We start from the raw sequence: 117,272 nt of genomic DNA, 5'->3' as shown, positions 1-117,272 counted from the left end.
CAAAGTTTATGCAGGGAAACCCCAGGCTCCCCTAAGAGCAAGGGGGCTCCACCCTAAATATCGTTAAGCCCCCCCCCCCCGCCCCCAAGAACAAGGCCCTCCAAAAAAGAAAAAAATACCCCTCAAAACTGCCCCCTAAACATTAACGGCGCAGTCTACGCCATGATCCCCTCTCCCTCCCCTAGATGTGGGGCATTCCTGGTTAATGAATAGTTATTATTTTTTTAATTTTAAGCTTTAGAATTTTTAATTCTCCCCGATTCCAAATCAAACGAGCTGATGTGTGCATCACGTGACTTCCTTTTACGCCAATTGAACGATAATTGCACCTGGGAGTAAGCAAGGAAGCACTAAATATTTTCACCCCTAGTTTCTTGCGAACCGAAGCAACAAGCGTTGTACAAGGATTTATTTCCCCATTATTGGCAATTTTAATGTGATTCAGTGGTTAACTCTTTAAATATCACAGACATTGGTCGAATCAAAATCAGATTTAAAAATTTAAAGAAAAAAAAATCGCCCAATTTATCGCCAAGTTGGTGACAAAACTTGGCGGCCAAAAGCTTGGCGATATATCGCCAAGTGTTTGACATTTTATAACACCACTTGAGTTAGAATTGAAATTAACAATGATTTTCCCCCCAAAAAGGTGCAAAAGACCCCCTTAAGAACATCCGAATGCAACCAAAAGGGAAGGTGCACAATTAGACCCCACTAGAAGTCTACGTACCAAATTTCAACTTTCTAGGACATGCCATTTTTGAGTTATGCGAGATACATACGCACATATGTACATACACACATACGCATATACATGCGTACATATGGACGTCACGAGAAAACTCGTTGTAAATAACTCGGGGATCGTCAAAATGGATACTTCGGGTGTCTATACGTTCTTAGGCATATATCCACGTGTGGACGGGTTGGGGAAAAAAACCCTCAATATTCATTCGGGGGCGAGCAAAATGGAAATTAAGGCCGATTTTGAGTGAAGCTTTTTTCGCGAATACAATACTTCCTTTTTAGCCTACTTTCCCAGTAAAAGTCAGAAAAAGAAGAAAAAAGCATGAAAGAAGGCTTAATGCATCTTAAAAATATCGTGAAAAACAAAAAAAAGTCAAAAATAAATTAAATAATTAAATAAATATTGAAAAATTAAAAACTGGAAAGTAGGGTATTGAGATGGTAAAAAATGTCTGTCGGTCTGTCTGTCTGTCGGTCTGTCTGTCTGTCCCCCCCCCTAATAACTTTTGAATGAATAGTCCGATTCGAACAAACTTTTTTTTTGTTCGAAAGATCTCGGCGAGGACACCTCATTCCCATATTTCACTTTTTGATTTGAACTATTTTTGTTCAATTTTGAACAGTTCAAAAAAACTTAACATTAGCGCCTACGGGGGAAATTCAAAGCAATTCCGAACTCTGAGGCGAATTTGCTTCAAACAAACTTTGTAGGAAAAAGCTTTTGATAAAAAACTTGTATATAAGATATCTTTTTGATTTGAACAATTTTTCCGTTCAATTTTGAACAGTTTCAAATCCCTTAACATTAGCGCCTACGGGGGAAACTGAAAGTCAATGTAGATTCCGTACTTGAAGGCGGATTTACTTCAAACAAACTTTGTTGGAAATAGCTCTTGACGACCTACTCCCGACTCCGACTCCGAGAATTTAGGGGGACCTGACACCGACTCTGACTCCTGTTCCCGACAATTAATCGGACTCCGACTCCCCGACTTCGACTCTGACTTCGTAGCTTTGGCAAACATTTATACACGGAGGACAAATCACTGACTCCGATTCTTGGATATTCGACTCCGACTCTTTTATCCCAAAATGAGATTGACTCCGACTCCGACTCCGCTGCTGTGGTTTTAACTGTGAAATAATTATTGCTGATATGATTTGTTTTTATTTTCACGCTAAAGTTTTAATTTAGGTATTTAGTTTTCGGTGAATAAACTCGAAAAATATGCGCAGACGATTTTTTTTTTTTTTTTGACAATGAAAATTATTTCTTTAAGTTGACGATTTTATTGTTTTTTTTTTTTTTATATTTTATTTTGGTAAGTGCATTAATTCGTTTAAAAAATTATTTTCGGCAACAGGGGAAAAAGAAACGATTTTTTTTATATGATGTATTTATTTTAATGAACTTATTATTATTTTTTCGTTTTGAAAGCTGTTTAAAAATTTTTTTTAATGGAAAGAAGTGTATTAGCTGCTTTGTTTTAAAAGGTGCTGCTATTTTATTTGTTCGTTTTTTTTTTGAAGAAAAGTAAGGAATATTTTATTCCTAGAAGTCAACTTAAAATATTAAAAAAAATATGTTTGAAAAAAATTGCGATTTTAACTATTTTTGAGAATATTGATCAGGTACTAGAAAGTAGTATGGGTATACGGGAAAGTAGGCTCGTCTAGTTCTAGACGGAACTTCTTGTTTGTAAAAGGAAATAAAAAAAAAATACTTTCATAAAAAAATGTGCTTCTGTTTTTGAAAAGAACGTCAATGATCTTAAATAAGTAGGTGTGTTTCCCTTCAAATACCTATGAGTTCGTTTTGTAGCAGAAAGAAGAGAACCTAAACCTCGAATAAAAGGTTCTTTCTTTATTTTATATATCTTTTAAGTTTAAGAGTGATTGGATGAAACTGCTTCATATACCATGTACATTTTACTTCAAATTAAAATTAGGCATTTATGTTTTCAATTAGGAGAAAGTGGGGTAAAACCGGGACCCTAAGGTTTGTAGGCTTCCAAAAATCGCAGTTTTTAGCATAAAGGAACTAAATTTTGCAAAAGTACGCACTACTTATCTATTAATGCAACCACAGTTTCAAAACCATAAGTATTTTTGTTTTTTAATTATTATTAATTTTTTGTAAAAAAAAAAGTCATTTTACCCGGTTTTGCCCCGCCAGTGGGATAAAACCGGGTAGACATGTTATTGCTATGGGAAAATAAAACATTTTAAAAGTTTCGACAAAATTCTAGTTTTAGTTAGTGACATATGTTAACTATTGTCATAATATACTAGAATAAGTATAAAAGGACGCATATTGATGAGTTGACAGTAAATTTAGTTGTCTTTACCTTTAATTTTTTTGCTGTAATATAAGGCCTATTGACACCAATCGCAAGTAAAAAAAGTTATCTTCCTCTTCGGCCCCAGAGCAGCTTTCATGCGCCCAACTACAATATTGGATGCATTGGATCCATCTCTCACCACCCTTGAAGTCCGAATAAAGCTCATTGTAGTAAATGTGGGCAGTATTGTCATCCTCTTCACTGGACTCATCCCTCACTTGCTACTTTGGCTTTTCTTTTCTTTTCTTTCTTTTCTTTTTCTTTCTTTTCTTTTTTTGGACGCTTATTTTTTGTCTGTTCCTTTTTGGAATCTTCATAATATTGCCTTTTCTTTCTTTGAGGTTTTTTTTCTTCCTTTCGTCCATCTTTGGTCTTCTTTCCATCATTTTTCTTTTTCTTTCCTAGAAGGAAAGAAAAAGAAAAATGGAATGCTGCCTGAAGATGAAGCTTGTATGGGGAGCCCGTCAAAATGACAATTTTTTCCTTTTCTCTTGTCCCCCTTTGGCTGCGTCTTTCTCTCAGTGTATGGGGGGTAGAACCCGATTTTGCCCCAACTATAGTACCCGGTTTTGCCCCGCACGTACAGCTTTCATAAAAAATGCCGGCATATGACTATACAGAACGCTACAGACTATTACCTAGAATGATAATGAAGGTAATTAAATGTTGTGCAAAGAGAGCTACATACTTTTTACTGTTGCAGAAACAGGAACGTAGTACAATCGGTCTAGTTTTGTTCAAACATTTTAAGCAAAAACCACTCAAACAGAATTTTCTTCATAGGAACGAAAGAAGCGAGTCTATTGCGTCCTAACTTAATGGCTGCTGGTTTTTCATCAAGTTGGAAGGTAATCCCTTTCTTGTCCACGCGATTACAGTGCTTAAAGCGGTTAGAAAGGGGTACCCGGTTTGCTCCCGACTTCCCAATTTTACCCCACTTTCCCCTATATCTAAAATATTTCGCGAGAAAGAGGCTCTCTCTCTCTCTTCCCCCAACGTTCCTAGCTTTCGATTTCTTCTTTCATCGCATCTATCAAATTTTCGTTTTTCAAGAGTAACCCAAATTGCGCCGCTGCTACGCGTATGAGTTAAAAAGTGAATAAATTGCTGATGCGGCGGCGTAAACACAAGGGATAAGTCCTTGAAGGCAGCTCTATTTTATTGATCCAGACCAGAAAAGCCGAGCAATCGGATCCAGCACCCTCAAAGGTATTGATTTGGAATGGGAACTTGGTGGACCACGATATATTTAATGTGCCCCAGTCCTTAATAACGAACACGGCGGGTATCGAACCCGGGATCGCATTCAATGGGTGCCAGTGCATATGATGTTTTCTTTTTTAATTTTAATAAACTATTTTTAAAAGAAGAAACAGAATATATAGGGAACAAGTTTCAAATACGATCTAAAATATGTTCAAATTTTTTCTCCTTTTTCTGAAAAGGGTTCATTTTTGCGAAAGAATGTTAGCTTTCAAGTGATGGGTCGAATTAAGGGGGGGGGGGGGGGAGGATCCTGTGTTTAATCTCAGAGTAAAAAAAATATATAAACGTAGACGAAACGACATTTTGAAGACTTCTATTTTAAGGAATTCCCGGGATAGGGTCCCCGAACTCCTATTTTTGACAGAATATTACACTTTTATGACTCCCTTTCTGACTCCACCTCTCCTTTGAAACCGGAAGCTGCATCAGCTCCTGCATCTTGTAAATATTTTACATTCTTTCTCAGTTTGCAATGTTAAAATATTTCCCTGAGTAAAGAGATACCATCAACGTCGAGAAAACACATTTTAATTGAAAAAAAAGTGGAAGCATTTCTTAATTAATTTTCTGATTTGTCTCTAAAAAAATTAACTGTTCTTCTGCAGTTTTTCATAACCGCGATGTTGCAAGCGTTTAGATAAGAGAGGCTTTGTTAGTGACCTGCGGAAAATTGTAGGCTTAAGTGAGCGTATGTGTGTGATTTCTGTTTCGTTTTAATTTATTATTTGTTATTTATATAGATGTCGTAAATATTTTCATATATGTTGCGCTATTATTTGATCTGTTGTGTGTAACGATGACATATTATGTTTGTATTCCACGGAAATTATTTTGCATGCGACGTTCCTCGAGCGTATTGGCGGCCAACATCTCGTCGATTAGTTTAGGAATAACATCTTACTCGTTCATATTACACTGAATTTTTCATGCTGTGTATATTAGTGATTCGTATGTGTAAAAATGGATTTCCATCCTTGCTTCTTTTTTTAGATTATTTGAAATTATGTGCGTGAAAGCTTGCGGGGAAAAAATGAAAACACACTTTATGAGTTCTGAAAAATCTTTAGGATAGCAAAATATGTTTGGTTTCCGTGCAATTTAAACATGCAGTTATACTAACTTGGTTTATATACACAATTTATTTTGCTTGCACCTTATTTTCCTTCAACCAAATGTTAGTTATAAGTATTGTTTTACTTCTACGTTTATATTAAAAAAAAAAAAAAAGCTGAGTTAGCATTTATGTTTTAAAAGTCTTATTTCTATTGTCTAAATAAATTAATGGAATTCATTGTGTAACCTGTGCATTGATTTCTTTCATATCGCGTATTCTATTGCTGCAATTTAAAGTTCAATCATGTGGTGTTTTTTTTTTTTTTTGTAAATTAATCTAAAACTTAAATAAATCTTTTGAAGGACAATAGCATTCTTATTTCTATCCAAATAATGGATTATACAATACTAGTTACCTGTTTTGAAAAGTATTTTATTTTTTTAATATTTTAATCATAAAAAATTAGATTAAAGTTATAGGAAAAACTTTAATGAATTATTACTATTTTAAACAAGCGGTTAAGAGTTAACAAATGACTTAGAATTGATTACAAATTATTTTGTCATGTCAAGTTGTTTTTATTGAAAACTTTTGTTAGTAAAAGCTTTGCTTAAATTCAGCTATCTAAATTTTTAATAACTTGCTGTACATTGTTAATTAACACTTAAAATCGCCTGAACTGTAAATATAGCTCAATAATTTTTAACAAGTATATGTATTAATCAGGATGCTTTTTTTTCATGAAAAGACAAAGCATTTTTTTCCTACTTTAAGCTGCAGAATATGGGTAATTAATAAAAGCTCTAAGCATTGGAGGAGCTGAGAATCATCAGTTTACCAAGATCCATGTACCTGTTATCTGTTGTGCTTCTTGCACTTTTCAAAGCTTTTGGGAATTTGAAATTGGGACAAAAATCTTTGAGCAAAGAAAACTGTTTTGATATTATTTTTAGTATGTTAAAAACAAAATTTAACAGATTTTTTTTCTTTTTTTTACAGTTATTTTGTAAATACCCTATTTTGTATATAGTACTGTACATGATGAGTTCCGCCACAACACAAAGAGCTGGAAGAGCACCGAAAGATAAAAATAAACCGCAGCCCTCACATTCTACTATGAAGCCTGCACCACCGGAAAATTTGAAAACATCAGATGGCGTTGTGTCAAAAATACAAGTAAGTAATATTTCGTACAGCAACAAATATTTTTCAGTGCCTTAGAAGTTTCTGCTGGCTATCAATTTTGCGATTACATAAAGATGAATATTTTTTGATGTTTCTTAAATTTATTTTTTCAATGCTGTTACATGCTACATGCTAGGAAATAAATTGGTAAACACATTGCCACAGCTAGATAATGTAGATGCACATGTTCATGCTGTGTAGACTGCAAATACGTACTGCGCTCAATATGCATATTAAACAATGATTATCTTGAAAATCTGTAGATAAATCAATGAAATTAATCTCTTGCTTTCATGGATACATGATCGAAAGCACAAAAAGCATTGCATTACTAAAAATTTTACCAACCTACTAGGGGAGACCGGGGCAAGATGACTATGCTAACAATTTTTTGTTGTTTATTAATTTATTTTTAAGCATAGTAAAAATTCTTTTACATAAGCTGTTAGAGTGGTCCTTTGTAGTATTCAATATAGTACCAATTATTTTTTCAAGTGAAATAAATGAAGGATATTTTTATTTTTTCATAACCTTAACAAATTGTCATCTTGCCCCAGTACTGGGGCAAGATGACTTTGGCCTCTGGGCAAGATGACAACACTGAAAAAGGTTATTTTTTGAATATATTACATATTTTAACAATTTTTTACTGTGTTTTTGCATCTCACAAAGCATTAAATTAAGCATAATGAATTGCAAAGTTATGTTGAAGTGCTTAATCGTGCAGCTAACAATAGTCACCAATAAAAAGGCCATTTTCATAATTGGAACATTCCTCACGCCACCAATTCTGGCATTGCAGCTCTAGAACCATTCTTCCGTTGTAGGGTCAAAATATTCCTCTTTATAAGCAGGACTTGTAAAGAAGAAATATTGTCATCTTGCCCCATGTTTCGGCCAGTCATCGTGCCCCAGACTGCCTGTTTGAAAAGATTCGTCTTCATTGCCATAAAGGAAGGTGATTAATTCACGTTTATTCATGGTAATAAGCAGTATATAACCTAAGTTACTTAATAATACTAAAGAGAAACAATCTATCATTCCTGTATCTTGAGCAGAGCTTATTTATACATGCATAAAAGTTATAACGTAGCAGCGGTAAACAATCAGAGCTCCAGAACTAACACAAATATGATAATTTCAGCGTCTTTATACTCTTGCTAAACGACCAGCCAGTAGAAGAGCCAGTAGTATCCAGTTGATGCTGTTTCCCAGAGGAAAACGTAAAAATTAAGACATTCGGCATCTTGCCCCGGTCTCCTCTATATATTTTTTAAAATACTTGCAGACAGTTTGAGTTGTGTGTGCTAATATTTTACATTTTTATCTTACTATGCACGTCGCAAATATTTCCTTTTTAATTAAGGACTAATTTATCAAAAGAGAATATATCCATTTCCCGAAAACATTCAGGTGGTGGGAAAAAAGAATTGGAGTAACAACAAAATAATTTTATCATTCTCTCTGGGTATATGGAATTCAGCACAAAAGCATATGTCCCAGTAATTTTGGTATAAAAAAACATGAAGCCTTTCTTAATTTTGATTATGTGTCCTTTTGAACAAAAACCTAAATGTTGACAGTTTTAATTTCACTAAACTCTGATATTTCGCCATCACATTTTCTCATATCGAAATATTTGAACTTAAAACTAAATTTTAGATGCATGTTCTTTTGAATCAAAAAGTTTTCGTACAACAGGTACATTCAGAATATGTCCCTCTTTGTTTGAAAAGAGTATTGTAGGAGACAGATGTTACCTTTTGATCAAAAAGTCGAACTTTACACCCTTAAAAAGAATAGATTTGCTCCATTTGGACTTCTTGACTGCAAGGGATTCGATGAAAGTCATCTGAGAGATATAGAAAATGTGATAAAATGATTTTATTCTATAAAGTGGATTTGTTCGCTTTTGGTAAATTACTTTTCAACTCTCCTTTTATTCCATTCTGCTAAAGATGAGTAGTAGAGCATATAACGTGTTTATTCTCAAATTCCAAGCATCACGAGTGATATAAAAGTTTGTTATTAAAAAATAAAAGCTGGATATCGGTTACAGTTTAGAAACTAGTATTGCATGTGAAACAAAGTGAACTCGGAAATTTTTCTCTTTTCGTCAACATTTAACGGTACATGTCCACGATTGAGGTTTCTAGTGTCCATTTAAACAAAAACGAGATGCCTTCTCTGCATGGAATTTTTCTTTTTTTATTATCCAAACATACATTTTTAAAGTACAGTGTAACGTGTGTAAGTTGCCCACTTGCAGTGCAGTTTTATACACAACTTAGGCAGGTGGTCAAATTTTAGAGGTTTTACTTTATAGTGGACTTTTTCTATCTGAATACTCCCTAGCGTGAACACCCTGATATTCGGAACACATTTTTATGGTCCTGGTGAAACTTCATAGACTCAAAACATAGGCTTACCTCTCTGTACTTAGAACACCCCAGTGTTACAAACACTATTTTTAACCCACCAATAATTACCTCTCAAAATGCTGAACAATGTTCACAATCAGTACTCTAGAAATCCTATGAAACAGGTTTGGAGTCGATTACGAGAAAATTTAATCAATTATGATTACGAGCTGAGTATTATGATTATAATACTCAGCCTTAATGTAGTTACGATTACAACAATGATTCGACTATGCAAAAAATGTAATCATTTACAATTATGATATGCCAGTTATGATTACAGACTTGTAGGGAAAAAATACACACTCCACACACACACAGATATATATATTATTATTACTGCATGTTTGTGGTAACTACGTGATAGTTGAGAAATTCTGATTTTTGATTTACTAATTTTATGGAAGTCATATTTAAATGCCTCACTTGCTAAATTGATTAATTCCATAAAACAAAAAGTCGAGAAAAGTTATGAAGAAGATATTTATCTCCATAGGAGTGAATAGGCCCTGGTGTTACATTTTTACCATCACATGGTCAGAAATGTACAGAACCAAAACTTTTATATAAATTTACATAGTAAGCATTATTAGAGCAGAAATGAGGATTTTTTTAAGTGAAGTTAATCGATTTGACAATTGAGGCATCCATTTATCACACGGGCACCCAGGGCTCTTGCCCTAGCCAGAAAAGGAAACTAAGGGGCAGAAAAGTTTTCCATAAAGTTGCCTTTCTTTTTTTAATAGTCCATGCCAAAATGCAAAAGCTTTTACCGGAAGATAAACTAAATTTTAATTCGTGATTTCATATGTCTAAAATTAAAAAAGTTCAAAAATTTCAAAAGAAAAAAAGGACAATCAAGTGCAAAAGAGCACTACTGTTGTGTTGGTTCTAATCAGTCGTGCTTTTAAAAATCTGAGTGCGAAAGGGCCCAAAAACATGTGTTTGTACTTTCGATAGTGTTATCTTTCTGAGGCGACAACTTCGCTTGTTTGCTTTTCATTTACAGATGAAAAGGGAAATTGGTGACCAAACCTAAAATCCGGACGTTCCTGTCAAACGCACCTACGGCACGGGGCAAGCTTAGACCCTACCTACGGGGTACTAACCAAATAAGCCTTGTTTATGAACCTCATTTACAATTGGTCTAGGGTCAATTGGGTTAGGGGTCATCGTTATTGACAGCAGGATCTTAGGTTCTGATCACATCTCTATTGAACTATTATCTTCTCCATACCATTGTAGAATCACAACTTAAAAGTATTCACTTTCAGGATTTCACAATTACAAGGCTAAATTACGATTATATAAATTTAAATTACAGTTTCGATTATACAAGGAACACTTGATTACAATTACGATAAGATTACGAGCATCTCAATCCCAGATTATGGTTATGATTACGATTACACTTATTACTATTACTCCAAGCCTGCTATGAACCAAATTGGAAAATCTGAAATACCTTCACAATTTTATCACAGTGATTGAAGAGTATTAAGAAGATGAAGAGAAGAAGAATAAAAATTATTTTTGCAGGTATTGCTGCATTTCATTAAATCATTGAGAAATATGAACCTGAAGTTTCTGCGTCTGAACTGCGTATTTATAGAATCCAACCATTGTATCAAGTAGTATTCAAGACCTTTAAAGTATAATTACTTACAAGCAACTTGCTGAAAACCTTTTCGCTTAAACAATTGAATGATAACACATATATTGAACAAGAATGCAAAAGCAAGTTAAAATTCCTTTTTTTACAAGTATTGTACCAATAACTGTTTTGTAATATTTTATAGCTGAACATTATGTTAAAACTTTTTAAATTAAGAAACAAAAGAAGAAATGCAAGAGTTTGTCCTACTGAGTTTACTTGGACAATACGCTTGCTGCTAATCCAAAATTCGGCACATCTATCTTAAAAACTGGTATAGCTTGCTTGGCAAAGTATTGAACATGGTCCATTAACACAATAGAATTCATTTGCATGCATTTCCAGTCTTTCTATATAATGAACACCCCCATGATCTGAACAGTTTTGTTCGGTCACATGAACGTTCAGAATAGAGAAAGTCCACTGTATCTTTCTTTTGTATATGTATTCTGCTCTTATTAAAAGCAAAAAAAAAAAAAATCGAAATATTACAGCCAGACTTAGATAAAATGAAGAGCTTTCTGCAAACACAAATTTTAACTGGAAAATTTGCTGCAAATAATTATTTTGCCTAACTCACCCTAAAATAAAGAATTAATGTTCAAATATGAAAAAGGTCAAAAAAAAAAAAAGTGCTAAAAACAATCATTTAATTTTTTTTACAATAATCACAGAGTAGGAAGAAGGAGAGAAATGTCCTACCGGTTTGCTAGTGTAAAAGTGGCAACGATTGTTCACTTTTTCCAGAGAGCGCTGTCGGCAAGCCGCTCCAACAATTGCAGCAGATCAATGTAAATGACGCTAATATTATGAAAGGATTCCGGGCTGTTGTGCCGTGGTCTGAGTGTATACACGGCACAACAGCCCGGAATCCTTTCATGATATTGACACCGGCCGTGAAAGCCTTCACTCTTACATTAAATGATGCTAAGTTTCTTATTTTTTTTTAGAGGCAGCTATTAAAGCAAAAAAAGAAAAAAAATCTGAAGATTAGTTGTAATAAGGGGCTAATATAGTGGACGATGTAGGGCTTTTGTCCACAGGAAATTAGCGTAGTATTTTGATGGAAAAATTAATTTCATTTTTCATCAGCAACTTGCCGAACTCGTCTGCTGTTAACATTGCGCTGTGCGATGATTTATTTATTACGAGTTGGAATTTTTCTATTCCTGTAAATAATTGACGAAATGAGAATGTAGTACAATTATTTATGTAAATACATTTTTAAAAAAATTATTTGTAAATTTCATGACATGTTTCGAGAACTAATTAAAGGAAAATATTTTTTTGCTTTCACGAACCTTGAACAGATAAAAATAAATGTTAATGTTCTATTTACTTAACTTCAAGCTGATATTGATTATAATAATTTTATTCATGTATTTACTCACTGCTTAGACATAATTGTTATCATTGTTTTTCATTATTATTGCATTTTTTTCTACAACCAAATCAAAAAAAAATCGGGAAACCTTTTTCATTGAAAAAATACATGTACAATAAGAGTAAATTGTAATTTTCGAAAACTCTATTATTTTCAACAGAAAACCCCACAACTATCTCAAAAAAGCGTTCCAAGGTATAATTTTTTGAATGAATAAGGTTTCTCGATTTTTCTTCCAATCGGTTGTGGAAAAAAATGCAATAATAAAAAAAATAATTATAACAATTCTGTTTAAGCAGTGCATAAAGACATGAATAAAATTATTGTAATCAATAAGTTGCAAGTTGAGTAAATAGAGCATTAAGATTTATTTTTATCTGTTAAAGGTCATGAAAGCAAAAATATTTCGCTTTAATTAGTTCTCGAAACATGTCACGAAATTTACAACTAATTAAAAAAAAAGATTTACGTAATTACTACTATATAGTACTGTATTCTCATTTCGTCAATTATGTACAGGAATAGAAACACCAACTCGTAAAAAATAAAACATCACACAGTGCAATAGTAATAGCAGAGGAATTCGGCAAGTTGCTGATGAAAAATAAAATTAATTTTTCCATCAAAATACTGTGCAAACTTCCTATGGACGAAAGCTGTACATCGTCCACTATATTAGCCCCTTATTACAACTAATCTCCAGTAATTTTTTTCTTTTTTTGCTTTAATAGCTTCCTCTAAAAAAAATGAGAAACTTAGCATCATTTACATTGATCTGCTGCGATTGTCGGGAGCGGCTCGCTGACAGCGCTCTCCGGAAAAAAAGAACAATCGTTGCCACTTTTACACTAGCAAACCGGTAGGACATTTCTCTCCTTCTTCCTACTCAGTGGTTATTGTAAAAAAAATTAAATGATTGTTTTTTGCACTTTTTTTGACCTTTTTCATATTTGAATATAAATTTAATTCTTTATTTTAGGGTGAGTTAGGCAAAATAATTATTTGCAGAAAATTTTCCATCTTAGCATCATTTACATTGATGTGTTGCAATTGTCGGGAGCGGCTCGCCGACAGCGCCCTCTTGAAAAGTGAACAATCGTTGCCACTTCTAAATAGGAAAGATTTATCTTCTCCCTTCTACCTCCCTGACAATAACATATAATTAGTGCTTAATTTTCACCAACTGAAGAAAACTGCCAAAACCATTATTTTTTCACACTTGTGCTTTAACACATTGACTGCTAGGGACGAGATTACTCGTCCTCCAGAATTATGCTGTATGCGCTAGGGGCGAGATAACTCGTCCTCCAGCCAACACGTTGCTATTATTTTTCAGTGGGTTAAATTGGCTTTCCTGGCTGTTCTGCCGTGCATAGACGACATTTAGACAAGGTTCAAAAAGAGAGCACAAGATGGTGCCACTACTGCATTTGGAGTGAAAACATTTTCTGATGCAAACAGAAATGCGAGAGATCAAACGAGATAGCGTGCAAGTTTTTTGTGCTGTAGTCTGTGAGTAAATAAAAACGTAAAATGAGCAAACGTAAGTATATGTCGTTCGAAGATGCAGTGAAATATATTACTTTATCGGATGATGAACTAGTTGACGATGATGACAGAGACAGTTGCAACTTGAGCGACAGGGAGATCGACAACGAAGAGACTAATTTCACCAACCCTGAGCCTGCTCTTGTAGACCTTCATTGTATACTGTATTATTCATGAAAAAGTCCAATAAAACTGTTTTCCTTCAAATCATTTCAAAGAATTAGCTTAGCGCAGGGAATCCATATATAGGCTGTCGATGACGCAGTCAATGTGTTAAAGGCTTTTGGGAAAAGGCTTCAACAGAAAAAAACTGGCTTTAAAAAAAAAAATTCCCTTTAAATTTTTTTTACTATTATTATTATTTTTTTTTAATTAACGTTGGCAGTTTGCCAAAAAATTTCTGCAGAGCCAAAAATTTTCTGCGAACTCTGTTCGCGTGTGATTACAGCGTAGTAACTTTATGTCAGTTTTATTTTGTTTATTGCATCGCATTTACATGAGAAATAAAGGTTAGTAAAACCATTAATTTAGTTCAATTCTTTACTTGAAGTGTTTGCTATACATTTAAAATCTTTTTTCTGTGATTATTTTTTTGTTTTGATTCCCCCCCCCCCAGTGAATTAACATTGGTCGAAATTTTAGAGTTCATGAATCACAGATTCCGATTTGAGCTCAGCCCAATGAGGGTGTTTTACTTAATATAATACATTGTACAGACTGCAAAATAACATTGTACGTGTGTTTTATGTTGTGACAAAAAAAAAAAAACTTTCAAGTCGTTTTGTAAAAATAAGAAACAAATGTACAGTGGACTTGCGTTACAATTTGATTTGACTTACAGGAAACAACTATAGTGTGAGACTTTCACGATTAATGAATTTTAGAGCGAAGGCTAACTCTTTGCCCACATTCAACCCCTCTGAGCACCCCTGTTAAAAGCATTAGGTAAATTTCCAAAAAATTGGATATGGTTTTAGTGCACAAAAGTGAGTCTTGAGCACAAATTTCAAAATTCTTTGGTGGGGGATTATTTTTAAATTTACTTTTGTGTAGTTTTATTTTGCATTTTGTTTTTGATGTGTGTTTCAAGTTTGCAAATGTATGAAATCTTTCTCACAGCCCACTGCTGAGCAACTGAGAATAGCTCAGATTGTGAATGATACAAAACATTCTGATTATCCTGATCTGAAAGACAAGGTTGAAAGAGTAAGTAAGATTTTGAAATATTTATCTTTTAATGGCAGATGTTCATCATATTATTCACATTAAATTTATTTGAAATGAATATATCATTCTTATCTTTGAAGGTATTTTTTTTTACATGGTAGTGATATTCCAGTTTTTAGTAATGTTATTTGAATGCTTTGACAATTTTTATAATATATTCTATGAGTGATGCCATAGTCTGCTTCCTTTTTATTTTAACTGAATATTTTGTCCATTTAATTTTTGTTAATGCAATTAGTATTCTTCCTTGTCTCAAAAGCTTGTCATTAATAAACACTGAAAACAAAAAGAAGCTATTCGGGTCAGCCACCAATTCTCCATATTCGTTTAGGCGACTCTTGGATTTTCATGCCCTTTCTTTCTTTTATCAGTTATAAATCTCTCAATTTTTAAACTCATATGCCAGAATATTCACCCCCTCCCTCCCAAATCTTTCATTACAGATTTTTGAAAAAATTCCCAATAAGCAATTCAACTTGAACTATTTTTATTAAAAATTAGTTCCATTTGGAATTTAAGTTTTTATGGGAAAAAGAAGGAAAAATTTTCATGTTTGTTTTAGACATAAAAACTTTTCATTTTGCTAATATTAATTAAATTGTGTAGCTACCCCCCCCCCTTCCCGATTCTTTAGAATCGTATTAGTTTATTTTTTGACCATACAAATGAGACCATACAAATATAAAAAAAAAACTTCATGATATATTTATGTATGACATTTTATCTAAAAAAAAATTGTAACTTTAAAAGGTCCCTATTTAACTTCAACTCCCTATGCCATCAAGTTTTTGTTGTGAAAGACATTTACACATAATTTTTCAATGGCAGTTTTGGTTTTCACCTTCCCTAGGCCAGTATTTGTCATCACAGTAAATAAACCATTAAAAAATAAAGCTTTTCTTGCATTCAGCTTATTTTTTTAATTTTTAGGAAGCTAATTTTTAAAGGTCTTAATTAGGTTTTCAGAGTTAAGGTAGTTTCTCATCTTCTTTGGATATATCAGCATTTCTCTGGTCATGCCAAAAAAAAAAAAAGTTTGTTAAAAGTAAGAGAAAAACCAAGCATTTTTTCCCCCTCAAATAAACACAAGAGCAAATGTTTTTTTAAATTTTTTTTTATCATAAATTATAATTTACTTGAAGGTTATATAATAATGTATGTGATAGAGTTTTTGATAATGTTTTAAAATGCAGTTCGCTCACAATTTATAGCATTAGTTACAGGGGTTATAAAATCAAACAGAAATCCAATCAGGTCTAGGTATTGAAAACATTTCAATTTTTATTGATCAGATTCTTACAGTTACTGTTACCAAAAGTTTTTGAAGTTTAAAAGGCTGATTGATTTATTCTTGCTATTTATGTCAGTAAGTAACCGTAAATTTTAAATTTTGTAAATGGTCCCTTTAGGATCATTAATTTTTTATTTCATAAATAAGACATACTAATAAATATTTTCTGCATTGAAAAAATCAATACTTTAATGCAGAAAATATAAATCATAAAAAGAATGGTTGATTCAGCATAAAATTTCTTAAATGGTTGCAGACATGTGTTCTAGGTTTACAAGGTGCACCTTCTTCCTTTTTCAGAGGAAAAGGTGAGCTCATAGATAAAAGAACTTTAGAGGCAAAAGCCTTAAGGCAAATAGAAAGGCAGATTGAATATTAAAAGCAGTGGATTAACTTTTATCAGAACCCTAAATTAAAAAAAAAAAGCTATAAGAAATGTGAAACAAGCCTAGGAAGTATTACCATTATTTTCTCATTTGAGTTGGATGTCTTTCCAAGACTTTGTACTCTGACCTACAGATTCTTTCCTTGTTTTCTGTTCAAAAGAATTTTAATTCTTAGGCTCAGTTTGTGTTTTCTATGTTTTTCGATTGGTCTGCTTGATTTTTTGGATGCTTTTTCATTTTTAAGTTTACATCTTTTGCATTGAAAGGGGTTCCTTCTGAAGAGAACACATGTTTGGCAGTTAACCCCTTCATACCTGGCGTCCGGTATAAAGGACATGAACATTAAACACCTGCTAATGATTTGATAATTGATTAAATTGCTTGATTTTTTTTTTTTTTTTTTTTTTTGTAATTTACTCTTTAAATTCTGCTTATTATTATCTGAAAGGATTTTTCGTTTTGGGACTGACATTACTTACGTCGCCTCAAAGCAACAGTGAGATATCTAATCTCAGGAATAACACTAAGATATCCTACTATTACTCTGTGGTGACAATATACGGATCGGGAAATATAGTTTCTCATTTTTCCAACCATGGATTCTCGTTGCGAAAGTGAGGTTTTCTTTCCGTCTTTTTAAACAATATATAATCTTTTATTAATAATTTCAAATGCTTTTGTTATATTTTATTGTTTGTAGAATATTTTACAATGAAGTTTGCTTTGTTATTTCATCTTTTTTTAACTGAAATATTAATTTCAAAAATATGTCCGGGTCTGGAATATTGAACATATCATAACTCTTTTAATATTTTGCCTATAAACTTGAAATTTTGTGTATAAGATACTTTTTACCATATTACACTGTGTACCCAATATAAACATTTTTGATTAAGTATTACATGATTCCGACTGAAAGGGTTAATTGCAATTTTTTGTGTTTTATCAACATTATGCATATTACATACCTGCCAAGCCTACCGAATTTCCCGGAAGTTTTACGGATTTTTATGTCCTTTTCCGTTTTTCCGGTTATGAGCAAAATCTTCCGGATTTTTCACGTTTTGTAGGAAAAAAATAGTATCTCGCCAATTTTGGCGCTAACGATTCTTTTGTGGAATGCGGCACCGCGTTTTAGGCCAAGTAGCCAAGGAAAGGTTGCTGTAGGAGAATGGCACGAGAAGAAGTGAGGCAAGATTATGACGTCACGGAGTGATACAGCGCATGACTTCATCGGGATCCAATCAAAGCAAGCGTCGCGCCTGGCAACTAGGGGCACAATTTCGGCGCCGGTTATCTTCTCGTTCTCTCAGTTCGAGCTGTTTGTGCTTTGTTCTGTTTTTAAAATGAGTACCAAATGTTATTTCCAAACTTTTAAAGAAAGCAATAAAAGTAATATTTACTAAACGAAAGTAAGTTCAATTAATATGAAATTCATAACTAATATATTGTTAAATGAAAAGAGGATAGGGGTTCTGTTTGATTTTATTTTGCGTTAAAATCTTGTGGATAAAAATAAAAAAATCTTCCGGATTTTTTTTCTCGGAGGTTGGCAGGTATGATATTATATATGTTTTCTGCTCTGCTGAATTTCAATATTTATTTTCCACTCATGTAGATTATTGAAATAACTGGACAAACCAGTGATGCCGCATTGGTAGCCTTACATGACTGCGATAATGATTCAAACAGAGCTACTATTATGTTGTTGGAAGGGAATCAGGATGAGGTATAAAAAGAGAAATTTTAATTGTTACTTATTTTATTCATAGTTTTTTTCATTTATAGTTGAACTATTATTTAGTTAAGTTATAAAATGCACCAGTTTTGTATTGTATGGTGCTTAGCGCTTACAGATTTGATGCTTCTAATTCTATCTATTCTTCTATCTTGCAATTTGTTCAAAATTTTCTTAAAAAATTGGTGTACTATTAAAAGTTTTTAGTTTTCTGGTGGATTTCAATTTTTTTTGAAAAATTTTAAGACCAAGTAAGATAATTAAAAAGTAATAAATAGTCAGTGAATGAGTTGAATCTGGGGAAAATTCTGACAGTTAGGACATATCTGATGACAGCAGTAAATCATGTTAAAAATGCACAAAATTTTGACCTATGATTAAACTGTTTCTTGTCAGGACTCATGTTTCTGAATCCAGAAGGTTAGGTGGTAGGGGTTAATTTACCAATGGATTTAGAATTTTCTACTTCTACTTATGTCTTTTATTTACATATGCTTCATTGGTTATTCTACCTTTGAGTTTAGTCTACTAAAAAGTTTGAGACAATTAAAAAATATTTCAATTGGCTTAATTTCTGCGTAATAAGGACAAAGTATTACCTAGTGACTTAGTTTCCTCTATCCTATAATGAATAGGAAGCAACACCTGCCCAGGGTTGTCCTATTTTGTCCACCTTGAAAAAAACCATTCCGGACAAAATGCCATTTTGTCCACTTCATCAGTAAACTGAAAGTTTTGATTTAAAATTTTGAAGTTTGAAAATAACAAATAATTATATAGATTTTTCCTATTCAAGTAATATTTTAATATAAAAATAGCATACATAAATATGTATATAAACAATTGATTGTAAGGTATTTTAAAGTGAAAAAAAAAAAAAAAAAATCAGTTGAAGGTTATGTAAGGGTGTTAATGTTGTTAATAAATCAAATGAGTTAAAATAAATTATAATGCGTGTAATAGCATTTATAAAACAAGCACATCAGCTGAAAATTTTAAGATGTTTATCTGTGATATGGAGGTTTATTGCCCATAAGTGCATTTATAAAATTAAAAAGTAAAAAAGTTTTTAAAGGTTGAAATTTCAAAACATTAAAAATCATATTAAAAAAAAGAAAGAAGCTACTTCATACTAATAAAAGAAATGTTGACATGAAGTGAAATCTATTCTTGTGATACAAATACAAATGTGATGATCAGCAACAGGCTCTGACTATGCTGTTCTCCCTAGTCAATTTATTAGTCCTCAGTGAAGATAAATGGTCCTTTTAAAGCTATCTACCCTCTTGTCTATTATAGCCTCTTCCGGTACACTGTTCTGTGTTACCTACAACACGACTAAAGTAGTAATTTTTCTTAATTTGTATGACATTAACATATCCATAAAATATGCTGAGTACATAAATATTTTACTATGGGGTGACATCAATAAAAACTCGAAAAATATAACAGTTATGAAATAGTTTTAGTCTATATATAAATCTTTGTTTTGTATGTATGTCTGCAATCATTTCATTTGACTTTTCTATTGAGTTTATTTTCTACTGTTGTATATAATAGTCTAATCATGCCCAATAGCTTATTCACATGTTAAAATTATTATTTTTAAGTAAATTATAAACTAAAATTAGCTGCACCAATGTAATTAATTTTTTTTTTAGATTTACGAAATTCTAAAGCTAATGATTCTATTTTAATTAAATGATTAATTCATAATAAAAAATGTATTAGATTAATATACTCATATTATTACACCATAACAAAAAATTTATGTATGTATAATCAGTTTATTTTTCATTTTGTCCAGTTTCTTCCGGCATCCCGAACTTTCTACAAAAAGTGGACAAAATAGCAGCCCTGCCTGCCACTCCTTTTAACTCTAGTAGAACAAATATTCTCTTACTTTTAGGAGATACTAAAAATGTGAGAAAGGAAAAGAGGAAAAAAAGTACCCTCGTAAATTGTTTAAGCCTGTTTTTGTTCTGAATTTTAAGGAACCTACTAGGAATAGTATTCTGATTCCCATGTAACAGGAATAATATTTTCTTGTCTATGAAATTATCAAGCCTTATATCAAAAATATATTGAATGAATAAAAATTATTCTGACTGACTTTATGTTATTTTTATCAATTTAATCCTTGTTAATCTTGTTATTTATTTTTTTGGAGTCGAGTTGCACTTTTATTGAAAGTGTTTTACTCTAACTTTTAAAAAAACATTTTACTTGAAGGGCAAGTGGGAAACCTCTGGTAAAAAGAAAAAGAATCGTCAGACACAGCAAAAAGCTCCAGAGGTCAATGGCCACGATCCGGTTCCTGTTGAGAAAGAGGAAAAAGAGCCTGTAGAAAGCACAAATAAACGAAGAGAACCTAAACAGAGAGATGGTGGCTATCGCTACAGAGGTCCGCCGAGGATGAATCGTGGAGGAAATAATAGGCGGAATTGTAAGTAAAATTGTAAAGAATATGTAACTATAAGTATTCTATAATTGATCAAAGAAAATTCATATACAATAAAACCTATCTATAATGATTTGGTAGTTTTAAATGTGCTGTATAAATTTCCATTGTTTGTTACATTAAATTTGTGTTGTATTATTTTTCTCATTTTTTCCTCTACTCGGTGTTTTATGATAATTTAAACTTTTTCAGGGCGAAACAAAGAAAATGAAAAAAATGAAAGGAATTTGCAAGAAGGTAGAAGAGAGAGAAATAGTGATGGAAGGTCTCGGGGTCCCCGTAAGCATTTTTCCTCTGGTAATTTCAACTTGTATGATGTTCAGATTCTTTAATTTTAAATATCATATTTCATGTTGAAATGTATTCTGCTGTGAACACTGGACAGGTAAAAGGCAGTAACTGCGAATTATTCATTTCTTTTGCATTTTTCTAATGTATTGCAGATTAGCTTTATTACACAACCCAAATTCAAAATAATAGAATATTTTTCACTTTTAGGATAAAGTTTATTCTAACCAAATATAAGTGCAAATTAGGCATTTAAATGAATGTGCCACCTTTTTTAGACCTTAAAGTGTACATTTTATTTTAAATATACTTAATTAAAAAATAATCTTAGACAGAATAATCCAAAAGTTTATAGTGATGTAGGTTGACATCGTGTCAAAAAAATAGAATATTTTCATCTGAAGGAGAAAAACATTTTCAAAAGAAACAATATCAATACTTGAATACGTCATTTTTGCTGGATTCAATGCTTTAATCCTTTCACACACGAAACAAAACAATATCAATACTTGAATACGTCATTTTTGCTGGATTCAATGCTTTAATCCTTTCACACACGGATTCAGCCACTTTTTTACATTCATCACTACTAACAACGTTTCCATACCCTCTTCAATGCCGCAACAAGTTCAATTTTGTTAGTGGGTACTCGGTCTTGAACCGCTTTAGATGTGACGGTATCGCAAATTCTTGATTGTATTGTGATCGGTAGAGTTGCTTAAGTTGGGTTAAATACTAAAATTCCTCTTTCTGGTTTAAAATTAACTAGTCAATTTAGAGATGTGACATGGAGTGGAATCTTGCCGAAAGATAACATGTGTCACTGCTGTGCCTCAGATGAAAAATCATGCAGTATTATTAATGAACAACGGAAGTCACTCATTGTTTTATAATAAGATACATACAATTGCCCAATTCCAGCAGCCCTTATGCACTCACACGTGATAAAGGATGTCTCAAATTTAAGAGAAAATCTTACACAAGATCTCTCATACACTTAACTTTTAAAAATGTCAAACCAGAACACTTTTTTGTTCACAGATATATCAAAAAAAGATTCATCGCTGAATATAATATTTTTTCAACCTTGTTGTTGCTTTATGAACTTCTCTTTGCTCCGGGAGAGTCATGCACGTTTCTGCTTCCTGTTTCTCTTTAGTTTCACTTCGTAGTTCCGTAATTAGAACTGCAATTTATGCAACCGTCCAAATGTATTTGGCGTGGGTACGATAAATATAGATTCTTTCCAAAACTTATGGACTTAAGAAGCATTTTCCAACGATTATTTTGGACAATTCGCTTTAACTTAGATTCATCTCTGCCAGTTGCCACAATTTTTTCATCTCATTTACTTTGGTTACTTTTTAGTTGGTTAGTCCATCTATATTCCTTTAAAATCTTACATATCATAGATAGTAAAATTTAATTTGGATTGAGTTTGATTTTTTTTTCTAACTTTAAGCAATGATACAATATGTAACTTCGTTTTTTCCTATTTATTACCTTGACGACTCATTTTGAGCAATAAAAGGCTTTTAACACAGCCTAAAATTATCTGGATACCTTACTTCATACTTGTGACAAGTATTTGTTAACAGGTGCGCAAATTTTTCACTACTTTTTAAAACTTTTTTAAAATTCACATTGAATGAATAAATTATTCCAATTTTTTGACTATATAAGAAATTAATATAATTTTCCAATGTGTTAATGATCCATAAGTTGTTTAAATAATGTTTGCAATGTTGTTTAAATTGATTTACCTACTCATGAATAACTTGTTTAACTCTTTAATTTGCATGCGTTCATTTTTGCTTGACTCAGGGACAAGTTTTGTTTAAACAGTTCCGATATTCTATTAGTTTGAATTAGGGTTGTACAAGCTTGCTTATTTGGTTTCCGCCAAAGAAAAGCTTGAAAAAAAGTGTTAATTCCAACATTTTCCTGCTGTTGGTATTAAATCCAAAATGCGTTCTTCAAATATCTTTAAAATTCATTTCTGCAGACGTTGCCGTTTACCTGCCCTTTACATTTCAAGCTCCCTTTATATTTTCTAAGAATTTATATGATGATGAAGTACTAAGTCAATATTCAGTAGGGATACACCGGATATCTGGTGATATCCGATTCGGCCGCTCCCTCCTTCGGACAGGATGTCTGGCAGATTTTTGCAGGATATCCGGCTGGTTATCCGGTGTATGTAAATGGGGTTTAGTTAGAAATTTTCAACATTTTTTAAACCCTTTGGATTATGTAATAACTTTTCATATTTCCTTCATTAATTTCTGCTTTTAAAGCAAAATTAGTGTATCCATCAATCCTGAGAATTCCAGCAAACTGATAGCTACGTTTTTTGGCACTCTCAAGATTCAATGAGATGATATAAGTCTCCAGCTTGGCTATTCACTATTCCAGACTGATGAGTTCATAACAAGGACAAAACTGCACTCGCTGTGCGTGATTGCGTGATAACTAATCTGTCAGTATATTGCATGTATTTCTGGCTTATATCTGACTTTGAGGTGATAACTTACTGTTTAACATTAGCAATGTTTGCTTTTCACAGAAAAACTCTTTGTTCCAAACAACATGTCTTTGAGGGTCATGGATCTGGACAAAATTCTGAATTTTACTGAATTCGCCTTAGTTATGGGCCCAGATAAAGTGATTTGTTTGCATTAACCTTAGTTCAGATGTAATGGGGGTCCAAAGTTGCTAGTTAGGTTCCAGAAACGTAATGGTATTTCCTACGGAATAAATTTTTTTAAAAACCACTAATAAACATTAATTTCAATACAACTCAAGCCTGTTTTTTGCAGTGAAAATTGATTGCATGAAAGAAATTCTAATAAAAAAATTGTTTGAAACTTCATGAGTAGCTGTAAAACGAAAATTACTGCTAAATCGCACAAAAAAGGAATCGCACAAAAACAGGTTAAAGTGTAAAGTTCTGTTTTGTTTTGTAATTTTTTGCTTCAAAATATTAAAAATGAATTTTTAAATTTCTGAATGTATTAAATGTTATTTTCATGAGCCCTTTTCAAGTTCACCTCTATTTGTTAGTCCATTACTTTATATTTGGAATACAATTTTTCAGTGCTGACTGTACTATGTATATTTTTAACCGCCATTTTTAATTGTATTTAGAGTAAGTGTTTTTACCAACAATTAATTTTGTACTGCATGTGTTTTTTTGTCCTGAAACTGATTCAAATATTTTGACTTCCAAATTAAAATCAGTATTCAGTTTAAATGCATGAACGAATTATTAACAAATAGCAAAAAAAAAAAAAAAAATCACAGGACTTCATTGCACTTCTAGAGTCAAACTGACAACTTTAGAGCCCCATTGCAGCCAAGGGGGTGGACAAAAATATCTGGAATTTTTTCCAGATCCGAGATTTTTTAAGGTTATGGCATGCAAGACTTACAACCAATTTCTAGCTTTAGGTTAAAATCGACAGTGAATAGAGCAGTTAGGAATAATAGCTTCAAAGTATTGCTTCATTTTCTTTTTTTCATTTTTATTTGTTTAGCATACAGATACCATTTTTCCGTAAATTTTGAGATGATGGAAAAATCTTTTTTTTCCCCCTGAAAAAATTGATTTTTTTACAAACAGAAAAAAAAAAAAAATTATTAATTTTTTTTTTGAAAGTGAATTGCTTAACATAAATCTCAATAATAAATTAGGTTAATTTGTACCTTTAAAGAATGAAAACTGAAGATGGCCTGTTTTCTTTTCTTTTTTTTTACTTGAACTAAAATTCTTTTACTTAAGAAATAAAAAGAATCTCAAAGCAAAATTTTGTTTATGTCATTACAAAACTGGAAACAAAGAAAATGTATTTCTTTATAACAAGGTTATTTCGTTTCTACTATTTCTTTTCTTAGTCATGCAAGTTTAATTACAATTATAACTTATCGTAAAAATATCAACTATAAAACTATTTAATAATAATACGTTTTTAAAGAAATGATGTGTGAAACAAGTTCAATTCATTATTTTGATGCAGCATTGCATAAAAGTATGTGAACAAGCAATGTAACTAAAAGCAACTATAAAGCCGAATATCCGAATCCAGCAAATGAAAGAAAGGCAGGATATGCGGTATTTGGCAAAATCACTATTCGGTGCATCCCTAATATTCAGTTAATATATCTTTTCCTTTCTTTAATGCCCTTTATTTGTATGTTTTATAATAATATGTACTCAGTACTTTCTGTACTGTGGTTGTAAATATGAATGCCACATTATAGTATTGAAGATGGAATTCCATCTTTATAAGAGTTTAGCAGACAGATTTCTGTCCTACAGTTAAAATGGACAAGTTTCAGATCACCAGTCGCTACTGAAAATTGGACAGACACTTTTTAAACAATTGCCGTAATGAGCATTTTAGGCACTTGTATGGAAGTTTTTTTGTGTAGATTCATGTATAAGTCGAGCAGTTTAGTAAAATCAAATTGCGAGGCAAACTTTCTAAAAACATTTCCTGAGCAAAAATTCATACAATTTTTCAACACTGGTATCTTAAAAAGAAAATTTAATGTTATCTTTGTTCTTTGATGTTTTTAGGGGAAGGGGTTTAGGTGTTCTCAATTAATTTTTTTTCCTGAGTTGAAGTATTATTAATGCTATTTTAAGGTTTCTTTAAAGTGACTTCTTGAAAAGTTCTCAATACTGAAATACTTGAAAATTCAATGTATTATTTTCTCATGTGGCCTGGTTTTGCAATGACATGGATCTTAAGTTTAAAATATGAGGTTAATTTGTTTATTTTTTACTTGTAGAAGAACCAAGAGCTCGATAAGTGAAAGAATCCAACTTGGAAATTACTCAAACTTGTTATTATCCAACTGCAAGTTGCCCAATCTGTAAATTTTTCCCACAAATCCATCATAGTTTTAAAACTTTCTAGTGTTATATATTCCGTCACCAATGTGTTATAAATCTTCCTTGATATTTTAAAAATAGATAATTCTTTCTATCATGTTAGTATCTTTTTAATAAAGCAACACAAGTTCTAAATTGTAAAGCTGAAATGAAAAATAAAAGAACTATTAAATTGTTTAGGTCGGGGCCGGGGGAGAGGAGGTCGGAGTAGAACGTTTCAGAATAGAGGTTTACAAAACAATGATGGTTTCCCAGAATCCATTGATACTTGGACTAATAGTACGGCAGAAAAAGTCAACATGTCCAACCCTGCTGATGCTACCATGACTGTTGGTAAGATTGTTTATCAGTTTTAGTAAGGGGCATACTATATATCATGGGAAACTTGAAGAGGAAATTGTGATACCAACTCAAATATATTCCTTATGGTGTGTAACTCGACCTCACCAGTGTTTTACTTGAATTTGTGTCAGACGGCCTGTGTGACGTTATCAATCCATTGTGGTGGCTTTGCACTTGGGCACTGATAAGTTTTTGGGATTATGACTCAATTTCAGGAGAATTTTGGCTGAAGTTACTTGATTAATTTCCTTTACCTACTAATATTGCAAGCTAGAATTTAAATATTTATCTTATTTGTTAACTTAATTTCTTTTAAAAAAAATTCTTTTTTTTTTTTTGTATAAGGAATTTTAAAAGTACTTACAGTTAATTTCTGCAGTTAAAAATACTGTTAAATTTCAGGCTGAAAACTAATAAACATTTATATGACTGTTTAACAAAATTTCTGATGACCTGTATAGTTTATAATTATGCCTTACTAAGAGTTTCTTTTGCATTTTTTATACTGCATGTTTAATTTTTTTAGTCTTAAGATATTGGTTACTGCTTCATAACTGATATTGTGTTTCCTCAGGGGTGCTCTTGAAGGAATTTATAGAGTGAGAAGAAGAGACAACTTCTCAGTAGACGTTTGCCGGTTCGTCGGTGAATCGTCCACAAATTGCCAGTTATTTTCCGTAATTTGTTCCTGCAACTACTTTTCATGATGTTTATTCAGTCTGAGTAATAAGTGCCCAATTGGTTATGATAAAGTCTTGGAACATATTAGGAATAGAGCCGAATGGAGTGGCAAAGATTACGTATTACTTAATGATCAATTAATAAATGACCGTTGAACTGAAAAATTATAGTGCTTAATGACCTGCAAAATGCTATAAAAAATACACTCATAGAGTTAGCATGGACAGGATTAAAAGTTTATATAAAATGGAAAAGAATAATTCAAGTTTTTCTCTTAGGAGGAGTTGCAAAATGAAAATTTGCCTCCAACTGAGTATCTTAGTCCCCTTATATTTTAAGAGCCCATTACCAGGCTTTGGCTGCCCAACAACATAAGTATTATACTTTGTTTGAGAATATGATAGAAAGGAAACTTTCTGTGTTCCAGTTGTGTATATACACTTCCTTGTGCACCCAAATAAATTTTAATACTAACTCAATGCAGCTGTATAAAGGGGGAAATGCATTGCTTCTTGTAAATGTAAATCCTAAAATATTTCATGCACTGAACTTGGTTAGTGGAGATGAGAACTTATACTAAAATTACAGAGAACTAGCAATATTGATGACACTTCAGATGAAGACAGGGGTGATTGTGTTCCGGTATTTTACCGAATTTCCGGTATTTTCGGACTTATTTCCGGTATTTTTATGTCCGAAAATACCGGAATTATGTTTTTTTTTTGTTATGCTTTTATCTCCCTATCTCCGCATTTTTTTATTTATGTAATACTCATCAAATATACCTACAAGAGCCTTAAGATGGACACCTATCCCTTAAGATGGACAAATGTTAAGATAATTTGTATAACACCAGCTCAAAAGTAACTTTGTAACCCATTAAAAATTTAATCAAATGTATGCACAATATTTTGACTCAGAACTACTTAATACTACCGCAAAGGTGCACTTAAGTAATAGGGGCCAAAGATTACCCCCCCCCCCCCCACCCCGTTCTCGCTTTGAAACTTTCAGGTATATTTTGATGAACTCACAATCACCCTTGGATGAAGAACATTAAGTAAGAATTGTTTGTTCACTTGTAAATACAGTTGGCTCTCTGTTTAACAACGCGCCTATTTAAGGACGATTTTTTGTGGTCTCTTGAATGTCGTTAAACAGAGTCAACTGTATGTATTTTTGAGTTAAAATTAGAGTTTAAATAAAAAAAAGTAAATTTTCTTTACTTTAAGTAGCGAACCGAAAATGTAAATTGTACAATAAATGTTGGCTCTAGTATTTAGTCACAAAAGTTGTCAACTTTTCTGCATTGAAAAAAAACTTATTACAATCCCAAAGCACTTGTATACAGATATTTTACAAGTTTTTATGAATAATAACCATGATTTTACTGTACAAGTGTGTACAAAACATATATACAGATATTTTACAAGTTTTTATGAATGAACCTTGATTTTACTGTACAAGTGTGTACAAAACAAGTACTATACAAAAAGTGTTATGGAAATAACACTTTTTAACTACTGTTGATTACTAAAACAGTTTTAAAATTGTAGGGAAACTCAAAAATAAATAAGTAAAAAAAATATTTTTAATTAATAATTAACATTTAAATCAAAATATAATGGTATAAAAATATTAAATATGAGTTAAGTTCCAAACATTTCATATTATGCATCAATTCTAAGTTATAACTGAAAATTTTCATCAGTGTCTACTGCAGCTGCCACCTTGACACAAATTCAAGCGAAACACCCGTTGAGGCATAGTTAACTAAACCATAAGGAATGCATTAGAATTGGTCCCACAATTTCCTCATCAAATTTCCTATAAAGTTTTTCCGTTAGTGTGCCTCTGGGCTATTTTTATTAATTGCGATTAAAAAAAATGTTAACTTTATTTAATAAAACTTGTTACAGGTAATTGGTCTGATGTTGCTGTTACGGAAGAATGGAGTGAAGAAGATTGGGCAGAAAATGTAATTCAAAAAAATTTCTTGTTTCTGATTTTCAGGCGTTACCTATTTTAATTTTGTTAATTAAAAAAAAAAGTATTGCTGAACTATTTTGTAAAGTCCCGTTAAGATACAGTATACTCTCAATATCATGAAGTCGAAGGGATTGTAAAAAAAATAGAGATCTCAAGTTTTCGAGATAACAAGATCATAATAAAATAATATTCTAAACAATAGTCACAATACTTAAACATGCAGTGTAGTTGTAAAAAGAGTCTTAATACAATAACAAAAATTTTAATTTTGAAAATGAGCCAAAAATAATCGAGAAAAAAAAAAAGAACGCTCTACTGAAGTAGCAGAATGAACTGATTTATCACGACTGAGCTTATCAAAGATTTGGATTACCAAGTTGCAGAACTGTTTCAAACGAGTTTCGAGCGACCCGGAGCAAAAGTAGTTAGACAAAGGATTTCACCACTCCCCGTGTCTGTAAAGGGTTTTCCAGTTTATATCCTCTTTTAACGGAAGTAGAAATACAGTGGCCCCCGCTTAAATGAATTTTGTTTGTACTAAATACTTTGGATTCCATAAAGCGGCAAATTCAATAAAGCTGGATTATATTCTGTTTCTGACAATTTGCTTCTCATCTTTTAACAAAGCTGGAAATACAGTGGCCACCGCTTGTATGAATCATGTTTGTACTAAATACGTTTGATTCAATAAAGCTGGATTGTATTCTGTTTTTGACAATTTGATTCATTGAAGCGGTTGATTCAATTAACCACTGATTTAATTAATCGGCGTCCACTGTAGAGGCAAGAGGTCCAACGAAATGGCATGAGAATGGTGCGATAATTTTTAGGTAGGTTTTTTGGCCTTCTCAAGACTTACATTTTCTGACCCCCCCCCCTGAGCTCTAAAAGATAAGCTTCTCAGAATCATTCCTAATCCCTGAGAGAAACTATGAAGGGTGTGAGAAGTATTAGTAAATATTCCTTGAGTTGCTTCGAGACCGGAAAAATTACATTTGACTTCGAAAAATATTTGACATAACAGGGATTTGATTAAAAACTCTTCGACGTAAGATTGAAAAATAACATTAGATAAATGCGCCAAATCAAGGGGAAAAATAATTTTTCGTCATATTAAGGTTTTCGAATTATCAAAGTTTGAGATATCGAGTATACTGTATTCAAAATTGCATAGTGCAGGAAGCGTCAATCTAGCAATTTTTATTTTTAAAGTGTTTGGAGGTGGCATCGTACCTTTTGATATGTTTAGCTAAAAAATTTGAAAAGAACAGTTGTATATTATAATTATTAGTCAACTTTTTAAAAATCATTTTCATGCTTAATTTATGCACTATTTTAAAATTTAATTGCAGACATTTTTCTGAAATTATTTTTTAACAGTAAGTTTTGCTGACGACTTTCATCTTCAAGCGTGTTAAAGTTTCCTTATTGTGTTCAAAGTATTGCCTCTGAGTTTTACAAAATAATTTCTTTTGGCAGATTTAATGCTTCTTTTCTGTTAAAGAAATACATTTTCTGTTAAGCTCTTCAACCTGGTGTGGTATATATTTGCTCCTGGGAAATGTGTTTTTAAAAATTGGGTGCAAAAGTTTTCAGAACCAGGATTAGAACTAGAAAAGAAAAAACAAGATAAATTGAGTAACTTGTGCAAAAATCAGGAAAATGGTTCTATTTCATTTGCAGCAATATAACTTTAATGGCTGTCAGTTAGCAATAAAACTTAGATCTGGATATGATTTAAAACTTATGTTTGCCAACCTGTGGTTGATTGCCACTCAGAAAGGCATTTCGGCTCCTCACGAAGGAGATAAATTTGAGAGGCCACAGGGTGGTGATGAGCATTTAAATGACAATAATAAGCCAGTGAATATCAACGCTGAAAACATAGACATGATCAATTGTTACAATTTCAGACAAAGAATACCAGGAGCTTCCTCTTAATGTGAATCTTTCATTATCCATTGCAAAGTTACTGAATTTTCAGAATTTTGCGAATTTTTACTTCCTTTTACAAAAAAGGAAGTATTGTATTCGCAAAAAAATTTTCACTCAAAAATTGGCATTAATTTCCATTTTTCTCACTCCCGAATGAATGTTGAGTATTTTTTTCGACCCGACCACACATGGATATATGCCTAGGAATGTACAGACACCAGAAATATCCATTTTGACGACGCCCGAGTTAATTACAACGAATTTTCTCTTGACGTCCGTATGTACGTATGTATGTATCTCGCATGACTCAAAAACGGGGTGTCCTAGAAAGTTGAAATTTGGTACGTTGACTCCTAGTGGGGTCTAGTTGTGCACCTTCAATTTTGGTTGTATTGTTTCCTAAGGGGGTCTTTTGCCCCTTTTTGGGGGAAAATCATTGTTAATTGCGATGTGAACTCAAGTTGTCTTAAAATTTGTCGGGCACTTGGTGATATACCACCAGTCTTTTGGTAGCCAAGTTTTGTTGCCAACTTGGCAACAAATTTAGAGATATTTTTAAATTTTTTTTTTCAAAATTTGGTTTCAGTTTGGCCGCTGTTGGTGATATTTAGAGAGTAAAAAATTGAATCACATTAAAATTGCCAACAATGGGGAAATGACATTAAATTGGAGTAAAAGGAAGTCATATGATGCACACATCAGCTCGTTTTTCCATGATGTCAGAGCTTTAAATTCCTTCAGATTCCAATTAAAAAAAAAAAATCATAAAAAAACATGCTTCTGCTTTTGAAAAATACATCAATGATCTTTGCTGGTATTTTCTTTCAAATACCCATCAGTTCTTTTTTTTTTTTTTGTCTTTAGTTTAAGAAGTTCGTTTTCTTCATAAAAAATAAATAAATTATATATATGTACCTTAGTTTATTTTAAATTATGTTTATCAATTTCGATCTTGTATAGCTAACAGAAACCAAAGTCTTTACACCCAGTGCTGGAACGCAGTCATCAGCAGTTGCATCAGCTCTAGACATTCCAACAGCTACTGCATTGGGTCAGAAGTAAGTGTCTTATGTTATTTTTTTCTTTTAACAGTAAAATAAAATAACTTATTTTAAAACCAATATAAATTTTGACTTTTCCTCATAGCATCGACTTGACTAGTTTCCTCCAAAAAGCATCCTCTGGTACAGATCAAGTATCGAATTCCATCGCTGGAGGCTCTGTAAACCAGCAGAATCAGTCCTCACTTATGTCTCAGCAGATAGTAACACAGATGCAAGCACCAAGTGTTGCGCCTCAATCTCAGTCACCTTTTGATTTCAGTCAGTTTGCTAAACAGGCAGCTGAAAGTATCAAAGCAGCAGTAGGGGTAAGAATAAATCTTTGAAATTTCTTTTGAATTTTTAATTCAATCAGTGAAGGGCTATCCCTTTCTACTAAAAAACGAATATTCTGAAGAGAAGGCTCCTTTTAGTCAAAATATAGACAAAAAAAAAAAAAAAACATATTGCAGGAAGTTGAAAAATGGTACTCCTCTTTTATCAAATTAGTGACTAACATGAAGAAAAGTTATATTTTCTTTTTTTCACATACTAACTCTCAGATACATTCATTACATTTCATCTTCATTGAAAAAAAAGAAAAGAAAAGAAAAAAAATTGCTTTCTAAAAGAAAAAAAAATAATTAAAAATAATAACCTCATTAAAAAAATTACAATATATCAAAAAAAAAAAAATTTTTTTTCTTCTGTTGGTAAAAAATAATAAAAAAAAATTAATATGCTTTCAAAAATTAAAAAAAAACAACAATAAAATGTCAACTTAAAGAAATGATTTTCATTATAAAAAAAAAAAAAAAAAATCATCTGTGCATATCTTTATGTAGAAATATAAAGGACTATGAATTTCTCTGTCAAAATCTGAATACATTAATTAGGAATTGAGAGTGAGAGAAAATAAAACCAAATTATATGAACAATATGTTGAAGGTTTTTAATTCAAAGACTGAGCCGGAATCTGTCATTTTCCCTCAAAGTCCGCAACTCTGCCAATGTTTGCGGAGTTGGACTTATTTTGGGACAAAGGAGTAAGGGTCAAAAAATTTAAAATTCCAAGAGTTAGACCAGTCATTCTTATCTTTATGTCTAAATTTTTGCCAAAGCTACGGAGTCTGAGTTGTTGGAGTCAGACTGATTTTCGATACAGGAGTTGGAGTCGACTCCCCTAAAACTCTCGGAGTTGGGGGGTGTCTGTAAGTTTGGTTATACTGGTTTATGATACATGCGATATTAAGCTTTTAAAAGTACAGTTAAACTCTCTTTGTACGGCCACAATGAATACAAAATAATGGCTGAAGTTTGGTTTGATAAATTTGATTAAATTAAAAACCAGACGCCTTAATACATGCATAAAAATGAAAGTTTCTGAAAAGTTGATTGCGTGAAAAAATTATGCACTCATCTTTTTTTAGTATGTTGTTCAGAATGTTTGAAAGAATTGATTTTTATTTTTGTTATGCTTTAAAAACGATAAATGGCTGTAATTTTAATATCATGAGCATTTTGTAGGTTGGCACTGTACAGAACACTCCATCAACACCATCCATAAATAACAGCTCCTTTCAGTCCAGTAGTGGATCCTATCAATCTAGTTTTAATGTGAATAACAGCAGCAATCAACATCATGTTCAGATTCCCCATGAACTGCAACAAGTGATAGTGTCTCAGTCTGGGTTTTCATCTAGTTCATCAATCTCTAGGGAATTGCATTCTCCTGTTGTATCACAGTCTGCTACTGTATCTTCTGCTAAAACAACTACTTCATCACAACACCAAGCTCCATTGCCACAAAGGGTGAAGCCTCCTAAAGCCCGGTTACCTCCACCTTCTAAGGTAAATAATTGATCTCATTAATATGTTTAAGAAGAAATTTTGAAACTTTTGTAACAAAACTTTTTAGTCTTATTGAAGTCAATAAAGGACAAAGCAGTTACATTTTTTGTATAATATTTTTAAAAAATCTATGCTACACTGAATTTGTTATTACCTATACCTATTGCATTTTGACTCCTTTGTAATTTTCAGGGTTCGTCCGGGAAAACCTGGAATTGTCAGAGAAAATGACATAGTTAAAAATGCCAGGGAAATTTCCAATTTTGCTCCCCAAAAATTTTTTTTCCAATTTTAATCCCAGGGAATTTCGTACTATGAGATCTAATCTTCGTTTTTGTCGATGTTTGCTGAAAAAAAAAATGTTCTGAGAGGCAAAATGACCTGGCAATAAAAAAAAAAGGCGACCCAAAATAAACTTTTGCGGAGGCCATTTTTGCCCCTCAGTAGTTCCCAAGAAATAAATTCCTAGGGTGAACAGGAATTATGCAAATCTCAGCAGGGGAGAAGACAGTCGAATAAATCGAAAAGTCATTTCAGCTACATGTTAAACACAGTTGCCATTTTTGGTCATTCATAAGATGGAAGTAGACACGATGCTTAAGTTTTCAAAAGCAAAGTAGAATTGGATGTTTTCTTTAACTGCTAACTACTGAAAATAATGCAAAATGTGTTGCAAATTGTTTTTTTTTTAAATATTAAATATGCAATTTTTTTAAGAAATGAAAACTTTTTTTAAAACTTCATCTTATCCTCATTGCCTTGAACGCAAATGTGCTGAAAACTTTTCAACTGAATTGTAATTTCACAAACATTTATTTTTTTTCAATTGTTTTCAAGCTACAAATTCAACAAATAGTTTTTTAATTTTTGTTGTAGCCGCCATATTTGGTCATTCCCAAGATGGCAGTGCACAAGACTTTTTAGACCTTAGTTTCCGAAAATGGCATTGGATGTTTATTTCAATGCAAACTATTGGTAACAACTCAAAATGTGCCCTTTTGTTTCTGAATAATTCGTAATTATTTTCTGGAAAAATGCAAAATTTTATCTCCAAATCATTTTTTTTCCTTCTAATTGATTTAGAAGCTTATGCGTTAAAAACTGACAATTTTGTCAAAGTTGTAGTTTTTTAAGGATTATTAATTATTTATCGCTACTTTTATGCTACAAATTCAAAAATCTACTTATTACCTTAAATTTTTTACTTAGTCGCCATATTTGGTCGTTTGCATAATGGAAGTAGACATAAATTTACAAAAATATAATAATTGGGTATTTATCTCAATGTAAACTATTGAAAGTAAATGTGCAATTATTTATGAATTTTTAAACATTAATTATTTTCTAGAAGAGAATTTTTTTTTATTTTAACGTAAGCATCCTTTATATGCAAATGAAAGAAAAAAATAACTGGTTATTGGCATTGGCCTATGATCGAAGGATGTTGATTTTTGTTATCATGCGTTGTATGGTATGCCCATCGATGCAACAAGTTTATCCTATTTATACTGAAAAAAAGGTTTGTACTCTACCCAGGGCCTCATTTCGATCGAACTTGGCTCCTTTTCACATTTATGTTTGTTGGGATTTTATTTTACAGAGATTTACAGTGTTTGGTAATGTCCACAGCCCTGCTATTTTAATTACAATAGAGAAAATAATGCGTTTTAGTTCAGAGCAATTCCATGTGTAACAGAGAGAGTTTTGTTTTTTAAAGGTTTAAGCGATTACAGTGAAATTATTTTCATTTCAGCTGACTTTTTTTTCCCTCTGCACTTCATTGTTAAAATATGAAAAACAAGACAGAAAAAAAAATGTTTTTCCTCAATGTTTGTGCTATTTTCTGCTCCGTGATGAAATGACACTTTTCTGAACCAAGTTTTGGGACTTCTTTGAACAAAGCGATATTTTTGTGATGTGTAACAATTCAATCTTTTAACTGACGAATAATTTCGTGATAGAGAAGTAAGAATTAAAAACTGTTAATTTAAATAATTTTTCAGCCACTAGGTTGACAAGTTCAAGTTTACGCGTTTTAACGAAATGATTGCGGTGGAGTGGCTTTTAGTCCATTCATTACTATAAAAATGACCATATTTTTAATTTAGTTGAAAATTGTTGCCTTTAACTTATATGACACTACTGTTGTTATTTACGTGTCCATAGTTAATAATCATGGAAGAATTGAGGGCCATTGCCTCGAGATTTTGGACTTTTTTTATTTATTCACACATACGACATTATGAGAAAGATTTTCAGCGTAAAGAAAGGAAATACACCACTCAGAGCATCCGAGGTTATCGAACCCACGTTTACTGGCATTTTAAGCGAAGTTTCTACCACAAAACCACGAAGATCCCCAGCGCATAATGAATGAGGCATAATGAGTGATATAGTTTACATTTTTCTTTGTCGAAGAAAAAACACCCACTTCACTTTTTTAAAGTGTTCCACTGGATTTTTTTTTGGGCTTTTTTTTTGTTTTTTGTTAGACGGATGGATTAGGAGAGTGTGGTTGCTGGGCGAGTTTGGCAATAAACAATAGAGTTGAGGAACTATTTTTACAATTGAAAGATATTATTTAATGTCTGTTTTTGTTTATTTGGCAAAATATTTTAAATTGCAGTAAAAGTCGCTTCACTCGCTAAATAAGAGTTTTAAAACAACTAAATCTAATTGAATGGATTGACGAAAAGTTTTAAATTCCAAAGAAACTTGATTTGTTTTTTTTTCTTTGAAAAGGTATGTTCGCATTTTATACAAAGGAAAATGATCATTTTACATCAGAGGGGGAGGGGTGTCAATTTTTTTAAACAACGGACTTCCATTAAATTTTTAGCATGGGCATCGCTGTGCAAGTTCTGCTAGTAAGAGAATAAAAAGTAGAATTGTAAACTAAAAGCAGAGAAAGATTGCTACATGGTTACAGCAAAATGCCAATATGCATGACATGTGGCATCAAAGAAACACTAAAATAAGTTGAAAGTACTTTGTTTCCAACAAGTAATAAACAAATGAATACAATTTTGAACAAAATGTTTGACAAAAAAAAATTGATGTGTAAATTAGTTTATGATCTTGTCTAGATTACAATTAGACAACTACCCCTTCCCCTTTTGCTTAATACATTTTATATTTAATATCTTAGATACCAGAATCTGCTGTTGTTATGCCAGATGATGCTGTAACTTCCTTAGATGTTCAGTTTGGTGCACTTCAGTTTGGTACAGATTCATCTCCTTTCGACTTCACAGCAAGTGATAACTCAAACAGTTACCAGGATCTTGGGCAAAGGTATTAATAACTATTATTACTATTATTGGAATAACTTTATGTACTGTAAAAAATCTTGCTCTTAATTCCAAGGTAACATTTTTTACTTAATTGTAATATTTTCTTATTCTGTAATTTGCTTGTTAATGCGTTATCAGAGGGAAAAATACGGTCTTCCATCCATATTATAACAGGATTGCCAACTGCTCCGCATTTTGCGGAGTTGCCCCACAAAAAAGACGAAACTAAATGGCTCCACAAAGAAGTTCTTTTGTCCCACATTTCGTGGCAGAAAGTTTTCAAGCTGAAACTTAGCTATTATATCATAATAAACATTAAAATACGGGAAATTAAAGATGCTTATACTCAAAGATTGAAAGTGTTTAAAGCTGTTTTATTAATTTAAAGAATATTTTTTATACTTGTTTTATAGCTTAGTAAATCATTTAAGTACAATTTTAGGTGAGTGGTTTTTGTTTTGGATTGGATTTTTATTGATTTTTATACAAAAATACCAAACTGCTCCGCAAAATTTTAAATTTCTCCTCAGAATCAACACTGATGCTCCTCAAATTCGTTCCCCAAGGTTGGCAACCTTGTTATTTGACCATGTTTTGTTTTATTATATTTATATCTCATTTGCAAGATACACCTTTTACACCTTGTGCACAATCAACCAAACCATGATTTCAAATTTATGTTATATTTTTTATTGTTTTGTTTAGTGAAGTTAGTTTTTCTCTATTTTCATAGTATAAAATTCCAATTTTTTCTTTGAGTGAAACAGCTTTTTGCTTCTTGGTTTGTCAGACATTATCTAAATAAGATATACGATAACTTACAACTTACTTCAAATTAAAATTATGCATTAATAAAGTTTCAAAAGAAGAGTATTACTCGCTATTTTTTTTTTTTTTTTGCTTTTTGTTTCCAAAAAAAGAAAAAAAAAACTTTTTTCAACATTGTTTTTAAAGAACGAAACTCATACTTTTTAAATGAAAATAAAATATTTTCTGTTGCCATAAAGTAGGTAGTTCTCTCACATTCACCGAAAATGAAATTTAATATTTTACAGTCGTGTTATATCTAAACCGTGTAATATTGAATTAAGTTTTGTATTGTGTAATATCAAATCCGTGTTATAATAAATCTCAGATTGTGTACTATGTCTTTTAAGTGCCGTCCTATACCCCTGTGTTTGATTTTAATTAGTTCTCATAAGTCAAAGGACTAGTCAATGTAATACTGACTTATGTATATTTTTCTAGTGCTGAATGCCTTAGGTATTTGATTCTTAATGCCTATATTTTTCTCTATTTTTCTCTTCATTGATTTTAATCACTTTTCTAAATGCCTTTGTGTTTATTTTCCTGTTGTGAAATATGTTTTTTACCATCACTGTACATTATATATTTTTTTCAGTTCCAACTCTCCAGTCATGTGAATAATCAAACTCTGTCGTCAGCATTACGTCACAGTCTTCTTACTCAAATGCTTTGCCATCTCCTGTGACTATAAGCAAAGATTCTACGTACAACCTTGGTTCTCATAATAGTCCTAATCAGAACTCTATTTCTAATGATCTTAGTCAGTCACAGAAGGTAAATAGTTTTTGAAAGATATCAAATTTCTTTTTGTTTAAATTATGATTATTAACATTTTAAATTCATAGTTGTTTTTACCACTCACTTTTGAAAATAATTTGTATCGTGTTTCACTTAATTGTTATTTTTGAATTCTTTAAATTGTTAATAATCTTTATAGATTTGGATCTGTTAAAATAAAGACACTTTATCTAGCAAAAAACATTTTTTTTCTAAAGTAAAAGGCACTTATAAGGTGAAGGGTACATTTGAGGCAGGGAGAAGCAAAGGGATGTAAGTGGCAAAACTAAAAATTTGGAGATAACCAGTAAAAATAGTACGTGAACCTTTCCTCTGTCTTGGGGAAAGAGATAGACTAGTAGCCCTGGTAGGTTCTGTTTTACAGCATGATTTAGAAAATCTTTTCAATGAAAGTCTACCTAAGAACTTATCTTTAAAACGCGTTTTACTCAAAACTCAAAAATGTCCACTTACATCCCTTTGCTTCTCACTGCCTCATTTGTCTTTGCTGATAGAACCCAGTAACAACTTATTTTCGCCATAATTTGGCATTTTAGTTAAACATAATCACAATTCTGAATAAAATGTTAAATATGCATGATTTACAATCTTAATTTTTAAGATGTTTTCAGTAGGTGAAAGTGAGGCATAAAATATTCTGTTTGTACATTTATGACTAACACAGGCCTTGGATATCTCTCCTATATTTTCTCTATAAGTCTAAAATCAATCCTATTTTCCTTATGTTTTCCTATTTTCTTTCTTCCTGGCTTCCTTGCTTCTCCTATTACGCATCTTTGATCTTCAGCTACTGTGATTTCTGTTGGAAAATGTATATTTAGAAAGATGCCAACACTGAACTGTATTTTTTTTGTGCATTTTTATTAATTGGCGAGTGAGTTTTTATTTGCAATGAAAACAAAATTGCTTCCTTTTGAAAAGCTGAAATAATTGCATGTAGTTATTAAAACATAAGTGCAATTCTACAACTAGGTGAGCAGTTTGAGAAAAGATGTTTCCTCTCCCTTCCAAAAGCATAAGCTCATGTAGAGGAGTTGAATCCAATCAAAAATTCTCTAATCAGTTCCATTAATGAAGTAGACCTGTGTCAATTTGGAATCCTTTTACATTACAAATGGAGTACACACAGAAAAGGGGGGCAGCTTGACTTGAATAAGTTGTAAACAAAGGTAAAACTGAAGTTAGGTATTTTATTTAATCGTCAGGTTATTTAATTTTCAGGAGTAGTTGGGTCCAAAAATTTTCTGAGCTGATTCTGTTACATTTATGTAGCAGTTACAGTACAACCTTGATATCTCTACTTTCTTGGACGATTAAAAAATTCAAGACATCAAGTTTTCATGTTATCGAGGTTTTGGAAAAATTGCACTGCTAAATCTCACAATTGAATAGATTATTTCAGAAAAGGGCATAAGTCACATTTTGTTCAAAATTGAGTTAGCTGTGATCTTCCTATATTTGTATGTAGAGACATCGACTAGTGTAGCAGGGAAGTCGATCCTTTTACAACAAAGCACTTTATTTAGGGGTCACATTTTTTCGTTTTGTGCAGAAAGAGCATAAGTCCCAGACATGCCCTTTCTGACCCAAAGGTGAAGGAAGAAATAGTAAAATGCAATGACAAGATCATAGAACTAGCATTTTTAGTGTGATGAATTAAAAACAATAACTCCTTTGATCTTGCATAATTTTGGTAATGGTAGGTTTGCTAGTTCGAAGAGCTAGAGGGGAGACTCAAAAGCACGCAATTTGAATGAAATTTGCTATTTTCTCACAGGTTTTATCAACATCACTCTATGAACTGCAAAAACATTTTATGCTTTCAGTAAGATGTATGCTGGTAAAAATAAGAACAACACTGCAGGAGATTTTTTCTGGAAATAACTCTGAAGAAATTTAATGAGATTGCTGATGACGTTCCTCCCAGAGGGACATTCGAATTTTGGACAGTAAAACAAACGTTAAACAAATGTCAGATTATTACCATGTGAATTCCAATCTCTTAAAAGAATCTCCTCTGAAATTGCATCAAGAGTCAGCGTCTGTTGAAAACAATGAAATCTGTAACTGCTAAAACAAGTGCCCTTCATTTTTTTAAGAGGACTTTTTTCTTCCAAATTGAGATTTTGGAAAAAGATACTACTGGGCGACAAATGTTTTCAATTATCAATGCTTAAATATTCAATAAAACATCAAAGTAATGGTTTCAGGATAGCCATTTTATAGACTGTTTTAAAAAGAATATTGCAAAGTAACGCTTATCAGCTGAACTACCTTTTTCAACATTGAGCATAAAGGGAAAATTTTCATATTGTTGGAAGAAATAACAAATATCAAGATGATTATTCAGTGCAATTTTGAACATTGTCATACTAATATGTACATCAAACTTAGTACACAAAACTAGACTAGAGAAGAATGCATGGAGGATGTATTTGATGAATATGAATATAGTTTTATACACATTTAAAACTTTTGATTATTTCACTAAAACAGACGAGAGAAAGAGGAAAATATGCTATGTATTTTCTTAAGATAATGAATTTATGAATGCCAATTTCACTAATTATTTTTGTCACTTTGTTATATTATTTTTTATTATCATAAATCAGTTTAAAACAACTGTGTTACTTGATTCACATTTTCATCACTTTAAACTAGTCTTTCAGGATATTTATTGCAGAAAGGGCATAAGTGCAATTTTTTTTAAAAATTAATTACAGTGACAAAATGAAACTTAATTTAAGGTGAGGTAATGATCCTACTTGAGGCTAGACTAGTCATGAAAATTTTCGTTGAATTTAGTTCATTTCTGGATGAAATAATCACTTTTTTTATTGATTCCTGAAAAGTTGCATTTGTTGGACTTATGCCTTTCTGAGATAATTGATTCAATCACACACACATATGCTTTATACATTTATATATATATATGTACTATGGAACAAATTTGAATTAAGATTAATAAGTTAGTCTTTGATAATGTACTAAATTTGAAATTTTATAATTGTCAAAAGTGTACATATTTAAAATTTTGAAATAAACAACAGTTTCAGCTTTGTTTCTTCGTCCAAAAATTGTAAAATTCTAAATTTTATCTTCAAACAGTAGTCCCCCATATTCAAAAATTTTTTAGCGGCTGTTTTGAATGAGTAAAAAAAGTAAAATGAGGAACGTATTTTTCGTTTTTGCTTGAAAACTGTCGAAAAATCACCCCCCTGTACCAAAAGTGGATAAAATGTTCGAAAGAAATACACAAAGATTCTAAACTCTGAAGAAAACACTGAAAAAAAAGAAAGCTTCATTGCCCCCATCTTACCCACCCTATTATATTGCCCTAATCCCCTATTCTCAAAATGTCCAAGAAAATAATGAAAAACTTAAAGCAATTGTCTGTGGAACTGATTTTACAATTTCCATAGAAAAACAATTGAAACTTGCTCCTCTGCAAAAATTTTGACGTATCAAGGGTTTCAAAAAATAAATTTCAATATAACAATAGAAAATACATAGGAGTTTTTTTTTATAGAAAATACATGGGAATTTTTTTTCTAGACATCAAGGATTTCAAGATATCAAGGTTTGACTGTATTTTTAATCTTTTATTCCTAGGTTGCAAATCAAGAGAGCATATTGCTGTCTCAAAATGAACACAAAACTGTGGAAAATGTTTCTTCTTATGTAAATCATCGAACGAATCAACCAGGTCCTCTTGAAAGTAAGTTATTTTCAGATAGCATACTTCATTCTACTGTTCATTTAGTATCTATATGAAAAAATGAATGTTTTTCATTTTTTTAGGTTCGATAATGAGTAACAAATCTGATCAGAATACAATGAGCTCATATAATAGTTCCTCTCATGATTCTGAGTCTGGATATTCAAACAACCCCTACTCAAGTCAGAAATCTGTTTTAAACTCGTCCAATCTTGTGCCATCATCAGTCAGCTATACCCATACGTCTTCTTCATTAAATAGTGGATCTAGTGACCTAAGCAATAGTCAGCCATCACAACCCAAGTATCAGAGTCAAGTTGTGACACAGGGTCAAAGCGCTTCTTCTTATGGCTCAGGATCGTCGTCTTATGGCTTACAACAATCTGCATATTCAGGGTCTGTAACAACTAGTGGGAGTGCATATCCTTCCCAGACTGGTATATCTTGTTATTTTCATTGCTTTGGTATTTATTAAAATAACATACTGTATGCTTGCATGTATGCCAACATTTTTACTTAATAATATATATTAAATGTTCAACATTTTGCAACTACCAATATCACTCATCTTTTCATTTGAAATTGCATTTTCTCTATCTATGGTTTTGTCCATATATACAAAGCTTTGAGCACTGTTCAACCTGAGCCATGGCTATTGTCAGGGGTGATTGTGTTCCGGTATTTTACTGAATTTCCGGTATTTTCGGACGTATTTCCGGTATTTGTATGTCCGAAAATACCGGAATTATGTTTTTTTTTGTTATGCTTTTATCTCCCTACCTCCACATTTTTTTTTTAAAATTATATAATACTCATCAAATATACCTGCAAGTGCCTTAAGATGGACACTTGTCCCTTAAGATGAACAAATGTCAAGATAATTTGTATAACACCAACTCGTAACTTTGTAATCCATTAAAAATTTAATCAAATGTACACATAATATTTTCACTCAGAACTATTTAATACTATAGCAAAGGTGCACTTAAGTAATAGGGACCAAAGATTCCCCCCCCCCCCCGTTCTTGCTTTTAAACTTTCAGGTATTTTTTGATGAACTCACAATCACCCCTGTATTGTTCCCTTCCTCAGGTCATCAGCAACTTGATGACGTACCGACCCTGAACTTGCTCTAGTCTGAATACTGCATATCTGCCAACCCTAGTGGATTTTCTGAGAGACTCCCGGATTTTTAACATTTCTCCCGGTCTCCTGATTTTTGTTCAAAATCTCCCGGTTTTTATTAATCTCTAAAAAAATCTCTCCATTTAGGGATTTTCTTAAAAATGAAAAAAATAAACCCCTTTTTAAAATAAAATTTTACTTTGTTTTAGCACTTTTACTCCATGGTTTGAAAGTTTCCTAGTTAATTTCAAACTTTAGCGCATTGGAATCTGGCAACATCAGCTCTTGTTTACGTTATCGCTAAGCCTAATATCGGGCTGATTATCGTAAGCAGGGAGAACTTGGGGGGGGGGGGGGGGATTTTAAGTTATGATGTCAGCCAGCAAAAAGCTTTAAAGCAACATACAATTGTGAATTTCTATTTTTGAATTAGTCTTACAAATGTAACCATCACATATTTTGCGTAATGTTTTGTGTTGATTTCAGCATTGCTCATGCTGGTAGAGGCGATATAGGGAATCACGTAAAAAGTAAGAAGCACCACGAAAAGTTCAAAAATGCATCTGAGCCTAATAAAAACGGAACACTTTTTGGAAAAAAATACTGAATTTAAAGTTATTTGTGCAGAATGCTTACAATTCTTGTTGTGCACAAAACGCCCGATCGGGCACTTTGCAGCCAAAAAATGTAGATTAAATCTTGTTGAAGACCTGAAAAACTTTCTATTGCATTTTTTACTGATAATTGAAATTCTTTTTTCCGTAAATAACTTTACATTGAAAAGGTATTACTTTAACCTTTATTCTTCCATTTAATATTTCCATTGATTATTCTCTGTGTGTGTATATGACTCAAGGAACTTGCATATGATTGAACTTTAAGGGATTATAAAAAATATCCCTATTTTCCCCTCAATAACATGGAAAAAATGATATTGCTCTACATTGAAAAAATCTACTGGATTTTTTTCTTTGAATGTTGGCAGGTATGATAACTGCTTAATTGAAATTTTTTTTTTTGTTAAACACTCAAATCGATGTGTTTGTAGTATTATAAGAGTCGCTGTGCTTTTTTTTTTCTCCAAATTTGTATGCCTCATGGCTTGATTTTGAATAAATCAGTTTGGAAAGTTATTCAACTTTTTTCATATTGTTATTTTCTGATTATTCCTGATGATATGACTAACATACTGGCTAACATAACGCCACTCTTCAAGAAAGGGTCGAAAGGTAATGCTGGGAATTATAGACCTGTAAGTCTGACTTCAGTGGTTTGTAAGATTTTTGAAACTTTGAACAAAGTTAAGATTGAATTTCTTAGAGACTAATAGTCTGTTGACTAGTTTGCAGTATGGGTTCTTGAAAGGTAAATCGTGTGCTACTAATTTATTGCAGAAAATTCTAATTCTTAAAAAAAGTGCCCCAAATCGGAAAAGTAAGAGAACCTCTGCCTTAGAGTTTATCACTCTCAGGCCATGTCATATTGGAATATTTTCCCTTTTACCCCTTTTACATGTTTAAATTTATTTTTATTTTTGCTATTTCAGACCTCAGCCCATAACAAAAACATCAGATTCCTTTAAAGTTCCTTAAGACCATCCTCTATATGTTACTGTACTTGAGGCGTAGGAAAATGTCTAAGAATTGATAAAATAAATTATGCATTTATGAAGAATTAGAATATCCGTACTTGTCTCGCAAATCTTCATTTTATCTCTCAGTAAAATATGCACATATAAGATGTATTTTTGTAGAAAGCTTTAACCAAGAAATAAATTATCACCTAACTTGAACCCCATTTCAAATTAGGGTATATATTTTTGAAGTTTGCCTAATGTAATTTTATTTCTTTTAATTTAGGTCACTAGTTGCATTCTTGTGTTTGGCATTGTAATTAAATTTGATGGTTTTAAGAAGCAGTTTTTTGCAGATTTGAAAAGTTTATTCAAAGTTTAAATAATCTTGTTATTATACTGCCTTTTTATGTTTCAAATATATTATATATACAAAATATTTTATCAAAAAAATATTCTTAATATAGTTTTATTTTATAAATTTTAAAGATGATTTACAGTAATTTGTTTAATTTTTAGGATATAGTTCTCACGCATCTGGTTCTTATGGCACAAACAACACTGGTTACAGTAGTCAACAAAATGTTTACAGTGCTGCTGTAGCAACAACTACTCAATCTGGAACTTTGTCTACATCCGTTTCTAGCTCAAAGTTGACCAATTCTCTAAGCCATGGTGTAAAAGATTCATCTTTGCTAGAATCACAACACAATTCATCACAGGTAATTTGGATTTGAAAATAATCAATCATCTAGTACAATTGGTTACTAATGTTTCTCTCAAACTGTAAGGAAAAAAAAAATTGTTCTGTTTTTAAGCATGACAGCAATTTTTCATGTGAATGGATTAAAAGCAAAAATATAATACTACACACGTTGTTTTAGTCTGAAAAATATTTGATTATTAGAGGTTTGGTAAGTTGATTACTATAATATGAAAGTAAAATTTAAGTACATGAAATACACCCCCAGCTCTGCTTTAGCCCTGGCTAATGGGCAATAATTTACTAAATATAAAATTTTAAGTGTTTATTTTTCTTGATGTGTAATCAAATTTATTTTGTTAAACATTAATTTTTCTGTTCTTCAAGACTGTTGTTTATTTCATGTAAAATTTTTGAGTTGTTTATGCTTGTTCCATAATTTTTTTGAATTTTCATAAAGTGCAATTGCTTTATGTTTTTTCTCAGCATACCTATGAAGTTACCAGTACAGCCAACAGTTCAAGTGTCTTAACTGCCAGTAGCTTGGCAACTGCGTCCTCGACGAACCACTCAGCCCAAAATTCATCAAATATGAGCTCAATGTTAGGTCTTGTTTCAACTTCCTCTTCAACGACTACGACGTCGGTGCTCAAAAATTCTCTCTCTGCAAGTGAGTGCTTTTGTTGCAGTTAATGGTATTTTTAGGCTATTTTATGTAAACCTATTTTACATTTACCTAGCAATAGCAAACCATCACTAAATCAGCAAATACTTATTACGTTGCAATGGTTGTTCAAGTGCCATGAACTGTAAAAGAAAGAATATAACCGGCTTTATTGATTGCAGAATTCAACCTGAACTAAGCACACAATTTAGTTTTCTTAGATTTCTTAAATATAATACCAGGTACAATGCAATTCTTTGTTTCTTTTTTTTGAAAATAGCTTAAGAGAGTGAGCAATATAACACATAGAAAATGTTGGTGACATAAATTTTTTTTAGGGATTTGATTATATGCAACTAAATGGGGAATAAATTGAAAAATCAATTAATGGGTAGTAGGTATGAAAATTGAAAAAAAAAAAAAAAAAACAGACATGGTTTGTACTACCTTATTACCCCGCATTATCCGGCACGCCGGAAAAAAGCAAGGTTGACCAGCATGACCTGAAATTCGAATTTTCGGGCATGTCAAATAATTCGAGGTTTATTTTGCAACAAACAAAAGTAAATTTCCCTATTCAATTCCGATCAGAAAACAAACCACTGTAAGGAAATAAATAAATTAATCCCGAAAGTAACCTTCTTTCAAAAAAAAAGTGTATTTCATATAACGTGCTTGTTACTTGTGGTAGGTCATTATTATAGATTTAATTGTATGCCAATAAAGTAATCAATTCAGAAGCAATCACCGTTACTGCAATTTGTTCATAATATTTTTATGAAAATTACTTTAGGTTCATTCTAGAGAGGTAAGTTCAATTTATTGAATAGCTGTGGTAAATTCTTTAGGACTGGTTAGGATGGGGGGGGGGGTAACTTACTGCTTAAATGTTTGGGTACCTAGTTTTGATTTAATTTTTATAAAATTATTCGTTATTCAACAAAATTTCCTTTAACTGAGCTGGTGGTGTATTTTAAATATTTCCCTTGTTAAAATAACAAATGACATTGTCAGTAAATATTTTTACAAAATTAAACTGTTTGTTAATACTACTAAGATATGTATTGAACTTATATTCAATTTTAAGCAAAACATGTATTTTTTATAGTATTTTTTTTTCGTAACCTCGATTTTCCCGGCATGCTGGAAAGGACTAGGCAAGTGTTAATAAAAATCTGGTGACCCCTGAATTTTGTGGCATGCCAGCTAATGCGGGTTAATACGGTACTTTTCAGGAGAATGATTCTCTAACAGCTTTTCAAGATACTCGGACAACGAGTGGGAAGTTTAAAGTGTGGGAGAGTTCTATTTTATTCTGATTATTCAACTGTTTTAGCTATTTGAGGTATGAAACATGACTGTTATGGGGAAACAGCTGATTTTGAGTATGGATCAGGGGGGCACAGCTGCAGACTGCAGCATTGATATTTTTAGGGGGGGGGGCAGGGTTGTTTTTTCCTTTAGTGGATGAGGATCTCTGTTTCTTTGGGGGGTCTTGGAGGTGTTTGGGGGAAAGGGTGCGCTATTGATCTGGTGGGTGGGGGCAGTAGCGTAACTAGGGGTTGGCAGGAATGGCTCTTGCCAGGCCGCAACAGCCAGGTGGGCGACATTTCAACTGAGGTTTTTTTTTTGATCATAGCTAGAGACACATACTTAACATCTACTGAGAAGGAACATTGGGCATCATTGAAAACAATTCTAAAAAAGAAAATAAGAAAAAATTACAATGCTGCCTCCTATTTGTTGAATCAACTAATCAAAATGTTCAAAAAAAAAAATTTTTTTTTTGGAGGTCACAATGACCTCCGGTGACTTCCCATATGGGCAACCCTGGGGGAGAGCACAATTTTTTCAGTTCACCAGGGGTGCTAAACCTCATAGTTACATGGGGGGGGGGGGGTTCACCCCTAATATTTATTTAGTGATTTGTGCAAAAGTAGTTCAAATTATTGCATTTCCGCGTTATTTAAAAAAAAAAAAAAAAAACTTTTGATCTGTGATCATTAGCTTGTAATGGAATTATTTGATGAAAACTTGAACTCTTTTGAAATTCTTTGCTTTTTGATCTTTTGTGGATTTTAACTTGTGTAATATTTACTTTTTGTACTTCCATTTCACCAAATACTGTTTACTAGCAGGTAAAGCAGTACCAAATATTCCTCAGAACATGCCTGCTATGCTAGGTCATCAGTATATCATGGGACAGGCAACTGGCTTGCCTTTTTATGTAAGTAATTGTTGATTTTTTTTTTTTTTTGTAACTGTAATAAACGTTAAATCAGTCTAAATACATAAAATTTTAAAATAATTTTAAGTTATTGCTTATGACTGTTTGTATCTCAGGCTTCCCATAGCGCTAAGAGTTTTATGTCAGTGGGCTGAAATATCTATTCGTGTGAAGATACCTTCAACTTCATCAATAAGGTGTTTGATATTATGGTCAAAATAATAACTTAGTAGAGAGTATACCGGACGTATCAACTAAGTGCGGAATGACTCTACCAACTAAAGGTGGTCTCGATCAACTAAAAGTGATTTTTTGGCCCTTTTAGATAGGTAAAAAAATTACTTTTTGATGCCATACAGGGACCGCATTAAGCATTTGCCAATGGACCAATTGTGATAAAATCGTAAATTTGTCGAAAAAAATTCTAATTTGGCAAGTTCATTGGCTAACAGAAATTTCTCCAAAATTTCTATAGAAAAAAGAATAAAGTTGTTTTATCCTCCAACCGTCTAGCCACTCCGAGCGGAATGAGGTGTGCGAACTCGAGTCAGCATGGGAGGAAGGATGACGTTTGCCACTCTCGCCTTGCTGCTTGTGCCTCTCGCTGATTGGAGAGATATCGAGTGCGCAGTGTGGATACAGAGTAGAAATTGTTGACGGATACCTTGTTACATGGCGTGTTTGTTTCATTGTGCTTGAAGTCTAAACCATCAGACAAAGATAGGAATGTAGTCTTGACTCTATCAAAAGCTTTTATTTTTACTCTCAAATTTAATAGAGAATGATAAATATCACTTTAAGTCGTTTTTAGCCATTTTTTTCCTTTTTACTGTTCTAGTCTGAATACTCGTTTCTTTTGAAAAATATTTTTGAAAGAATGAACACAAAATGTAATAAATTCAAAAACAAGTTTTTGTACTCCTGTATGATAATGGTTCATTTCTGCATTCTGGATTTTTGTTAAGTTGTTATATTCAAAATTAACTAAAGTTTTTAAGCGCTCAAATATTAAAAATTAGGCATTTCTGATATCTTTCAGATAATCTAATTTTTAATGTTCTAAGTAACCACTTAGGATGATTGTTGATAGATCGATGGGCATAACAGTAGGATAAATCTGAGTGTGGAAAAGAATCGGTGAGGAAAAATACAGTACAAAAGAAAAGATTTAATTTTGGCAAAATCAGGGTTTTGAAAATTGCAGTTCCATTTTTTCGCCGTTGTTATGGATGTTTCCCCCCCCCCCCTTTACTTGCTGCTAATGATTCAATTATCTTGTTAATGATTCTTGTTACATTTCAAGCATCTCACACTCGATTGGAGACCCTGAGCCTGCCTCATACGGCAAAAACAAACTTTTTTAGAAGATAATTTATTAAAAAGTTATAGTGACAATTAATTTATTTAAAAACATCTTGCTTGCTTTAAAAGCTTCAACTATTATTATTATTTTTACAAAACTTATAGAAATTGTTCACAATTACCCCTTTTCACCCAATTGGGAATACACAAGGTAATCATTTATTGGTACCATACATGCTAAAGGAGAAGTAGGAAACTTAATGATGTGTCATAATTTTTATTACATCCCTTTTTCTAGCTGTGTTTAAAATTTATATTGATAATTCTTTATATTTCCAATTAACAAATTGTAATAAAAAAATGTTTCAATCTAGGGTTTGCAACAACCAGTTTATAGTTATGAAGAAATGCAAATGCTGCAATCAAAACTCGGCACCTTGGTAAGTATTTTATTTGTTAATTAACACTTGTTAGAAATCAAAATGTTATTTTATTAGCTATATAAGCAGCATATAATGGGGTAACAAATTTCTACCTATAATATTGCAATAGCTAATATCTTACTGCACTGCATCTGACTTTCTGCTTTTAATTTGGTGTCTTTTATGTGTGGCTTAGCACTCAGCTGATTTATGACTTCCTGGTCTTTCCTCACAAATGCACTTGTTATAGCCAGAAAGCAGAGAGTGAATATCAGTTATTATTTTCCTTTTTACAGCTATGCTTTATGTTTTATTTCTTTTTGAAGGGATTACAGTCACCTGTATATAGTTATGAAGACATGCAGATGTTGCAGTCGAAGCTGTCTACTTTGGTATGTGAAAAAGTAGTCTTATGTTTGCTTCCAGATTTTTTTGGCTTCCCATCATCTGCTTTCACCAACATCTTTTTTTCGTCATTTTACTGACGGCCTACTCCCATTTTGTTCTGTCGCTTCCAACCTTGTCTAAGTAATGTAACATGGAATAATAAGACTCATGCCCTGCATTTTAATCATCTATGTTCTGTGGCATTATCACATTTTATTAATTAGATTATAACAACATCTGCACTTTCATCACATCTGTCTTTGGAATGATTGTTGTTTTGTGACTGTTGTTTTTTGAATATAAGGCTTTTGTTATTTTTTTTTTCTTTTAAGTTTATTTTACCTTATGTCCATACCAAGCACCTGTATTAGAGGTATTTTAGCCGTTGCCTCGTTGATTATAACCATCAAATAAAAATATATATATATGTGTTTATAAAAGTGAAATTTAGAATTAATATTTGACTGTTTAGTCTCTGAATTTAATGCTGCTCATTGATTTAATTATCACTACTTTTACATGGAAATGTGTGTTTTGAGCATTTTTTGAAAACTTAATTTCAATGTTTTGAGTGCTTTATTTGCTATTTCTGTTGGGTAAAGGGTTAAGCTTAAAAAAAATAAAAATGTTTGTGATTAAAACGCATATTAATGACTTAAACAATGAAGGTTTCTTTTCATTCATTTTTGCTGCAAACTCCTGAAATGTTCGGTATTTTTTTCTCTGGCGAATTTCAAAGGGTAAGCAGGCTTACCAATATTAAAAAATGGAAAAGAAAGTAAAATAAGTTTATCCACACGAAAATAAAACCAGACACTGTGAGGTAGGGACTCGATGAGTGTACATGTTTAGTACATTCTACTGGATGGAAGTCCATATGTTCTGAACTGTTCTCCCTAGTTCATTCTTTGACAGAGGCTAGGGCCTGACAGGCAAACATCAAATCACACCCCTTGATACACTATATCTGTGAGTGATCAGGAGACAATGTAGGCCAAGGATACAACAGAATAAATGCTGCAAGCTCTGTATGCAGATGAGTTGTCATGTGCAATGTAGCGTTATCCTGCTAGAAAATGCTATTTTATGTTGAAGGTAAGGAAGTGTTGCAACACCTCATCTAATTATCTCCGTGTTATTGTGCCTCTGATGCATACTATGAAGAATCTGCTATTGTAGTTGATAGTATTCTAAATCACGATGACAAGCGGAGTTGCCTCCAGACTCGCTCATTGAGTATCATTAGCAAACAAAAACAAGTTTCGTCATTGATCATCACACTGTGCCATTTGTTTGTTCAAGTCTCTCCTTGTGACACCATCACTTTCTTTCACGTCAATGATTTGCCATTAATGGCAGTCTTTGTAAAGTGCAGTATGTCTTCAAGCTACTCTCATTTAAACATTGTAAAACTGTTCTCTCAGATACTGGGCCATCCATTGCTTCCTGCAGATCAGGATTGGCAAATTGAGGTCAACTCGGAAAAATCCGGATGGGTTTTTCTGGGGAGTTCCACCTACGCTGGAGTTTGGCTCTAAGTTGGTTTTTTTTATTTATAGCATAATTCATATCTTTGCTTAAATATAATGAATATTCAGGTGTTTTATTTTCATTAATGTTTTAAAGTAGCAAATAATTAATTAGCATAAATTTATTTGCATAAATAATAGTACGCTGAATGATTTCATGTAAAATATCACCAGTATCAAACTCAAAAAAATTGGAGAATACTTTATTAATTGTTATTCTAGTCTTGTCTTGGGGGGAGGGAGACTTCTTTATGTTAAGAGTTATCAAAAATACTTTTAAATATCACTACTAATGAACATGTATCTACTTTAATGCACAATTACATGTTCGAGTATAACACTTATTCGCAGAAATCAAACATTTTTATTCTGAGAGCAAAGATTTAAACTTGTATGAAAAAAATTAAAACCAGTTTTACTTAAACAGTAAAAACCTAAGAATGCATTTAAGAATAGTGAATTCCAATAAGTTTGGATGAAAACAGTTGAGCTATGCAGCTTATAATGTAAGCTTTTTATTAATTATCTACATTCATATAATTTTGAACTCCAACTGAATTTTTGATTTTTATCCTTCAATTTGAGCGCAATTTTATTGTTAAAAGCAGTGAAAGAAGCTTGGTTGTTTGTGTGAAAGATGCATAAAATTCTCATTTTCACACAATCTTTTTATGTTTCAAATGACTAAACTGCTAATCAGACTAATTTAAAAAGTTAACACTTTTATTTTAATTTCACACTTGTTACATTTTATTTTTGCACTTATTACTACTAAAACATTATATATATATATATATATATATATATATATATATATATATATATATATATATATATATATATATATATATATATATATATATACGATTATCAGTTAAGTTTTATGATATGTAATTTTGATGTGAAGATTTTTTGTGAGTTTTGTCATGCTATATCTGTACCTTGTGTATAAATTATGAGGGATTTTTTTTTTTTTTTCGAATCCACAGCTAGAGCTGGAAATTTATTATTACTTATGTTTATTTGAAGCATTATAAACAATTCTTCATATTATTTCTCATATGTGCTTTTGTAGCTCTAGTTTTCTTTAGTGCAAATGTGGTAATCTGCCAATTATTAGCGTTTCACATTCAAAAAAGAAAAAAAAATCCTTCAACAATGGATAATTGACTCGTTTGAAAACATGTGGGAAATGTTTCTAAGAACAGGTGCAACTGTACTACAGACTTAAAAAAAGCTATTTTCTTCTAATGGCAAAAGAAAAAAAAATGTGCAAAATTTTTGATGTAAAAACTTGTGTAGAAACTATGCCAAAGAGGATTTATGAACTAATTCTAAAAAAAGAGGGGCACAATTTTCCATTAAATTGATTTTTCCCTCAAAGGACTAATCTTCCTGAAACAGCTACTTCTAAACTCTATGATTTTTTAAAAACTGCTGTGCTCTTTGTATTAGCTATAGTTTTTTCTTTATATAAACTAATCTTGTTCATAAAATACTTGATACCATTTAAAATAGTGTTTTTCGACAATTATGTTTTTATCACTGTATATCCATAAGAAACTAATAATTGCTTCTGAAACAGTTTTATTCTTATGTTGATAAAAATTTCCCCTACTTTTCCTTGATTTCCAAAGTTCCTGTATTTTCTAAGCTTTAATTATGTGCACCAAAATAAATGAATGCAAGTTGGGGAAAGATACAGGAAAAGAATTTGCCATGAGCTCTGTCTGGAAGTTCTAAGGCATGTTTCTCAAGTTGAAAAATTAGGAAAGTAAAATAAAATAACAATGAAAGTAAAAATAAACTAAATTTCACAGGTAGCAAGTGTATTAAAAAGTAACCTTAAACCCTTGCTGGTTGAGTTTTACCAAAACAGCCAAAAATACTGCATATATTATTTCTTCAGGATCCGCAGACCTCCTATTTTTTCCTGTTTTCCTACTTTTTTAAATTTTTTAAAAAAATTCCTGTTTTTTTCCTATTTATTCCTATTTTTTCAATGCATAATCTTGCTTCCACCTTTTTACCCATACTACTATATTTTTGTGCACCTTATCCACTGTCAGTGGTGGATCCAGATGATCTAGTTGGGAGGGGCGATTGAGTAATGCATCAAGGGGGAAAGGACTAATGAAAATAAAATTTAGAAAAAAGTTTAAGAACTGAAGCATGTGTTTTTATATATTTTGGAATAATGTGTATCCTGCAAAGAGTTTGAATGAAAGTGTTTCGAGTACCACACACACGCAAGAATAAAAAAGTGAAAAAAAAAAAAATTCTATACTAGTATTCTGGTTCTATTATCTAATCTAAACCTTTCAAATTTTAATTCGTTTGAGGACTCGTAAAGTTTTCCCTGTAGCTATACAGGTCCTCAATTGTATCTTTTTTTCCTTATTAAAGAAAAGTTGCAGTGTTAAAATGGCATCTCTTTTTGCCAACTTTTTTCCAGAAACTTTTCAATGTACGAGTTCCAAAAACGCTGTATTAGACGATCTTTGAATAATGTTGAAAGATGAGGAAAGAAGGACATAGGCTCTCCTCTCCGGCAATTTTTCAAAATTGAAGTCTCAAAAACACAGTTGTATGCCATCTTTTATGACGTAGGAGGAAGGAACGCGGTTTGGAACTCCCCATCAGAAATTGTTCAAATTGGAGCCTTAAAATGCGATGGTTAACCGTCATTGGTAGTGTTAGGGGAAAAATGCAGTCAGGAGTTATCATCCCTCAACTTTTCAATATTGAAACTTTAAAAACGTAATGTTAGTGGGTCTTCATTGACGTTTGGGGTAAGACTCGAGATCGAGGGCTCTCCCCCGGAATTTTTTCGGAATTAAAGTTCTAAAAACGTAATTAAAGGCCCTCATTAACGACATTTTCGAAAGAGTTTTTGATTCTGGCCATTTTTTCGAAATTGAAGCTCCAATAATTCAAAAGTTTTGACCATCTTCGATGACATTGGAGAGAGGGATTGAGGAACTCTCCTCTGGAAAATTTTCGTAATTAAAGTCGTAAAAATACTGTTGTAGACAATTTTAGTTATGTTTAAGGGGGAGGGGGAGTGTGGTGACCTTTTCCTGCAATTTCTTTGAATTTACAAACCTTTTTTTGGGGGGGGGGGGAGCGATCGCCCCCCCCCTTCCCTATTGGATCCGCCACTGCCCACAGACTATCTGCTATGAAAGTGCAAAATTAATGATGCACCGATTATCTGTGCTTTTTTCTCCTGAAAGTTAAAACTATTGAACCTCAATTTACAGTTAAAAAAAAGGACTGTTCCTGTAAGGTTTTTTTTTTACACAGAATTCCTTTTACTCTATTGATTGCAGCTATGTAAATTAAACAACCTTACAGACAAAGAAAAAGCTGTCTGTGTTTGCCCGGCCTCCCAATAGTACAGTAAAACTAAGCGAAAAAATGCAAAACACAAATATCCCCCCCCCCCCAAAAAAAAGTTAAATATGTTGCAAACAACTTCTTACCCTTCCAACAAGAAGGAGGTAAAACGTCCCACGAGTTTGTGCGTCGGGTTTGGGGGGAAGTGGGATGACAAAAAAATCCTCTTTTAAAAATTGTATTACTTAAAAAATTACTCAGAAACCACTCTATAATAGTAAAATAATAAACTCTAATAAACAAAAAGGCTAATTAACCGGAGAGTTCCATGGCACAGATTGCGCCATTGGAATTTTTAAGAAAGGTTTCTTGAGGGCTTTTATTGTGGAAGGATATTTTTGTTATGCTTGAGGGGTGCTCCATCGCTTGTTTTTTTTTTTTTTGGGGGGGGGGTGGGGTAATTTGCATTCCAAAATCAACATTTACAGTGAAGTTCATGGACAAACTTCAGGATTTTTAACTTTTCCGAAACATGTTAAAATGCCTCACAAAGCCCAATGATAGATAGTGGCGTAGCTACGGTTTCTGCCGACTGATTCCCCTATTTGCCACCCTTTCATTGAGATACATCTAATACAATAAAACGGCAAAAATTATTGAACTTGAAAACTTCATTTAAGGAAGTAAAGGGGAACTAATTTAATCCATATTCTTCCTACCAGAAAAAGGGGGGGGGGGGGGTAATTGTATTACTTACTCAAGATTGGTCAGGTGCCAATCTAGGAGAAATATTCTAAATTTGCTTTAAAAATTGCAGTTAAAAGTAACGTTTGGGGGGATGGGGTTCTCTCCTGAATCTTCATCAAAACTGAAGTCTTTGGTGACATTAGGAAGTCAGGGTCTTCTCTTAAATATTTTCCGAAATTTAAGTTTTAAAAATGAAATTTAAGTCTGTCTTAGAGGAACGAAAAGAGAATGAGAAAGGTTTCGAGGTTCACTATGAATTTAAATATGAACACTGAAAAGCGCAATTGTACAGTCTCTCCAAAACCTTACATTTCAAAGGGTTTTTTTTTCTTTGCTTCCAATAATAGATTTAAAGTATGATTCCCTTATTTAATTTTTTTCACATTAAAGGTGCTGATTTGCAAACCCCCAAAAGTATACCCCTTGGGGCGGACCGTCCCCTCTGCCCCACCCTAGCTACGCCACTAGATATAAAAATGTCAGAAGGCTCATCCTAAAATGATCTAAGTGAGCTCAGAAACCAATTTACTTGTGACTAGAGTTATTTAACTGTTAAAGAGCGTTGAAATGATATCAAAAACTAAATCCCTGTGAAGTCCCAAAAAAAGTTCAAATTGACTGAAATTTCCTTTGTCCTTCTTAATTAATTTAATTCAACTTTTGGATTGGACAAATTTGGATCTACTAGTTTTAACCCAGAATTCCCACATTACAATCTAAATCATAGTATCGTCTTATCAGTACCAGTATAGTAGAGTGATGGAAGAAAAAGTTACACTTATATGTACAAAAATAAAAGTTATTGTGGTTTATTAAAAGGGGAAAGGGCGAGCTTGGGTAAAACTTAAAAAGTAGGTAACCTAGTCCATCCTCGACGACACTACTATCTAAAACTAATTTAAATCAAAATTTATGGACTTTACTTGATTAAAATAGTAGCAATTGCAAGTAATTTCTTTAATTCCATATCATTGGTTTCAGAAAATAACGGTCACGGACGCAATGAAGGTCACTTCGCCCTCACCGTGCCCTAGTAAATCCCCTACTGAATCCTTTTGCTAATAGTTAGTTGAAATATATTACATACTTGCCAACTCTACTGTTTTTAACGGGAGACTCCTGTTTTTTTGCTTCCATCTCCCGATTTCCTGTTTTTTACAATTTTCTCCCGTTTTTGCAGTTTTTTCAATCAATCATTAAAAAGTATCACTTTCTTCTCAATAGATGGCGCCCTTTTCTAGTCTACCAATGTCAGGGAATAAGGATTTTTCCAATTAATAACTCATTTAGTAAAAATTAATTTTTCAGAAGCTTTCCACATTGCATGTTCAACAAAGCACGTGCTTTGACGAAAATTGCAGCAGACTTCAATCCTTTTGCATCTTGAAATTATTTCAATTATTTTGAATGTTTGAAGTTATTTTAATATGTGCTACCCTATACCTACTTATTTTATATTGTATTTTCATTATATATTGATTTCCCTTTTTTTTTTTCGGATTTCAGTAATTAAATTTTCGTAGCTACTTTTCTGTAGAGACTGAAGAATGTACGAAACTTTAAGCAAATTCACTCCTTATTATTTAGTTTTCCTTTGCAGTATATTTTTCTTGCTGCTACCAATTTGCTTACATCTGCAAAAAATCCCCATTTCACTTTAATTTTAGTTATTTAGAAGCATAAATTAATAATTCTGTATCGAGGATATGTCGATTGTGAATCACCTATATACCTCTATTAAAATCTCCTGTTTTTTTTCCTTCGAAGGTTGGCAAGTATGATATAAGTAAATCATTCTCTTAAGCAAAACAATTTCCTGGTATTTTTATCTTGAATAACATTTCTAATTGTTTTCATTAATTGTAATATGTTTAATAAACATGGAGTAGCTTTGTAGCTCTTTTTTCATAGTTAAATTTGTAATTATGATATTTTATATGTATATATAGTTGCAATTTTCTTCCTTTTTTAGAATATTTTCCCTTTTTTTTCCTATTTTTTAAAGCATAATTTTCCTATGTTTTCCTATTTATGAAATTTTTGCTTCTATTTTCCTACTATTTTTTTTTTCTAAAAACTGTCTGCAGAGCCTGTTTCTTTTTATTTTAAAGCATAAACTGATATTTTAACATGTAGCAAAAGAAAACTTCCCAGCCGTCTATTTGATCAGCTGAAAACTTCTTAAGAACTAATTCTTTTCCCCATGGACACAATTTTGTTATCCCTCTGAAGTTATTTATAAATTGTATCTGTAAAAAATCATCGACTGTAGGCAAGATAGAATTCAAGAGAGAGACAATTTTCTCTCTCTCTCCTTTAAAAAGTTGAAGAACTCTTTACAACTTTGCGTACTGCTAGATAGGCATAATTAACTTTTGCGTATGGAATACTCAATGTATTGCATTTATATATTGTATTGGGTATGAAATGTTTTAAAAAGTGTTCTGTCTTTTCCATAGCTCACTTCCTGTACCCATGAACCCCATCATCAGTCTCTTTGTTCTCTAAATTACTTCTTCTAGTGCTATTCAATACCTTACACATTGATCTTATGTCCTATTTTGTTCTTCTGAGTCAATATTTCCCTCCGTATTGATTTATTGTGTAATTTATCAATATCAGTTTGCAAAAAAGAAATTTGCAAAAATATTCCTATTTTGAAGGAGAAAAAAAACGCACTCACTAAAGTGTTCCTGGTTATAAAAAAATAAAGTATGAAAAAATCCCCACCACTGTTGCTTTATTTTTCATCTCCACCAGTTTCAGCTAAATAATTGTATTAACTAGACCGCAAAAATTCGTCCTTAAGTAGAAAGTGTCCTTAAATAGAATGCTTTTAGCACTATAGTGAACCATCTGGGGCCGTGAAAAGCAGTCTTTAAATAGAGAAAGTCGTTAAAGAGAGAGTCTGCTGTATTTATTAAAATGCTGAACATAGTTTTTTCAAAATTTCAACGTTATGCAATCTGATACAATTTTTTACTATTGAATTTTATTTACCTTTCTTCTCCATGAATGAAAATTCAAGATTCACTTATGTGAAGTTTGTTTTGTTGCTGGTACTTTTGAATTGTGTGTTACTAAATGGCAGCTAATATTTTTTTTCATGATAGTTGAAACAAGAACTTGAGATAGAGACGATAAATATGGCGGGGAGAGGGGGTGTGAGGTTCTTTTCTGTATAAAAATTTGCTGTCCATATTTTACATAAAATATTAAATTTACATCTATTTTGCGATGGTATTTATAAATGCACTTTTTAAGGGCTACTATGATATGCAGTTCCAAGCTCCTACAAGTATGACTGGTCGTGATCCTGGTATGGGCAGTGTGGCATATACGGGTAAGAGCAATGAAATTATCAAAAAGTCAAATCATGTAACAATTCTTCTGCAAATAATGTTTTTTGACTCTAGCTTTCAATTTGTGTTTTTATTGTACTTTTCTTTGATGTAGCTGATGGCAAATATAGTAGAGCGGAAACTGATGCATCAACAGTAGCTACCACACTGTCTCAAGGACAAGCTAGCACACAGGCACATGGTCAAGCTTTATTTAATCCAGCAGCTGCTCTTCCCCCTGGTTATGGTTATTATTTTGCTGGTGGTATGATGACTGGTGGAATTCATCACTATGCTGCTCCACCAATATTTCCGGTAAGTCATTGGATAATTTAAACTATAAACTAAATTTAACTATACAAATATCCAATTCAGGACTCCCAAAACATTTTGGCCATACAAAAGGGTAAAAGAGGACCACTTTCGATCAAAAAGGGAACTAAAGAGGACCAGTTAGGATTTAAAAGAGGACCTCGGGAGGACTATTCATAATTAAACCCAGGGAAGCACCAAAAGGCAAATTAGCTGCCTGCTGTTAAATCCGTGAAGATAATTCATTAATTAACCATAATAATTATTTTTAATAATACAATGATAAATTGGTGATTGTATATAATTACCAGTGATTGTATACAATCACCAATAAACTTGGTAAATGTGATCAATTATTCAATATTTATCACATTTACCGGCTTATTTATACAATCCCAGACTCGTGATGGGGAATGTAATAAATGTTATTAATTGTTATTGTGTAGGAGGTGAGAGGTTATTGTTCAACTTTTTCAAACTGCAGCCCGCCAGGAGATGAGTGACCGGAATTCTGACCCATGAGCTCTTTGCAGTTTTACAGCCCTGATTTAACATGTATCTTGAATTTCATGATAATTTCATTTAACGTGTATGAAATTAGTTGTCAATATTCATTGTTCTGCTTAACTTTTACACTTTTAGGTCCAAGTACTTAACGGTTAAAAGAAGGCTTTTTTTAAAACCTTGCATAAAAAGTTAAATATAGGGTCATTCCATACAGATTCAACGGATGAATGCGCTCGAACATTTTTAATTTTTTTGAAACTCATATCCCAAAAAGATGCATAGGAATGATGTTTAAAACCACTTTTATTTTTTCTCTAACCTTAACCCTTGATTTTTTAGAGGTCATCAAAAGTGATTTTCGCAGTCAAAAATGGGTCTTTTAGACCTTTGCATTTTGACCAAAATCTATTTGAATTACTTTTATGGCAGTTAATTTTACGCATTGATGTAAAGTGCATAAGATGATAGTCTTACATGCTGAGTTACGTGGCTGTAACTTAATAATTAAAATAATGGCAACAGGTTAAAGTTCAAGGTCAAATGTAAAATTTTGACTCATTTTAAAGGGGGATAACTTGCGTAGGGGACGGAAACACAAAATGAAATACGGCAAAAACTAATCACTGGAACTAATTAGTACTAGATAAACATCTTCCTCGGCTTATGCTCATGCAATTTTCTTTTAAAACTTAATATTTCTTGAAGAGAAAGTTTCATGTTTTTTCACTTTTCACCTAAAATTTCTTTTCAAACACTTTTCTTTGGGAAGAAAAAAATGCGCTTTTGAATTAACTCGAACACTTTTGAAAAAAATTTTGTTGAATGTTCACTTTAAGAATAAACTTATCTAAAGTTTATGTAGTTAAAAGTTGCCACAAAATCCAACAGATGTCGCTGGAGTCTGACCGGGGTTTTTGTTTGATTAATTGATTTCATACTACAACTTTTGTTGAAATGACTGAGCTTGATAAGACATATCAAGTGAAGCCTTGATTTTACCCAGCAAATTATCAGAACATGGACGAGTAAATTACTAAATTGTCATAACGTGGAACCGTAACATGGGGAAGCAAATGAACGTACCAAATTGATGAGAAATTCATCATCCATTATTTGTAAATATAGTCGATTCCCGCTGCAGCGCGACTTTTAAAACTAAGTTTTTAAGGAACAAGTTATAGCCTAAGTTGTTCCCCGATAATGTAGCTATCTATGGTGAAAAAATGGTTAAAATCCCTCCAGTAGTTTTGAAGTTTACCCCGGACATCCGGACAGAGCGTAGACCTTTATGTATAAAGATAAGGCTGCTACTCCTAAGAAAGCTATAAATGTCATGTTTGCTCCAGAGAGGCCTTGATTCAAGATTTACATTATGATTACTTTTAATATTGCTGTTTTTAGGCAACGAATTTTCCTAACAATGGATTTTATATTTAATCATTGAATGGGGATATTACATGAAATTTGCTGTTTTCCACCATAACTTTTTAAAACTAAATTTTTAAGGAACAAATTATAGCCTAAGTTGTTCCCCGATTATGTAGCTATCTATGGTGAAAAAATGGTTAAAATCCCTCCAGTAGTTTTGAAGTTTACCCCGGACATCCGGACAGAGCGTAGACCTTTATGTATAAAGATATACATTCGAATAACGGTTTGGGGTTACGCAGCGTAAATCATCACCATCTTCATTTTTTTAAAAAGTTATAAATATCATTGCTGGATCTACTACTGTACAGCATCATTTTATTGGTATACTGTACATGGCGTACTAGTTTATTTTGTGTCCCTATTGATCATTGATTTTGCATCGTAACAGTACTTTAAGTCAAATAAATCAGCTTTAAAAAAATACAATTAAAAATTCCGTTCTTGATGTAAGAAATGGTAATGTATAGTCAAGAAATGATTTAAAACAGTTTGAGGTGGTGTTTACAAGTGTGTTAAATAATTGGATATGTTTATAAAAGTTTTTTGCGCATACCTTTTTTCACAACGTGAAATTTCGACTTACGTGAGGAGTCTTGGAACGCATCCCTCACGTAAGTCGGGACTGGACTGTGTATACAGATGAACCAAATGACCTTTCAATTTTCTACTACGGGCAAAGCCGTGAGGGTACCACTTGTAAAAAATAAAACAATAAAATATTAATCTTACTAATATTATATATGCGAAAGATTGTCTGTATGGATGTATGGATGGATGTATGGATGTTTGTTACTCTTTCACGCAAAAACTACTGAACGGATTTTGATGAAACTTTACAATAATATAGCTTATGCATCAGAATAACACATAGGGTAGTTTTCGTCCCGTTATGGGGGGCAAAACCCCTTTATGGGGGCAATAAAACACAATTTTTGTATAAATTCTCTAATATTGGGATGAAAAAATACTTGCACATATTTACATTATATGTCCATCGAAAGCTCTGATTTTTCTGCTGAAGATGGCACCTGTTCGAAATTTCTAAGTAGAATAAAAAACGAGTTATGAGCTTTTTAGATCCATGTTCGAAGGCTTTCCTCAACTCAATACAGTATTTAGTGTATCATCTCAACTCCCTGTCGATAGCGACAATTGTTGTATTGTTGACTTTCTTTGCTTTTCGTGATTGTTCAAGGCTTTTCTCAAGTCAAATCTTGAAGTAAGATTTTTGCACAAGATTGGCAAATAATACATGATTTGGCTGATGATTTTCCATTTAAACGGAACTTTAATGTAATTAATGGTTTTTATTATTATTTATGCTGATTGAACTCTTACTCATTATCCAAACAACCAGCAGATCGCCAAAATTTTTGCAGAAAGATTTCCGTAGCTGATGCATTTGGCAGTTTTTTCAACGTTGCTGTTTTTGAAGCCGAAGACTGCGTCATAATGTTTTTCAGCTTTCACCATGTAAACAAAATATCGCCAATCAAAGAATTTTCAAAATACTTTTTTTACTGTGCTAAATAATCCAGCAACTAAATTAGGCAAATCCATAAACAGCACAAAAACTTCCATTAATTTTCCTTTTTGCACAATTTCAAACTATCACCAAATTTTATTACTTATTTTGGAAACATTTCGGATGAAACTGTTTAGCGCCATTTTATGGTGACCAAAAATATCTCAGCATCTGGCGACGATATCTCTGTAACGAAAATTAATATCATACCGTTTTACAAAGTAAGGAAAGAATGGGGGAGCATCATCGAAGGTACCCCGAAACGACTTTTGCAAATTCGGTAAAATCGCACCAAGAGCCACAATGATTGAAATTTCCCGAAATAACTAAAGCAAGTATAAGGGGATTACGAGCGCAGCTACTTTTTTTTAATCACTTCGTACTTCATTAGCCATACAGATAAGGTTTTTGACTCCATGTAAAAAAAAAGTATCAACAGATTAATCTTTTTAAACATGAGAAGATTAATTTCATGTTTTTTAAATTTGTATATGCTTAAATATAGCGCTTTCGATTCTAAATCAATACTACTTTGTTCTTTATACTTATTGCTATTTTAGTTTTATGGGTAAGGAAGAAACTCTATTTTTTATCACGTCAAAAAGATGTGTTTTAAATTCTTTCACTTAAAACAGAAAACAAAAGCAAGTAACGATTTTTTCTAATAATTATTACTGACCCAGGCAACGCCGGGTATTTTTGCTAGTATGAAAAATATTTTTTCTGATTACGGCCATTAAGCAGCGCATCTATAGTGCTTATTCATTAAAAATACCAGTTTATCAAATATATATTTGTTTCTATGATTTCAGGTTCCACCTGCTACTAACACTCATGGAGCAACAACTAATTCTCAGTTTCAGAAAGCAAATGCATATGGATCACACTCTTATAGTACAGGTAAGGGGATTGAATGTTTTTAAATATTGTTTCAAAGAGTAACTAATTACTCTAATGATGTGGGGGAAATGCAAGAGTTGCTTTATAAATGAATTGTTACAGGATATGAAAGCTTAACACAAGGACAAGATTATAAAAGTGCTTATGGTGCTGCTTCTCAGAGTCAAGTTAAAGGAGTTTCAGGTATTTTTTAAAATTAATATGCAGTTGAAACCATAAAATTAATATGCAGTTGAAACCATATAAGTGCACATTAACATGACAACACAATTTTGCTAAGTAATTGGGGTTTATGCTGTTGAATTTGGTCTTGTATATCGGTGCAATTTTAATTTTAAAACTGTATTTTTTTTCTTTTTATTTCAATGTAATTAAAAATTTTACTAGGTACAGTAGTAGTAATCCCAACCGTAGGCAAAAAACTAGTGTAGTTTGTAAAATTTTGAAGAAAATGACTGTCCGAATTCGTTTGCAGAAATGTTGTTTGTACAATGCACTCCTTGAATTAGCAATTATCATCCTAAATTTTAGAATTTTTTTAATGGAAAATGTAACAATGTCAATATTAAACTTTTTACTAAACATGGAATCTTAGGACATTAAAGATGTATGAGCATATATTCGACTCTGCCATTATGTGTTCCAGTAGAACCTCGATTAACCGAGGTTTCTGTTAACTGAACTAATAATGAAGTCTATTTTTCAAAAAATAATGTAAACTTAATAAAATGATGGATTTTTAATTTGAAAATAAAAATATTTTCCAAAAATTTGTGGGTTTTTTTAAATATATCTTTCAATGTTTAACTTGGTATTGCTAAAAAAAATTCAATTGACTTTTTTAACTTAATACAAAATCTGTCCATCTTTTAAAAATATTCTATCGTATTTCTAATTAATACAATTTGCGATCCTGACAGGTTTTTATGCTAAGTTTCTATCAACCGAGGTTTCTGACATCCGAGGCACTAGTGATTCCAATTAGCTCGGATAATCGATGTTCTACTGGAGTTAGTTTAACCTTTTTTTTTAGGAAAACAATTATCACAACATGAATTTTATACCTAAGTAGTTCAAGTAGGGGGATATTCCTTCAATTCACCAGTAATGCAATTAGTATAGCAGGAAAAGTAATTTTTCCTGACACTGCATGCCACACAAATACCACAACATTTAATCTTTTAAAGATTGAAAGATTTTTTTTTTTTTTTTTTGAATCAGTTTCTTTTCTAAAACAACAGTATTGTTTGATACAAAATGTAACAGATCTGATCTATTCAATCTTAATGCTTATTTTAATTAAGCTTTGATTTTACTTTTTCTAAGTGGGCTTGGTAAAATTCTGCAGGTTTTTGAAAGAAACAAGGTCAATTCTCTGCCTTATGCTAATGTGTTTCTCACTTAACAAATTGAAAAAATTTGTCTTTGCTTTGTCTTGTAATAAAAGCTTCCATATTATATCATATGTCTTTTTAATTGTGTAAATTAATGGGCTGTACAATTAAATAGTGTACAACTGAGCACATTCTTGTTATAATTTTGCAAATGGGGAACATTTTAAGGTTTATACGTTTTGGGTTCAGTTATGTTTTGTGCATTTATGTGGTTTCTATTTCAAAACTATACATTGTGCTGAAATGCATTTTGACCATTTGAAGCAATATGCCCATATTTTTCAAAGTGCATAATTATTATTTCATGGAAAGTTCCTTGAGTAATGGCTGCACTCTTCTGGGGCTATAATTTTCATTTCTAAACTTATTCTTGACTAGCAGTACCCGCACAGCGATGCCCGTGCTAAAAATGTTCGTTGAATAAAAAAAACTGACGCCCCCTCCCCCTCTGGTGTGAAATGATCATTTTTCTTTGTATAAAATGGGTACACACCTTTTCAAAAGAAAAAAAAACTATTTAAGTTTCTTTGGAATTAAAAACTTTTCGTCAAATCATTAAATTAGATTTACAGTTGCTTTAAAACTCTTATTTAGCGAGTGAAGCGGTTTTTACTGCAATTTAAAATATTTCGCCAAGTAAAAAAAGATATCAAATAACATCTTTCAAATGTAAAAATAATTCTGCAGCTCTATTGTTTATCGCCAAACTTGCCCAGCAACCAGGCTATCATATTCCATCCGTCTAAAAAAAAAAAAAAAAAAACCTGTGGAACATTCAAAAATCATCGTCAGAAAAAAAGAAGAAACTGTCGTACATTTCATTTGGATAAAAACAAATCAAAAGTTTCTTTTCTTTCAAAACAATGAATTACATTAACGGTTGACTTAAAACAATAATCCTAGACTGAACTGCTCAGCACCTAATGCGCCAAGCGAAAACGCTGCCGGAACCCAGCCCTTTTGCGAGTGAAGTGGATGTTTTTTCTTGGCCAATAATAAATGTTTCGCCAAACAAACGAAAAGGTAGAAAATCACATTAACAGTAGCTTTCAAATCTTTACATATTAAGAGCCGCTTTGCCCGGTCTACCTTGAGAACAAAAATTGTGTCAAGTGACATATATTCAACAATTAATTAAAAGAATAACTTAATAACTTAAAGAAAAACTTGAATAAAATTAAAAAAAAAACACCATGCAAAATTACCCTTCCAAACAATGACGACAGATATTAAAGTACTTTTAAGAAATGAAAATGCGAAAGATGGATTTTAAAAGCGTAACCATGAAAACAGGAAAATAAAATGGTTGAAAATCTGAATCAAAATGACGTATTTTGAAATTGATTTAAAAACGCTGGTAACTTTTTTCCTTTGAAGATAGAAGCTAATTTCTTCGACCAAAGGTCAAGAGAGATCTGGAGTAAAAAATCTCGCTTTTTCCAATGCTGTCAAAAAGAAAACTGTGGGACAGTTCCTTCACTTTTTATTGATAGATTTAATGAAGAAAGTAATGCCTAAATTTCAGCTAAGCCTAAAAAAGTTCGAGCTAAAAACGCAAATTACTCCCGCCATAATTAAGTTAGAGCATTGAAATAAATTATTTAGAACGCTGAAAATTCTACCCTTTTTAACGATATATAATATTAATATGTGCAAGTAATTTTTCACCCCTTTAATAGCCAATAATAGGCAATTTACGTGAAATTTAGGCCTAAATTTGAATAAAAAAGAACTATTTATAGGATTTTTTTTCGAATTATAGCCTATGTTACTCAGTAAGAAAGCACCTTTCATATAGTGAAAGAATTTTTCAAATAGGTGCAGTGGTTTCGGAGATTACCTTGAACATATAAACACACAAAAATCCGCCCTCTCTCTTTATAATATTAGTAAAGATTACAAAACTATGGTTTTTAAACTTTAGTTGAAGTAGCTTCTATTCTATTTCTTAGATTACCTTTTAACCTTGTTTAGCTCAAGTATGCTTTCCTTACTAAAATCCCTCCTCTATTGGGTCCCATTCATTCCTGTCAACATTTACTGGGAGAAAATCTAGTAGATCATTAAAAAATCCAGTAGATGTTTGTGGCGGATTTTTTATTTGTTAGTTAGGAAAGAAAGGAGTTTTTTACTATCCTTTTTAGTACAACCAAATGTTCCTTACATCTTATACACAATCAACAGAAATGATCAAAATCCAGGCATCTTCCCGAAAAACCAGTAGCGTTGGCAGGTATGCCCATTCCTTTATTTTCTGAATTTTGTACAAAAATAGCAATTTGAAGATTTTTGGAGTATATAAAAAAAGTAATAAATTTCTTGGTTGTTTTACAAAACGGTGTTCAAAAGTTTTTTTTTCTTGTTTCATGAAAATCATAAGTAATTAGTTGTCAATTTGCGGAGAATGTTGAATACTTGTAACTTTATAGATGATTTTCAATGTTCTGATATTTTTAATCTGGACACGAAAAGGAAAAGGGTTATACGTTTTGACATGTCTGTCACACCATAGCTCCTAAGTGGATGAACTGATTTTGATAATTTTTTTTTTTTTTTTTTTGTTTACAATAAAACTTGAGCAATAGTTCTTAGTGAGGTCTAGTCTTTGTATGGCTTTTAATTACTCATCAAATTAATAAAAAAACCTCAATTTTTTTTTTGCTATTTTGGTAGTGGAACACACTTGAAGCTTTAAAATATTAGCTCCGATTGAAAGTTCGAAATTTTATGTGTCTGATAGAATTTATGTTTGGAATTTCCAATTTGTATAGAACTGCAGTTATTCCTTTTTACTTGATTTTAAATAGAATCTAAACCTTTATATGGTAACGCAGTCATTGTTACCAGACAACAAAAGAAAGCACAATGATTTATAATTTTTTATGTTCTTCGTTTCAATTTGTTAACAAATAAAATACTTGTAATTTTTTTGAAATTGTATAAGGAAGGCTTTTAAAAGGATTTTCAATTTTCCCTCTGCTTTTGGAAATAGCAAATTTACTGATTATGTTTTCTTTTCCATGTTTTCCCTGTCGTCTAGAAAAAATATGAATGTAAATAAGTTAAACATGACCCGCAAAGCTCATATTAATATAAAGTTGACAATAAGGGTCGTTTTCTTTCTTTTTTTTTTTTTGAGCAATCACGATTGCTTATTGCTTTCATTTGACTGTTTTGATGTGCTATCATCTTATTTTCCAGACAGCACCCTCTGCAGCATCACCGTCGACTGGGTCCTCACGATGCTGCTCCTCTAGCAAAAACCCTCTCCAGGTTGCGTTCATATCCTACACACATGCACCTACACACACACACGCAAACATACACACATGCATACATACACACACAAACACTCATACACACAACTACCCACACACTCATGCCTGCACACAGACACAAACACACATGCCTACACACATACACATACCCGGTACACACATACCTCCCCCCCTCACACACATACACGCCTATATACACACACTCGTGATTGCAAAAAACATAATTTGAATTCAAGAGGTCAAAATTCAAATTAATTTTTTTAAAAAATTTTAAATGAATATTAGTTTTTGTTGGTATACTGCATGACCTAATTATATAATCTGTCTTTCACTTACAAAAGCAAACCTCAAATTTGAAAGGGGGGGGGGGAATCTATTTTTGCATTATAAAATGTTAAACCAAGTTAAAGTGGATTTTTTTTTTTCATTTCACAAAGAGTAGTTTGATTGAAATGCAAAAATTATAGAATCTTGTACTAACATACAAAGGTCAAAGCTTAAGAATGGATGCAAATGAATGATTTTTATTCATCAAATTTACAAACATCTTTATTTCAGGGTCTGGAGCAGTTCCTGATCTCTCTGGTTCAGTTTACAGCAAAGCCCATGCTGCACAACTTGCCAAAGTAAGTTTTAATATTTTGATAAGGAGATGATTGGGAATAAAGTAGTTTCAAAGATTTTTTGTCACTATCTAGTGAAATGAATGGATTTCAAGTGTTCAATAGGCTTTCTCAATTTTCATTGTAAAATACTGTTTGGCTACTCTTGTCATCTTGCTAGGTATTGGGTTCAATAATTCAACTGCTATGAGGTTATTGTATGAATGAATGAATAAATAAATAATAAAGTTGGCTTATATTATAAAAAGTAAAAAAGCAGCATTATGTTAAATTATTGAACAGTAAAAAATTAGGGGTCCCTGTCTTTCTATCTTCAACTATGAAAGTAAAGAAATGTTTTTGTAAGATTTGTTATGAAGCAAATATATTAAAAATTTTTTAAACAGGATGCAGATTTTTTTTTTGCTTTTATAATCTAAAATCTACTGAAATGTTACCCTATTACCCCACATTAGCAGACATGCAGGAAATAAGTGAGGCTCACCAGTATGCTGGATAATCCCAGGCTTACTTTGCAATTTAAGAAACATAAATTTCATAGCTTAGTTTCAATCATTAAGCAAACCATGATAGGAGAAATTATTAATTAGGGGCTGTCCATAAATGATGTCACATTATTTTTCAGCATTTTAACCTCCCTCCCCCTTTTGTCACACTATTTTTCTAAGCATATGCTTATAAACGAGCTGATGTGTGCATCACATGATTTTCTTTTACTTCAATTTAATGTCATTTTCTCATTGTTGGTACTTTTAATATAATTCAATAGTTTACTCTCTGAATATCACCAACAGTGGCCAAATTGAAACCAGATTAAAAAAAAAAAAAATCGCCAAATTTGTTGCCAAGTTGGCGACCAAAAGACTGGCGATATATCGCCAAGTGTCCGCCAAATTATAACACCACTTGAGTTAACATAGAAAATAACAATGATTTCCCCCAAAAAGGGGCAAAAGACCCCTTTTGGAGCATACGAATGCAACCAAAAAGAAAGGTGCACAACTAGACCCCATTAGGAGTCTATGTACCAAATTTCAACTTTCTAGGACATTCCATTCTTGAGTTATGCGATATACATACACACATACATACAGACGTCACAAGAAAACTCGTTGTAATTAACTCGGGGATTGTCAAAATGGATATTTCGGGTGTCTGTACGTTCCTAGGCACATATCCACGTGTGGTCGAGTTGAAAAAAAAAAAAAAAAACTCAACATTCATTTGGGGGTGAGCAAAATGGAAATTAAGGCCGATTTTTGGGTGAAAATTTTTTCGCGAATACAATACTTTTTTGTAAAAGGAAGTAAAAATGTGTGCAGCATGTCATACTTCTTGTTACCTCTTACCTTGCTGCAAATTCATAATTTCACGCCATCCCCCCTCGACGTGTGACATCATTTGCTGACAGTTCCTTCTAGTATCGAATAGTTGGTAAACAGAGAATGTGAGTTGCTAAATCCAGCATTCGTTGATCTGCATCATGTTCTGCACTGGTACAACACTGCCGTGGGCAGAAAACGGCTGTACCTCAGAAATGAGTTTTCGAGATGTTTAAAGAAACACATTTTGGATTCAATTCTAACAATAGGAAAATGTTGGAATTCAACGTTTTTTCACGCTCTTTTTTAGGGCAGAAACCAAATTAAGTGAGCTTGTACAATAAGCAATTCTGCGAGGTAATAGGGTAATTTGCTACAAATATACTATGTAGCAAAGTATATTTGTAGTGAATTAATAATTTGAGTATTTTCATTGCTGTTACTCTTGGGTTCATGTGACTAGTTTAGTTCAGTCTGTTCCCAAGAGATAATAGGAGATGCATGTAAAATTTCAATGCTCTAGCTCTATCTGAATCACAGCTTGAAATTCATCTGTTTCAGTCGGCAGAACAGTGATCATAGACTTGTGTCATCTGCTGTAGCAATTTGACAATAGCAAAAATGTTAATATTTATTTAATGCTGAAAAATTATTTTTCCTGTATAATTAATGTACGATTTTCCTTTCAGTCATATGATAAACCCGGTTTCCATACTGGAACTCCACCTCCTTTCAATTTAGCTGGTAATCAAGCTGCTGGTCCCTTGGGAGCTTCTTCTGCCCCCTATGCAACCCAATTCATACCAGTTCTGGCTCACGGGCAACATCATTCGACAGCCCTCCTGCACCACCACATGCAGCAGGATACGAGTCAAACGGGGGGCACGCCGGCCTCAGGCCAAAGGGGCCCCCAAGGTCTGGGACAACAGAAGAACAGCAGTAAACAAAATTACGCTGCCTACTGGACGAGCAACTGATCAGAAATAACTTCTGCACCTCGGAAAAGACCAGTCAAGGAATCTTCCCCTGACACAAGGTAGATGAAATGCGGTTTTATGATATAGGTGGCACTCCTTTCGAACGTTTGTGTATTTCATAAATTGAAACAAGATTTTAGATCCCATCTGACGGCGGAACTCGTCAAATGTTCTTTCTTTTTCATCAAACGCTTATTGTTTTTCCTTTGGCATACCTGTAAAGTAGCAGAAATATTTTGCCTTTGTATTTTCTCTTAACTTTGCTGTTACATTACAGTTCTATTGGTATCTTCTATCGGAAGAACATGTTTTTAGATTCTTGTATTATTAGGTTATAAAGAGTTTGCCTAATGGTATAAATATACGAAGGCATCAACTAAGAACTTTTAGCTTTTTCATACATTTGCCTTATTTATTGATAAAAAAAAGCAAAAATCTTCTGATAATGTATGTATCGTATCAACTTCAGAATTGTTCCAGGAGTATGATATAGATCTTGTGTGTGGCAGTTGCTTCACTGTTAGGTTTGGTGTGTTTTATGGTCACTGGTTATTGCTATGTATGTAATAAAGCACACTTTTGTCCTTTTGTAACCCTTATTCTTTTCATGAAATACCCAGTATATATAACGGAACTTAGATATTTTTGTGTGCTGATGTTTATAGATTGTAAATTGTGTTGTTTCAGGCATGAAATTTAAGTATGAAAAATAAATTTTACACTTCTTAAAGCAATTGAAGTTTTTACTATGGCAGTGTTTGTTAATAAATTATAGAATATTTGTTGCATTATCATATCTGTATAGTGCTTAGGTAATTTCTTCATGTTGTTTTCTCTTTTATGGAGTGCAAAGTGCACATTATCTCCTGCCAGACTTTTCTTTTGGATAAAAATTTAGGAAGGAAAAAAAGAACACTCGGATATATATCTTGTGTGAAGTGTTTGAGAAACACCGAATGGCTCTTTCAATTAATCTGGTGTCATTTTCGGAGTTAATCTGCCGTATTTAGATGTATAAGAACTGACTGCTGTTGTAAAGTCACACTAGTGTTTCATGAGCCATGTACAGAAAAGCCATTCTTCATACCCTAGCATCTTTTTCAAATTATTAAAGTATTGTAGGTATATATAAAATTAATAAAATTCTGATTTCTCCCACCACACAAGATTCTTCTTCCATTATTTTCGGAATCTTGTTTGGAAAAAAAAGCACTGGAGCCGATGTTTGAGTATCTTTCTACACGTTTATCTCTCATGTTGTTCTGTGATTTTCAGTGGTTGCTGTATATATATTCCAAAGATGGTATTTGCAAAAAAAAACCCAATTTGTATGTATGGGAGAAATGCCTTTGTATTAGAATTGATTGTAATTTAAGTACTATTTTGCCGATTTGTGATGGAATCAGCAAATAAGAAATTAAAACTTGATATCTTGAAAAACATTTGTCTTAGCTATTTTTGCTTATGTTACAAGAAATGAGTGCGGTTTAAGTATACTTACAAAATTGCATAATCCTGTTCTAAATATCCATTTCAGGTAGTAAAATCATAAAATATACATAGCTGTAATATTTCATACAATTTTAAAAATCAAGATGTGTTTAAATGCAATATATTTTTATTACCCAAAAAAATCCATATTTTGTTTATCGACATGAAGCAGTATGTTAGAATGCTTACGAACTTTAAGCTATTTTCAGAAAAATCAGTGTCAAGTTCGGCAAGTTTTGTAGAGGAATGTTGGCTCTCTCAAAAAAGAAAATACACACCTACAAGTATTGTACATTTTAGCCATTCAAACTTTCATTTGGCATTATATGTGTCCTTATCATTATGATTGTTTTTTGTTCAAAATATGAGGTGTTTGAAGGCATTTAAGAATTTCTGCAGGTTCAGAGAGAATCATAGCAATTTACTTATGGCTACTTGTCTTTGTGTGTAATTTGATGCATAGATCATTTTAATTTTTAACATTAAAATTTTTATTTGCGATCTCTATTGTTCAATGCATGTAATAAAAACTGCGATTTTGAGTTTGAGAATTTTGTTTGTTTTTAAAATACATTTGCATGAGTCTTCTTTATATCAGATATTTAAATTGCATTAAGTTGTGTAAATAAATTCTTACAATTTTGTTTTAGTACTTTTCTGCATTATATTAAAACTAGAGCATACCTTTAAATTCAACTTTATTTCAATTAACCATTATAAAGTGTACTGAGATTAAAAAATTTCATTCTGAGATTTTTATTAATATTAAATACCAATTTGTGCTATGGTTTTTAAAGAAATATTATCAACAATGAAATGATTTATTTATCAAGATCTATGAGAAGGGGAATTATTATTTTGCACTTCCAGCATTCTTTTTAATAGCTAGCGTAGAGCAATGGTAGACCATGTCCAATTTTTTTTGCTTTGGTCTTGTAGGTAAAATTTATGTTGAAAATGTTGGGTATAAAAAGGTTTGCTCCCAATTAAGGAATTGAAGCTGTTCGTCTTCAGTTGTCCTGGGTGGGGAGTAAGTAACCTTCTTTTACGTAATATTTTTACCAAATTTTTATTTATGAAAAAACGTTCAAAAGTGGATCTCTGTACCCTGCAGTAGCTTTTTATTCTTGCCAACTGGAATGATAGTTAGTTTTAGTTCACTTTGAAAATACTTTCCACACAGCTAGACACAGATAATTCAGAATTCACAGTATGCATAATGTGAATAAACAAAGTTGTTCATGAATCTGAGAAATAAGTCATGACAAGATGTACTTCAAAAAAAAACTTATCTATTTGCACATGTGATTATAGTGCGATAGATAACATACAAAAGAAAAACTTTTAACTTGCTACACAAAAAAGTCTGCAAGTACTGTCATCTAGTGTCATTTTGAAAAAACTGCCAAATTTTTAACTATTATGTCCAGTACTTTATGTTGCTATCTTAAGTTGGGCCATGATTAATATATGTTGAATAGAATCTTGTTATTTTTCACTTTGGTATGCTACTGATAGCATCTTTCCCTCAATATTTTCAGATTTTCGAAAATCAAGATATTTTAATTTATAGTTTTTTGATTTGCAACACATTTTCATTAACATTAAATATTTCTATATTCGTCAGCAGTTGTGGTGTTAAGACCTTCTACTGCACATTGTGCACAACTTCTCTCTGGTGATCAATTGAATCAATGAGTCCAAACCAGTCATGTCATCTCATGGGTTTTATAGTGAGGCTCTGATAAGTTGACCTCAGACTTAGACAATGTTTATTCCATTTTCGGGTAAAGGATAGTTTGCACCGAGTTGAGTTGGGTTATTTTCATAGTAGTTTTGCCAAAATATTTCAACTTGAATCCGTGCCAATAAGTTCCTCTTCCACTGAACTAACTCCTCAAAACCAGGTAAACATTGTCAAGGTCATAGCTCAGCTATCCAGAACTGCACCTAAAGAGATTCAGTCCCTTATTTAAGTAAAGAGTTAAATGATCTTTTATTTGATAGTCACTCTTCAGCACAGTGAGGAGATAACAGTTGTTTAAAAAATGAGAACCCTAGTAAGACATACTAAAATCGCAAGAACCCATTAGTTCTTCCGTTAGCGACAGCCATTCATGAAAAGACATTTTATTTATCAGTATAGTAACATTTTTTATATTTATGAATTCTGCTTTTCTTTTTTTCTCATCAATTCAAGTAACTATCAGTAACATATCCTTTGTTAATTAAAATTCAACCAGAAGAGAAATACACCAGCAAACTAGAAATTATCTTTTAATTAAAAAGTGAAATACAATTAGGCAATATTTTTACACAAGAATTATATGCTTTTTTACTTTATTCTACTATTATGTAAAATATTGTACTGGCAAAAATTTTTCCACTCATTTCAAACTTATATCGACGACTCCTGAATGAATTTTTACTAGTTTATGTCACTAACATATGATAAAATGAAATATCTACTTGACCACATGCGAGTTCATAATGCTGAGTTTTGTTGTGGTGTGTATATCCTATCTCACATAGTTAGAAAATGATTAGTTTAGAAAGTTGAAATATGCCTCTGTGGGACCTGTTTAGCATTAGTTGTCCCTTCTGTAACACATGATAATATCCCTCACCTAAAAATGGTTATAACACTTCAGTGCACGATTGACACTCATAGCCACTTCAAAACCGCCAAAATCTCCCTAAAAATTGTTGGGTGAACAATGGAAAAGTACCCAATATTTTTACTCATTACACAACACTTTCCATGTTAAGGTGACCACCTTGTTCATTTGGGTGGTTCAAAAATACATGTAAAAAAAAATTTCTCCTAGAGACCAGGACACCCCTCAATATTTTTAGACTTGTGGATAGCAATATACAGTAATCTCTCACTTATGCGCGACCTCTGTTATATGCGTTTTTCATTTATGCACAGTTTTCTCGCGGTCCCGGCCAGTGATACAGGAAAGTAATGCTAACTCTTATATGCGAAACCTAAAAAGCACATTTCACTTATACGCGATAATTAGTAAAATCGTCAATCTACACTTCGCTTATCGCAAGAATTCACCCTTCTTGTTTTGTATCTTGGTCTATTGTACCAATTCTTCCAAGAACGCGTTCTTTTTCGCACAAGTGTGCAATTGGGGGAGGGACAAGGGATTAATCTTGTGATTGACATCGAGAGGGGAGAACTGGTTACAACGAAATGGTTGACGTCACTAAAAGTCGCAGCCAATCGGTATGGATGACAAAAGCACACATCTCAGAAAATGCTTGATGTTTTTGGTCATTCGCTTTTGTACTGTACAGTGTAAAAATGGCGAAACGCACAAACTTGTCGATTTCTTTCAAAATGGATGTCATTAAAAAATTCGAAGAAAAATGCTTCAAATCAAAAACAGCGTTAACTGATCATTTCCATGTTCCAGAATCAACTTTAAGGGGGATTTTGAAAAACAAAGAATCTATAAAGGCAGCTTATCTAGAATGTGGAATAAAGGCCAAGAAAATGAGTCGAATTCAAAGCGGAAGGAACGAAGAATTTGAAAATGTTTTAGTTCTCTGGTTGAAAGAAACTCGTGCATCCAACCTTCCTGTAAACGTTGAACTTCTAAGGGAGAAAGCATTGGAATTGTCGAAAAATTATGACATGGAAAACTTTTCTGCATCTCATGGATGGGTTGAAAAATTCAAGATTAGACATGGATTGTCAACTCGTGTTCTTTCTGGTGAAAGTAAATGTGTCAGCATCGAATCTGTGGAACAATGGCTCAAGGACTTGCCTGATTTAATAAAAGAATACGAAGCAAAGGACATTTACTATTGCGACGAAACTGGACTTTTCTTTCGAGTAATGCCCGACCGAACTTTGGCGTTCAAAGGAGAACCCTGCCATAGTGGGAAAAAGAGTAAAGAAAGGTTGACTGCTTTGCTGTGCTGCAATGCCGACGGTTCAGATAAACTGCCTCCATAAGTCATTGGGAAGTCGAAAAATCCCCGATGCTTCAAAAATGTAAAACTTCCATGTGGTTATGCTAATAACAAGATGGCATGGATGACTTCGGGAATTTTTCTGGATTTCTTGCACAAATTTGACAGAAAAATGAAAAAAGAAACGAAAAATTATCCTATTTATGGATCAATGCCCAGCGCATCCAAAAGATCTTCCGTCTCTCAACAATATAAAGGTTACGTTTTTTCCTGCCAATTGCACAAGTAAACTTCAACCCATGGACCTGAGCATCATTCATTGCGTGAAAGTGCATTACAAGAAAAATTTAGTCCGGCGTCTTCTTGCTGCAGTAGAAATGAAACGTTCAGTAAAAGAACATCTGAGGACGATCACTGTACTGGATGCTATTCACATTGTATGCTTGTCATGGGCAAGCATTAATGAAACTTGTATCAAAAACTGTTTTAAGAAAGCAGGATTTTTGTTCCCAGAAGGAAGGGAATGCGAAGACGATAAAGAAGCTCAAAGCAAGGCAGAGGTAAGCAAAGACGATTGGAATGCAGTATCTGGCGGGCAGGCTTTGTGCACTTTCTCCGAGTTCGTGGATGTCGACGAAACTTTGATTACTACTGAGATGCGGGATATCCGTGATATTTCAGCGGAAATTGCCGACAACCAAGACAAAGATGTGGTAGACAATGAAGAAGAAGATGCAGCAAAAGTACCCCCCCCCCCCCCCCACCCACACGCAGCATTTGAAGCATTGGAAACTCTGCGGGATTATTTTCAATTTAATTCCGGAAGCGAAAGAACTTTTGCGCACCTTGTTGAACTTGAAAAGACTCTTATCGACAGTTCCCGAAAACAAAAACAAACCCATATTCAGGGCGATCATTCCAAGCTCGTCAGCTTGCGAGATCGAGATTCTCGCTTACGTGATCGGTTGTGACGTAGAAATGTCGCAAAGTAGCATTCTAATCTATTCGAACTTATCTTGCGGCTAGGTTTGAGTAGATTAGAATGCTACTTTGTGACATTTCTACGTCACAACCGATTACGTGAGCGAGAATCTCGATCTCGCAAGCTGACGAGCTTGGAATGACCGCCCTGGATTTTTTTGTAAAGAAAATGTAATTTAACAACAAGAGTTTGGTATGTAGGTAACAGCTTTGAATTTACATTATTAAATTACGATACTACCTAAGCAGAAATTTAATGCAAATTTATTATTAATATTAGTAGTGTTCTATTGGGATTAGTATAACTAATGTTAACTTTTCGCGTTTAAGCTTATTTTTGTGTTTTTCACTTATGCGCAAAAATTTCGTCTGAAAGAGTGCTCAATCCCCTCCCCCAAACTTCATCAGTATGGGGAGGGGGGTTAAAAAATACATAGAAATGAAAATATTATAGTATACACGAGTTATATGCATATACATTGCAATAAAATAATTATTTACAAAAAAAAAAAAAAAAAAAAAAACAGCTGGGAAAATTAAATGTTTCTAAATTTGTGACATTTTCTATGCTACGACTAATGTTAATTGTCGGAGACACCGACTTAAAATTTGAGTAAGCTAAAACTTTTACAGCATAATACTATTAGTAAGTCTAAAAAAATTAGGGGATGTCCTGTACTCTAGCTGAAAAAAAGTTTTTTGAATCACCCTATTGCTTATGTTCATCCATTTCTTCGGGTGGCCCTGACCAGTTGTTCCATAAAGACTCTACTTAATCTATTTTGGTGAATAAATGTTAAATTTTCGCATTTAGATAATTTCTCCCAAGACATGTTATAAATTTTGGGCCATCCTGAAACAAAATATGTAGAGTCCTTCCCTAGAGCCCAACAGTGTATATTTGCAACGTTAATAAGTCTCAGTGCTAGTTTTTTTCAATTTCTTGGACCGTTGGCCTCCCCGCACTGCGGGGTCTGCGGGTACGCAGATCGGGTGCTGGATACAATCCCAAAATTTTACTCTCAACCTATATCTATATGTCATTTAATAGCTGTTGGGAGACGCATGACATGCGTACTTTTATAAGTTTTCATTTTACACAGTTAAAAGAAAGTTCATTATCGTGAGAGAGTTTTTCAAATTTCAAAGGCAACAATTTTTGAAGGTACACATTTGACCTGTAGAAGGTAAAATATCTACTTAAAACAAAAAATGAATGAAAACGGTAAAGTAATGAAATGGAGTGGAATTTGATTTATAATATTTCATAATTTGGCATCAAAAATTAGATGCCATAACTACTGTCAGCATTTCGATGTTTGGCAAGATTCTCATTGAATCAATGCTAAACATTGTCGATTTTTCCACCACGAATGTGTAAAAATCTCTCCTGCATGGTTTCGCAACAAACTGGGAACTGTGAGTAAACAGGAGTACCTGTATGAGGGAAGAAACACCGCTCAATTAAAACTTAAAAAAGGTTTCATGCTCAATTAGCAGAAAGAAAATGGAATGTGGTAGGTCCGCTCTATAGACACAGCACAAGGCTCTTAAGATTTCTTTTGGGTATGCAATCATAGTGTTGCTCTAAATGTATGAGCGTGATTCTTTAGTCTTTTCTGACCTGATGATTTAGTGCGATCAGAAATAGTCCTAATTTATTAGGCATTCTAATTAACTTGCAATTTATTAGGTACACCTAACTAAGGTTAGTAAAAAGAGCCAGTTCTCTATTTAAGTCAAAATCGAATAAAGTCAACAACTTGCTGATTAAGCCTCGCTTAAATAACACATTCCTTTTCAATTGTAACTAGCTTTTATATAGGAATTCCAAAACTTCAATAGCGCAATTACAATTTAAATATTCCATTTAGTGTATTTAAAAACAAAAACTCACAGTTCATGAATCAAGCAAAGTACCTACTAGGAGATCGTACATAATATGATGACTATGTTTGAGGAAAAGAAATAATATTTCACAGAGCTAACAATGTTCTTTGAATCTTAATTTTCACAATATTAAAATGTGCTTTAGTTCTTGTCTAACTGGAGAACTAGAGGCCCCTTAAAACAATAATCTTTGAATTGATATATTGGAACTCTAATAATTTTCATACCAGTGATTATTAGTCGATTATTAAAGAAAAATTAGTATTAGAAACTTAATGTGACAGATTGTCAAGTTCATAAGCTAAATTTAAAAAAATCAGTAGAGTCAAACCAGCCAAGCAACAGTGGAGGAGAAAAAGGTGTGTACTGGATTTCGCCTAAACTTTGTTGTCAGTAACAAGTTTGATGGGTGGGTTACACCCTATGGAAGGGATCAATCAAAAGGAGGGGACATTTTACTGATAAGAGAAGGATTTCACAGGGATATTTTTCCCCTACGAACTCCCCTTCCACACACAACTTGTTAGTGGGTACGTCAGCCATTTTTTTTTTTAAATTCTTTCTCTAGCTATATTCGACTTTGATATTAAGTTCTCCTCAAAATAAGCATTAGTTACATGAAATCAAACCGGGGAGAGAAACTCTTAATTTATGAAGATTACATGTTCTGAATAAATCAGAAACCTTTCCGAAATGATGCTGTTCTTTTTAATAAATTAAATATAATTAAAATGACAAAGAGGTTGTCACAGGTTTGAGGGTGCAAAAAAAAAAGGCAACCACGTTTGATGGAACATTAAAAAAAAAGGCGTGCATGTTCAAGGATGCTAATCAAGTAAAATGAAATAGAATTTTATAAAAGGCAGACCAGTCCGCCCCTGTAAACACCTCAAATGGATATAAAGCTACAAATTAGCCGGAGCTTAATGTATAAACACTACACCCCAACTATTGCTACAAAGCATGTTGCAAAAAGAAGAGGTTGCGATTTTGATGAGAAATAAATACCTTTGTTACTTATATATTTGAACAAATTATATTTTTTGAAGGAAATAATTGCCAAAGGCCATTATTTCCTAAAAATAAAATTATTCACAAGCATTAAAAGTCAGAAACTTCTTAAATCAAGAAAAATTGCATATATGTATGCTCTGGAAGTTTTATAAAAACAGCATATAAAAAAGAAAGGATTTACAAAAAACATCAAGTCAGAAACAAACACAAAATCATTCATTACTTTTCAGGTTAAGAATTACAGAGCAATTTTTTTTAACATTTAAAAGCTCAAAATTGAGAACAAAAATGTCTAGTAGAAGAACAACAATAATTAATAACACAATCCCCCCCCCCCCCAAAAAAAAAAAAAAACATGATAGATTTAACAGAATATTCAATGTAGTTGTAACTAGACATCTTGTTATTCTGCTATAACTAAATTATGTTTTAACTTGAATAATTGGGATAAATTTTGCAAAAATTCACAGCACTTCACATGTAACACAATTTTTACAAAACATAACTGGCCTACTTTATATTAGAGTTCAAAAACTATTCAAATGAAAACATGATCATGATTAAGTAGAATCAGTTATTCTTGTGGGCAGCTAATCCAAAGAAACGGTACCCTACTTCTTTTTTGGCTTTCCATATGTACAAGATTGAATTTTTTTTTAAAGATGAATCTGTAGTAAGTAAAAAATATTTCAACATCAGAATAAATTATTAACAAAATATAAAATTCTACAAAACGTACCTTCTTATGCTACCATAGGTATGGTATTAATATGGAAGTATCTTTAACATAGCTGATATATTTAGGGTCATTGCCCCATTTTTGAAGTCCGTGTTTTTCCAAAATTGGTATTCCACTGATTCTAGTTATGAGGAACATGTCAAAAACGGGACATAAAACTGTCAACATTTCTTTTCCTCTGAAGGTAGAGCTGGCTGAAAAGTACAAACCAAACCACAAAAGAATTTCTCCTAGATAATTGGGATGTCGAGAAACAGACCATAGACCAGTAGTAATATATTTTCCCTGCAAAATAAATGAACGAGATTACATTTCCAAAAAATCTGATGTGGACACCACATTACTTCTTTTTAAATATTTTAAATAATGCCTGTTTTTTTAATAACTAAAAAAAAACAAGTAAGCACTTTTAAATATTTTCTCCCCTAGTTTGAATTGATGCAAAAAAAAACGTTTCACCGAGACAAATTTCCCCAATATCAAACATTTTAACATGATTAATGGATAACTCTCTAAATATCGCCAAGAGTGCCAGACTAAAACAAAATAAAAAAAAAAAGACGACTAAACTCTTGATGATATATTGCCAAGTGTTTGCATTGAAATTAACGCTGCTTATCTCCAAAAAGGTGTAGAAAATCCTTTTTGGAACATCCAAATGCAACAAAAAGGGTAGGTGCACAACTAGATCCCACTAAGAGTCTGCTTACCAAATTTCAACTTTCTACGGCATATCGTTTTTGAGTTATGCAAGATACATACGCACATACATATGGCTGTCGCGAGGAAACTCGTAATTAACTCGGGGATCATCAAAATGGATATTTCTGTTGTCCATACGTTCTTACGCATATATGCACATGCGTTCTGGTCAAAAAAAAAAAAAACACTCGACATTCATTCAGGGATGAGTAAAATGGAAATTTATGCCGAAATTTCAGGGAATTTTTTTGTGTATAGAATACTTCCTTTACTATGTAAAAGGAAGTAAAATAATTAAAACAAAGCTAGATTAAAACTTAAAAAGGTTGAAGAATTGGGGGGGAAAAAAATTGGTTTTCCAACAATAGGTTAATGAGTTAAAACAAATAATTTATTTTTCTTATTTCTATGTTATTAGATTTATTTATATCTTTTTAATTTAAAGTCTTTGCTCAGATCTAAAAAGTCCAATCTTACTTATATCTACTAAAACAATCGAAGTAAATAAAGACTGAACTATCCTCGTTCCTAGCTGCCCAATAGGATTTCTAAATAAATCTCTTCAAATCCTCATATATACAATAGCCAACGATCGAGTGACGCTGACGTCATCAACAATGAAACTCGCACCACGGCATAATAATTTGATAATTGACATGCAGGGAAATAAATGCTTTATTTTTACAGGGCTGAACTGGATCCGGTAACTTAACTGTTTTACTGGTAAGACTCATTTTAGGGGAATGAAGAAACGTAAAAATAGTCAACAAAGAACGCTATCTATTGGAGTTTAGGGTTAATTCACTGGATTTAGGGTAAAAATTTCAACTATTAAAATATCACCAAATAGCCAATTGCTTCGTTAAAATGTAGAAGCAATATTCACCCGTCATACCTTGAAAAGCGACTTTCTAGTATAAAAATAACGCTGAACCGAACAGAATATAATGAAAACTAATGATACGTTATTACCATCGGTCAACTAAGTTAGCAATCTGAAGCTAGTTAGATGAAAATTGTGATAATTTTGTACAAAAATTTTAATAGCACTACATTTAACCTTTTTTGGAACATGTAATTATTAGAACACATGAAAAATTTAGGAATCATAAAACTAAATTCAAATAAAGTTGAGGTATGCAAGTAAGGTTGACATATAATACTCACTCACTCTGAGAGCCAAGGTGGGGTTCCCCCAAAAGTGTGGGTTCTAAGTTTCCGACAAAGCTGATATAGCGCCATGAGCCCCCCCCCCCTCCAGGTGGACACCCTCTGCATAATTTAATTATATTAGAAAGTTCCTTGAAAAAACGGTTATAATTTCCAAGTGATTTTTTATGGTTTGAGTAACACTTTTTAATCAAGCCAAATACTGAAAATTCAAAAATTTACTTAAAGCTTCCAGAAAATATTTTTATTTGTTCAAAACTCGATTTTTAATTAAAGATTCTATTATAATCCTACACAAAGAATTTATGAATGCATACAATAACTTTTGGCTTATAAAATTACTAGTCAAAATACTTAAAGAGTTTTATACAATACCATTCAAAACTTATAAAGCTTTATTTCTGCCCCTTATCTCAAATGACAAAATTAATATGTCAGTTGAGGTAAAGGGAAGAGGCAGTTATGTGTTGGGGGATGTTTGCAGATTAGTTTCAGAGATCAAGAACATTCAGGATGATTGTTTTAAAATTTAAAAAAAGTGAGAGGATGTCAGTGAAAAGAATATAAAAAGTAGGGAGATGACAACCCCTCTGGGGCAAAGGGTGAGCTTAAGGCAGAAACATCTTATTTTTCCAGAAGTAAGCAACATCAAACAGTATGTAATTAAATGCTAAGCCGATTTTAAAGTATCTCAAATTACTTTTAAAAACTTCTCAAAATAATGTCAATAGAAAGCAAATTATTTTATTATGACCAGAATTTACTTATAAAATTTTTTACATGGAGCTTTTAAAATTTTTAAGAGGTAATTCAAAAAAAAAAAAAAAAAGAGCTTTGACCCAAATTACCTTAAAAATCAAAATATTATAGGGAAATAAATTGGTAAAACATCCCCCACCCCCTAAATTAGCACTTTGTTGATTTAAATCAGCTTGATTTAAATCAAGTGATTAAAAAAAAATAATTTATTAAAATCCTTTAATTTAATTTTATTAATGAATTTTGTGTGTATCGATTTTCGGACTCCTGCAATATTGCTTTTATTCGAAAATAAGTTCAGAACAAATAAAAATTTGCAATTTTTCTTATACACCAAGACTAATAAAGTTAAGAAAAGTAATTATTCAACATGGTATTTTAACACTAAAAACATACATGATTGTGGAAACCTTATCTTTAGCAAAGCATAAAACAAAATCAGGTACTTTTCCGTTAGCCAGGCACAAGTGAAAATCGCCAAATGATTACTCCCAACGCCAAGTGAATACGCCCAACAAGGATTGTAAGAAAATTGGCGGATTTCTACCTCAATTTGGGGAATAATCGCTTGGCATTGGGTGTAATCATTTTGCTTGCGCCCGGCTAACAGAAAAGTACCCAAAATCACATTTTATGTAAACATTCTAACATATTTATAAATCTTACATATGTATTGAATAACTCATTCTAATTTTAAGAGTAAACTGAATGGATTCATTAGTTCAGATTGCTTTATTTTCAAGGTTTTTTGCCTTCTTCATTCCAACTGAACACTTAAATCTGTTTTAGAGCTTTTGTTGACTACACTGATAAACATGGAAAACTGCCAAATTTTAAGAAAATTTTCTTCTACAAAGTACGAAAGGTATAATTCTAGGAAATAGTTGCACCACTGTAATTATAGTTGATGGATTTGTGGTTGCAGCTGGGGGGGGTGGGGGGGGGGGGGTTGTTAAACTTAATTTGAATCATGCATTTGCATTATAGCTGTTCTACTTATACCTATTATGAAAAAATAACTACTACCATGAAATGAAAATAACTATCTTTTTCATGTATTGTATGAAACATATTATGTTGATAAATGTAAAAGAAATTAAGTATCTACAAATTTTTGAATATTTAAAACAATCAAAAAAATTTGATTTAAATTTTAAAAATCTGACTTTTTTTATTTAAAAAAAAATAAAAATAGTCATGAACCCTGCTTCAAATGACAGACTAATGAAAGTCACACTATCATAACTTGGCAGGAGCACATAAAAACACTTGTCTGGTGCACACTAAGAGTAGAGTGGGACTCATGTTCTCATAGCCATAGAACATAATTTTGAAAGAATTTGATTTCAAGATTATGTCATGGGGATCAGTGAGGAATAAGATTCTGCAAACAATGCAGTAATAACGTGAAAAAGTCATCATTTTTAGATTTGGGTTAGTCTGGCCCTAAGGTATAGAAATTACTTCAAAAATTTTATTTAACATTTTAAAATACATTTAAGCTATGTGCTTATTTTAAATAAAAATAAAAATATATGCAAAAATAAAAAGAAAATAACCAAATATTCTATTAAACCTCTATCATCTGAGCTGTACTAAAAAATATGATACATTTTTAAGCAGAATCAGTTATGTTATGACGATACACACCTTATTTTCTGGAATATTGCAAAAAACAGACTTTTGGAAATCAGCAACAACTTCAAATGTGAATCCAAACGCCCACAGACCAAAACCAAGGTAATCTCTGATGGTGAAAGGGGAGTAATCTGGACGACTAAGGAGCATCATTGTGGGTAGGAGAGTGATGAAAATCCACATACCTTAAATGAACAACTAGAAATTAATTTGAAATCTAAGAAATCTCATGAGTAAATTTTCCACAAAAAAAGAAGAAGAAGGTATATACAGTTGGGACAAACCTTTCCTGGTTACACTGTGAAGGCTACTCAGATCCTAGCCACAATATTAAGACACTGCCAGGTTAGGTTTGCTCTAACTATACTAAAATCTGTCCATGAAGAGTTGACCCTTTGCTCCGCCTTGTTTCCAAATTGTCCATTTTTGTGAAGGGGTCATATGGAGAGGAAAGTTGGAACAGAATTTGCAAGTGCGTCATTGGTTTTAGATTTTGAATACATCACCTTGGAATTTAAGAAATTAGCCAAAGAGGTAAAACATTTTAATTTTGTGCGATCAAGGCAGATGTCTCACAGGACAGATCACATCCTAGGTAAGTGGGTGGGTCTTGGTTTTACTTCTTTCAGCAGCCAATAATCAGAGGTAACGCCTCCTATAATTAGTTTCAATCGAAAATTGGCAAGAGTAGGGTTGCAATAAGGAATGCAAAGCTTGCCATTTTTACTTCTTTACCTACTCTGCAGTTATTGTTGCAACTTTAACCTTTCAGGTCTAAACAATAACATAACAAACATATACTAGAAGTAAAATTTTTTTTTTTCATATAGCCAAAATATTGCTAAATTCCAAAGTGTGGCAAACGTCCTTTCTTCCTTCTCTACCTATTTTAAGAAATGGACTTGTTTTCTCAAATGATTTTCAAGGGTCATTTGTTAGCGGTTGGACTATAACTTATTTTCTTCTAGTAAACACAGTTAGAGCAAATCTAACCTGGCAGCATTGTGAAGGCTGCGCAGGTCCTAATCACAGCATTGTGATGCTGCCAGGTTAGATTTGCCACAACTAGTCTTTGCATTCATTCCATGAAAATTAATAGCAAATCTCTAATCCCTACAGTCAAGGCCAAATTTAGCTACATGCTAGGCATTTTTAGCTGACCTGAAATATGCCGTTCCCTTTCCATCAAACTCAAGGAAGCCAACTTCAGCCCTAATTTTACCTTCGTAAAATTTTTGCCTCTTACGCCATGCAAATATACTTGAAAAAGAAAAGGCCACAAGGCTTCAACAATGCTCCATTCACATGTTTTGATGTCAGGTTTTCTTTTTGAAGACTACTAGGGTTCGCCCAGCGGTCGAACTTCGACCATATTCATTTCTGAATGTTTAAGAAAACATAAATGAATTTCCCTGTTTCTAACACGTTTATTTCTAATCTTAAACATTTGTTTAGCGTGCATCTGGGAACATATAATTTTTACATGTGCTCACAATACCAAACAGTTATAATTTATTCCAATTTTGCTTTCTGTATATGGTGTAGCATAGCCTATTAATAAGGCTCTTGCGCAAAAGAAAAAAAAAAAAAGAAAAAGAACCAAAGCTTTATTAAAGAACCAAAGGGAATATTTTGATTATTGGGAAATTGGCATTGGACACATCCCTTGTGATAACCCTATGCAAATATATATTTCTCCATTCTTTGCTTACATATGCAAAGGGAAAACATTTCTTGCACAGGCATTGGTGCTGGGCAGTTCTCAAAAGGTGGGAGCAAACACAGACCTCAACTTTGAAGCTTCAACACGAAATAACTTTCATTTTAATTGACACAAAAATTTTTGAATTAAATAATAATACTGTATAGACACAAGAATTGACATAAATTATGGAAAAAATGCTCTTCAAATACCCTTAAAAAATATTTTCTTTGCTAAAAGACACAATTTTGACTTTCAAAACGTTAACTGAGCAAATGTACCACCAAAAAAAATATTTTTTTTTATTATTTCCAAATGTTTAAAAACAAAATGAAGGGTATTAATCTCAAACTGAATATTTTTTTGATAATATTTTCTACAAATTAAAAAATTAAAGACAGATTATTTATTGTGTAAAAATTTTTAGAAAAAAAGGAATTTGGAAGTTTCATGTATGTCCAAAAGTTACGATCTTGACAATGCTATTATTTGAGTACTAAGTATATGATTTATATGTTTTAAAGGTATTTTTCGATCCTCAAAATCAATTGTTAATCATTTTAAAGTGTTTTCATATGCTTTTATGCAGTATCTTTGAAGCAAAATCATTTTTCTTAAACATATGTGTGAGATGTCCAAATTGCGTTACGATCTAGACGCCGATAATTCTGTCCATTTATTCAATATTATAATCAGGGTTTCCGCTACGGTCGCATTTTTCGCATAATGCGAAAGCACTATCCGAATTGCGAAAATAAAGCAATGCAGTTTCGTTTTTTGCTCAAATAAAAAATAAATTAGTTTTTTAAATAAAGAAGAAATGTATGATCCTAGAGAGGAAGCGTGCATGGCGATAATCAACTTAATCTTTTTTAAATCTTAGCTAAGATGTTTAAACTACAATTAAGTTCAATAACTATTAGTCTTATCTAGCATTATGTCCCCCCAAAAACTGCTTTATTAGGAGGAGGGGACTGCAACATTCTAAACACCAATCATGTTTTCTTTTTTTATTTTATGTTTTAAAAAAAATTGCTGTTGTACTTATTTCTTCAAGGATGTCACAAATGAAATTTTATTTTCAACCGGAGATGAAACACACTGAGGCATATATAAATATATGAGAATGTGTAACATTTTAGCATTTTGCTAACATTTTTCCATCAATTTTAGCTTTTATGCTAAAGAACTTTTGAACCCAGCTTAAACCCTGATTATAATATGATCTTCTGTCTTGTAACCTTAATAAAAAAGGCTATTATAATGTTAATTTCTTTAATCCATTGGTAATTTGCACAATTCATACGTTATGCATTCAACATTACATAAATAACAGTAGAAACTCAAGTTATGATCGTAACGAATAGTAAACAAAGGCGGCAAAAATCGCCAAACAAAACCCCGTTTGGCGGCAACTCACAGCGTACGAAAAGCAAAGGGTTACCAGAGAGGAATTCAGGTTTTCGCCAACAACGTTGGTTTTGGCGACTTTATCAACTGCGTTGGCAAAATGGATGTTTTTTTTCCCCGAATTCTACGAAACCATAACAAAATTTTATTATTTCAAGACAAGCATATAAGGTCATTCGTGTACTTCATAAATCCTCTATTTTTCATTGCAGAATTTAAAAATAGGTAAAATTTTCATTGGAACAGTTTAAAAACTGAAACTTTCATTATGATGATGTCCAAAATCTGTTACCTACTGGAGAACTGTTTGTCCAAAATCTGTTACCCACAGACCGATAATTAAATTTGCTATTTATTAATTTTTATAAGTACCTGCTGTCTTTTTATGTTTGTGTATGATGTTCTAGGTGGACATGCTATGCAATAAAAGCAAAATTGATTTCAAATTCCAAAATTTTAAAAATGGCTCAAAAGCAACGTTTTTGTTTCCACCTTTTGAGGACTACCCTGCTAAAAAATTAACACCAATAGATAAAGATCGCCAATTTCCCGATTATCGAAATTTGCCCGAATGAAATGATACCACAAAACTCAATTATTGCATAAAACTTCTGAAAAAAAAAATTGTGATTAAAAAGTCGACTATAATTGATTAAGTTACCCTGATCTTTGGCATTAGAGGCATCAAATTTCAAACGGTCAAATGAACCAACCCTACATGCTGAATTAAAGATTGTAAATTGGAAAACACAGGATGTCACAACAATAGTACAATTTAAAAAAGTTTTCTTTGTGATTTTTTTTTATGGTTAAGGGCTGTTCATAGCTGCGATGTCACACTTTTTTTTGCTGACATATTTGACCCCCTTTTCCCTTTGTCACAAAGTTTCACACTTCACCATACCTCTTCTTTCTTTGTTTAAATAAAACAACGCGACAAATGCCATTCTTATTTTTAAAAAAAATGTGATGTCATATTCTCCCCGCTGCACTTATAATTCCCCCCCCCCCCTTGTAATAAACTGTTACAATTTCATGAATTCCACCAAAAAGCACAACTTCATTCTTGGACAGCACCCTGCTTTGTTATAACCCTGTGCAAATAGATATTTCCCTACTATTACATACGCAAAGGAGAAACAATAGTCCCGCTGGCACTGTCAAAAAATTGATACCAATGGATTAAGATTGCCTATTTCTCAGAAAATTGAAATCTTACTGAATGAAAAGATACTGGACAACTCAGTTAATACTTAAAACCTTTGAAAAACAAATTTCATATCTTAACACTCAAGTGAGAATTAGCAACACATAATATTATCCAGCAATTTCTTTCGAGCATACAAACCAGCAATATGGGAAAAATATTTATATTAAATATAAGCTATACTCTCTCTATGTGCAATACATTTATATAAAAACAAAAGTCAATACAGTAGACCCCCGTTTTATGTGGATTCGATTATACGCGATTTAAGATTTGACACCTTCATTTCATTTTATGTGGATGAGTTTTGGTTTTACCCTGATACGGCAATGCAAACAGATCAAGTTTTTCCCTCTTTCAAACTCCAAACTCCTAAATATTTCAGATTACGAGTAATAAACTGCATTTTGGCGTGCTAATAATCGAGCTTGGGCCACTAGAGACATGTTATGCGATTGGTTCCAGAGCTCTTTCCAGAAGTAAAGTTATTAACCTCACACAGTTCAGAACTCACTGGAAGAGGCTTTAGGAGTGACAAAGGAGGACAAAAGCAACGAGGATACCGACATCGACAACACAGTAAAAAACGTTAACATTGAAATTTTTTAGCCATTCCTTGACAATAGAAATGATCTTTCTAATTTGTTAGTGAAGGAAGATTCCATCATGGAAATCATCATAGATGTGCTAATGCTCTGCAAAGAATTACAGAGAAAAATTTTTGACTGCCAAAACACTATTATAGGCAGTTCCTGTTTGTAAACACTAAATTAATTTGTGTTTTCTTTAAGTAGGTTGTGCATAGAAATCGATATACAGTTAGCTCTCTGTTTAACGACGCTCTATTTAACCACTTTCTCTATTTAAAGACAGCTTTTCATGGTCCCAAATGGTCCACTATAGTGTTAAAAGCATTCTATTTAAGGACGCTTTCTACTTCAGGACGATTTTTTGTGATTGAAAGTCATTAAATAGACAGCCAACTGTACTTACATATTAAACTAATGACAATTAGTCATTACTAGAATGAAGTATTTTTTTATCTACGGAACCTAACCCCTATTTTAACACTAATATTAAGTCTTAATTAACGCGGCATTTTGTGGAACGTAAGTCCCGCGTAAAACAAGGGTCTACTGTACCATTTTTTTTTGTTCCTCAAAGCATAGGTTAGAAGTAAATATGTTTTAAATTTCAAAAAATCCCACCTCAAATAATTTCGAAACTTAGGAACTTTAAAATAAAATGTAAAAAATCTTTTTTTAGTTCTAGAGACTATTTCTCTAAGCTTGCTTCATGGTAAAAGTATGAAATAAAATAAGTATGTGATTTCTTGATTGCAACACTCAAATATTGAAGTTGATTTTAATATCTCTATGTTTATGTTAATTCTAAAACAGGCAATAAAATTAAAATTGAAAGTTTTCGAGAAGAAATAGGCGGTATACAGCACTGCTGGAATAGCTTTTACTATACCACCTATATTTCTTCTCCTCTCAATTTTTAATTTAAATTTCAATGGCTGCTTTAGAATTAACATAAACATAAAATATCAAGATCAACTTCAATTTTTTGAGTGTTGCAATAAGAAATCATGCACTTATTTTATTTAATACCTTTTAATGCAAACCAAGCTTTTAGAATTAGTTTTTAAAATTAAGAAAACATTTTTAATATTTTATTTAAATTTCCTTTTTTTTCTTTATTATTACTTTCTTCTATATCTAATATATAGAAGAAAGTATTGGATTGGTGCAAATTTTCGAATTTCGACGGATTCGAACGTTTTGAGGTGTGCTGAGTCCATTTCGACTATTTTTGGAAAATGTCTGTCTGTCAGTGTGTATGTGTGTGTGACCAGTTTTTTTGTGGCTGCTCTACAGCAAAAACTACCGCATGAAACTGAACGAAATTTGGTACACATATGTGCCCCTATGTGAATTTGTGCCTATTGGTTTTCGGCGCGAATTCCTCCAAGGGGGGTGGAGCAATGGGACGTTTTTTTGAGTTACGCATGCTTGCTATTCCTCAGGAAGTAACTGGCGGAATCAAACAAAATTTGGTCCACATGTTGCCCCTAACAGGAGCAAGTGCTGATTCAATTTGGGTGTCAATAGCTCAAATGGGGGTTGAGTTATAGAACGTTTTTTGTCGTCAATTGTGACTGCTGTATCTCAAGAAATAACGAACAGAATCAAACAAAATTTTTTTGACAAGTAGCCCTTAGTGGGTATAAGAGCTGATTTTATTTTGGTGTCAACAGCTAAAAAGGGGGGGGTAGCACAATTGCCCGTTCTTTTTTTCCATTGTGAGTGCCCTATCTCAAGAAGTAATGCTAGGTTCTGGTTGAAATTTGGAATATATGTGAATCCATACGTAAACAGGCTTCGGTTCAATTTTGACTCCAATCGCTCCAAGAGGTGTTGATTTTTTTTTGCAAATAAATATAGCTTTATCAATGCAACAATAAGAAAGATAAATCCTAATAGATTGTCATCTGCGTATTTCTCGTGATTTTAATTGTATGGAAATGATCGGAAATATTATCTCAATGATTTAAAATTTTTAACTGTTGCCATCTTATGTTTGTTAATAAATAAAATATTTGTAATTAATTCAAGCATGGCTTTTAAAATAACTTTCAATTTTTTCTCTTTGCTTTGCTTTTACAATAATTCAGACATTGGGATGGTCGTCAAGTTTTTGCATGTGTAATTTTGTTTTTGTTAGGAATATTGCTTCCTCGTCAAACATGGGGAGGGCTCAGAAAAAAAAGAAAAATATAGAAGAAAGTTTCGTGATGGCCACAACATACTAGTTTTTAACATGATTTTGAAAATCTGGGAGCATGAATTAAAATCCAGTTTTTTTTGAGCATAAATAGTTGCCATTTTAGAAACATGAAAAGCTACACATTTACAACTATGCATGTGTTTCAAATTTTATGTTAAAATGCACATTACTGTGTCAAAGTTTTTTTCTTTAAGTTTAATCTTAAATTTTAAATTCAAATTTAAGTAAATGATTCAATTTTTCAGAAAAAAAAACATAATTAAGAAAATATCTTAAGTATAATGCCCGTTTCTTTTCTTCCTAATCTATATTGTGGACGGATATGATTAAAAAAAATGCATTGTTTTCATCATTTTTACTATCTCAAGATGTAGGGATTTTGCAAATGATTAGAGACAAACTGAACATTTTTGTGAATAATTTCCCTAAGCAAGATCCAGATTAAGTAAACCAATGATCTTTGAATCCTTACATTAAAATAATTATTTAAAAAAAAGAAAAAGCTTGAAAAATATATATATATGCAAAGAAGTGTGAGCTTCTCGATGAAACCTCATCCGAGGAAAGTCAGTGCTTCCCTTTCCTCGGATGACTTTTCAATATACAGTCGGACCTCCATATATCGAACTTCCACATATCGAAATTTTCTATATATCGAAATCCCAGCACATTTCCATGTTCATTACATAGAAAATTTGTTTCTATATATCGAAAAATTCTCTATATATCGAAATTTTTCTCGAGACATTCGTAGATTTTTTTTTCCACTTTAGACTGTTTGTCTCATGAAAAATGAAGGTTAGGGGAGAAAATTATGTTCACTAAAGGTTGCTATGAAACTCGCAAGGAATCTGTGCGGGGTTGAGGGGTGTGAAGATAGGTCGTTGTTCCGTTCTGGAGTTCTTAAATTCCGTCAAGTTCATTTCAAATCTTAGTTATAACCATTAACACTGTAAAATCAGTTTCAAGTTATCCCTTTTGTCTGTTGATTATCATTTTTAATCTTTTTAGCTTCAGTAAAAATCATTCAGGTTAAGTAGATTGATTTTTCAATTTTCTCTCGATTACATTGTCAAAACGAAAATACTCTAATGTTGCGGATCAAGTTGAAATGCCGAGGAATGAAGATGTATGAAGATGCAAAAGTGTAATTTCTGTTAATTTTTTAATTCTTAAGTTTCGTTTAATCCGATGCTCGTATAAATTAGAAATTGGGTTTCATACAAGAAAATTAGCTTTAATTTTAATGTTTTAGGAGATTTTTGTGATAAAAACAGATTGTTTCTATATATCGAAATTTCTATATATCGAATTTTTTTCCGGCAATTTGCTACTTCGATATACGGAGGTCCGACTGTATATATTTTTTTCAAGCTTTTTGTACATACATATATATATGTGTATGTACATTTCCCATAAATTTTAAAACAGAATATTTAAAAAAAAACCAAAATCTTTAAAATCTTTAAACTAAACTTTTTGCATGACTCATATGGTCATATGGGACAATTAATCAGGCTTGAAACTCAGCTAACGCCCGATCACACATTCGAGTGCCCAGCGATCACTACTAATCTTCTGAGAAATGGACTGGCTCCGCTCAGCGAGTAACTACAAGAAGTCCTCTACAATCTGGACACACCGATACTGGATGAAGTAGCAATCAAGCCCTTCGGTAAAATTTAAGGTCCATGGAAACAAAAATAACAATCTGACTTCCCTCACAGACAAACTAGGGTGAATTTACATTGAAGAATAGATTTGGTTCCTTCATACATTTATTGGATTGTTTGCTAAATGGTTGCTTTCTGAATTTTTTTTATTTTTATTTGCTCTTGTTCATATTTTAACTTTTAATAAAACTTAGTTTTACATTTTTAAATTGATATTCTTAGAGAGTTGAAGCAAATGTATTCTCAAAAAACATTTCATTTGTGCATCAACAACAGATTAAAACATTTTTAATGCCTTATAGAGCTATTCAACAGCATAAGTTTTTCATATTATGGTAAAGGGTTTAAAGAATTACTACCCACCTTGTAGTGTCCAATACACAAAGAATCGTTTTGGATTTTCTCTAACTTTATCAAATCTTCTATCTTTTCCACTTTTGATTACTCTTATAAACAGAAATGTGCCAAGCCTAAAAGAAGTAATGTTCAAGAGTTAAATGAAATATAAATTAGTTTATTAAAGATATAAAGAATATTAATTAATGATAACAAACAATAAATTTATTGTAATCAATGGATCATGAAAAGCTTTGTTGTATTGCTAACTTTTGAGCATACGTTTGTACCTGTCAAGGTCATCTCTGAACCTAAATCTGAGAGACATCTGAATTATTTCTAAATATCTGCGAGTCCCATGCATGGCTGAAGAAAGACTGAGATGTTACCAATTATGATAAAATGTTGAAATACAACCCTGACTTAGGCTTATCCGAGGAACACAATTTTTAAAGCTTGTTAAATCGTCTTTTGTTAGAGCATTACTAAAGATGAAAACAGTCGGAAAAAAACCGGAAAATTTCCGTAAAAAGCGGAAAAAAACCGTTTTTTTCCGAAAAAATAAATTTCCACTTTGGAAAAATTGAAAGAAAAAAAAAAAAAAAAAGAATTTTTTCAACTTTTCAGTGTTTTAATTGAAATTTTCCGCAAAAAGTGATTAGGAATCCTGATGCAATTTCCTCCTCCCTCCCGTTTTATGTTAAAATACTGTCTAACGTTAATGCAAGTTGTTGTATGACAATATAATTTGTATATAGATAAAAAACTGTTTAATAATAATTTTTCCAAAAAAGCTTCAACCAATAACATTAGTGAAGAATTTATTTTCCTTCTGCATAAAACAAACAAGCATAACTTTAATCACAAAACTATGTTTCTGCTGACTGCGAAACAAATGTACAGGGTGCGGCAAAAAAAAAAAGGGGCAAGCAATTTTCCAAAAAACTTCATTAAAAATAAATAAACTAACAAAACACAAAAAATAATAATATGAGAAGACCTTTAGCAATCATCAAATTTAATTGGTTTCAAACTAGCAGCCTTTTGCAGTAATACAGAGATGCAACTGCGTATTGAACTTTTCATTCAAGGGCAGCAAGTCCTTTTATCAATCCTATTCCCTATAAAGCAATTGGTTTAGAGAGTTCAATTTTATATGTAGTTTAGGGTAGACCTTTGACTCTAAAATAGGCCATACAGTGTAATAAATGGGATTGCGGTGGAGCGAGGAGAGCGTCCACTCAAAAGATGATATCTTGTCAAAAGCAATGCGCTTTGCACCACTCGTCTTTTTGGCTATATGAATCGGTGTGGAGTTAAAGGAAAATGTCCAGTCTACAATGCTGAAGTGCTCTTAGGCTCACAGAAGTACAACAACTAAAATGTCCTTCTGGTTCACTTTTTGATTCATTTTAAGACCCTCATCCACAGAAAACTAGAGATTTTTTGTCGCTTGTCCTGATTCCATCTCACACCAAGCATGACTTCGGATTTTGGCGATATCTAACACTTTCTAAGGTGCTTGGAGTGTCTACCAAGGGCACCCATATGATAAATTTTAAGAGGGGGAGGGGGGCTCTGATATTTTCCAAATGGTTTAGCAGGATATTTTCCCCGTGGAAAACAACTTTAGTACAGATTAGAGCTAAAAAACTTAAAAATTTTTGGTAACTAATTCATTAATGGCTGGAGAAAAAATGTTTTTACATTTTTACAAAGAAAAAAGTATTAAAAGGAAGGAAGTTCTCATTTCCAAAGGGGGGGCTTGAGCCCCCACTTTCCCTCCTGTATGGGAGTCTATGGTGTCTACAGACCAAATCCCATGGTTCTGGGGGATATGAACCGATTGAAGACCGGTCAGTGAAAGGTATCTCTTCCAGCGTGAACTTGCGGGCCCGTCTCAAACGTTTCTGGCATCTTAAAACAAATGCCTGAATTTTTGGAACTTGCAAAACCAGTTTGAGCTGTTTTTTCCCTTAGTCGCACTTATCGGTCACAAATTCCCACAAACGACTGCTCTTGTGGAAACCCGAGGATTTCATTGAACTCACTTTTGAATGATATAACGATTAACTGAAATGTTCACTGTTCGTTTTTGTACACTTTCCGGACATCGACCATCATTTCCAAGGAACTTGAAACAGCATGCCGTTTCAAATACTATTTGTCGAGGCACAACAAGCAAACGAACTGTCGTTCTACTTGGTTAAACAACTTAAAATAGCAGGTATTTCGCTTAAAATTGTAAGAAAATCGAAAAACAATACATAAACTAAGTAATATATTGTAAATTACTTCCTAATAAAGTGAGATACAAAAATTAATTATGATGTACTCATTAAAATGAAATTACCTTTCTTCCAGTTGATGATACAATTTTTGTTGGATATTTTTTTTTACCGCACCCTGTATTCTGCCCTGCTAAGCAAAAAAGGGGACTTTGCAGTTATGCTCAAGCTGAGATATTGTATTTTAAAGTGTGGCTCTTCCATATATTTGATTCAGATGTCTTTTTATTTATTTATTTATTTTTAAAGAATTTTTCAAAACAATAGCTCTTGATCAAATGACCCTAAAACATTTTATTTATTAAGTAAAATACGAAACAGAGAACAACTTGGTTATAATAACTCAAATTTGTTCAAAAGGGCTGGTATGACTACTTTTACTACTGTGCTTAGCACGGCCGTATGGATAAACTTAAACTCCATTTTAATTTTGGTTTAGCTTAAGAAAAACCAATTGAGTTTTGATTTGGACTAAGACTGGATTGGAAAAAATGAAAACTTAATAGCTTTCATTTTCAGACAATAACATTGTATTATTTTTCTTCCAAAAAAAAAAAAAAAAAAAATATCAATCATGTTTGAAAGTCGAAAATTTCAGAAGTTTCAAAGGCAATCTAAAATAGAAAATGTAATTGTTATGATTAGACACACATTACCCAATATTATTGGTTGAGTGACGACTTGATTTATTTCTTGGTTTGATAATGAAAGCCCTCTACTCAGTTATAAAACAAAAAGGTTCTTTCTTCTAATGATTCTTACCTTTTTGTGTATTTCTGTCAAGCAGAAAAAGAAGATGTGTGGATAGCATATATTTTTTAATGTTTAACTCTATGTTACAAGAAACACAGAGCTATTAAGAAAACCAAATTTTATTCATAAAGAAATCAAATTTTCCATTTTTCCCCGAAAAAACCGTTTTTTTCTACCTGTTCAAAATTTCCGGAAATTTTACATCTCTAAGCGTTACACAACTCGATTAGTGCCAGTGGCTGGTGAAACTGGCAATGTGATTTGCTGATGTTGCCAGGCTAATAACTTTAGGAGTGGATAGTGATGATGTTCAAGAAGTACTGAATTCCAAAAACCAGGAGCTGAAAGAACTTGAGTCTTTAGACCCAGTTCAATCAGAAGATCAAATGATGGTTAGGAATTTGGCAGAAGGCTTCAGTTTAATTTTAAAAAACGTTACGAGTTTTAGAAAATATATGCTCCAACAAAGAGCATATTTTTAAAACAAAACATGGAATAAAAAATTCTTTGCATGTTACAAGGAAATTTTTGAAGAGAAACGAAATCTTTGAGGTAGCAGACTATTTCGTCAGACTGAATGAAACCTTCAACATCAAAATAATTTCAGTTTGATATTTTGTATTTATGTGCTCTAAGCTTTTTATAAACAATTATTTTTCTAAATTATTATTTTCTTTCATCTCTGGCCCCAAATAAAAATAATTAACATGTATTAATAAGCAAAATTATAACCCAACTTTCATGGTTAGCACTCAGCTTTCACATCATAAGCTCTAGGCATTACTGTACCTCATTTTTCATTCCACCTTTGTTTATTAACATTTAAAATAATAATGATAATAAAGTACTTCAAAATATTTCATTTACCAGTGCCTAATTTTCCAACAAATATTGCTGATACCTGTTGATTTATTAAAGGAGTAGCCTTTGCCTTATATTAAGTATAATTACTAATTTAAAATAAATAAAAAAATATTTAAAAATCATCCCAATAGCAAATTCATATAGTAAATGGCTAATTTGGTTTGTGTTTACCTGAAATTATGCATAAATTGTAGAGACGTATCGAGTACCCGGTAACTACTTGGTATTCTGCCTACTCAGCCAATTTGCCGAGTAGTCGGTACTCAGCCAAATTTTGATCAGATACACGGCCAATACTGAGTAGTTGTCAAAAATTGAATATTGTTCAAGACAGATTTTACAATTAATAAAAAATGACTAGCATATAATATACTGCAATCATTTACAACTCAAATTTACAAGACAAACTTAAACAGGGGTCTATCCAGGATTTTTTGCAGGGTCCATTTTTTGTGAAAAATAAAATAATTTTGTGAAAAGTGAATTAATTTTGTGAAAAATCAAATAATTTCACAAAAAAAAAAATGTTAAATCGAAATTTTAGAATTTAGAGTGAGCACAAACTGCATCATTTAAACTTAAGGTAGTGTTTTCCTCTTCTATGTTGAGAACATCATTCTGGTGTGTTTTTCTAGTATCTGGCGGGGGGGGGGGGGAGGAATCGCTCCCTCAAGTAGCAATATTTATCTCCATTCCACATTATGTTAAATTATACTAGAAATATTTATGTACAGCATTTAAAATAATTGTAACAAAAAATAAATAAATAAATAAATAAATAAAATTTATACGAGGGTTCAGCATTTAACTTTTTGACCCAAGACACTCTTAAAAAGCACAGAATTTCCTTTAAAACTTATAAATTCCGTGATTTTAACAAAAATAAAAAGAGATTTTATTTGTTTACTTCTTAACAATGTGTATTAAACTTCAAAAAATCGGATTCCCATAGCGGATGCAAAGAGATCGCAATTCTCAAAGGTATAAAAATGGCTTGTAAAAGAAATATTTTTGATTAAATTATTTTTAAATTGCATTTTAGAGTCCTATGATAAACATATCATTAATATCTGTGGACACAGTTGAAGCAAAAATAAAATTAAACCATCGATTCAGCATTTTAATTTTTGACTCATAAAGAAAATGGAATTTTGCTTTAAAAACTTGAAATGCATGTTCTAACAAAAATAGAGACTTTTCATTTATTTGCATCCTAATAAAGCGAAGTTAGCTTGAAAAAAGAACAAAATATGATTCTTATATCGGATGTTAAAAGATTGTATTTTTCAAAATGTAGACATCTAAAGAAAAAAACGGCAAGTAAAACAGTTTATTTAAAGTTAATCATCCTTGTTAGCATTGAAAAATCAAACCCATATAATTTTCTCCCAAAATAACAGTTAAACATCGTACAGCACCATAAAAACGCAAATATTGACTAGCTGGTAAAATGATGACAATATTTTCTAATCAAGTCATTATAAAGGATTAACACCAGATGCTAAATGGCGATTATTTTTGAAGTTGGTAACCCTATCTGAAGCGATCATATTTTTTCCCCACCCTTACTATCCCTTTGCAGTTCTAAGTTCATTTCGCTGATATATATTATTATAGTTTATTAAATCATCAGCAGGGAGAAAAGTGCTTACCAACGCCTTTTCAGAAAAGTTTACAACAACACCGCTGCTAATTAGCTGTGATAAAACAAACAAAATTATTTAAAACCAAACTTATTTTCAGCTGTTAATTTCTTTCCAAGAAACAAATAATAAGCATTATACTTATTTGGCAGTAGCAATTTATCGCTTTGCAAGAGTGCGATTTTTTTTCTTTGCAAAATTAGCAGATTTTGTATAGCTGATCCCTCTAATTTGACTTCAAAAAGGTTTCAAAAATTATCGGTTTAATACGCCTTATTTTGCTTTCAGATTTGCTCTTTCAATAAACAATTTGTGTAAGATCAGTTCTTGTTTATCGGAATTCTGTGAAGGGGAATTTTGTGAAGGGTTCGTTTTGGTTGATCTGGATTTTGTGAATGGTCTGTTTTGTTTGATCGATATTTTGTAAAAGGTCCGTTTTGGTTGATCGGATTTTTGTGAAGGGTCCGTTAACGGACCCAAATATCCTCTGGCCAGACCCCTGTTAAATTTTGAGAATAATGAAGTTTGTTATGCTTCAATGGAGTAAATCTTTATTTTAATGTCCCCAAAGTTAATAAAACTTATTTGTTAAAAATAGGGCAAAAAAAGGAAAGTATAGAAAATATTGTTACGAGTCCAACCACTTCAAGGAATTTTTTAAATGATGACACAGTTCTTGAGAAAACACAGGAGATTTATTTATAACTATGTATAAGAAATATCGTTAGCAACTGCTAAATTAATCATAGCAATTAGGCAAATATCAATTAACACCGTAAACTCAACAGTCACACACGTATTTACATCAAAATACGCAAAAACACAGCGCAAATGCTAATACTTTCCAGAGCAACGACTAAAACGAGACTAACTTTGATGACTCCGCCACAGCTATTTATAAATCTTGAAAGAAAGCTCTCAAACATTCCAGTTCCACGTTATTCCCAAAGTTTCATTTCATTTTCTTCTTCTTTTTTTATTCATTCACAAATCTTATCCTTCAGAAATGGAGGGACCATATACTTCATTCAAATTTAAGGGGGTTGTATATTCATTAAAAGAAACTATTTACAGGTTACACTACTAAGATAATTTTAGGTGAAAGATAATGGCATAAATGCCTAATTTAGCCAGATTACAACAAATTAATCATAAAAATAATTACTATTTACAGAATTTGTAACAATATGAATTTTTTTATTATGAAATAGATTTTGCTACAAAAAATAAGAAATATAAAAATACCTTTGCCTAAAAAATAAAAGCAACTAAAATAAGGTTATAAGCGCATATGTGCAGGGACACTGCACAGACATGTGTTTTGTCGTTACAAGGATTGAATTTTTTAATGCATAAAATGCAAGCTTATGGATTTAAATGTATCTAACAGAAGTCGGATGTCATTACATTCATTAGCTCACACTTCATGCCTTGAAAACAACGTTCCTTGTAACACAGAAACACCTGTCTGCAGTGTTTCTGCACATTTGTGCTTTTTACTTTGATTTATTTGCTTTTAAAAATTATTTATGTTTGGTGGGCTAGAAGTATAATAGATTGATATAATTTGTTTCAATTCCAACTTGATTAATCGTACCTTATATTTATTTCTCCACTTTTAATTTTAAAAATAACTTTTTTGTAAAATTTTTGACACAAAATCTTTTAAATAATGCATAGTTAAATTTCAGCTGGAATTATGTTTTAAAAACTAAAATATAGACATTGAGGTCCATACTACTATTCCAGTGAGTTTAAAATTCCTCATGTGTCTGTCAGTGATTCTTCTTAAAACATAATTAGTATTCGGTACTCAGACGATAGTGAAAGGCCCAGTACTCGGTACTTGGCCAAAATGCTACTCGGTACAGCTCTAATAAATTGATAATTAATTTATTTCCTGACATATGATTTGGTAACTGATAATTAAAGACGTACCGAGTAGCACTTTGGCCGAGTAGCCGAGTACGGAGTACTCTGCCTTTCACTACTCGGCCGAATACCGAATTACCGAGTACTCGGCTTTTCACTACTCGGCTGAGTTACCAAGAACCAATTATGTTTTAAGAAGAACCACCGACACACATGTGATGAATTTTGAACTTATTGGAATAGTAATATAGACCTCCTTGTCCATATAATAGTTTTTAAAACTAAATTCCTGCTGAAATTTAATTACGCATAATATAAACAATTTTGGGTACAGATGTGATATACCCCCCCCCCCATTTGGCGACATCCGATTTTTTGCACAAAATTGAAATATTTTTCTCGCCAATGAGGCGATAAATTTTTAAGCATGGCATCCCTGGTGAAACTAACCTGTGGTTAGCAACGCGAAGGCAAACTTGTTCGAACTTGTTTACTTGGGTTCTTTACTTGGTTTTACGCAGGAGAGATACGTGTTGTTTTGTGCAATATACCTTACAGGAATGCTTATTTTGTGTTAGTTTAGATTCAGTAGTTGTGTTTTGAAGTAAAAACATTAGAAAATGCCAGTTTCTTCAAACTTGAAGGTTAATTAAAAGTTAACTCCAACGTGGTGTGTATCTGTAACGTGCCATTGTCATATGATGTATTGTTTTAGACTGAGTGTGAATATTTATACCATATAAAAAGGTAAGCTCTTTATTTTAGAGTTCAAAAAAAACCTCTCACTTCCAAAATTCTTTGTTTTTACAAATCTTTGAGGGGTTCTTGTAGTTTTTAACTTTATTTTTACTGTATGTAAATTAATTTTACAGAAATAGTACGGTTATTTTGTTCTAAAAGTTAATTCTTATCGATGCCACGAATTATTTAGACATTCTATTAACGTGCCTCCTTCAGGTACTGAATTTTATGTTAACAATTGAAAGTTATTTCGGTTGTACTCTTAAAAATGCTGAATTTTATTAATAAATCTGCACAATAATGGTGCATATTTCACACTTAAAACTGTGTCATTATTGTACACTGAACGGAAGGAGCCACCCTTGGGTGTCTCCATGAAAATATACATAACTGTGACCATACTCCGATTGTAATGTATATTAACAGTCGGAGGGATAACGGACCGAGCGGAGCGAGGTCCTGGCGAGCCAGAGGTCTCATAGTACTTTCGTAATGAGACCGAGGCAGGGCCGGCGAGCCGAGGTCTCATTACGAAAGTACTATGAGACCGAGGGCTCGTATCCCGGAGAAATGATGAAAAAAAAAATTAATGCATTAATTTCGACTTGTAATTAATACAATAATTTATTTCATTGTATTTTAATATGTTTACAAAAAACCCCGGCCCTGTACATTTTTGAAGCATATAATCGTGATGTTTTTTGTTGTGCTTTTATGTCGTTTTTATATATATTGTGTTCTGAAGTGCTTTGATCATGTTTTTTTATCTGATTTTTTCCTGTTGGCGCTAAAAAAGCATCGCTAAGAACGATGTATGACATATGTCGTCATACATAGTTTTCTTGGCGACGCTTTCTTGGCGCCAACAGGAAAAAGTCGCCAAGGGTGGGGTATATCACATCAGTTCCCAATTTTGTTTGTGTCAAAAATTTTACAAAAAAAAAAAAAAAATTATTTTTAAAATTAAAAATAAATAAAAAGTATGATTTATCAAGTTGGAATAAAAACAAATTACAGTGAAATCCTTCTAATGCAGACACTAACAGGACAATTTTTCTTTTGTCCGCAATAGAGAGGTGTCCGCAGGACAGGGGTTAATAATGTTATTCGCATTGGAACTGGGGAATTAAAAATTGTCTGCATAAGAGGGATGTCCGTTAGGAGGGGTTTCACTATATACCAATCAATTACAGTTCTAGTCCGCTAAACATAAATAATTTTTAAAAACAGATAAAACAAATGTGCAGGAACACTGTAGACACGTGTTTCTGACCCCCCATTACAAGGAACGTCTTTTTCAGTGCATAACATGTGAGCTAAAGAATGTAAAGACATACGACAAAAAAATCCGAGTTTTGTCTTTAAATCCATGAGCTCCCATTTTGTGCATTGAAAAAGAAATTCCTTGTAACAGCAAAACACGTGTCTGCAGTGTAACTGCACTGTGCTTTTAACGTTGTTTTATTTCTTTTTATTTTTAAGCAAAGGTATTTTTATATTTTTTATAACTAATTTTTGTTTGTAGCAAAAATTCATTCTTAATATAAAAATTCCATATTTTCTATACTTACCTTTTTTTTGCATAATTTTTAATAAATAAGTTGATTAACTTTGGGGACATTAAAATAAAGATTTATTCCATTGAAGCATTACAAACTTCATTTATCTCAAAATTTAAATTTGACTTATAAATTTTAATTGTAAATGATTGCAGAATATAATGCTTGCTCTTTTTTTTATAAATTTTAGTATCTGTCTTGGACATCATTCAACTTTTTTGCAACTACTCGGTATTGGCCGAGTATCTGATCAGAATTTGGCTGAGCACCGAGTACTCGGCAAATTGGCCGAGTACCGAGTAGTTACCGAGTACTCGGTACGTCTCTACTGATAATAATGGTAGTATGCTATATTTTCAATAACAAATCTTGCAGTTTCCTTACATACAAATATAAACTCCATTCGCTTAAAATGCCATTAAATTACAATTCAAACAAGTGGTTTTCTACTATTTTAATCTGAAGTAAGTAACAATTTTAGCAAATTTTGTACTATGGTACTACACTACAACTTTCATTCATTTTATTAAAAAAAGTGTTTGTTTACCAATTGTTGAACATTTAAATTTGTTTACTATTCGGTTGCCAAATATTTAAGTACGTAGCCAAACAGTATTTGGTTTGTCTGCCGAATAGGCAATGCACAGAGTACCAACTAAATATTCGGTGCATCCCTAAACATGACCAACAGCTATTGGGTACACTTGGTTATTACACTCTTACATACCTAACAGCCCATGTTAGTATCATTCCCGACTGTATCATCTGTCTCAAGGATCGTTCCGGATTCCATGATATGCACATATGAGATAAGACGATAAATGTAATACTTCCTGAAAAAATATGAGCAAGAAAAATCATGAAATAAAAATATGCAGGAGAGCAAGCAGTTAAAAGGAATAATTGATTATTTATTGTAATTTTAAATACAAGTACAAAAGTGATGCCAGCAACAGGCTTTGTACCCAGCTAGGTCTTAGTCTAGACCAGTCAGTCAGAGAAGATCAATAGTACCATGGGAAGATAAAGCGCAGTATCTGCAGAAATGAGCTTTTAGATGTTTAAAACAATGCATTTTGGATTCTATACCAACAATTGAGAAAAGTTTGAATTTTACATTTTTTCTGTACTTTATTTTCAGCAGAAACTAAATAAGCAAGCTTGTACAATAAAGCTAAAATAACAACAGAGGGAAAAAAAGGAAAAAAAAGAAAGAAAAAAGAGATATTTGCAGACACTGCACATTACCTTTCCAGGGCAAAAGCTCTCTTAAAGCTATAGTTTGACCACAGATTGTATGGAATTGGCCATCGTACAGTTAAGAAGAGTCTATATGATTAAGGGGGAAAAGTCAGGGCTGGATTTAAGGGAGGACAGGCGGGGCTACTGTCCCAGGGCCTCCACAACAAAGGGGCCCCCCACAATAAAATTTTTACAAAATATCCTAACTTTTACGGGTAAGTAGTGATGTAAAATACCCGGGTATTTATTTTTAGGGGTAAATACCCAGGGTATATACCCGGGTAAATACCCAAAATGGGTAAATACCCGGGTATTTATTTCAATAATTTATATTCATCTAAAATACTTTTCTGTATGTATTCCATTATGTATATATACAACCAACCATATACAAAACAATAAATTTTTGCCCAAAAATTGTATTTTGATCACATATTTAAAGAATTATTGTGTGAAACAGCTTAGCAATCGAATATGATATTCACATTAAATGTGTTGGACATGCCTAATCAATGTTGATAGCCAAATTTCAGATATAAAAAGCCATTCTACAAAAAGAAAGAAGCTTAACTGCTTACAAAAATAAAACAATAGTTTAAAAAACTAAAAAAACACGCTTTCGTAGCAAAATGAACTAAAAAGTGAAAAATAATCTTTGGATGATAGTAGTTGACCAATCACTTAATTTTAATGTAATAAAAAAAAACGTGGGGTGCTGTCTATTTACATTTTTGTTGGACAACACATGGAAGAAATTCAAGACAACTAATAAGAAGCCCCCCACGCTTTTTTGTATTACATTAAAATTAAGTGATTGGTCAACTACTATCATCCAAAGATTATTTTTCACTTTTTAGTTCATTTTGCTACGAAAGCGTGTTTTTTTAGTTTTTTAAACTATTGTTTTATTTTTCTGTTTTTTAGTCTTATGTTGGAGAATTATGAGGCGACGAAATTATTCATAAAACGAGTGCGAGGTAATATCTTAAAGTTAAAACAAGGGCACCCCGATGGGAAGCTACTGAGTCATTGATGTAGTTTGTGGAAATCATATTTATATTACTTTGAAAATTTGAGATGCATTTGAATAAAAGTTTTGTTCAACAATGGTCTGATCAGCAATGAATTTCCCAATTGAAGGCTCATCTAAATTTTGGCATGAAATTAGTTAAAAACAATTATATTTCATGATCTAACTACCTTGGAACATTGGAACAAATTTTGTCTGATGCAGAAAAATTAAAGGTTTTTGTAGATATTTTTAAATAATTTTTGCGAGCATTTTTTAATGTATTTTTTTAAATTTTTCCTTTTTCACATTGTTGGATTTATGCCAAAATATTGATTAAAATTGGAGGAAACTAACAATTAAAAGAGTTAATTAATTAATTTGATTATGGAATATTGCATTGTCATCGGGTCTGAGGTCGCGTGCCAAATTTCAAAAGAATCCGATCGCAGGAAGTGGGCGAAATTTGAGCTGCAAGATTCCGTTACAAGATACATACATACATACATACATACATACATACAGGTGAAGCTAATAAAAGCGTGTTAAAAAAGCAAACATCAATTTTTTAAGGTCCTAGTCTTTTATAACCCAGTAATATGTCCCTGCATGACATCAAAATGTAACGAAATGTCGCTCAATTTATTATTACAATTTATTTACCGATATCTTATGCAGAAATTTCCTCCAAACTTAGTTCAATTGTTCAGGTGTATTCTGTATCACACACACATATATATACACGCACACATACATAATATACATAAACATTTAAAATTCATTTAAAATTTTTAATCTTTTATTTTAGGGTTTATGTTTAAAAAAGATAATAGTCACCTTTTAATACTACCTAAAAATTTTTTGCAAAATGCGCAATTACTAGGAGATTTACCCTGCCTTCGGATAAATACCCAAAAAAATATTTACCTTCCCAGACTACAGGGGAGCAAATGCAAATAAGCAAGGCAACAGAAAAGAAAATTTTGCTTTTTTTTTTTTGTTTATTAATGTGAAAACTGTTTCTATATTTTCCATGATATCACTTAAATATCAATAAAATAAATAACACCATAGTTTCTTAATAACTTCTCAGTTTATTCTTCCAAACATCCCTCACGCTTCCTTTTTTTTTTCATTTTGGATATGACTAACCTAGATTGTGATTTTGAAATCCTGCAGTTCATAATGAATTGCTTATACTTCTCCAATTATGACATTGAAAAGAAAGGTACTTTGGTTCACGATATGTTTCTTTCATGATTTCATCAAGTCTTCCAATAAAAAATATTATAAACTGTGTAATACATATGTATATATCAGTTTTACCAACTATTTCATATTTAGATTTAAAAAAAAAAAAATTCTCATTTGCTTTTTTGCATTTTTTATTAAATACCCAGTTTTTGGGTATTTACCCAGGCCTTGGGTAAATACCCGGGTAAATACCCAAAAAATATTTACCTACCCGCTGGGTATTTACCCGATCCACATCACTATGGGTAAGCAAATTTTACGTTTTTTCTCCCCTATGAATGTTCTATTGCTTGATTTATTCTTTGAGTTAGAGTTCCTCCAAAAGTGTACTCACAAATAAACATACTGAGAAGAATCTTTCAAAAGCTATTGAAACATGATGTTGATCACCCCTTAAAAATACACCATAACTAGTAATTTCCCTCAACCACAAAAATACCACCTCCCTCCTTTCACTCTCAGAGGCCTATCCCGTATTTGCTGCTCTTAAATCTGGCAACCCTGGTTACAATACTGAGGTAGGTAACAAAAATTGTTTGTGAATGCTTAATATTTTCTGCTGAAAATTTAATTTTTATAGGTAGATTAGCATTTATTAGTATAAATGCATACATTTCAAATCAAAACATACTTCATAATGTGCAAAGAAACACACGTTTAGAAACAATTGCAAGCGATAAGTCGTTAACCAGAAGTTTTTATTTTAAAAGAAAAGTTATGCTGAATAAAGCTTTTGCGAGGCTGAAAGGAATTAAATTCCATAGTCAAAGCATGAGACAAACGAAATTACTTTCATCAAAAACATGAAAAATGATTTCAATGCAGGGTTTCTTACCGGTCAAATCATAAAAGATTTCCGTCTTAAGAAAAGCAGATACAATAAATACCGCATATTGTATTGCAAAGTCATACACTGCAAGTTCCAATAGTGGTGAATTAAAGTCGAACATTCTGCCTATTATTGTTCCCATACTATATGACATTATTTAATCATTTTATCGTAACATTTTTAGAAAACCTTATCAGTCGGCTCTTGGGAGAAATAGCTAAAAAAAAATCTGTTGCTATAGAAACCGTTATATGCTAGATGAGTTGAGTTGATGCTATTTCCATGCTTACGTTCGACGAGCTCGACCGGTAGCGCCGGTTAGTTAATCACTCCACAGCTAATGATCACGTGCTCCAATCCACCAATCAACAGCTAAAAATGGTAACCGATAGATGATAGAACGCTGCGGTTTGTTACCGGTTACTTACCGGTAGACTGGTGAGGTTTGTCGAACGCAACCCATGAAATATCTTTGCTCTACTGCAAACTTTCTTGTTAAATTCATAGTTAAATTAGTAATTTCCAACTAATTAAATTAGTAATTTCCAACTAATTAAATTAGTAATTTCCAACTAAAACATTTCCAACTAATGGGAAAAGGATCATGAGGGGGAAATGGGATACTTTCACGCCGAGAAGAAGAACACCGCGGATTCGGCTCCTTATGCAAAACAAACGCACATGGTAATGTTAATGGTATTGGGAGCGTGGCGTTAGCTGTCGAAATTAGGTTTTTTCGTAAAGAAAAATGCTAACAAGCTGTTGTGCGTGTAGATGAACGAATAATGATGATAAAGAAGAATGCAAGGAGCAGGAAATATCCCTCAAAATCCTTCCACATTAAACTACAGAGCTAAAAAAATAAATCGGTTGTCAATGTCAAATCACGATATTCAAGGTTGTCACGACGGCCATGTATGACCACAAGGATGTTATCGGACTAAAAAAGAGTACTGAAAACTGATGCTGTGTCAAATTTTTCTTTCCTTTTATTAAGCCATCTTGTAAAAAGGAGGAATACAAATTTTATGCCTCGAGCTGCTGAAGCGTAGTAAGTTATTTCGTCATTAATCTACACTTTATAATCGTTATGTTTACATCAGTTTTGCCCATGTAAAGTTGAATGATATGTATAATACTTCTTGAATTTTTATTTATTCCCGTTAAAAAAATCAAATAATGGAATTTTCATAAACAAACCATTTTTTTTTTCAGTTTTTTTTTTTTTAGCCTTGAGTATTAAAAAATAATGTAATAAACTTGTCTCACATGTCATAAACTTGTACAAAAAAAAAAAAAAAAAAACTATACCACCAAGTGCAAAAAAACTATAAATTATTTTCTCTTGTTGAATACAAAGGTTTATTCTACTAGTCCTGCAATTACCTGAATTCATTCTTATTTCCTTCATCCCCGAACATTAGTTCTCAGGTTAAATCAATTTTCAACATTCATATACAGCTCATGCATTCCATTGATTCAGGTATATTAATTGTAAATTCATTTGATATTTGTCAAGTAATATAAATACTGTACAAAATTTTAATGATTAAAACTAGTCTTTGGAGCTGTGCCATATTTATATCTTTTAAATCTTAGTAATTTCCTGCTGAAGAGATGAGGAACACTTCTCATTCTATATTTATCATTGGATGGTTAAACATATTTTCTATACTGTATACATATTTCGTGATTCGCCAAATCTCGTACCATAAATTGAATGCCAAGCAGTGCACCTTCAATGCAAAATTACTTTTCTGAGTACTTGCAGGTCTGCTTTAGTGTTAGGCTATGTTCGGTGTGAGGCCCACGGAGAATACAAACATTTTTGACAAAGCTGTTGAAGTGAAATTAAGAAGTGCATTTCAAACCAATGTACAGTACAGTAGTCTCGTTAATCAAATTTAAAAATTTCTTTTAAAATCCTGTTTTTTCATAGATATAATTTTAAGTTATGAAAGTAAAAATATAACTCTGAGTGCAGGAAAGATTCCATTTATGTTTTGATCTATTAATGAAGCATTTTCATGACCGTGCTTCATTGAAATGTCACTTGTGTTTGAAGCAGAAGATAAGTAGACTAATTCTTTGTTAGGAAATACAGTCAACTCTCGATGACTCAAAGTCCCTTGGGCTAAAATGTTCGAGTTGTTGGTAGTTCGAGTTATGGGGAATTTTCACTACAGTCTCAAAAGTTTGGCATCTGATGAAAACTTTGAGATAAAGGAATACAGTGAAATTCCGTTACAACGAATACCAATACAACGAAATTTCCGTTTCAACGAACTACATTTTCAGTCCCTATATAACTCCCATTACGTGATTTGAATTCCATTCAACGAAATTCCCGTTACAACGAACAAAATTTTCGGTCCCTTGAAGTTCGTTGTAACGGGATTTCACTGTATTCGAGTTATTGAGATTTGACTGTAATGTGGAAAATTATTCATATATTTTTAAATGTGTTGTAAACAATTCTAATTTTTGTAACAAAACATAGTTTTTTTCATCCCGATACAAAATTGTTTTGCCTCTTTAAGGATCTCTTTCGCTTTTTATCCGTAGTATCCTGATTTTTGATTCTCCTGCGTTACGAACGGGACATTTTTTCCGAAAATCGCTCATTTGTTGTTCATTAATATTCTTGCATTTTCAACAATTGCTTATTTGTGTTTTTTTTTTTTTTTTTTGTCAAATGTTGAATTTTGATAACTTTTCTACAATTTTATTCATTTCTTTTATTTAAAATATTAGGCAAAGGACAAAATGTGCTAACTCAATGAAGGCTTGCATCCATGAATATTTTTGAGAACCAGTCAATTCAAGTAAATATTTTTTTTTTGGACATTAAAGTGTCACACTAGAGGTATTACTTTTAATATCTTTTCTGTTTATAAATGATTTTTTATTTTTCAAAGTAAATAAAATATTTGTGTAATGTCCTTACATAAAATTATTGATTTTTCAAACACAATTTTGTATTTTTTAGTTTCCTGCTGCATTTTCAGATGGATGAACATTTATAAATGGAGAAATGTTCCAATTCTTACACCTTCATTGGATACATACCTGGTATAAAATTTTCCCATTAGTTAGAACTATCTAACAACTCTTGTAAATGATTATTACACCATCAATTCTTAATGACATTTTAAAAATAGTAGCAAATAGCTTTTCTTTTCTGTGATGGAAATATACCTCCTGGGGAACCCGCCTTGCTTCTGCAAAAAGGGGTAATGCGCTTATTGCATCATACCTCCAAAGTGGCATCCCCACTAGAGTGCTTTTGATCTTAGGTCATGTTCAGAAGCTGTTTTATGATGCTCCAGTCTGGATGCCACTTTAAGGTAGTGTGGAAATTGATGCAGAACTTTATCTTTTTTAAAAAACCTTTCATACTCAAACAAGAAGGATTTGCATGCAACATATATTTCTAGGTTATCGCAGTTGAAGTGGCTAACATCCCATTGGATTCATTGGCATAGCGAAAAAATTTGCACACAAGAAGGCTGATTTTCATAAAAGCAATGGATTTTTTTTTTTTTTTTTTTGAAAATAAAATTACATTTTATTTGAATGTGTCAGTTATTTTTTATACAAACTGTTGAACATTCAAAATTGTTTTTAAGACTAATGAGTAATATGTATTTTAAGCATCAAAAAGTTTTCCTCCCAAACAATAGGCAGTCTGATTACTAGTAAGTAGTGAATAGTATGGAGAAGAGGGTATTTTTATCAATTTACTAGTAAAGAAGCAAAGTTTACCAGGATAAAGTAAAATAAAAAATTACAACAGACACACAATAATCTATATATAATCAACAATGGCTTGACGTGTCCATATGGTAAAACTATACTTTGTATAATCCATGATTTGCTGTAGTGAGAGATTTCATACTTAGAACATGCCACTATGTTGTTCTCCATGGCGGGGTAAAATATTGAAAGTCCATATATACTTTTCAGTAACTTACCGCCCTATAGCCAAGGTTTAGGCGGAAATACGTGAAATACACCGCCAGCTCGGTCAATTCCAGCCGAGGACTGCAGTTTCATGCTTATTAGCACTCATCAGCCTGGCATAGGAAGAGAGTGAGCTGGAGGTGGAAAACCTCTTAAGGAAGCCTAGAGTGCCAAACAAACTGGTAGCTAATGTAGAATTAGCACTGACCAGAGGAGTGACCGAACCATTGCTTCGGTCACTCGTCTGCTAGCTAGTTTCACAGCTAGTGAAACAAAATGTAAACAATATTATACAGTGAATTTCCATATATCACATCTTTTTAACCTTTTGGTCAACTTATTAAAAAATTCACGTCTTACAACTGAAAACAATCAATATAAACTGATAAAATTATCTATTAGAATCCTATAATATGCTATGAATCAAGTCCTTAAATGGTATCTTGAGCAGTTTTTTCAAAGAAATGTCGGGTCCAAAGCTATGCGGAATACCACCGAAAGGCAAGGTTGTCGGATTTTGTCCACCCTGGGAAAAACCGCCCTATCCACCTTTTTTCAGTACATTAAAATTTTCAAATCGAAAACGCTGAACTTAATAATAATAAATAAATGTGTAATCTGTAAATGATGAATCTGTAATGTAGCAGTTAAATTGTCAATTAATGCAATTAAAAATTAAATCATGATACAAAAAATCATAAATTTTGAGTCCAGTATCAAAAGTTATAAAATGAATTAAAAAGTTGGTGTTGAGAAAGAAAATATAGCGTGGCTCTGATAAATGCAAGCTTGACCTTGACTACTTCTTTTTTGGAAACTTCAATGAAAGAGGGACGTGTAATTGCTGCACGGATTTGGGTTGGAATACTTTTGAGAAACTTCTACAAAAGCAATCCAACTCAATTTGGTGCCAATTACCCTTCCTTGATATCACAAAAGAATATAAACATTATCAAGGTCAAGCTTAAACTTATCAGAGTCACAATATACATTGAAATGAAACCAGTACTTAGTATGACATTAATGTAAATTTAAAGTTAAGCTCTTTTGTTCCGGTTCAAATTTAATGCATTTTATATGTTTTCACTTTTGGTTCAATATCTGAAGCAAACTTAATGAATCATAACTTCTTGTGGTATCAGCCTAGGCTGTTTTAAAGTGAATATGGATTTAAATGGAAGAAATAAATTCATTAAATACAAACAAATATTTTTATTAAACAATACAATGATACAGACATGGACTATTTTTACATTTGATTGCCTTATGATTCATAAAAACTAATGTAATACTAGTTTTCAATAAACAGATTTCAATGAATATTTATTTTCCAATACTCATGCTATGAGAAAAACATCCTTTCTTTTTCTTGTAATAAGCAATAAAATATGAGTTTTAAAATTAAGGTTGATGGTATTATCATAAGATTTAAGAAAAATATAAAAGCAACAAAATGTAACACTGCATCATACAGAAAAATCTATTATGCCGTAGACATTTTGGAAGATTAAGTCATTATTGGATGGTGAAATTGTAGAATATAAGTAGGCTTGCCAGACGTCCTGGTTTGACCATGACAGTCCCAGTTTTCAAACAAAATCTCGGTGTCCTGGCTGGCTTCACGTCGCGGAAAAAGATAAATTTGATTACAGATGACCGAAAAAAGTCCAAAAACTCATTTCTGTACCTCAGAGCCAGACTGACACGAGTCTATAAATTGCGATTTTCTGCATTGTATGTATAATCCTAGTCCATATCGAGTCATGCAAATGTAATTCTAAAAAAAAAATCCACTTTAATTATTTACCAGTGTTAAAAGAGCGCACCCCTTATCCTTTGCATGATCCAGAGACAAATGTTCCTTCTTTTTCCTATAAAGTAACGATTGTGGACTTAAGTTAGTCTTGCTCTGAGGTAAAGTTGACTTGTAAAATTAATATTGGATTAGCTTGTGAGGAATTTTCACAGCGAGATTTAAAACAAAAAAGACTTTCTAAAACAGTCCTGGCCAATGCAAAGAATGCGTAAATACTGTTCAAATTTTTATTCCTCAATCAAAGTTTTCCTTCCTACTAAAGTAACTTCAAAATATTAACGTGTAGGAACTAAAATATTTAAATGTATCTGATTGTGTCATGTATTATTTATTACAACTGATTTATCCTTACAATTAGTAACCATTTATTCATAGCATTGAGAATGAACCACCCTCTAAAACTCTAAAAATCAACCAGGGGTGGGCAATGTCATTCTTTTTAATGATCTGTTCATACACATCAGAGGATCATTCATTCAACTCGTTCATTTGAACTACTTCGTACATTTGAAAAAGTTGCAGATCCCTCTGCACAACATATTTACGTAGACTCGAAATGTTTCATTAGATCAGTAATATTCTTTGAAGAGAAAATAACTAAAATTATTTTAAAGTAATAAAAAATGCCTATGAAAAATTGATCAAAAATTTTTATTCATGTTAGATGTATAAAGCAATTATAAATTTTTTTTAGAGACGTACCGAGTACTCGGTACTCGGCCAATACCGAGTAGTTGCAAAAAATTGAATATTGTCCAAGACAGATACTAAAATTTATAAAAAAAGAGCAAGCACTATATTCTGCAATCATTTACAATTAAAATTTATAAGTCAAATTTAAATTTTGAGAATAATGAAGTTTGTAATGCTTCAATGGAATAAATCTTTATTTTAATGTCCCCAAAGTTAATAAAACTTATTTATTAAAAATTATGCAAAAAAGGTAAGTATAGAAAATATGGAATTTTTATATTAAAAATGGATTTTTGCTACAAACAAAAAATAGTTATAAAAAATATTTTTTTGTCAAATGTCTTTACATTCTTTAGCTCATGTGTTATGACTGAAAAAGACGTTCCTTGCAATGGGGGGAGGGGGGCAGAAACATGTGTCTGCAGTGTTCCTGCACATTTGTTTTATCTGCTTTTAAAATTTATTTATGTTTGGCGGACTAAAACTATAATTGATTGGTTTACAGTGAAGCCCCTCTTATGCGGACAATTTTTAATTTCCCAGTTCCAATGCAAATAGCATTATTAAACCCCTGTCCTGCGGAACCTCTCTATTGCGGACAAAAAAAAATTGTCCTGTTAATGTTCGCATTAGATGGATTTTACTGTAATTTGTTTTAATTCCAACTTTATTAATCATACCTTTTATTTATTTATTTTTAATTTTAAAAATAATACTTTGCAAAATTTTTTGACACAAACAAAATTGTTTATATAATGCGTAATTAAATTTCAGCAGGAATTTAGTTTTAAAAACTATTATATGGACAAGAAGGTCTATACTACTATTCCAATAATTTCAAAATTCATCACATGTGTGTCGCTGGTTCTTCTTAAAACATAATTGGTACTTGGTAACTCGGCCGAGTAGTGAAAGGCTGAGTACTCAGTAACTCGGTACTAAGTCGTGTACTCGGTACTTGGCTACTCGGTCAAAGTGCCACTCGGTACGTCTCTATTTTTTTGTAAGTCATTTCTCAGTTCCTGAAACGAAAAAAGTAACAAGAAATGCATCGGTAGCTCAGCCGCAGTACCGAAGAACTTAATTTTAAAAAAAGGTACTCACCTAAATATTAGAGAACTTCAAAATTATTCCACAGTACTGATGGGAACAGAAGAAAAAAAGGCAACACTTTTTTAAATGGGGAACTAATTATACAATCTTTATTAAAAATCCCTGGATATTGAATGTAAAATAAGCGACTTGAAAATCGCCTAAGCAAGTTAAAAATAAAGTAAAATCAATACAGAATGTAGTTGATAGGAATGTTATAGAAGATAAAATGATCACAAGAAAAGTGAT

General features: G+C 32.2%; 4 protein-coding genes across 6 annotated transcripts; 3 read left to right on the top strand and 1 right to left on the bottom strand.

Moving 5' to 3' along the window:
* Positions 1–4,974: 4,974 nt before the first annotated feature.
* On the top strand, positions 4,975–74,009 carry LOC129230082 (protein lingerer-like). Its single transcript, XM_054864474.1, is given in 28 exon segments — positions 4,975–5,043; positions 6,409–6,585; positions 14,720–14,806; positions 18,123–18,233; positions 20,475–20,688; positions 20,896–21,000; positions 26,069–26,221; positions 28,831–28,889; positions 31,796–31,893; positions 31,982–32,204; positions 33,403–33,726; positions 36,875–37,020; position 37,380; positions 38,422–38,469; positions 38,472–38,600; positions 42,237–42,342; positions 42,426–42,779; positions 45,560–45,762; positions 46,230–46,413; positions 48,543–48,634; positions 50,311–50,376; positions 50,685–50,750; positions 59,625–59,703; positions 59,817–60,016; positions 64,289–64,376; positions 64,479–64,559; positions 69,607–69,674; positions 71,683–74,009. Coding segments are annotated over 27 exon segments (3,711 nt in total). The 5' UTR covers positions 4,975–5,043; positions 6,409–6,447; the 3' UTR covers positions 71,971–74,009.
* LOC129230080 (uncharacterized) lies at positions 31,913–109,642 on the bottom strand. 3 transcript variants are annotated; one of them, XM_054864473.1, is made up of 6 exons: positions 109,466–109,642; positions 105,853–105,958; positions 95,433–95,539; positions 86,297–86,469; positions 82,016–82,300; positions 31,913–32,178 (listed from the first exon to the last, which is right to left on the bottom strand). In XM_054864473.1, exons 1-5 carry the CDS (start codon positions 109,611–109,613, stop codon positions 82,025–82,027), a joined length of 810 nt encoding a protein of 269 aa, XP_054720448.1. In that variant the 5' UTR covers positions 109,614–109,642; the 3' UTR covers positions 31,913–32,178; positions 82,016–82,024. The 3 variants fall into 3 exon arrangements, with proteins under 3 accessions (XP_054720448.1, XP_054720447.1, XP_054720446.1); XM_054864472.1 differs by lacking the exon at positions 31,913–32,178 and adding an exon at positions 74,441–75,411; XM_054864471.1 differs by lacking the exon at positions 31,913–32,178 and having other exon boundaries at positions 81,652–82,300.
* Positions 76,970–77,434, top strand: LOC129230390 (tigger transposable element-derived protein 6-like). The gene has a single exon (XM_054864789.1). The coding sequence runs from the start codon at positions 76,970–76,972 to the stop codon at positions 77,432–77,434; it is 465 nt and encodes a 154-aa protein (XP_054720764.1).
* LOC129230389 (tigger transposable element-derived protein 6-like) lies at positions 77,595–79,441 on the top strand. Its single transcript, XM_054864788.1, has 2 exons — positions 77,595–78,134; positions 79,424–79,441. The coding sequence occupies exons 1-2, from the start codon at positions 77,595–77,597 to the stop codon at positions 79,439–79,441; spliced, it is 558 nt and encodes a 185-aa protein (XP_054720763.1).
* Positions 109,643–117,272: the final 7,630 nt, after the last annotated feature.

Source organism: Uloborus diversus, chromosome 9, assembly GCF_026930045.1.
Source record: "Uloborus diversus isolate 005 chromosome 9, Udiv.v.3.1, whole genome shotgun sequence".
Lineage (NCBI taxonomy): Eukaryota > Metazoa > Arthropoda > Arachnida > Araneae > Uloboridae > Uloborus > Uloborus diversus.
The sequence above is the reverse complement of the archived record's forward strand: the minus strand, read 5'-3'. Positions and strand labels throughout refer to the sequence as shown.

Excerpts from the sequence above, each read along its gene's own strand:
- LOC129230390 (XM_054864789.1), top strand. The coding sequence starts at position 76,970 with ATGAGTCGAATTCAAAGCGGAAGGAACGAAGAATTTGAAAATGTTTTA.
- LOC129230080 (XM_054864473.1), bottom strand. The coding sequence starts at position 109,613 with ATGTCATATAGTATGGGAACAATAATAGGCAGAATGTTCGACTTTAAT. Across the intron at positions 105,959-109,465 it reads AATCTTTTATGATTTGACCG|GAAGTATTACATTTATCGTC; the intron begins GTAAGAAACCCT and ends ATATTTTTTCAG. Across the intron at positions 82,301-86,296 it reads GCAATATTCCAGAAAATAAG|GGAAAATATATTACTACTGG; the intron begins GTGTGTATCGTC and ends TTTATTTTGCAG.
- LOC129230389 (XM_054864788.1), top strand. The coding sequence starts at position 77,595 with ATGGATCAATGCCCAGCGCATCCAAAAGATCTTCCGTCTCTCAACAAT.